This window comes from Dermacentor variabilis, chromosome 11 (assembly GCF_050947875.1).
Source record: "Dermacentor variabilis isolate Ectoservices chromosome 11, ASM5094787v1, whole genome shotgun sequence".
NCBI classification, from domain to species: Eukaryota; Metazoa; Arthropoda; class Arachnida; order Ixodida; family Ixodidae; genus Dermacentor; species Dermacentor variabilis.
The window spans coordinates 10,362,933-10,507,111 of NC_134578.1; the positions used below are offsets into that span (position 1 = coordinate 10,362,933).

Here is a 144,179-nt window from a genome sequence, read left to right on the forward strand (position 1 = left end):
TTCCCCTTCATACGATCGCGATGGAAATCGGTAAAACTGAACGTTGTTATTCCGTCCTTCACGTTCATGGCAATTTACAACACAACAGTAGCGTCGATTGCGGCGTTTCTTCGTAGCGCGCGGAGCTATCGCGGTTGCCGTCGTTTCCGCCATCAGTCTGAAAAGTGAGCCAGCAAGCGCTTTATGGCAATTCGGTGGCGCGTCCGACTAGCGTAGAAATTCATAGCTCTCTGTCTGGGTGGTAAATGCGCAAAACACTCGCAATATGGACCAAAATCTAGTTAAATTGTTGTTTCGCTGTCGCTAGCTGCATAGGCAACTTAGCAAGGGAGTCGGGCTTCGCACTACTCAATTACTGCCTCTTCGCACCGGCAGGTGGCGCTACGCGTCTTGCAAAACTCCGGAGTCTGACGTCCATAGTGCGCTAGATCCCTATAAATGAAATTACGCTTGGGGTTTGACGTGCCAAAACTGGCACAGAAGGGTCATATAGGAGGTACGCCGTAATTGAAGGCTCCGGAGTAATTCTGACGCATGTAGTCCATGCACGGTCCAGGTGGACATTATTTGCACGAGAAATCGAAACACATGATACTAATTGTCGTAAACTCACTAATTCACCTTTTTAAATGATTACTTCGCGGTACGTATTGCAACTTACGAATTGCAGCCGGTGAATTTGCATGGTATAACCGCTTGAAAAGGTTTCTGTGGATGGCATGGGATCTTATAGATATTCATTGCCAAAGTGCACGACGTGATACATCAGGGTTGTAGTTACTTTTGTGCTGCAATGCATAAAAGAGCCTATTGTGAAAAAAATTGACCGCCCTTCCACTACTCTGAAGAGGGGTGCAAGCGAAGCTCGGGATCCGTGGCTCTTCGTTGTCGTAACGCCTCGGCTTCGCGCTCCCTCATGGCGGGGTCGGTACGTCGACGATGAACCCTTTCGCGAGCGAGTTCCGGGCGGCGTTCATTAAACGTCGCCTGTTCTTCGGCGGAACGCCCGACGCGCGGCCCGCTTCCGCTGCTGTTCCTTCAACGCAGCCTGGTCTTCGGCAGAACGAACCGAACGCAGCCTCCCCATCTGACTGCCGGGCCTGAACTGGCGGGAAACGGCGGGCGCAACGGCGAGCGAACACGCGATCACACCCTTTCCCTCCTCCGGAGGGAGGGGACGCCTGTGATTGGCTCGCGCTATGCGCTGCATCTACTTCTTCATGCATATAAAACCCTGCTTTAAAGGTCGCGCATGATGAACCGACACGGGCTGAATCGGTTAGTGTGGGGGTCTCGCAACCCGGAGGTCGGTGGCTCGAATCCGCAGCCCGCCACCCAAGTAACTTTCATTTTCGCGTGTCTTGAGTTTTTTTCCGTAGGACAACACCGACGCCGACACGAGCGAGGCAATACAAGCTTCGCTTGAACGAGTAAATGGAATAACAGTGCGCCTTTACCGCCGCTTTGACGGCGCGTACTTCGAAACCCATGTAATTCTCAAAATTTGTCACTAGTGGGTACGCCTTGCAAATTCATTAATTAGGAAGTTAATTTTTCTTCAATGAGTTTATACGTGTTTTGATTTATCGTGTAAGTAATGTCCGCCTCTTTCCATATTCTAGCTCAAGGAACGGAATTATGCTACCTGCCAAAAGCGCATTTAAAGATATTGGAAAATTTAAAAATCATCACCCCGTGCAGCGCGGCATAGGAAGCTTACCGTAACATGAAGTGTTGGACTGATTCTATCTGGCTTCAATTGTACCGGATTAGGCCTCTCCCTCGTTCTTACCTTCCTCCACGGTCTACAAATGAAATAGGCAGTAAACACGTTGCTCTTGTAACTTGTGGCCGATTCGCTGTCCGCCTCACTCGAATTCCATCCCACGTGACCGGCTTCGCGCGTATAGTTTGAAGACAACGCGCGGGGCAAAGAAGAACGAACGTGACAGCTTTCGTGCGAGGGGGGAAGCTCGCGGTGCCCTACACAGACTAGTTCTTAACTTTACCAGTCCTTAACTCTCTCTCTCTCTCTCTCAACGTAAAAAGAACAGCCACGTTCACGAATGCAATATACGGCACCTCCGCGCTGTTGCGACACACACGCGCACGTATACATGGGCGGCACTGCACGGAAGGGCAGCGCGTGGTACCGTGTTTTCCTAAATACACACGCCAGTGTGATGCAGCGATTCGTTTCGCTCGATTCTGTTGCTTTCTCGACATCCACCCCTCACGACTGACCGATAGTTGCAATCGTTGCTTGGACCACTGACGAATCGCAAAAAAGGAATATATAATTGGAAAAATTGAATTGGTACGTTATTTCCGCCATATTTTCCGGACTGTACGCGTGCCCGGAAATGCGATATGCCTGCGGTGGCGAAGAAACTGGAAGGACACCGTCGGTGAAAGGATTGCCATCGGCAGTGCTCTAAACCAGCTAGCCGGACGACCTTTCGCGTCGGACTAGATCTTCGGGCGATGCATGGTCTCGCGTACCACAGCTTCAGAAGGCCACGAAAACGCTGCCTCGATTTCTGGTGGACCCCGAATGGCGCAGCCGTCTCCGATACAGTGCAGATAATTTTCACAGCATCGGTGACATCAACGCTGGACTTTCTCTTCTTTTTTTTCCTCCCCTTCACTCCCATGCAGGGCACAGCTAACTGGGATCAGTCCTGGTAACCTCCCTGCCTTTCGCTTACCCTTCTCTCTCTCTCTCTCTCTCTCTCTCTCTCTCTCTCTCTCTCTTTGTCTGTTCGGTTCCCTGAACTTTGAAATTCCATGCTCAAAATTAGAGCTATAAGACACTGCAAAGTCTTAAGCCCTCAATTGGAATGACGATTTTCACGATGCGCGACCTTTCCACGGACGCAAGCAACAAAGCGTATTCTTTTCGTTTGTTTGCTGGCTTGCTTGCTTGCCTTCAGAAATTCGGAGTGGGACAAACCTTTATACTATCTCACCAACTCCGTGCAAAGCAAAGAAAGCTACGCATCACATTAGCCAGCAAAAAGTGATTTGGCATGTTCCAGTATTGGAAACGTTGGAATAACGAATCAAATAGCGTCCTATTCAATTCGGAACCTGAATCCAATAGTCACCATTTGTAAATACGAAAAGACGCCAGCTTTGAGCAATCAAACGTGCAGTTGTAGCAGAAGTACGACAAGTGTAATCCCCGCAGACATGTATATAATATAGGCATAAACCATGACAACTTGCGTAGTGGAACAAGCTGCATGGCTCAGGAAGAAAGACTTGACCGGCAACGCAACAATCAATCGCACTCTCTTAAGAAGCCTGTGGATACTAACAAACTTCTCACGTGTCTCCAATGCTCCATTTGTGCGTCATAGCGTAGCATCACTTCATAACATGTAATGTGAGGACAAAAACTTGCTAACATTATGAATCGTATAATGTGAACATCGTTTTACGCTAACTGTGATAATGTCTCTTCTTTATTCGAACGTTATTAGAAAATGTTTCATGTTCGATTCGATTTGCTTCTGGCGCTATTCAATCCGCATTCGACTCAGTCTCAAAAATTACTATGCACACACTTCCATAGAAATGACGCTTCGGTGCTTTTCCAGCACGAAGATCAGAGAGATGGTTGAGGTGGGCACGTGAAGTCAAGAGGGCACGCGTAAGTCAGCCAGCTATCAATTTATTTAAAAAAAGGAATAACTTTGTTTAAAAGAAACTATAGGCATGCGCGTCCTTTCTAAAAGTACCTGTTGACCGGCACCTTCAACTATAGTGGGGAAAAGGCAACCTTGATCAACGTTTGATACGAATAGTATGATGCTGCTTTGAATTTTTCACTGCTTTGTTTTTTATGGTTAATTGCTCACGGGAAAACCCAGAAACGTATGTGCTAATCTTCTTTTCTTCTTCATTAAAATTGATAATACCTTACAAAGTGACCTGTAAAATTTTCAACTTGACACACCGAAAATGGCACCAGATTGGAAGAGTACGTGGCGCAATAACTCGCCTGTATTATAGTGCCTAGAATATACTGTATATTCTAGGCACTATACGTATATACTGCGCGCATGGGGTGCCAAAACACCTAGAAACGAGGCTGCCGAAAGAGGGGTGACTGTATCGTGGAAAATGCGGCATACTAACGTAGGCGTCTCACTGCGAGAACAAGCGGTGCCAACGTCTACAGCAGCCCACCCGTCCCTGCTCGCCTATATTGCTGACTGTCCAGCCGCTTAAAGCCGACGCGAACGCCGTTTCAACGAAGAGTGCGACGTTTCGGTACAGGTGGAAAGCGGCGCTAAGTTCAAGGTCTCTCAGCTGCCGCTTCGAGGGGCGCGTTGACTCAGGCCGGACCGAGGGAGCTTTCCTTGTACGGAGAGAACGCGTGGGGACACCCGACGTGGTACAGACGCGTGCACTCGTGTACGTATGCACACACGCGCATGCGAAACGGAGATTGCGAGGGGGCTGTGGCGTCAAGCGCAGAGTTTCCTACAGAAGACTGCTAGGTGGAATTCTGACGCTATACTCGTTCGCTCTTCAAAAGTATGGAAACGACTCGGGATATTCACCCAGCTGTGCAAGACCCGCAGGCAACGTCCACCTGCCAGTAGCGCGGGGGGTGCAAAGCCGATGGAAGCACTAAGTGCCTAGCAGCTGGGATAAGCAAGATACGTTTAGAGTATACTGGGGGCAAAAAAAGCAAGTCAGAGACTGATAGAACCGGAGTCGTTGCAGGTATATCTGGTAACTGTACAATGTAGACAGAGGTCTTAATGAAGAGAGAAACATGCTAGTCTGCTATGTATTTATATAATTCCTAGAGAGAGACAGAGAGAGAGAGAAGGGAAGACGGAAAGGCAGGGAGGTTAACCAGACTGAGTACAGTTTGCTACCCTACACGTGGGGAGGGGAATGGGGAGTGAAAGAGAGAGAGAGAACTTAGGTGTAGGATGTCTATAGTTGGGCACTCAAGTCTGTGGCCATCAGATAGCGAAAAAGCGCTCGAACTGCTTTCTGGGCTAATGAACTGTGAGGCCAGGCTCCGAAGATATTCGCTTCCGTAAATATATGACAGGCCATATAATTCCTAATTAGCTCAAGCAAGTTAGGTGACTAGCTACTTGTCGCCACCCCGTTTCGAAGGAGATGTCAATAGAAATAATAATAATAAGTAACAGTTTCGCTGGACAGGCTAAGCATTGATATCGATAGCAAACTATTAGACAGCTATACGAAATAATGTTTTATCGTTTGCATTAAACAGCTGTGTACATTCGCAGGTTGTCCCGCGCTCACAGGCAATGACGAACACGTCACTCAACGACCGCGGACACTTACTGTCAGGACGCTGGAGTGATGAAGAGTGACAGCAGCTGCGAGTGTATTCCTCCCCCCCCCCCCCTTCGTGCTGCCCCTCGGTTCAACGCTATCTAGACGCACGAGAACACAGTGCACGCGAAACCATCAGCTACCTCCGGTCAGCTGGCCTTCGAATCCAGCACTGATTAGATAGATTTAGATAAGCTGGACGCAAGAGTTAGGGCCCGCTAGCGCTTGCGGCCACGGTACTGCGCATGCGCAGTGTCGTGGTCCCAAGCGCTTGCGGGCCCCTACGAGTTTTAGATTAGGGGACGCAAGCCGCTTGCGTACGCAAGAACTAGGGGCGACAGCACTGCGCATGCGCAGTGCTGTCGCCCCTAGTTCTTGCGTACGCAAGCGGCTTGCGTCCCCTAATCTAAAACTTGCCTCCAAGCTGAATTGTGATGATGATGATTTATGGGGTTTTACGTGCCAAAACCACTTTCTGATTATGAGGCACGCCGTAGTGGGGGACTCCGGAAATTTCGACCACCTGGGGTTCTTTAACGTGCGCCTAAACCTAAGCACACGGGTGTTTTCGCATTTCGCCCCCATCGAAATGCGGCCGCCGTGGCCGGGATTCGATCCCGCGACCTCGTGCTCAGTAGCCCAACACCATAGCCACTGAGCAACCACGGCGGGTAAGCTGAATTGTGGGAGAAGACGAAGTGGTCTTCTTGGCAGAACACTTGTTTCTCTGCTCTGTGAATTTCGGTGCAATCTTCACATTTCTAGGTGCCTCGCCTCCCCGTCTTGCGGCCATGGACGCGGAGCATGCCAGATGCCCGCCTAGCCAAAAGTCATCACGGCCGTCAACCACAAGGAAGCGAGTTGGCTCCCCCAGCGACACCGAAGACACCGAGCTGTACTCTATGTCGGAAGGCGACTCATCCGACGACGGCTTCATACCCGTCCTGTGTAAGAGGGTGAAGAGAAAGATCCTCAACACAGCTCCGTCAACTCCTGGGAGTACAACGACAATGAAGTCAAAGCCTGCGCGCTGGCCACACGTCATCCTCTTTATGCCGGAAGAACCATCAAGCAACCGACGATTGCTGAACAGGCAAGCCCTATATCCATTTTTCTAGAATGTGCGGTGGCGGATCAAATGAAAGACATCGGAATAAATCCACGCAAGAATATACTCGCCATAGACGTGTACAACGCCAGTGCGCTTGGAAAATTTCAAGAAATCACGGAGCTAGGCGGAATCAAAATGCGCCCCTTTATCTCGATCGACGATACATCCATAGCCGGGGTAATTTACGACATTGACATTTCCATTCCCAATGATTACCTACCTAGCCTCATCAAGCCGGCAAACGAGGGCATGATCATTACGCAAGTGCCCCGCCTTGGGAATACGCGCTGCGTAAAAATAATTTTCAAGGGGGTTGTATACCATCCCACGTTAAAGTCGGACATTATCGACATCCGGTTCGACCATTCATCCAGAAGCCACTTCAATGCCATCAGTGTTTCAGGCTAGGACGCGTCAAGGGCGTGTGTACCAACTCGCTACTGTGTCCCCGTGGTGCTGCACCTCATGCAGGAGAGAACTGCGGTGCCACAGTGCTGAAGTGCGCCAACTGTAGCGGCCCTCACGCGGCCTCGTCGAAAGACTGTCCCCGCATCAAGAGGGAGCGCGCGGTTCTGAAGCAAATGGCCAGAGACGATTCGGCCCGCAGGGAGGCAGCCGAAGTAGTCCGGCGTCGGCGTCGGCACCATCGTACGTCTTCAAAGAAGGCGCATGCGCGAAGTGATAGTACCCACTCCACTGCGGCACCACTTAGTCGCGCCGCGAAAGGGCCTACCACTTCCACGAAGGGAGCAGATAAGACTCTTTCTTTAGAGGAATGGCCTACGCTACCGAGCCGCTTCCTTGCTAAGGAACCTCAGAAGGTCGTAGCCCCACCGGGGCCTTCTCCGGCCATGGATGATTCACCTAAAAGAGATCGTCAAGTCATCTCGATGCTACGTTCGCTCATGGAAGCCATCCGAACGATATTAGTGGACATGTGGACAGCGTCTGCTCGAAGCGCACTTAAAGTGCTGGACGCCTTAAGCCCAGTGCTTGAATCCCTCAACTAGAAAGATGGCTACCCATACCCCATTCTTCCGAAAAGAAGTCAAGGCGGCGTCCGTCATCCACTGGAACGCCAGAGGGCTCAAATCACGTCTTTCAGATTTTCGTCACTTTGTGTACACCAAATGGCTCACAAATGACTCATCGTCATTTGTGAGCCCAACTTGTCGAAAGCAATCAGACTGTCAGGGTACGAAGTTATCATCTCTTCAACAAGTGGTGCATGCAGCAAAATTATCGTTTTTGTTCGTCGTGAACTTACCTATGTTTTGCAACCAATTGCGCCCCACGACAACAATCAATATATATGCATCACAGTTAAAAAGAACAAACTCTTGTTTACTCTCTAGGCCGTTATATTGCCTTCCAGCAATTTCGATACTAAAAGATTAGCGGATATATTTAGTGTTTGTCCCGCCCCATGGGTCATCATAGGAGATTTCAATGCACACCATCCAGCATGTGGAATACAAGGACAAATGCAAGTGGACGAAGATTAGCAAGCATCGCTTACAACTACGGCCTTACTCTCCTGAACGATGGTAGCCCCACCTTTCTTCGAGGCGTGACATACGGCAGCTGCTTCGACCTTGCTTTCGTCTCCAACTCTCTCGCCAGATGTGTGAAGTGGTTTCCAGATATTGAGACACATGGGATTGATCACATTCTCACCTATCTAAACATCAAAGGCTTGTCGTCTAGATCTGGTCCACGGAATACCATTCGGGCAATTCAATGGTCCAACTTCAAATCTGATATGGAAGATGCCTGCCGCGAGGACCTACCCTCTGGCTTAGAGCAAACAATTAAATATACGATGCAAAACGCCACTCGCATGATGACGATCTCTTCCACGCGAAACGACTTCGAAATGGAGTTAGAGCGACTTCGAGCCCTTCGTCGCAGGGCGGAACGTCGATCTCGACGTACAAAATCAATCCATGACTTTAGGGCAGCCAGGAGGATGCAAAAGAAGATTCAGCGTCGTATGGATAGGTTAGCGTCGGAACGTTGGACAACGTTTTGCCAGACACTAGACCCCCGCAAGCCACTGTCTCACATTTGGAAAACGGTGCAAGGTCTGCGTTGCCTTCCGAAACAGCGTTTACCATTCAAGGCGCTGCGCTTTTCCAAGGGCGGCAAGACATCGATGTCGCAGAAGATTTTTGTGCGCGGATCGCAGACCAAGCGACTCGTCCAGATCCTCCAGCCCGAGGCGACGTCCCCCATTCCCGGGATTGCCGCATGGACCTTCCTTCTACAATGGAGGAGCTCGAGGCGGCACTATAGCTCTCTGCAGGCGCTCTTCATCTCCGGGTCCAGATGGTATATCATACTGAGCCTTGTGCTACCTCGGAGAATCCGTAGGTACAGAATTGTTGAGTCTTTAGAACTCCTCATGGCAGGAGGGAAATGTTCCTGACGAATGGAAACTAAGCCGCCTGGTATGCCACTCCTGAAGCAGGGCAAATTCCCACTAGAGCTCACCTGTTACCGCCCAATAGCGCTGGCCAGCTGTGTAGGAAAGTTAATGGAACGGACGATCCTTGGCCGCCTGGAATGATACCTTGAACACTACAAGATTTATCCGAATTCTATGGCTAGTTTCCGACGTGACCGCTCTTCCATCGACAATGTAGTTGATCTCGTTTCATATGTTCAGCACGAAAAGTCCCGTAAGCGGTTATCTGCAGCTTTATTCTTAGATGCGAAAGGCGCATACCGTAACGTATTACACGAGACCATTCTCGACGCTCTTGCGATGGTTGGCCTAGGTGGTCGAGTCTTTTTGTGGATTGCAAGTTACCTATCTGCACGATCGTTCTTTATGTTAACTGACGATGGCCCAACTACGCGACGTTATACCAGCAGGGGCGTTCCTCAAGGAGGTGCTCTCAGCCCGACGCTATTCAACCGCGCTCTTGTTGGACTTACTGAGTACTTGCCAACTGCCATCAAGATCTAATATACGCAGACGACATCTGTGTCTGAACTTCGGCAGTTACACGTCCTCAGATACGTGCGCGGCTTCAAAGAGCAGCAAGTTTGACTGCGAGCTACTTCTGTAGACAAGATCTCAGCATATCATCAGAAAAATGCGCACTAGTGGCACTCACTCGCGAACCAATGGCGCCTTATGTCATCTTAATCAATGGGCGGACCATTTCTTATGACAGGACCCACAGATTTCTTGGCGTAATTATTGACCGAGGCCTCTGTTGGAGCCCGCACTTGGCCTACATGAAACGGCGCCTGACAGTAACTTCCCAGTTGTTTAAATACTTGACAGGAAAGACCTGGGGGATGTCAGTAGACGCAATGTCTGCAGAGCCCTTTTTCTTGGTTTTGTAAGATATAATCTACTTGTACTGAACCACACCTACAAGACAAATATTCGTGTTATGCAGGCAGCACAAGCTCAAGCACTCAGAGTTTGCCTTGGTTTGCCCAGATGCACGTCAACAGAGGCAACTATTTCGATTACTCGGGACCATCCAATGCAAATTCACATTACGGTGGAAGCCCTGTGAACGCACATTTTGTGCACACGAGGCATTTTGTGGGTGCAAGATGAAACTCGGGTCGTTCCTCCCCCATGCTGGCCTGATCTCTAACAAATTTGCAGGAGAAAGGAAATGGGGGAAATGCAGTGTCGTGATCTGTCTTGTATTTCGACCCCGCCGACATCCAATATTCTTGAAGTCCAGATGGCAACTTTCAGATAAGTTTGTTCACCCCTCTTGCGGTATCCAAATAGCCAAGACCGTCAAGATACGGGTAAGTTTTCGCAGCCTCGAGTTCTAGCGGGAGGTCGCCAAGTTTATTGGAGTCTGGTATTTTCCCGGTAAGATATCTTCGGGAAGTCTTCCAGCCGCTTCAGTAATGCATCCTCAATTGCCTCAAGGCGCCCGAAGACGTCGTCTAGCCGCTTCCACACGACGTTCAAGGCCGTTGAAAAGTCATTGACGTGCACTGATTTCAACCTCCGAGCCTGATGTGATGATTCAGAGCCAAGCAATTTTGTGGGAAGGTCGAAATCCTCCTGGGTAGAAAGACCTAGATCTCTGACGGCACCTTTGAATGATGACTTCCAAGCGCGCAAGTTTCTCAGGTCGATCATCGAACTTGATAAGACCACTCGAAATAGGGTCCTTGCGCACAGGAATTTAAGGACACTGGCTAGCTCTGAGCTTGAACTCTTGTGTGCCGGGGCGTACATAAGCGGCTGCGGACCATGCTGCCCCTAACTACCCAAATTATACGCATGCTGGAGCTACGAGTCGTCCTATAGACTTACGAGTATACTCGTAAGTCCATAGGACGACTCGTATACTCGTAAGTCTATAGGACGACTCGTAGCTCCAGCATGCGTATAACTTGGGTAGTTAGGGGCAGCATGGTAGTTTGGTGGCCGTTCATGAACTCGCAGACACATCGAATTATTCGCAGCTGTGTTAGCCACCGGCGACGTGCGAGCATTGTATACGTCGCCGCTACAGTTGGTAACAGCCACCTCGGTAAACACAAGCGCAGCGTTGCACAGGGCTTGCTGTTCATCTATATAGCTCCATAGTCTGCTGCGTTCGGTCCACAGAAGGGAGCGTGTGCATGCGCTCCCCGCCATCCTGCTCCACGGCTGCCTCGAGCGCATTCGTCTCTGCGTTTGCAGCTGCCGCTTCTTTTTCATGCTGCAAAACATCAAATTCAGTCTCAATCCTTAGCTTCTCAATACGCATCGCGGCCTCTCTGCGACCAAACTCTGCTCTGGCCCGGACGGCTTCAGCTTGCGCGCGTGCTTGCACGGCGGCTAAGCTGATTGTTGACGAGCCCGATCGTCGTGACCCCGAAGAAACGCTGGAGTGGGCCGATAGAGAGCGCTGCGACATTGTCTCTTGTAGTCTCTTGTAAGCGGTCGCGTTCTCGTTCTGTAGCCTCGCGTAACTTGTCGCTTACAGTCACATAACGATCTGCGTCGATCACTTTCTGAAGCTCTTATTCCTGCTGGGTTTCAGACGTGCTCGTTTTGGCGAGGAAGGTAGCGTGTCTGGCGGCGACGTGCTCGTATAGCACTCATAGCTTGCACGAAGCTGCGTTGCGGCACTGTTAATGTCTTCCCGTTTCGCACATGAATCTTTGGTAATGGCGGTCTCCACGTTCTTCCAGGCAGCGTTTATTCTCCGGCAGTGCCCTTCGCGGCTCGTTTCATACGTTTCTCTAACTTCCATGAAAAACGTAGTTGCTCTTTGTGATCGAATATATGCCACAGAAGCTTCGTGCTCTGCTGTCATCACTTGAGACGTTTCAGACGTCAGCCTGTCCTGACCTATTTTGGCGTGCGTGCTTCACGACGTACTTCACTCAAAGCGGACGTATGTGGTGAAGCCTGCTAAAGTTCGCGATGAAATTTGAAACGAGCCCACCTTGTCATTGCCCTGTGTGCCGTCAGCTGCTCAACTTCTAGGCGATGCCGTGTCCTTGCAGTAGGCGGATGTCATGGTCAAACAGGAGGTCTTGCCGTGCGACGTATTCCACTGCGGCGGATGTTGAGTTGACGGCCGATGGCAGTCGACTTCACTTTTTTACTATACTGGCCTCGTGGATCGCACTTGACGGGATCAAAGCGTCCGCTGTCCAGCTAGATAACGGGTCGAACGCAGTTAAACATTTATAACAAACTTTAATTACACTAAGAAGGTCAAAAAAGGAAGGTAAAAATACACAACATGTTCAGTTTTCAGCCCGTAAGAAAGTGGTCTTGTCTCTAGGGCCGCTGGGGCGAGTCTGCCCATCCCGCGTTTTTCCAACCGCGGTTTCCATCCCCGTCGTCGTCGACCAGGCCCGAAAACATCACCCGACACCTCGAAGCGTCGTCACTGGGTCACTTCCAGGAACCGAACGGAGGGAGCGGGTCCTTTCTCTCGCGCACAACTCGGAGTCCGCGGGGGGTCGGTGAAACAGAAAGCGATAAAAGTAAGGAAGGCTCGCTTCCCTCTTGAAGGAAAAGTCCGGCCGTGCATTCACGATGCGCACAGAACACCCCCGCAAGCTTTCGCTCGCATGCACGTGCACCTACAGCGCATGGCGCGCGGCCACATGTTATCTATGATGGCGGCGGCGGAAATTCGCCTGTAGTGTCCATATAATTGCTATTGTGAAAACAACAACAACAACAACAACAACAACAACAACAACAACAACAACAACAACAACAACAACAACAACAACAACAACAACAACAACAACAACAACAACAACAACAACAACAATAATAATAATAATAATAATAATAATAATAATAATAATAATAATAATAATAATAGAGGCATAGCGCGCGGTGAAAATATGTGGAAGGCTCATGCATTCTGTTACCAAGCGCAAGAAACCGCTGAACGTCGCCCTTCAGACCGCAAATGCAGCCGTCCGCGTAGCTCGAGAAAGCTTTAGGCCGATGTTCAAAGGAACTCAGCGCCCTTGATTCAATACAGTCTCCATCGTCAGGTTCGCTGCATGCAGATGCAAAGGAAGGACCCAACACCGCTTCGTGCGTGTTTGTATAAGCACGGCAGCCGGATTAAAAATAAATCTGTCTCTCTTTTATCCAGCGGCCGTGGTAGAAGGTACAGTTGTATGTAAAATATGTATTTTTCACGCAGAAGCGTAGATGGCTGCAGAGCTCCGTCATGTCAACAGGGTACGTTCCTCCAACGTCGGGTCGTTCCTCAGCAACAGCTCGCAAAATGACCCGACAAGTTCAACTGGCACTCTTGTAAATAAAGAACCTACGTCGAAAGACATGAGCAAGTCCTCATCTTCGAGGTGGGTGTCCATGACTTTTTCAGTGAAGTGTCGCGCAGTTCGAACATGCGTCTCAGTCTTTCCAAGCAGCGGAGTGAACCGCTTGCTGCCCGTAAGCGGAGGCAATTGAAGAAGTCCATGACATTTTCGTACTTCCTGGTAAGTTGTCTGATTGTGACTATTGGTCTTTTTTTGTGTGAGTACGTTCACAGCCTCCTCGCAAAATTTGTAACCGGAATCTACTGGAGAATGAATAATTAGTCACTTTCGTGAGGGTCTATATTCATGACCTTAATGAAAAGTATCATTTGCGCTATGTGTAACATCCATTAGAAGGAAACGCTTAACATCTAGCTACGCGTTCAAATGTTTCTTCTCAGCTTATACTTACGCGAAAATACATCTAGTGTGCGATGGGCCATCTTAAGTCACAGAACTACACATCCGTGTAGACCTCTGCCACAGCCCAGTGAAACCCGTATCTTCCACACCACTACGCATATTAATTAACCTCCTCGGCACATATCCTCCAAATGTGATACATGCAGCTTCCGGCGAGTCTGCAGAATATATACGTATAGCGGGACATTCACGCTGCTCCTCTGTGTCGTACGCGCTGAGCGGGGCTTTCGAGGTGCAACGCGAGATCTTGCAAGTTTACAACGAGCAAGCTAATACTGCGATCAGGCATATCGCGTTCGGAATGGAATGCATGAGATACTTGCGCACAGGCTATCCGCACATGTACTCGGTTCATAGCATCGGGCGAATGTAGCGCGCGCGCCAAACTCGATGCTTCTTGCATACACACAGCCGGAAAGGGTTGCTTGTTTCTCGAGTCACTGTGCAGCCACAGAATTTGGCAACCTGTCAATTCCCTCAAATGTTTCCAATAAAGCCAACTGTTGCAGCCGACGTTAACTTACGTTGTATTTAAAGCCTTCGTGATTTCTCTGGTTCTTCTGCAAATTTCGTCAACACATATATATCTAGCCTTGTAGGCAAGTTGATAAAACTCGTTGAGCTTCCCTCGTGTCCTATATGCTAACATGTCCGATTGGAGGGCACTTGTGCCTGAACAGGTGTTGCTCAAGTGTTCGCTACTGATGGATAACGAAAGCATAGCGGTGACATGACGTCTAGATTGGCATTGTTAAAAAAGAAAAAAAAGGCAGTTTCGCCCAAAAGGCGAGGCACTGACCGACGGTAGCAAGGTTTACAGTTGCGCTTGAACTTTTTAGACGGTGTGCTGTAACTATACGTGGGTCGGATATAGGCTGGTACGCTGAAAATCCTTAACACACCATTTTAATGTCATCGCACAAGCTCCACTACGCTGCCCGTAAGGAGCCACGCCAGTAAAATTACATCACTTTCAGGTTTGAGCTCTGATATTGCTCTGAACTTTTAATATTTAATAGTCTCCGAAGATTTAAGATAAGAACCATTCGCTTTGAATGTTATGCATGATGAAATTTGTTTTGTCCAAAATAATGGCGGAAACCATCTTGCCGACGCGAAGCATTTCTGAATACTATGAAGATGCAAAGGTACAATGCCGTTTTCGTTCCTGGGACGTTTCTTCCGGGGGTGGTGGTTCTGCCGTTCCTTCTTTGCCGCGTATTAAGGACGTTTAGCTGCAGCACGACAACGCTTTCGTTCCATAACATCTTCGGTATGGGGTGGTCGCTTGCGAGGCTCCATGTTGGGTGCCGCTCCGAGTTCTATACTGCGCCACTGCAGAGCAAAGCGGGCGACGTGTCGCTACGTCACCCCGACTGCATTCGTTCTGGTACGAAAAACCACGACGAGACGCAGTCACTGCGCCTATACCTATAACTTTCTCTTTTTTTTATGCGCTAGCACTGTGAGTGTCAAAGTGGGAAAAAGTGTGTGTGAGTGAAGTGAGAAGCCGGTGATATGGTTCATAATATACACCATGTCATGTGGAGCTCCGAGCTCCATACTGCGCCACTGAAGCGCAAAGCCAGCGACATGACGCTACGTCACCCCGAATGCATTCGTACTGGTACGCAAAACCGCGACGAGACGCTACGTCACTGCGCCTATGCCTACTTTCTCTCTCTTCTTTTTATGCGCTAGCACTGTGAGTGTGATGCTAGTCAGGTTTAATTGGGCACATTGCCAACGGACGACCTGAAAAATTGTGTGCGCCCTCTTTCGCGCAGCGGCAGAACTACAAAATTCGGTTGGAAAACGAGGCACATAGCCTCTATCACTAGCGGTAATATTTGGTCGCTACTCGACGAGCTGAGTTGGGCTGAGTCAGTTGCGTGTCATTAGATAACGTGGCCTATATATCTTCAACACTGGTCAGTCGGTTTTGCTGTCTCCAAGTAAAAAAAAAAAAAGAAAGGAAGAAAATCTCTCTCGCGCCAATCTATGGCGATCCTTTCCGTTTATTATAAGACAATGACGCGCCGTCTAAAATAACGCCTTCCATTGGCGACCCCTGTCTCGCGCATGCGCAGAATACTATTGCAAATGGTCCCCTCCAACCCAAAGACGGAAAACAAATGAAAGTAGTCAGTGCTTCGTCATGTCTGATCTACTCGCAAGTTTGTTAGTAAAGCCCTTGCTCTTGATATTCGGAGCTTGCGTGCGGGACTGATTTGAAATAACGCAGTAATGCTTCATTTAGAGCGCAGGAGGAATATTAGGACAGAAAGAAAAGAAGAGATATGTCAGTGTTCAACGGCTATCATCGTTGACCAATCAGGCTTATCGACGCGATAACAAATGTGACAGACTTCCATTGAATTGTTCTCATACCCGTGATCTTATCTCGAGGAATGTGTTTTCACTTCGCCTATACATGCACACTACCGTCAACCTGTCAATGTAGAAATTTATTAAGCCGATCACACGCATGCGATGCTCGCAGTTGGCGACCCTACATCGATCAGTCGCTGTATACTCTAATCTCGAGTACTTCTAACTTCTACAGACGTCATTGTAAATCCGGCACCTGATTCGCGCAGAACAAGTATACTTATCACTGCACTACGCTGTTCTAAACCGAAGTGAGTAGTTTATTGGTCACATCTCTAGGTACGAGGGGCCTCTGAAGTCGCTGACAAGGCCACGGTGCAAAACGTATATCTAATCTTCCGATACGTTTCATCTTGCGCACTCATCAGCATTTTATATCTGGCCTCATACTCTGTTTACTCTCATACACTCTATATCGGCGCCAATCTGATGGAAAGCTCGCACTTCGTAGACCTCTTTCACGAGCTGCTGAACAAGTGAAGGGTGCTTTCACAAGGACCGAGCGATGCTGCGTAAGGAGCCAGCCCAGCAAAAGCCGAACTGGTAAACCTGTTGGCCGAAAGTCAAAACTTCTTGCAATTGACCGCTTGGCTAATTACTTTAGACAGAGCAGGCCATAAAGCGGTCGGTCTTCTAGTTTCTCTTCACCTAATAAAAAAAGGCCAACCACTAATTCAATACTAAATTAATTCTGATGAGCACAAATGCGTACCTACAAGCTTTAGATGAAAGAAACCCACAAGCCAACGCCGATTCTGTTATTCTGCCGTACAGGGCGCACAGCGACACATATCGTATACTTAACTCATTCTTCCAACAGGCCTGATTAAAGTGTCGAACGAACTTCCAAACGCTGTTGTTGTGGTTAAAGATATTTCAACATTCCTGCAAAGAGAAAAATATAGAGAGAAGAAATGAAAGGCAGGGAGGTTAATCAGGACTGAACTTAGTTGCTCAGTCTATGCTAGGGATGCGTACTTACGTGAATGTGCTATGTCATACTGATGTGCCGATAGTCGTTCGTAGCTTTGGTTTATGTTTTATTTGGTCTTCGGTAGTTTGTTTTGCCTTCCCTGCTGGGACCCTCAGTCGAGGATTTCCAGTACTGTAATACAAACTGAAATAGATAAATAAGTAAGACAACCAATCATGTTCGGTTCCCACACGCTGCAATCAGCCGTGTGAAATCGGCCTCTAAAGTCTGTAGCTCTAACTTGCGCAAGGCTTACTGGTCATACATTGAAACGGGCACCACACGGGGACCGAGATCCAAGCGGCACGAAAAGTGGACGCTGCCCCCGCACGCCCAATTAAAACGTAGGCGTAGCCGTGACGTCACGTTGGCGTCGCGCCAATGAGGCGGTCACGCCTGGGCGAGGGAAAAGACCTCTCTCCATGCGGTCTCGCCCGCGCCGTCCGTCCAGCCCAAAACCGGTGTCGCCCATCGTTTTGTTTCGCTTCGTTCGCGTCGTCTGCTCTTCAGTCTCTGCCTTGGCTTCGGTGAGGTTGCGTTATCGCGGGGCGCTCAGACAAACGGAGACGGCAGCAGCGGCGTTTCTTTCGCTTTCATCCAAAAGCAAGTCCGTGTAACCCGTGGTTTTATTTTTTTGACCCAAAGAGGCGCCATGGTCGTCAAGGTGAGTGCAAGTGACCGCTAATTTGCCGACTAACGTATCATAGTTGCTCAACCGCGCCCCTCTAGAACAAATACTCGAAACTGCCGCTATCTCCCGTGGCCAAATTTTGAGAGCTAACAGACGAATCAGCCCTCTGTCTATAAGAGGTACACCAAAAGTTTGCACCGGAATTCCACTGCTTCATCGATTTTTTTCCCCTCTCGAAAGCATGTCACGCAACATGTTATATGCATATAATGGTCGGAGCACCGTTGCGTGATTTTGAAATTTCGGACCCCAGGGAAGTTATTAAACATGAAGATTAACGCAGCTGTGGCGAATGTCCGGCTTTGTGAAAAAGAAAGCAGATGACGCTGTCGGCCTTAAGAGATGATAGCTAATTTCACTGCGGAAGGATACTGTATCGACGCGTGCTATTGGAAGCAATGCCGTGCAATGGTTGAAATTTCTACATAACACTATGACCTTGGAGGTGAAATCAATACACTTTCCATGCATCAACTGCAACATCCAGATCGGTCGCTAAAGCAGACCCTTTTTAGTAATTTATAGCCTGAATAAAGGACCTCCTTTTCACGGATCGTTGCGGAAGGATACTGTATGCGTTCGCGGTGCAAGGAAGTAGGTCACACCTGTCACTTTCGCTCACCTTTCGCGGCTTCTATCTGAAATTTGGCTCCAACATAAAGCCATTTACAGCTTCGAGGGCAAAAGAAACAGCGAAATTTCCGCAATTCGAATACGCAGCGGCGTTCAAAACATTCTGACGGCACGCACATTGCCCGTCGTCTGCAAAAGTGAAAGTTCTAGAACAGGAATACTACCGAACAACCAATTGCCCGAAATGATAGCAGAGAGTTCCTGACGGGTCCCCATGGTTTTCTAAGGGCTCTATATGAGTTCTAAGCCTTAAGTTAGCTTTCTTTTTAAGTTTCGCGAATTTGCCATCTCTTAGGCAGCGCTTTACGTACTGTATAGTTCCAGAGCATGAACTCAGGGAAACATGTAGTTGGATTCGTAAGAATTGGCTCTTGGTTGATTTGCGCCTGCATTCGTGTGCTTAAACAGATTGATAACAAATCAAATTCTGGGCTGTTAGGTGGCAAAACCACCATCTGATTATGAGGCACGCCATATTGTGGGGAGGGGGGTAAGGGGGCTTCGGATTAATTTTGAACACGCGGGGCACCTGAATTCAAGTACGAGAGCGCTTTTGCATTTCTCCGCCATAGAAATGCGGCTGCAACCGACGCCGTAACTTCGAGGTCAGCAGCGCAGCGCGCATTTACTATACAATATATGGCGGCGGTTAAACAACACAGGCCTCACAGCACACGTATAATGCACATATACGCATCAAGAATTATGCCTTAAGGGCAAGTCTTTATCGCAATAAAAAAAAAATCGTCAGAGAGTGCCGAATGTCATCACGTCCCGCCGACGTGACGCGTCGACTCCTGCAGTGTAGCTCATCTCGGGCACGAAGGGCGTACAGATACGTACACTTTCTTCTTTTTGACTTACTACTACCTGCGTTTGCCGATGCTGGTGTATCTATGCACTCCAAGTTGTCGCTGAACTGCAGCTGAACATACTTATATTTAAGCGAATGGTGCACGATGGCGTGCTGTTTCTTTCCAACAATACATGCATGAAAGCGTCGACCTATACTAGGATCTGCCAGGTTCCAAGTGGGACAGGAATGTAAAAAAAAAGCATATACAAAAAAATTGTTATAAAAGGCCATGTGGCTAGATGGTATGAAACACGTGGACTAGAAGATGTCCGTAGCAGCGACGTTCCCATACGCGTTGCGTATTTCACAGCGATTACGATGAACAGCAGGACCGAGAGATAGAGCCGCAGTATCAGAGACGACCTCTAGCACTTGAAAAAAAAACTAAGCGATAACAGATGGCGTGGCGCTTTAACAATGACAGCGTTACGCGTAATCTCCACGGCGGCGTTCGAGCATGCTGCTTCTTTTTAGTACTCGAGTGCGGCGTGTATCACGTTTTGCTGAACTTCGGACCTAAAATCGTTGCTGAATTTATGATGCGAAGGGAGATAGATGCGCAAGCAATTTCTTTCCTTTTTTTTTTCTTTGACGTCGGGACTTAACGTGTCTTGGTATTGGTTGAAATGACGCTGCCCAGTAAGACCTATAAACTATCGCATTTTCTTTATTATGCCTTTAAAATTATTGTTGTTCTTATATTGCACGTATTTTTTAATATGTTCTATCGCACATAAAATTTAATCCTCGAACTTGTTTACTGGATGAGGCGGACGTTACATCCACGAGAAATCAAAATGCGCAACCGACTAATTATAACAAAATTACGCTAATTGAGCCTTTGACTAAATTCTTCACGGCACATATTGCAATTTCGTAATCGTAGCCCGTTAGTTTGTAACGCTATCCACTCGGATCAAATTGTCAGGACGACAGCAGTATGGAGATAGTCATTCCCAGAGTGTCGAATCCAGTGTCGTAGTATTTTTTTCTGTTATATATATATCTTTTTTTTGGGGGGGGAGGGGTGTAGCAAAGAGATGGTTAGCACTTGACAGAGGAAGGAGGGTGAGGGGGATGGTGGGCAGGTGGGTGCTATCACACGTTGTGACACCACCCCCTTTGACCCCCCCCCCCCTCCTTTCTGGTTATGCCACTGGATTCACCTGCCTGAAACCTAGAACTTGCATCCGAGATGAAGCTGTAAGGAAGTTGCATTCTTCTGACGCGCACTTCAGAGGTATGTGTCAGTAATTTGTGCCTCCGTTGCCTAAGCATCCCCAGACTTCTAATTACCTGCTTCTCATTTTTCTACTCGACATAACCATCTTTCTGACAAAACTTCTAACCTGTTTCAACCAATACGTTGAACACGTCCGCATCCACCAAGCCGTACTTTAAAAGTTTTTTTCCTGTTCGGAACGCTCTCTGCCTTGTTTGTTCTACGGGCGTTTCCTTTGCCACAACAGTCCGCAGACTGGCACGAACCATGGATGCCTCTGCTTTCAGTTAAAAGAAAAAAAATTGTTTTATCAGCGCAGATGGATGCGTTTCGTCACGCTTTCTTACGTGCGCGCGGTTCTTTATATAATAATCTTATATAAAGGGACGTATCAGTTCGGCTGAGTAATTGCAGCGCGCCACCGTGAAATGAGACACTCGGGCACAAAGAAAGGACGCAGACGGCACTGCATACGCGCCATCGTAGGAAAGCCAAACCAATCAATCGCGTACGTTCTTTATGTCCGAGTGTCTCATTTCACCGTGGCGCGCTGCAATCAGTCGTTACGTGTATATAATCAATCAGCCCTAACCTTAGCTGTTATAGTTAGGGGCCGCAGACTGATGGTAATCTGATCGCACCGCTGCGCGCGTGATGTTTTCTTGAACAGAAGACAACCGAATTGTTTTACTCGCTTTTCGAAGGAGACCTGCAGGCCGCGATGATGCGACGATCCCATCCCAATTATTTTCCTTTTTTGCGCTTCGTTATTGGTGCGATCGGCGCTCCTATGTCATCAGCAGCTAGGATTGGTGGGCCGGGAGCTGTGAAGGGCAATAGATTTAAGAATAGATTTAAGAGGAATAGATTTAAGCGAAAGTAATCGTTACGTTACACCAACGAAATTCTCTACTCTTGTGTCCTGTCTGCACGCCTCACCTCTTTTTTGCATTATGAATCCTTACCAACTAGCTCAGCTTTCGGTCGTTCTAAATGATACCGACCTTGCGTCGTTGCGTCGCCCCCCGTTGCCACCCCGCACGCACCTACGGAGCGACTAAACCTTCTACATTGCTTCAATCTTGCATTCTTGAAGTTCACTCCATCTCCGCCAAGCGTCGCTACAGTGACTGCACCCCTAGGCGCGCACATCGAGGCACACTAACGCACCCGTTTCCTTTGCAACTGCTTCTGCTGCAGCTTCTCTCTGTCTCGAATGCGACAATATGACGAACGCAAAAAAAGTACGCATGAATTGGCAAAAACATGTTGAACAAAAGAAAGAGCGATAACACTGACCAAAAAAAGACAGATGGGTTAGAAACTTTCAAGGCGCTTCGGCTTCCGCCGCACGGAAGCCTTGTTCACGAAGCGTCTCAAAACTCTGTAACCTGTACTTTTTTGGTCGGCGTGTTTCGCTATTTCGTTTAACGTTTCGGCCGTACGAGATGTCGTCAAACCATCGATTTCATTGGCAAAAATAAATACTGGCCGTAAATATTAAAAAAAAACGATATGTTGTCATATATGAAGTAGATATCTTTTATCTTCAGGTAACTTCTGAAAGATTTTTACAGCGAAAGCTTTATATGATTAACCTTCCGCAGTTTTTTCGGGGTCCGGCAACAGAAACGGACTTATCGATATCTAAAAAACACATACGGGTATAGTGCGGCGGCGCAAATGTCAAAATGCGGAATAGATGAGGACGCTCGCCGTGAACAATAGCGTGACGTCAAGGTTATCGCAGTATGTAAGCAGGAGAGGTATCAGCGCTAAAAACAGCTGCGTTATCGATCAGGCGGACACGCATATTTAGTACACCCGAAGAACAACATGCGTACGAGGAGTGCCGGAGGGAACAGCAACGAGAATGTTAACGGCGCCGGCGCGAAACGACCACCGACGAAGAACGTTCCCGCGATGCTGAACGAAAACGACAATCGCGAGCCCGGGCACCTCGGAAGGAGCAACGACGCCAGTCTCTCAACGCAAAAAGATGACAACCATTCCACTCTGTGAAGATGGAATGGCAGCGAAGGCGCTTTGCTTTTCGTTTCAGACCTTCGACTGCCGTCAGCTTTTGCTACCATTACATCTTCACTTGCAGAGTGGAATGGTTGTCATATTTTAAAACCAATTTGAACCGCAACAGCCGTAACGGAGAGTTATACTAATGGATGAGACTAGGTGAACTTGCAACACAGCTTGCACACGGCATAGCTTTTATCCACCGTGGTATACAAGGAGCAAGGACTCAAGGCGACATCCGCACACGAACAAGGAATTACTTATGCACGCGGACATGCAGTCTGGTTCCATTCTCCTCCCTCTTGTTTTTCTATTCTTTCCGGTCACAAATCGTCAAAGCCGAGGACGACGCACACAAAACCGCACGGCGAGCCTCAAAGGGACGCTTATACGCACGTATGGCATCCGGCCGGCACGGAATAACGGCGCTCGCTTTGACGTCGACCGTGTAGGCGCCCAGTCACGACCACGGACCCAACAGCACAAACACACATATACGCAAGCTCTCGTAAGCACGCACCAACGCATACACGCGAGCGCTTGCTCCGAGGCCTGTTCAGCAGTACGTGCGCTGGCTGCCTCGATCGGGCCGGCCTTCGATCGTGACGCCGCCCCGCGGACGAGGGACGCGTCTTTGGGACGTGATTCGTCCCCGCGATGCTCACGTTTTGCCGACCGCTGCCGCCACATCTGCGTTGGGTGTGGACGGAACACGATGTGCAGGGCGACGCATGGACTCGTTGGACTAACTGCCCGCGGGGCCAGCCCAGGACGACTCCTGTTCAGGCGTGCACTTTCTACGGGCGGACTCTGCAGCGAACATTTCGGTCTTCATGGTGTGGATATATAGCGTGACTCTATCTATAATAAAATCAGATTAATGGCCCTTTAGCATCGGCGTCCCACGAGTATTAAGCAGGAACGCTGCCCCGACATTGATACTGCGCTCAGATGGGTATAAGAGCTCGGGCTGTGCGTTATAGGTTAAGGCAGTCGAAGGATGGAAGCGAGAAAAATGAACCCTTGTTAATTTTATTGTTTTTCTTTTTTCAGGCGCTTGAACGTCGGTGCTGATTATTTTAGAAACTCTAAATTTCGAAAAATCTGACATCATGCGTGCACACAGTCAAACCCACAAAGAACAGATCATTCTAGACTGGTCTCATCGTTTTTTTCTAAATGAAGTTAAACTGCTGGTGAGGTGCGGACACAGAGGCATGAACATCTGTTTTGCTTATAGGTGTGAATGCAAATACAGTGATGGCTTTGTACCCCGCCCTCGTTTATCGCTCCACTCATAGGATGTTCGCTGACTCGCCTAATTTTCACTCCTAAGGCGAAGTTACTTTATGAGCACGCCGTAGTGGAGGACTCCGGAAATTTCGACCACCTGGGGTTCTTTAACGTGCACCTAAATCTAAGTACGCGGGTGTTCTCGCATTTCGCCCCCATCGAAATGCGGTCGCCGTGGCTGGGATTCAATCCCGCGACCTCGTGCTCAGCAGCCTAACACCATAGCCACTGAGCAACCACGTCGGGTGAAGTTAGCTTCAAATACAATATGTGCCAGTGCACATACCATTGTCTCAGCTACTCCGCCCTGAAGGTAATGGTACAAGCGTTTCCCCATTTGATTGATAGTGAATCTGACTCATCTTTGTGGGTTACGAAATATATGAAGTGGGTTAGACTTACTGCTTCTTGAAACAACAGGTTCGGTTGTAATTAAGTGATACTATATTCTCCGCTATTTTACCTTCCTTCTTTGCATCTTTTTCCTTTTTTATGTTGTTCATTTCATGCATTCCTTCCAATTAATGCATAGCGGGTCCTTAGGTTGACCATTCTGACACTGTTCATCATTTAATAGTCAACAACAACAAACGTGCAATTGTTAAAGAGACGCTAAAAAAAGACTCCTTGATCTGTTTTAGGAAATCACCCGTCTAAGATACCAGAAAAGACTCTTACCACGAGAAGATGCCTGGTATGCGAGAAAAGAAGAAGTAAACAACGGGTGGCTACATTAAAGTTCTCGTGCCAGCCATCGCGATGTCATGAAATTTGACGTCACAGGGCACGTGGTAGGGAGGATTACGCTCCCATTCTGATCGACTGTAGTTAATTCTTTATCGGCAAAGATAAACGACGTATATTGCATTCTAAAGGAGCCATAGTCTGAACTTAGCAAGTTTCAGTATGTTTATTGAGCGAAAACGACCAAAATACGAGAACAAAGATACTTAGAAATCCCTGACGTCACACTGACGTCACACTTTGACATCCCTGACGTTCCGGTGCTGGAGCTCCGGCGTGAAATTAAAAAAAAAAGTGAAGCCATGACTTTCATTCGCTCATTTAATAATCAACCTATTAACGAGAAATTAATGAAAGTAAAATTCTGAATGAACGCTTTATTAATCTAAACTGTTCTAGTGTTTCTGTGCAGTGTCGCTTTAAATCGAAAACGAGTTAGTTGACCGCGTTTGGCGACCTTGGAACGCACGGTAGCTCTCGCGGCAAAAAGCAGGAAACCGACCGAGCTTATGCACAGTCACACGCGTACCGTACGGCGTTCCATCCTTGAGTAAAGCTGCATGCCTGCTGTTCATCCGAGACGTGTGCAAACACTCTCGAACCGCACGGCGCAACGACGGGAAAGAGACCGCGCGCTCTCGCTCGCAAAACAAAGGAGGTGCGGTCTTTCAAACGGGATGCGACACAGAGCCGCGACTTGTCTTGGCTGAAGCCGGGATGACAGGCAACGGGACACGCCCGGTTCTCCGTTGCATCCAGGCAGAGTTGAGTCGTCAAAGGGTGTCGTTTGTGCGATATCCTCGTTGTGTACGTGCGTCAGTATAACTCGGCCTTCGCGTGCCTTCCAGCGCGGATTGAAAAAGAAGACGCTTTTCGCCCGACACCGCATGCTGGCCCCTGGAGGGGAGGAGAAGACGTGCCATGATCAGCAGTCAATCCGAAGCCGTTGTATGCTTAATTGTGCAACAGCCGGGAATGTGCGCGACGTCACAATAGAGAGTTTCAACTTGTCCGTAAACGTATTGTCATTTGGTGGAGCACCAGAGTGGTGTAGTGCACAGCAGCGCTGATAGCGACATCTTGTGACGCAGAATTTGACCATGAGGACGCACAAAGCCACTACTGAATTGATGCACCATATTACACTTGACTCTGTCCTAACTGTTGGCGTAAAGCTTTGGTAGCGACGTGATCGCTAACGCGCATTCTTTTTAGGATTTTCCTACAACTGAACAGACACACAAAACGTAAAATGTTTCAAACGCATTATAGTTGGACAAATTGTCACAAGGTGTCTCTACCAGCTTGTTACGTCATCATTAAAAATAAGATAGATAGGAGATTAGACAGAATAAGAGAGAGAGCTCGGTGGCGCAACGCACCACTGCGTTTCAAAGCTCATGGGGACGATCGTAGCATACATTCATTCATCCACCATCATCATCATCATCATAATCATCATGTGCTGTATACGGCTCCCGTAACCCGGTAATCTGTAAAGCGAGGACGTGTCTTCGCGTATGTGGGTCATGGACTCTCCTATAGCCGTATGGCGCCCCCACTCGTGTCTATAGTGTAGCGTTACCAATAACAGGCGCCCGTTGTTGCAGCTTTGCTCGAGGGTTCGAGAAGACACGGCGCCCCCGTCTCACTAAACCGGGCTGTATCTAATCTCTCTTTCTCGCTCCCTTTTTTGCATCTAGTTTGATAACTTATATTGTCGCCTCTGATGGCGTCAGCGCTCATCCACTGGTAACCGTGATTTCTTCCCAATTTGACCTAATAACTACCTGTCCAACGCAGAATAATAAAATAAAAAATGCAAAGGATGGATGGTGGATTGATGGATGGGTGGATAGAGGTTTAGATAAGATAGATAGATAGATAGATAGATAGATAGATAGATAGATAGATAGATAGATAGATAGATAGATAGATAGGTAGATAGATAGATAGGTAGATAGATAGATAGATAGATAGATAGATAGATAGATAGATAGATAGATAGATAATTACTTGGAACAAACATGTAAAAGGATACGAAACTTACGTTAGATAAATAAATTGGAATAGCGAATCGATTCCCTCCTTTTTATTTAATAGCTCACTTACTCCAGAAATGCCACACACAAAAAAATTAAAGATAGTTTGATTCTAAGTGCGCATTTGTCTCGGACCTATGGACATGGGAAAGCTCACGGCGACTTCATTTCCTATCCACAAACGGTGCAATGCATAATAAAAATAAAACAAATAAACCGTACGATGCAAGCATGAGTGCAACTTAGACCAGCAAAATCACACAAACTAAATAAATAAATAAATAAATAAATAAATATGGGAGGGTATTTAGAGAACATGTTTTATAGTGTGATGCACCTAAAGCAGGAGCTGACCTGACGACAAGAATAATAATGACGATGGTGACACAACAATGTGACGGCATAGGAGATGACGATAATGACCACGGCGACACGATGGCGGCACGATTACTGCGGCAGCAGACCTACGATGAGGCCGACGACAACGATCTATAGGCACGATGACAGTGGCGGTGTGATGACGACATCATGATGGCCTGCGGCGACATGAAGTTAAGGCTCACATAAATAGCATGTCCGAGATCTATTCATGGATGGAAGCCGCTTTTAACGCGCTAGCGTTAAGGGCCCCGTATCACAATATATCCGGTGTCGGCGTCGGACGTCACTTGGCGAAAAGTAATTCCGAACCACAACCACGCAGGCCCTCCGCGAGGCGCAGATGCGTTACTGAGCTAATTGAATTCCTCAAAGTAAACTGCGAAGAAAAATCGCAATGTACGACCCGAACGCAACCTACAGATATGATAGCGTCGGAGTTTAATTTGAATATACCCGAAAACGGAATTCTGTTACGCGGAAACTGTGTAGACGCGATTACGTCAGACGTGATCGAAATAAACGCGATTGCGATACCTTGCGACGGACGTCACGAAACTGGGCTGTAGTGCCCTTAACCGCCGAGGCCTGTGAGACACGAGCAAACGAACACCCAAACGCTCTAATATAGGACCACCGGCGAGCCCCCCTTCACTGCGCGTTTTAACGCCCGATCCCAAGCAAAACGCGGCAACACGCCGGGCAGCTGGACCTGCCGCACACCCACAGCCTTCGGCGTGCACGCAGTGAACGTGATACGCGTAAGCCCCTTGTGACCGGCGAACTTCAAGTCACGTCCGTGCGCGATCAATTCATGTATAGGCGCGGGGGCCCCTTCACCCTTTCCCGCGCTCTTCCTCTCGCTTTCCCGGCGGTGACCCGTGAAACCCGCGACCTGGATGCATGCTGCGCTGTTGCTGCACACACACACGCGTGCAGGTTGTTGCCCGCTGGGCAATGGATGGAAAGCCGTGCGCAACGGAAGCTCTCCCCCCCTCCCTCCAATTATCTGCTCGTTGCTTTGGGCAGGCCCGCGGCCAAGACCCAGTTCTGGACGGGGCCAAGCGCGAGACGCAACTGGCTTACATACTGGCCGTTGATTTGCGCCGGCCAGCCATGGCACATACATCGCTTGCTCTGCCAACACGACTACAGCTGTGGATCAAGTGCAGGGCTCTGCTATAGGCACCGGGCGGCCGTCGTCAGCGGCGCGTCAGCGAACGAAGTGCTGGCGAACAGCGCCGCGAACGGCAGAAGTTAGAGTAAACGTCACTTGCAGGGCGTCCGCAGACAGAGGGACCTCAATCGGTCCCTCTGTCTATATGTACGCGCTGTAAGTGATGTCTACAATGGAATACTAACTAGCCCGTACCCAAACCCTGCCACAGAAGTTAGAGCACCGGCATGTGAAGCAGACGATGGGACGAAGGCGATCACGGTGCATCCGGTGAATTCGCACTGCGGGTTTTAAGGCTTGAGGTACCGGAAAACGGCATTCTCGTGCGTCTGCTTTTGGGAAAGGTCGCACTTGTACGAGGCAGGCCACATTCATGGCACCATGTAATATATGAAGCAGAAAATTAGTGTAAATTGCGATGCAAATGCACTCCGCCAACAGTGGCGGAGTGCACCGTGGTTAGCTAAGACGTGAAGCACCAGTATACTTATTCCAGATGTTATTGTGCTGTGCATGTTAACATCGTCGCGTATAGTTAATCGTGTAAATAGGGGAACAGCAAACAATAATCAGCGACGATGTATGAAAAATGCGTAAAATACGTACCATTGGTATCCAGGAGGAACACGGGGGAAGCGGGAGAGGGAAATTCAAGACGATAAGCAAAACAACAACAAGGTAAAAGCTGGAGCCAATGTTTCGACAAGCGGACTTGTCGAAACGTTGGATGTGGAACCTGGATGCGTGCCACTGGGCATGTGCCCCAGGGGCCAGCGGGCATCTGCCGTTCTTCAATAAACCTTCTTTGACGTCATCTTTGGTCACTGATTGTATCACAACAACGGGACACCTATACACGGGGACGCCCATGTAATGCGAATTTTTCTTGCAAATTGGGGTCGACGTCGAAGTTGTGGTTTTTTTTTTTTCAGGCTCTCAAAAAAAAAAAAAAGCGCGTTCTTGCCAAATATGACATTTAACATCGCGTTCGTGCTCTTTAAGGGCTTTGCATGGGAAATATTGAGCTAAGAGGCTTTTGCTGCTACTGAAGCGGTTTATGAAGCCTGTTCTGATTTTCTCGTTAATCATACAATGAAGAAGTACTTGTTAGAAGACTACAAAGATTACCAGAGCGACTGCAGTGGATATGAGTGATAACACGTAGGCTTGTTCGTGTACTATTAGCCTCCAATGACACTTCTGTGTTTATAGTACGCGCGCTTCTCTCGTGCCGATGCCAGCTGCTGTCGAGCACCTCTACAACGAACGCCCCTAGAACGGAATGACCCGTATAACCGAGCAGTCGTGTGTGCTTGAATCACTTTCTTCTTGCGTCACGAGCGGGAGCGTGTCAGTTTGTCCCATTCTCGCCTCGGGGCAGATAATGCTTTGGGACGTTGTGTTAAACTGCACCCCCGCCTTCGGGGTCGACTCTCATCCCCCAGTCATTTCCACGTACACAGCAACATAACATTTGGGGTTTTACGTGCCAAAACCACTTTCTGATTATGAGGCACGCCGTAGTGGAGGACTCCGGAAATTTTGACCACCTGGGGTTCTTTAACGGGCACCTAAATCTAAGCACACGGGTGTTTTCGCATTTCGCCCCCATCGAAATGCGGCAGCCGTGGCCGGGATTCGATCCCGCGACCTCGTGCTCAGCAGCCCAACACCATAGCCACTGAGCAACCACGGCGGGTACGTACACAGCAGAATGCTACGAACACGCTGCGAGACTTCGTACCGTCTTCGGGTTCAACACAGGTTGTACCATTTCTTACCGGAGTAAAAAAAAAATTCACCGACGATTACGATACACCCTAATGCGAAATATATGGATGTTTTCATTTCGCGATACATTGCCTGGCGCGGACAATCTGTCTCGTGGGGCGCATTGCAAATGGGGCGAATGGGCCCGACTGTACGTCGTCATCGGGAGATCGCGAGAGGCAGCAAGTGGGTGACGCGTGGGCGCGATTCACAGCAGTCGCCGCAGACAGACCTCCGCTAATGCAGTGCTTTGTTTCCATATGTGATATCGGTGGACGCGCTCTCCGCATGTCATCGGTGAACAGACGACGGCGCGCTACTCTATCGCCGTCTTTCATCCGCCGCTGCGCTGCGCGTTCGCTCTTTTATCCTTCGCTGTGGTCGTTCACTCGCTTACGCCGACGCTCAACGCAGGAACGGGCGCCTAGGAGCTGCTCTCTCAAATTATGGACAAAAACAAAAGAAAAAGAAAAACGGAGTCGTACGTCTAACTTTTTTGTTTATTGAGCTGATCACACACGTGTCGGCAAGTTCCCGTACTGGGGGCGAAATGCGAAAACACCCGTGTACTTAGATTTAGGTGCACGTTAAGGAATCCCAGGCGGTCAAAAGTTCCGGAGTCCTCCACTACGGCGTGCCTCATAATCAGAAAGTGGTTCTGGCACGTAAAACCCCATAATTTAATTTAAGTTCCCGTTCTCTGGTCTATTGTAAGCAATTTTATCTCTGCAATGCTTCGTCATTTTTAATGTCTTAGAAGCAAGCCCAATCTTCAGTCATGGTCCATTTCACAGAGCTTATAGCGCGACGAGAGCTGTCGATGGCGGCAGGTGCGAACACGTCGGTGCGTTTGCGTTCGCCGTCGATGCGCAGCAAACAGCCATGTGCCGGACGCAACTAGAGTTGGGAAGCCCGAGGAAAGAAAATGTACCCCGAAAAGAAGAGTTAAGACGGCAAAATGGCGACTACGAATCTGAGTGATCGCCTGCGCGTAGCCCAAGCTCCAGAGCCTTTACCGCTGCGGAGACGAAGACAGACAATTTTCATGGGACACGAAGCTTTTGCGTATGAACGGCTCCTTTATCAATGCCAGAGCTACTACACGATAGCAAAGCGGTGTAGGAAATGTACAATGCTCGGCGATTGAAACGCAATATTGGGAGCGCATAGCTGCCACCATTTCCTTTCTTTTTTGCGCCACAGGTGAGCACTATGTAGGTGATCGCCGTGGGACCAAATTCAGTTACCATGCGTCACAAAGGTTCTCGCTTTTACTGTACACCACGATGCATCAGTTTGGTGTCACCAGCGCTTACAGACATCGCAAAAAGCGCCAGCGACTATGCGCTTCGAGTATCGCGTTTCAATTGCCGAGCACTGTAGTACGTACTGTTGCCTACCAGACCACGCATATCCAGTCTTTCCGCCGCTCCATCTGGTGAGGTCGCGATAATAAACGATTGAAGTGAATGGCCTAGCCGGCCTCAGCCATGTTTCAGCAACTGTTTGTGCACCCGAAAACGCAGCGTGTTTGATCAGATTCGGTTCCACTTGTTATTTTATTTCGGCAACGCAAAACAAGCAAAAAAAAAAAACGACGGAACATATTAAATCAACGTAGCTGGCGGCAGTGCCTGCTGAGCCCGACCCGGCGTCACGTGCTACTGCATTCGTGGCGCCGCCGGCGCCACCAGTCCAAATTCATGCCTCGCCCGGTGCCTTCAGGCTGGAGCGTATTTGGAGGAACACGAAACGACTACGCTAAATCAGGGCCCGCATTCAGAAGAAAGGACTTGCGCTAGAAGCGTTAGGAAGAGCAAAGGCCGACAAATCGTGATGTCGGACATGTTATTGGCGAAGCCAGTGGCAATCAGCAGTTGTTCTAGGCTTCTTTCGGGTCCTCCACTCGCTTTGCTTGGACAGCTGTCTGGTCGAGCACAAACGTCCCTTCCTTGAATTCCTGTCCGTAAGTGCCACAGACAATTCCAGAGGGGGTGCCTGGTTTGGCAACTGCGAGACATGTGCCGGCACTTGGGCGCTGACAGAAATAAACAAAATAATTTCTGCCTCTACTTCCGTCGAATGACTCACAAATCCACACCTGCTTGCAAGTCTACACGACGTGCAGGTGACCGTCTTATTACGACGCCGATCGCTATTACGGCGGGAGCACGCCCCAACGGCACCATATAAGGGCAAGCTCTGAATCAAAACGCCATTCGTTATACGACGGACCCCGGGCCCGTATCCACGTGAACGAACTACTGCGCAATTCGTCCACGAGACAAGCAGCTGGAAAAACCAACAGGGATCAGTCCGAGCAATGGTCTCGTAATACAGGTTCGGGAAGGAGCAGGAGGAGGAGATAACTTTGTTGTGTGCCCTGCGAGTTTGTGCGGAGGCCCAAAGGCCCCGCCTAGGTGACGGCCAGAAGTTCGTGGGTCCTGGAGGCATCCTCGGCCCGCTGGACGACCATAGTTGATCATCAAGGGTGGGGCTGAGCAATGCGAGGGAATTACAGCTACGCAATGAGCTTCACGTATTTTCTCATTGACACAATGATCATCGCAGTTAATGTTCACCTCAGCTACATGTATGTTAGAAAGAACGCTATAAATGTAAGGGCGAAAGGCATAATGGCGCAGAATTTGCGCACATGGGAAGTTGCCCACAGGAGCCGCGATGTTACGTGGGACGGGGAATAGGCGAAAAGGGGGGGGGGGAGGAAGAGGGGGAGGCCGACAACCGTCGGCCAAGACCCAGATTCGGCGCCGATCAAAGACAATGGGGACCGCGTGCTCATTACCGCGCCATCTCATCACTGCTCCGTCTATCCGCCCTCGGGGGCGTCTCGTCCTGTCAGCGGCAACGACAGTGACGACGGGGACACCTCGACTGTATACCGCTGCAGTATAACATGCGCTCGCTGCGCATCGCGCGTCAGATATCGGGAGCTCCTTGAAGACGCGCCGGGCAGCCCCCCCTTGTTTTGTATCGCGCGTCCGTGAGGGGCCAAGTGTGGCTCGCGTCGCTGATTGGAGTCTTCGCCCCCGACTGGGGACCCCCGACTGCGACTCTTCTCGCGGCTTATAAAAGGCGGCGCGCCGCCCTTGCAGCGGCTTCAGCAGTTGGGCCGTGTACGGAAGGATGTACGAGTGCGAGTGGTTCGTGCGAGACTGCAGCTTCAGAGTTGAGGTAAGCCGGCAGTCGGGCGGTATACGTATGCCGCAGAGTTCAAGCCCCCTTCCCCCCCCCCCCCCCAAAAGGAAGAAGAAGTGGCCGGAGGGAACTCTGGCGCTGTAGTATCTATACGGGAGGTGCAAGTATATACAGGGTGTTTCAGCGAACTTTCAAAAATCTTTAGAAGTTGCCTGTGGCAGATGTCACCGTTCTAGTTCATGAGCTGGTCTACTGGAAGCGGCGGACACTACTTGAAAAAAAAAAATTGAGATGCAAGATCGACGAATTAACAAGAATTCACTAATTATCTTATGACCCATATTGCAATTTACAAATTATAGCCGTGGAATTCGCAACGCGGATCCACTTGGAACGAATTTCCAAGATGACACCAGTTTCGAGATATAAATTCCCGAAATTTGCGGAATAATGGATTGGGGTTCCAGTTCATTTGTTAAGAATACGTCGTTTCATGCAATGAATCACACAAGTAACTGCAAAGTTCGGCAATTTAATCTCGAAACTGGTGTAGTCCTGAGAATTCGTTCCAAGTGGATCCACCTTTTGAAGTCCACCGCTAGAATTTCTAAATTGCAATGTGGGCCATAAGGTAATTAGCTAAAATTTAATGAGTCCATTCTTTATAATTATTCTATTTTGCATTTCAATTTTTTGTGCAGCTAGTGTCCGCTGCCTCCAGTAGACCGGTTCATAAACTAGAATTGAGCTATCTGCCGCAGCTAAACTTTAAAAAACGTTGAAAGTGTTCGCTGAGAGAGAGAGAAAATAATGCAGAGAAAGGCATGGAGGTTAACAAGAGGTAGTTCCGGTTGGCTACCCTGCGCAGGAAGGGTTAAGGGGGATAAAAAGAGAAACAGAGTGGAAGGGAGAGATAGAAAGAAAGAGAGACAAGCACGAACAAAGCGCGTACACTACAGAGCGGTAGGGGGCGGCATTCTCAGAGTCTGTCGTGAAGCGCCGTAGCCCGCAGGAACCTTAATAACGCGATTAAGGCCTTCAACACGAATGTTCTTTCGGAGCATTGGCCTAAAGCTTTTAGTTCTGATAGTGGACGATTGTCCAACCGGTCCAGCCCTCTGCACATCACTTGTCTCTGAGCACTATGTCGCGGGCAGACACAGATAATATGTGCGAGCGTCTCGTCGATGTTGCATGCGTCGCACGTGGGGCTGTTGGCCATTCCAATGAGGAAAGCATATGAGTTCGTAAAGGCAACGCCTAGCCACAGACGGTAGAGCATGGTCTGTTCACGTCGTGGTAACCCAGGCGGGAGGTGCATCCGTATGTCCGGAGGCAGCGAACGCAACCGACACTTGGTTAAACATTTGAGTCCGAAACACCCTGTATATGGCGGTTCGGTCAGCACGATAACGATGGCTAGCTGGTACGTGGATTTGCCTGGACGTTGGTCCTTCTGGCTCCAATTAGGTTTATAGCTTTGCAAAATTGATTATTTCCAACAAGCTCATTGCGCTATGAATGCCACAATTCGCAGTGATCACGTACATGGGGCAGAAGCTAATTGCCTCACTGCGCTTAAGTACTATAAAGGACGCTCTGGATGTTTAGAATGATAAATTGCAATAAATAATGCCACAACAACGTTCGAAGACCCAATTACGAAGATTAGACAAATCCACGTACTAACTAACCATCATGATGGGAAGCCTGACTCCGTCACTTTGTGCTCTAGTAAGTTTTTAGGAAAAACTTTGCTACATAGCCGCCATGGTGGCTCAATGGTGATGGCGTATACTAACGCTGAGCATTTAATCCTGGGTTCGCTGTGCCTCCGTTTCGATGGTGACGAAATGAAAAATAAAAGACCCTCGTGCACTTAAATTTAGGTGCACGTTGAACAACTCCAAGTGATCAAAATTATTCCGGAGCCCACCACAACGACGTCTTTCGTAGCACTAGCGTCGTTGTTGTGACGTTAAAGAAAGCACGAATGAATCAGTGAGGCGCTGCCAGTAAGGACTTCTTCAAGATTTATAAGTGGGCAGACTGGTAGGGGCTTATATGACGTGGCGAAAACATCGTAAAGACGACGAAAAAAAAAAAAGAAGCGAGATGGTGGAAACTGGACAAAATTAAGTCCCGCGTCATAACGTCGCTTTAATGCGCCGTCTAAGAGATGTTTGACAGCGCAAATTTTGAAAATGAGAAGTGCAAGAATGTGCTCGTAAGCTGCAATATTTCACTGCGCCATAAGGTCTCTAAGAAACAAGCTTTTATATAGCGATGGTTTTGCTCTAAGTCCTCGTCATCGTTCGTAGATAGACTGTGCACAGTCCTGTGCCAATCGAATCAAACCTAGATACGTTTGAACGTTTTATGATCTCATAACCAACCCTTCACTATCCTGCACTGCATCTTCCTTCCATCGGCACTCGATTCTGTAACTCTAGCAAACCGAGGATTACCTGTTCAAAGCACTATGCCCACATCGAAGACTTCTTTCTTAGCCTCAGTAGAATATCGCCTGCCCGCCCAATTTCGCAGCTTGTTTTCCCTGCCGTTCACATTGAGCAGGCCCGGACCGAACGGTCTAGGGACGGGATTACAAGGTTAATCGTGATAAGGCGTCACGCTTGTGCGATGACGAAAATACACGGTCGGCTCCCTTGCACGATGGTGAAAGTACACGGTCGGCTGCGCTCCGCTGCTTCCGAGATCCGCGACCTCTCACGTGTCTTCGTTTCGTTCACCGAATACGGTGGCCAAGTGACACACCTTGCTTTGTTGTCCCATCACAAAGATGCGCTTTCGCACGTCCGTCGTTCGCTGGTTGCGTTTGTTGTCCAACCAGTGTGCGTTAGCGGCTGAAAGGAACGCGAGAGTGAACGTCCTAGTAACAATAACCTGACCCGGACGCCCCGCAGTCTAGCTCTTTGTCAACGCACCCTCGCTTGACAGCAGAGGGTTGTGATTGCGTTGCGTGAAGTTCGCGTACGAATTGCACGCAGCAAAGACCAGTTGGCTTGGGTCATTATTCACAGCGTCGTTTTGATTCACAGGGGATTGCGCCATTTTGTCGGTCCTTAATGCGAGAACAAAGGCTTGTTGAGAGGAGATGTAGCCTCTTTGTTCGTTCAACGCAACTATTCGCTTCCACTCAAACACGCATTCACTGATAGACGTCCTCGTATCGATACACAGTGCCCTACACGAAAGATGCATTTCGTACTATGCACGCGGTTGGCTACAGTCTGCGATGACCGTATTCACTACCACGGCGAACCATACAGTTGTAAGATTAACGCTGTAAATCACCCACATGTGAACTTCATTTCATTTACATATTATGTGTCTAAGTTATATTATGTTTCTGTGTTACCTGCAACGAAAATGAATTCTGATGGGAAATGATAGTGGACGAAAAGATAATTTGATAGATAATTTAAGAGAGAAAGATGCAACTGAGAGAAAGGCAGGGAGGTTAACCAGATCTAAAGCCTCTGGTTTGCTACCCTGCACTAGGGGAAGGGAAAGGGGAAGTAAAGACGGAAAGAAGAGCGGGGAGCGGGGACAGAAAGAAAGGCGTGAAAAAAGAAAGGGGGGGGGGTCATTATAGTCTTTCTAATAGGCCACTGCCACGTAAAAAGGTCCACAACGCCTTGACCGACTTTCGGTGCGACGACAGTTTAGGTCGGCATTCCAAGACTGTCTGTTCTGAAAGTGGCCTGTCGTCAAGGCGTGCCAACACGGCCGCTAGCGACCGCCGGTGCGCGCTGTATCGAGGACAGTGGCAGAGTTCGTGTTCTGTAGTCTCCTCGCCGCCGCAGTGACTGCAAGCCGCGCTCTCGTCCATGCCGACTCGGAAGGCGAAATATCTTGTGCAAGGGACACCAAGCCACAGTCGGCAAAGTACTGTTGTCTCAAGTTGAGAGAGTCCAGATGGGGTTCGAAGTCGAAGGGACGCGTCCAGCCGGTGTATACGTGTGTGCTTCGAGCTTGGTGCGTTCCATAAAGATCTTATAGCCTCATTTGCAAGCGCACGAATTTCCACTGCTGCGTCTGTTCTTGAGAATGGTGTGGAGTCTTGCAAGCCCTCCTCATGTGCAGATCATGCTGCTTCATTGGCATGTTAATCGCCCATTGTGCCCCAGTGGCTTTGAATCCGCTGTAACGTGATGTCGTGTCCTTGCTCGACTAGGTGGTGAAGCAGCAGTCTGATTTCTAGAACTAGTTGTTCGTGAGGTCCGCGGTGTAAGGCAGAAACCAAACAATGAAGAGCAGCCTCAGAGTCACTGAAGACGCTGTATTTCTTGAACAGTTCATATATATATATATATATATATATATATATATACAATTAGGGAAGAAGTGGTTACACGTGCGAAAACGCCACTTTAATACCTTACGTTTCGGCCCCATGGCACGGCCTTCGTGACTGACGACAAGAACATTAGGAAGTCAAAGTTCCGTTTCCGTATACGTGTGACTTCTTCCCCTGAATACGCACCAGGTCTACCGAACTTTTTTCCCGAATATATCTGTAAATAGTGGAACTGACAGTGGTCTGCTACAGACAGCTGTCAGTCGCACCTCGCTCCTCGAAGAAAGGCAGAACGCGGGTCGACTGAACGTTTGAACAACACTTTGCAATGTGGTGAACGCGGCTTAAATCATAGTTCCCGGACCTCGAAGAAGGGCGACGTAATCCTAACGCATTCCTCTCGCATTTAGCTCTAAATCACTGAATATATATATATATATATATATATATATATATATATATATATATATATATATATATATATATATATATATAGGGATCAATGGTTTGTAGCCATGGCTCATCAGCGATCCACTGAAGGCGACAATAAAAGTGACGTCAGATTGACGCGCTAGAAGACACACTCCACGTGTTTAGGCATCTCGGAGCTACTTCGGTGTCAGCAACGGTCTCTTGTCGCTGCACGGCGAATGAGAGAAAATGAGAGGGGTTGGAGGGGTGGTGATGAGAAATAGACCACACAGCTGGTCGCAGGTCACGTGCGAAAGCGTTTCAAAAGTGTGCGTCATTAGCACGATGGCTGCTGCGCAAAACAGCGGGCTCCTCCCGCCGTCTGAGCACGCACACGATCTTCATGCGAGGACCATTCGGCACCGTGCAGGGCGGACGAGGCCGTTCAGGCAGTGCCGTCGCGGGAACCGCCCCGAAGGTCTCACGCCCGCGTCATGGCTGCTCGCACTTTCACGATGACGAGGTCTGGGGGGCGAAAGGCATACGCGAAGGTGTTATCCTCCGCAGGTGACGGCAACAGTTCCTTTTTTTTTTAGACGAAAGTAAGTACAGGAGTCTTTGTCGCAGTATGCGGGCCAGGGATACTCTTTTTCACTCGGTGACATTAACACAAAAGTGCACTAATTCTTCCACTACGTAAATTAAATAGAAGGAAATGTAGGACTTTTACAGAAAGTTGCTAGTCCGTAGATGTCAAAGGTGGACCGATGGGCTTTAACGGATGGGACGCCGATAACTAAGCCACACACGGTTCCGTGCAGTTAGTGTTGATCGCTTATGCCGGTGTCCTCAAAGAACCGTTCAAAGCGCGCTCGCTGCCTCGCGATGGGCTGCTTTAGGAGGCCACGAACCCAGCGCCTTGGCCCATGAAAGAGGCCGATGTGAGTCAAGTAAATAGAGTTCGTGTTCGAGGCGCCGTCTGTGTGTAATGTGCTATGCGAGTAAAGTAAATGCCGTTCGTATGCCAGTCACTATATGCACGTAACAGGCCTAAAGACAGTTCAAGAGTAGATGGCATAACTCCTCCTCTTCGTGGCAGCGCTAACATGCTGGAGAGGATACGTGCACTTAAGAGGAAGCTTTAGCTCGGGTGCTCCTATCTAAATACATGTAAAAGGAGAATTCGTTTTTCTCGGCAAACACTGCACCAAATTTGACGGGGTTTGTTGCATTTAAAAGAAAAACTTAAAATCTAGTGACTGTTGGTTTCGAATTTTCGATTTATGTCATCAATCTTTTATTAAAAATTGGCAAAAATCGCAAATTTGCACAAAACGAAACTATCAAGTTTACAACTCTGTAACTCAGCAAGAAAAAATGATACCGCAATTCTGTGAATTGTACCTAATAGCACATTTACGACGGACAAATTTGACATCTTACACATGAATCTCAAAAAAATTATTAATATGTAATTACAACTTTTGCAGAACCCTCGTAAACAACGCAACAATTCACGTAAGATGTAAAATGACATGTGAAATTTGTCCGCTTTGAATGGTCTAATGGACACCGTTTACAGAACCGCGATATCTGTTCTTGATGCAGAACTATTAGTTTGTAAACTTCATGCTTCTATTCTTTTCAAACTTTTCGAATTTTTGAAAATCCTTTTAACAAAATTCAAGCCCTAAATAAAATTCCGCATCCAGCAGTCACTAGAATTTAACTTTCTCTCTCAAATGCAACAAATTTCATTAAAATCGGTCCAGGGGTTATCTCAGAAAAACGTTTTTGCGTTTTTACATGTATTTGAATAGGCCGCATCGGAGTTGGGCCCGAGCTAAAGCTTCCTCTTAAGGTAATATAGAAATGTAGAGTGATTTAATTTGTATGTTGTATGTACCATCTGTTTATTACGTCATAGTGTTAGTGTGAAAACGTTGCTTGACGAGTCCTGGTGCTTGTATGAAAAGGTTATTTGATATGTAATCTTGAACCCTGTATGTCGTAAGCTAGATCTATATTCTATAGCTGAGGAGTAGCCGGAGCCTTAAATTGTGCGTCAACGTCTCCTTATATCGTATCAATAAAAAGAAAGTGACTAGTTTATGCACTTTCGAGGCAGTGCGTTAACACGCACGTTTGAGGGCTTGCCTGCTAGCATGTGTATTTCCCGTGAAAGCCCAGAATTTATGTCTATCACATAATTAAGGATTTAACATTGGTAATGCTTTTATATTAAGTTCAGCAAAACCCACCTACATATATCGTCTATCGCATAAGGTACTACCAAGCTGGATATTTATACATTTCTGCTGTGCCTTTATTATATTACACTATGCTAAACTATTAAAAATAGGAAGATGGACTTTCATTTATGTTTTATTTTATTTTTACGCCGTCAACCTTCCAGCCATCTCTTACCACGTCCTCCATCGCAAATCCTTATGCGTTTCCTCTCCTGTCCTTAAAGGCCAAGGACTAGAGCAGGGACACCTTCGTTCATTTCAGGATGGATACACCGACATGCTATTAAATCATGCTCAATGATTTCAGCAGCGAGTTCGAGCATTATGCACAACGAATCGTCTTAATCTAAAATGATTATAACTCCGCGTTCTCGGACACACTCATTAGGTTTTGAATAGTTACGCAATTACCTGTCTCAGCATTTCCGTTTTGTTTTCATTACTTGACATTAGGTATATGGTTACGCAGCTGGGTTCCCCTCCATTGTCGCTAGGCAATTAAGATGCCGTTTTTTGCACCGAATGTGGCAACAACCATTCGTCGTCGAGTTCGTTTTATTTGCTTCCTTAGTTATTTCATTCAGAATACATACATCACCAAGAGTGCATTACGTAGCAGGATAATTGTGGTATAAAACAGAAATCGGACGTTTTCTTCTGCTCGCCAGTCCTTCCAGCGTCACGGCGCGAAAGCCAATGAAGCCGCAATTTTGAACGGGCACAGGTGTTCGCGTCGAATTGTGCGTGGGTGCGGCCACGCATAGGTCATTTGCATGTGAAGAACAAGACAACGCACACAAGCGCAGCAACAACTCTCTTTTCTTTCGAGAGGCGCATGAGATGGTTACACCCGAGAGAGTGTACTTCCGGGTCGTGACCGAAAATGAAACGGTCCCATGAAGAGAAACAAGGTTTCCGTCTGTATCTCTCTCTCTCTTTCTCGTTTCACGAGACGAATGAAACCAACAGGAAGTAAAAGCGAATAACCACAAATCTCGCGGCACCGCTCTCTCCCTAGACCTGCACGTTCTCCGAATATGCGGGTCGGTTTCGTAATAGTCATCTCATATCTCCCCAAAGCTGCTGCGCTCGTGTTGGCATCGACTTGTGCTTCTTTTTTCCGCCCACTTTTGCTACACGGAGAAGAGAGAGAGGACGTAATGCAGAAAGGAGAGAAGGAGGCTACTCACGGAGATTTGCGGAACGTGCGTTAAAGGACGCGAGATCGCACACACACACACACACACACACACACACACACACACACACACACACACACACACACACACACACACACACACACACACACACACACACACACACACACACACACACACACACACACACACACACACACACACACACACACACACACACACACACACACACACACACACACACCTTCGGGAAGGGTACAGAACGCCGCGCCATCCATGGGGCGCTTGATTCGTATCTCCTTAGTTTTCTCGTTTGTGTTTTGCTTTACCCACGCCGCCGCCTCTCACAAGGCACGCCATATTCAATCGGCGCCGTCTTACGCAACAGTGTGAAACGAGAGGCAGTCATTATACGGAAGCGTCAGATTGGAGCATACGCCCAGTCTTCGTGTCCTTTCCTTTATTTTCATCCTATTTTTTCTGTTTTTTTTTCTTCTCAGAGGTACGGAGTGCCGTAATTGATGGGCGGCGCGACGTTGTTTGGCGGAACTCTGCGGCGTCACGTCTTCCTTATCGGTCGCGAGTCGCATGACTTTGGGACGAGTCAATTTGTTGCGCGACTGGCGCAGCGCCTGGCATCCAGTCACTTACAACGACGGATCAGGTGGCTCGGTTTATTGAATAGATCAAGGCGGTAGCGCCTCCACAGAGAGAGGAAAGAGAGAGAGAGAGAAAGACGGAAGAAAAAGAGAAAGGCAGGGAGGTAAACCAGAACAGTAAATCCGGTTTGCTACCCTATACACTGCGGAAGAGGGCAGATACAAATATACGAGAAAAATATAGAAGACAGTCGTAGAGCGCAGATACACACGATCACAGCCGTTCACGATCACCGCACACAATCGCAGCAAAGAATCACAGTGAGCACCAATTAAGGCTACAGCCATTTGAGCAGGTTTGTTCTCCTTGGCAATTGGAGGACTAACGCCTCGAGCAGTTTAACATAAATATAGACTGCGCTTTCGAAAGAGAAGATGGCTGCTGTGAGCACCTCTACGGAAACATTGGAACAACCTGCGCAATGTTTCAGTTGATCGTATGGGTTTATTAGATCAGGAGGCTATGAGGCGTGTACTTTCAATAGGTCTTTTTTTAAAATGTGAACCTTTATTCAATAAAACATGAATTATGTACGAAACACTGGACCGATAGCTGCAAAGGCTAGTGGCCGGTCCAATACAAAAATTACAAGCAATTCCCTCCATAAGATTTGAACAATGCCGTTCGCTATGGCTCAGCGGCTATGGCGCTCTTTCGTTCAATCAATCAATCAATCAATCAATCAATCAATCAATCAATCAATCAATCAATCAATCAATCAATCAATCAATCAATCAATCAATCAATCAATCAATCAATAAGTATTCGTAAATTTCATTTGTAAGTCCGGCGCTTGTCCAGTCCAATTTCCTACGTTCCTATCATCGCTGGTTCCTTCCACTCACCAAGATTTCATAGCTTTTCCCGCGAAAAAGCCAGCGACACGGGAACGCGAGAAAATAGTTTGAAATCGTTGACGTCACGCAGATGTATGAATTTTCTCCGCTATTGTTATCTATACAACCCTTTCGCTCGAAGTAGCTTCCCAAGGGTGAGCCTTAAAAATATAGCCTTCTACTAAAATTACTATAAAAGAAACTGTGGCGCTGCGATCGTTCGTATATGCTATAGGAAGCATGGTTAATCCATAAATTCAGGAATTCTTTAGACTTTCTCAAGCTTTAGTTGCCCAATTTTTTGAGCAATCATATTATTCTAAACAAATCAAGGCAACAGGACTCTGCACACGCGCATAATAATTGAGAACTGTTGCCCTTGTAGCGCAATTGTCCACACAGTCTTGTAGCTTTAATCATCATCATCATCATCATCATCATCATCATCATCATAATCCTGGTCACGCCCACTGCAGGGCAAAGGCCTCTCCCATACTTCTCCAACTACCCCGGTCATGTACTAATTGTGGCCATATTGGCCCTGCAAACTTCTTAATCTCATCCGCCCACCTAACTTTCTGCCGCCCCTTGCTACGCTTCCCTTCCCTTGGAATCCAGTCCGTAACCCTTAATGATCATCGGTTATATTCTCTCCTCACTACATGTCCTGCCTATGCCCCCCCCCCCCCCCCATTTCTTTTTCTTGATTTCAACTAAAATGTGATTAACTCACGTTTCTTCCCTCACCAAATCTGCTCTTTTCTTATCCCTTAACGTTACGCCTATCATTCTTCTTTCCATAGCTCGTTGCGTCGTCCTCAATTGAGGTAGAACCCTTTTCGTAAGCCTCCAGGTTTCTGCCCCGTACCTGAGTACTGGTATGACACAGCTGTTATACACTTTTCTCTTGAGGGATAATGGCAACCTGCTGTTGATGATCCGAGAATGGCTGCCAAACGCATCGCAGCCTATTCTTATCATTCTGATTATTTCAGTCTCATGACCCGGATCCGCGGTCACTACCTGCCCTAAGTAGATGTATTCCCTTACCACTTCCAGTGCCTCGTTACCTATCGTAAGCTGCTGTTCTCTTCCGAGACTGTTAAACATTACTTTAGTTTTCTGCAGATTAATTTTTACATTGACCCTTCTGCTTTGCCTATCCAGGTCAGTGAGCATGCATTGCAATTGGTCTCCTGAGTTACTAAGCAAGGCAATATCATCAGCGAATCTCAAGATGCTAAGGTTTTCTCCATCAAATTTTATTTATCCCCAATTTTTCCCACTCCTAGCCTCTGAATACCACTTGTAAACACGTTGTGAATAGCATTGGAGAGATTGTATCTCCCTGTCTGACGCCTTTCTTTATTGGGATTTTGTTGCTTTCTTTATGGAGGACTATGGTGGCTGTGGAGCCGCTATAGATATCTTTCAGTATTTTTACATACGGCTCGTCTACACCCTGATTCTGTAATGCCTGCGTGACTGCTGAGGTATCATTAGGAAGCGCGTAAAGCGTGATACCGGGTTGTGCGAACGAGAATGAAAGATTGTTGAAAAGGCTATACTCGTGGTTTTACACCACGGCCGTGCGGCCGGAGCACGCGCAATTACCGAGCGTGCGGGTACGTGCTATTATCGGCGGTGTTCTGCGCCTGCATCTGACGATCTCCGTATGCAGCATATGGTAACTGAGTGAGTGAAGAAACTTTATTGCAGGTCCGGCGAGGACGCGAACTCGCCGCGCACCCGGCTAGTCCCACGTCGGGACCGGCAGGTCTAGCTCACCGGCCCGGTCGCGGTCACATGGCAATTGCTTTGCAGCGTGGCGTTCCGCCGTGTCTCGAAAGAACACTTCCCCAGCGTAAACAAATTCAGCGTTGCGCTTCGCATTCTGTTAACCGTATGAGTCACGCAGTACTCGTCTTCCCACTGACGTTCACTTTTCGTTCTGTCATACGTTCCGTTTTCTACCCATAATTCGACCCTGAAAGCAAGAACGCCAGCCCCGTACGTACCACCGTGGCCATTGAGGGAGACCCACGGTTTCGTGCAATTGGCTCTCGTCAGATAACACTCCAAGCGGAGTTGTCGGCCGGACCGACAGACTTTGCGCACACACACACACCGCCACTTGGCGTCGTCGTCGCACGATAGCGAAAGGGCCTTCCTTGGCTGCCCACGCGACAGGCGTCTGGAGATACGTGGCCACAGCACCCTCGCGGGGCCAACCCACCTTCCTGCCTTAGTTTGAGAATAATGCGTGGCAAATGCGAGAACTGAAAAATAAAAACTGGCAAGACAAGCAGCAGACGCCACGTGCGACCTAGTCCCGACGCCGACGCACGAGTGTGGCCGGCTGTTCGCGGATACGCGAGCGACCGAGCCGTCCTTGTCGGAAGGCGCGGCGGAGTCGTAGACCCACGCTTCGATGCAGATTACCCGTTGCCCTACAAGCCCACGGTGCGAGCGGATCGCGTAGAAGGCGAAGCTTATGGCGTCTAAGTGACTAGTTGTATACACCCTCCCCACCTGAGTGCACCCGAGACACCGTACACTGGCCACGCTAAAGCTGTAGGCGCGGGGCTCTGCAATCAATTCGACTCGCTTTTCATCGTTCCCGAAATCAAGTATTACAGATGAGGAAGGCTCGCGTTGTTGATGATGCTCGGAAGTACACGCGCAAAGCTCTAAGCTGATGGACAAACAGTTCATTCATTTCTCTGTCTACGTCTATACTTATTTATCGTGTGGCCCGGGACCCTTTCTGAAGAATTACACGAGTAGTTGGCACTACAGTGGTGCTATAGTCAGCGGTGACTAGTGTCGACGGTGTTTTTCAAGTGTAGTTGTCTGTCTAGCTCGCAATGTGGGCCATCTACGCTGAAACACTCTGTCATTCTCCTCGAAACCCGTGCGTGGGATGCGTGGGCACGAAAGGATTAAGGTTTCTCAATCACTCCCTGGCACTTGCTGGAGCCACTGTCGAACAGGTGCCGGCGTGGCAGCTTGCTTTAAAATTAATCCGACACGCCATCTGTCGCCCTCAATTGAGACGCGCGGAGTGACGTCATCGAAGCGTGGCAGCTCGCGGATACGGTTCGGAGCAATTGAAATGCGGCGTTTGGGGGGGGGGGGGGGGGCGGAGCGTCAGTACGACGTATAACTGGGCCAAACGATCGATCACGTCGACTACAGGACAATCTCCGCGCTTAACGAAGTCCGATATCTCGAAGAAATCATGATATTTGTTCTTCTCGCAACGCCGTGGTGATGGAAGCTGCAAAATGTTGAACCATCACGTATAGGTACGGATGGTGCAGATGAGCTTGAAGAAACAACAACAACGAAACAAGGAGGAAAGAAATAATGACAGAATATATGTGATGTTTTGGGCAAAATTACGACGGGAAAGTAACGATTGCGAAACAAGCGGTTCGAAAGAACGGTTGCACTGATCGGTCCCTCGTTGTTTGCTCTGTTGTTTGCACCTCCTGTGGTGGTAGTTCGTGGTTGGGTTGGTCTCGTGGTGATGTTGCTGCAGGCGGGGTTACACACAGCCTGCCACTGCTCCGCCTTGGGCTCCGCTTTTCGGGTCACTAATCTGCGTCGCTCTCCACTTCAGTCTCTTGCAGAAATGTGAGCGGAATCCCCGACGTCTGCTTGCGCAATATCCGCGGTCCTTCGTGGCAAACTAACCGTTTTGCATGCTCGTGAAGAAGCCCTCTTTACTTCCCATGCTGTCAAGCAGCCTCTTGCTTTCAACACATAAGCACTTGCAGGATGGAGTGCTTCGTGTCACCCATTCCGTTCCATTCCACGCAAGGCAGAGGAGCATCATGCCTTGCCTTAAAAACTTCGTGCTGTAGTGTACGTCGGTTCTGTTCGTATACTATGTGTAGCAAGGTGGCCTCTGCGCCGATAAATTCCTTGTCGGCCCGTGGTTGGTGCGGTGGTGCCTAAAGCTTGGGAAAGCAGCGACGAATTTTTTTTTCCTTAGGGAGAGTTTATCGGAGTTCACAGTAGTAGTATCCACCGTATCTCCATGTTTCGGCCGTTATCTGTTAGTATATGCTGTTATCTGTCCGTTTTAGCCTGTATAGCTATAGCAGAACTGCATGCATAACCGCAAAGAAATAAAGTTTGAACTCACCTTCTCTCTAATCACGTCGTAAACAACTTCGCCTGTTTTTTTTTTTTTTCGTAGAATCTTTCGTCACCCTGACTTTAACAACTAACTGCATCGGTCACTGCAAGACATATTAGATCATGCTAACAAAATCAGCATAACAAATCGGCATACATTTTTTGAGAACCATTTCCTTTTCACTTTCATTTCTTCCACGCACATCTGAGGAGTCGAATCACATTCACAAGAATGTCGCCACAATTTCAGTTTTAAACCATGAGCTCTTTAAAATTTCCCGAGTTAATGTTGCATATATAGAACCAATTTTACGTACGTGGTACTATTATATTAATCATGTTAATATTTCGTTATTTTATATTCTTCTTTCCTTATAGCTAACGTTTTATAACTATACATATAGATAAGTTTGTTGGTGGGCTGCAACTTCTTTATTACCTGCGTGTCAGCAAATCTTTTATCTATTACTTTGCTTTTGTCCTTCGGAGTGCTGTTAATGTGTTATCTGTCATCTGTCAGTGTGTTACTACCTGCGCCTTCTCTGGCCCTGCACCATAAAACCCCAATAGTCGTCATCGTGTTATTACCTGATAGCCTGCAATTATCTGATCGCGCTTTGTGAACTTGTGGGTATACGCCGTCTTCCGCCCATATATCGATAGACTTGCATTGCGCAAAAGTCAGAATCTCTGTACAGTATAACGTGACGTCAGGCATCTTCAAACACGCAAGTTCTCTCCATTTCCGTACTTCACTGAAACCAGACTCTGGACTGGTTAACATCCCTGCCTTCCTTATCTTCCTCTCTCTTCCTGTCCTATTACTGCTGTTGTTTTTTTCATAAGTTACCGTATTGCGTTAGGTACAGAACACGTCACAGTTAGGTATAATTGCTTGTCAGGCCTAATGGTTGCCCATTATTTAATTCGATATATTTTAATATCTCAAGAACGTCTATACCGCATATTGCGATACCTTCTTTTCTTTTTTTTTTAACCAGCTGACCTGTGACGACATATTGCGGTAGCAGCCTCATCGTCAAGCTATAGTCACTGTAGTAGCTTTCTGTGGCTTCTCTTTTCTGCCGTATGAAAGAATAATAAGGAAGGAACTGAATCGAACAGAACAGGCGTTGTATGTAACGTGAGAGCCGTAATTGAAGGCCCCGGATTAATTTTGACAGACGGGGATCCTTTGTCGTGTATGTCAACAGAAGTACAGGAGGGCTTGTGCACACCGCTTTCATCGGAGAGTGGCCGTCACTGGTGGGAATCGAACCGGCGCCTTCGTACAGAGCAGCAGAACTCCGTAGCCGCTGTGACTGCCGAAGGTGGGGAAAAAGAGAGAGAGAGAAAGAGAGAGAGACAATGGCATACCGTGTATAATAAAGTACAGAACGACGATTACGTTCCCGCACTGAGAGGTGCCGAACTTGACTTTGCGCGTCGGTCAGCGTCTCCTATATGTGAATTATGTTTATGTTGAACGCGACTGTAGAGAAAGAAGCACGAGAGTTGAATTCATAAAGCAAGACTGGGCGATGTGTCGAGGCACGCGCGGTACTTAGTAACGCAGAGACTTAATCGTTATATCTGACCTTGCTGAGATTCGATTAAGCTTCGCCCGTGCCCTCTGCCCTTTATTTTTCACTCACTTTACGCCGAGTCACGATTGACGCCATCTGTTGGCCCGCACCCGCCTTCTTCTACAGCTTTATTTTCGGATATGTGACAACTCCTTTTATGGTATGTTCAGTGCGTTTAACGCGCCTCATCTACAGCAGGATAAGCGTGCTTCCGTATAAGTTGCGGTGCTGTTTAGCATCTGCAGATCATATAGACCGCGAAAGGCAATACTTACTGAATGTATATCTTTCTTTTTTTTTTCCTTCCTTTCTTCTTTTTCCTTCCTTCTTTCTTCCTTTCCTTTCTCCCTTTCCTTCTTTCCTTCTTTGTCTCTTTATATTTTATCTTGTTATGGCGTCCCAAGTGTCTCGTGCACTGTGGAGCGATGAAGCGTCACGCAAGGGTTTACTGTGCTTTTTTACATTTAGCAAAGAACACGCGCAAAAATTCCTCTCACGCAGAAATAATTTTCCCCTGCATTGGTGTACCGGTACCTTCCCGTCAGTAATTCCACGTACGTCTCAGCGTGCCACTAGAGGAAGTTTACTAGGCAAGTGCACGCCCTCCGACATCTTTGAGCACGTACTCCACCATATCGCGGAGGTTACGACCGGTAGCAAGAATAACAAGGTGCCTATGCCTGCAACAGCCATATGCGGCAATGCTTCTCTTTGTGTTGGACTCACATATTACTCCTCCAAAGGAGTCGTTGTCGCAGTCAACTGCGAGACCGCACACTAAGCGGAACAAATAGACGAACCGGTCGGCCTCGGAGGGAAGAAGGGCTTCCATACCGGCGCAGTGAGAGTGAATGCTTCTTCGATGCAAACAGACGATCCGTGTTCTTAGAATCGCACCTTTCGACACGACTCGCCTCGACGTGAAGCCCGTCTACGTCTCAGTGCGTTGGCGTACGAGCAAATCAGCCCCGTAAGGAAGTGAGCAGACTCCAGCGGGGATCTTGAGACGACGACTACGACGACGCAACCTTGATTGCGATTTCGACATTGATTCAGCAGCGAAGAGGGGTTACCTTGCCAAAACCTATATAGCTATCGCGCGTAAGTTTAAAAAAGAACATTGCTTTTGTTTCTTCCTTTATAACTCTGACTCGATAAAAGCATGCAATTTGGGTAAATATGGAAATGATGACTGTTGTAAAAGGGACACCCCCTTGGTTGAAAAAAAAAACAGTTGTGCGTCTATCCATTAACGGCTCTAGGTTGGAAAAAACTCGGCACCATAGCTTATGGTGCGGTGTACGCAATGTGCTGGCCAGGAAATTGCGGTGTGCGGGGAGAGGGCAAACGTCCTTGAAGCCTTAAACGCTCACGAGCTCCGTGCGTTCTCACGCGGATGCCCGAGAGATTTAGGGAACCCTTACCGGGCACCCTTTTCTTTTTTTCTTTTTTTGTCTTACGCGCTCGTCATTTGTCAAAACCAACTCGGCTTGTCGTGAGCCCACATGCCCGAGGGCAGAACACGCTTCGGCTATCCACATCTTAGGGCGCAGCGAACGTGAAAACGAACGAACTCCCTCTCATCTATATAGATTGCTTTCGTAAACAAAATTGCCCTCCTCCTCCTCCCCCGCCACTCTCATCTTGCCCACCAAAGTAATAATTGCCTAGTCGATGCTGGTTCACGATACAGACCGTGCAAAGTCACGAGGACAGAAGAAGAAATAATTCACGCAGAAATAGCGCGAATATTTCAACTAATACCCTTGTCACACTGGACATTTTAATGTCATTAGATCCAAACTACATTCAGTGCAGCGAATGCCATCCGACCCATGGTGCTATACACGAGAAATTAATGTAATTCGGTCATGATATTAATGGCGAACGTTGCAACAAAAGGTTGGTGAGAAAAGTAGAGACAGGTTTATGTAGAATTTCTGAAAAGTCAATCTATGTATTTTAATGCAAATATGGGGCGTCGCTTCACTGAAATAACACGCATATAAGACTTCTAATTCCAGAATTTCTGACCATCATAAGCCAAAACAAGGCTTGGCCAGCTTAGTACAGCCATAGCCGATAAACTGAAGACAAATAATATGACTGGATTGGCAGCGCTGGACGACGACGCTAAGTTGCAGTATATAGGGGACGCAGTTGATGTGTGCTTTGCATTGCGAGCAAACATACAGATCTGAGAAAGAGGCTCGATCGCCAAATAGATGCAGATGCCATTCGAGACGCCGAAAGCACGTGCATACAGGCGCTCGATTGTTCACAGTTTGGCTGGCTAGTAAAGCGACAACCACCAGATGCCACTGAGGTGGAGAGTAAAAGAACATTTTGTGAAAGCCTGTCCTAGAGTTTTTCTCTCGTTGAAATAACACATGCCTCATACCACGCAAAATTAATTACGTCTTTACATGAATGCTTCTGAAATTGTGAACGCTCCATGTCATATTTAGCCTTGTCTCTGGATTAGAGGTTATACATTCGCCTCGAGTGCGAGGCCGAATGAGTTTCTCGAACTCATTCGATTGCGGAAGTCATTCGATTCTAATGACATTCGATTCGAATGACATTAAAGCATCCAGCGTGACAGGGGTGTAATTTATCTTTCCGGAAAAAAAAGCTTGGTTAAATTCAAAGAGAACGCCGCTCTCTATAGGGTGTCACGTTCACAACAAAAGAAATTACATTGCGCTTCAGCTCTGCTCATCCCTGTTTTATTCTCGTGAAATCGTTTTTTTTTCTACTCTCTTGTGTCTTCACAGTGTGTAATAATGGGGCCATCGCGTTTTCTGTTCGTTTAACCAAGCTTTTCCCGTCAATAAAATTTAGTTTCAGCTTCTCAGAGCTAAATTTAATTGAATCATGTAAGAACATGTCCATTATTTAAGAGCAGAGGCGCCTGGTGTTATTCGTATACACATGTTTGTTTTTATTTCGTGTTGCCTTCCTTTTTCCCTTCTTGCGCATTTCTGCTGCCATGTCACGTCCTTAGAACGTTTTGTTTAGGTGCAGTCGCATTTGATTATGTCTTCGTTGAGGGATATTTATCGTTATAACCTGATGTTTTTACTTGTAATCCAAACTGCTCCTTTTTATGAAAACTCTCGTTTATATGGTGTGTTGGTGCCTCAGAGGCAGTACGTTATGATATTATTGTATCTATATAATCTGTCTTACTTACTGTGGCCATATAGCGGCCATATTTGCCTTGTATGAAACGGAAGCCACATTACCCGGGAAACTGTGGAATGGCTTCGCGGCCGGGCTTGTAATATCGCTGGCGCATGTTGCACCATTGAAGATAAGAATCGTAAAACAGCATGGATGTAAACTAGTGTGTTGTGCTAGGAAGCCGATGTGTAACGTGGAAAGTTTCATCTTGCGCCAAGTGACGTGTGGTAATCCTGCAGCAGCCGAGACAAGTGCATTTTCTTGTTTCTTTTCTTTTTCTTGCATTTATATGGTCAAGCTGCACTCTCTCTTGCGTTGCGCCGATAAGCGGTTTTATTGTATGTTACTTCGCCGATGCGTCGTCCTGACGGGCAATTTGTCCCGACTAATGAACAATAATGAGGAAAAATCAAGCGTCCCTCAAGGAAAAGAAATAAAAAATACGAGGAAGAGTGAATGGAAAGCTACGTCCTTGAAAGTTATTGCATCAAACTAGTCTTACCTGTTTCTTATTATTTTTTTTTGTGCGCTTCTTAAGTTTAGACCGTCCGTGCCAACCACGTCCCTCCCACTCTAGTCGAGTACAACGCAAGACAATCGTGTGAGCGATTGCAGAGTGCTTGCGTCTGTCGCGTGCTGTCCATTCTATTTGAGCATGGGAGAAATCGCGTTTGGCGCTGTTTTTCTATACTACGATACATTAAGCTTGCGCGCAATGGTACATGTCGCATTGCGTTGTGCGTTTGCGTTGCGTTCCACATGGTATTGTGTTATGTATGTCTGTAGGTCTGAGGTGTAGCTCTAGCTTTAGTCCATGTTTTTTTACCATAGCCAAGTAGAAACATATATACGCCGCCCTACCAGAAACTCAATCGTCGAGCAAGGCGGCGAAAAGGCCCCCCCCTCAAATGTTTTACATCGAACATTGTCAAGTATGGTGCCTGTCAGCACATTACGCTTTGCATTACTGGGAATCAATCAATCAATCAATCAATCAATCAATCAATCAATCAATCAATCAATCAATCAATCAATCAATCAATCAATAAATCAATAAATCAATCAATAAATCAATCAATCAATCAATCGACTGTTTTATTGAATACGTAATTTATGACCGTGCGTATGATGAGACACGGAATAAGAATTTGTTTCATGAATATCTTAATGAATATCGCTATGGCGGTGCTAAAACGCTATTTTTACATAGTCTTGCCGTTACGTTGTTACCGCTAAACCATTACCTTAATTACCTTCCACCGAATGTGCATGAGCAGTTAGGCGGGAGGGGGTGGGCGCCTTCGAGGTAACTCCTCAAAGGAAGCGCTTTTCTTATGAGACCTTAGCTTATAAGGTGAGGCCACAATTCGTTCCGGACCGGGATGAATTTTTTCTTCAACTGCGAAGCTCTTCTATCGAGGAAACCGTATGGGTTTCCTTTGTAGCACCCAGCTACCTTTGGGTGGGTGTCTCTTTTCCCTTTATTAAGGCCACCAGTGTATAACAGGCTGTCCCACGCCGGACATCGGTCGCCCACCAGATGGAAACTTCGAGAACTCAAAACGCGGCGGGAGATGACGACAGAGAACGGCCTCACGGAGGGCGGCGAGTGTTCGAGACTCCTCGAGACCCGTGCAGCGATTGTGCAGAGCGACGTCCGCGTTCTTTGCACAACGCCCACGGCCTCCAGGACTGTGGAGGCGGAGATGATAAAAGAAACAAAAATGAAATGAAATAAAGGCGAGACGGTGAGTTTGCACTGAAGCGTGCGCGAGCTGACTTGAGGGGGCACGGCGTCTCTGCATGCGGACCATTTCTGGTTTCCTGCGTGTGCTGCCGTTTTAAGAAAACCCTGCGGGTATGAATAAATTAAAATACTCGAATGCATTCCGCTCCGTTCCAAAACTTTTATTTCCGTCAGAGAAGGAGACCCCCTACTCCCTGCCCCTGGCGCGCAGGCCTAGGGACAGGGGTGGGGGTCTCCGCGACTAGATGTTGGCTCTTCGCGGCCTCTGCCGCCAGATGGATGGCTCTCCTCTGCATGGCGGGGTCCGCGCTTTGCAGAAGGCTGTCCCAGGCTTCTCTACTATTTATTCCTTCCTTGACACCTGGGGAGTCTACGCATCGCCAGATTATATGGTCGAGGGTCCCCCTCTCCCCGCATCTCTTACATTTATCGTCTATATCTTCGTCTTTCAGTACGTGTGACGCCAATACTGGATTTATGTAGTTTCCTGCTTGCAGTCTGCGCCAGGCTCTCGCCTCTCTATTTCCGAGCTCCTTGTCCGGAGGGGGGACAGTTCTACGCTGAAGCTTATAGTTTCCGATTATTTCTGTGTAGGTCTGTAGTCTCTCGTCTAGTTCCTTGCAAGCGGGCGGCTCTGTTCCTGCCCGGATGTAGAGATATCGGGCTAGGAAGTGTGCCGCCTCGTTGCCTGGGACCGACGTGTGAGCTGGTCGAATGCAAGTATTCCGATTATCGTCATCTCATTGTTCGCGCGATGCCCGTTGGTAACGTTTAGGGACACGAACACTACGATATGCTGTTTTTTATTAAGCAGAGAGGCCGTAGGGAAAATGGGCCACCGGATGGTCGGCTTTCCCGATCATTCAAAATAAAGTCCAGTAACTAAGACATGTGTGAAAAAAAAAGAAAAACAAAAGAAAGCGGTCTGTGTCACCCCTGTTTCTGAAGTGACTATGCATTCCACCACGAGGTGAAAAGCGAAACTGCGATTGTGAAGAGGAAGAGCCGCTCACAATCCCACATACTCTTTCTCTCTCACCTTACGATTGAATACATAGGCACTTCAGAAGCAGGGGTGAAACAGACCGCTTCTTTTCTTTCTTTTTTCGCTTAGTGCCATTCGACATCAGATCGTGGAAAGAGGGAAGTGCGACAGCGCTTTCATTTCGAGCCCCTATTTTTACGTCACATAATGTTTGAACAGAGAGAAACGCCTCACGGTGCTGCGTACGTGATCGCATAAACTGAATGAATACGTTCACGCCAGTTCATTCGGTATGCATGGCCAATTTGATATGTAGAAGCACGGAAATAGCCTTTTGTGAAGATTCTCTTCCACGTTCTGATATCAGCGCGCGCCGTTAAGTTGGCAACGAGAAATTAGATTAACGCAGTTAGTTTAATTTCTGGTGGAATTAGTAGTTGTCTAACAGACAACTCATACTAAGCTTACACGAAAACTCGTAAGAAACATTTGACAATTTATACGAAAAATGGAAACGTTACTTACGTACACCGAACACATGATTATTAGGCAAGGAAAGTTTCTTTTTCTTCCTTTCTTCTTTCTGTCTTTTTTCTTTTTTTTGTAAATCTGGGCACCCGGAATCGCTTTAGTTTGCCCGATTTCGAAAACAACGTCTTCGATCAGTACCAACGGCTGCGAATATACTCACTCCTTCGAGCTACGATAGATTTACCAACTACATTTTTCTTCGTTTAAACAGGACAAACTTCACAAGCGCCTGTGATACAGTCCTTAACACTATACGCGACCGCATCAGCCAATTTTAAATCACAGCAAATTTCATGGTCATACGCGCAGCTTCATTCGTGAATGGTATGTGTGCGCGATGCTTCGTTTAATTGCGTACAGCAAGCTTGAGCATGTGGGCTCTTTTCCTCGAAGGGGAAGCCCAACGTCTCTGCTAGTTCTCCTCTACCTTCTCCTTCCCCCTCCCCCCGCACGCACTTTCTTAGGCGCAAACCCTTTCGTAATCTTTCCGAGATATTTGTACGTTGGTACGAGCACACAGTGTTACGTCATTGGGGACGGAAGCTGTCTGCAACTCGAACAGGCTTCACCGCGCTACCACGCGTGCAGGGCGGGACGGCACGCTCGCAGGCGCGTCGTCGAAGAAGAAAGAGATAAATGAGGCTCTGAATTGCCCCGCACGACCAGGCTGGGTATGACGAGCTTTTTTCCCGGATACGCAAAGAGTACTCGCGCGGAGTGCCTTCTGCGAGATTCACGTTGGCTTCGAGAGCGGAACGAACCGAGCCAAAGGAGGCGCATCTCTGGGGAAGTCTTCTGTATGAGTCCACTTAGTGGGCATGCCCATTTCGTCTGCTATTGAAGTTCCAATTGGCTGCGCTGCGCTGCGCGTCAGCAGCACAAGGCGCCATAGCCAATCAGCACTGCAGCAGCAGACGAGATGGACATGCTCACTAGGTGGACTCTTGCGGAGTACCTCTCCTGCTCGAACTGGCTGGAAAGCGAAACACACGTGATGCGTCGGCACAGCAACAAATGAGGCTGGTTGGTTAATGTTTATTTTGAAAACGCGCCGAATTCAACGGACAACACGAAATAGCAGAGGCAGATACACAGGTATATACCGGACAAGGCGCGATAAACGCGCTTTGGTAATAGAACTTTACGATGTAGAACTGCGTCTCTGTTTCTGTTATTCAAATGGTGCTTTGAAGTCAGCGCGTTTTTAAAATTAACGCGTGATTGAATTTGCGCACGGCACATTGTGCCATTATCTTCTGACGTCCGCCTGTACCAGTCCTGTGCTATCTCACATGTCAAAGGTGATCGCACTCCCTTTTCTGATATGTCGTTCTAACAAGTCACGCGGCTTTGTTTTGAATGAATGAATCTCTCTATTCGTCCCATTAAGTCGGGGAATGGAGTTAAGGCAAAAAGTTACAAAAATGTAGCTTGACGACATCTGGTACCCAGAAAATAAGTACAAACATGCTTCACAGAAGGACGACACTCCGGTGTTAAAGCTTACCTCAACATGTGGTGACAAACCAAATACAATTCAACCATCAAAGACACAAGACACGATTACAAACATTGGGGGTTGAAATTTCTACAACAAAGGCGCTAGAACGAATGTGTGTGTGTGTAGCGAGGGGGGGGGGAGGCGGAGGTAGAGTTACACGTGTAATTTAGTGTTGTCTTCTCGTAACATTGCTTAAACCCGTCTGAAGAGCGTGCCTGCTATTGCAGTTTTATAGTGTGTTGCTACAACTATAGATGTCTGTATCCGCAAACTTTTCGCGTGTACATGCGTCATGCGTGGTTTAGGTAGCAGTTTAAAAGATGGCAGACGGCGGAGGCGCTGGTGCTTGCGGTAGAGCCGGTAGAGCCGTGTGCTGAAGTGATCTATCTTTAGAAAGTGTCAGCCTTGCGCTCTTAGCGTATTACAGTATACTACTCCGGAGCACGGTAACATTTTTTTTCCGTTACGTGAAACACCGCAGGTGTGAGGCAGAGGGTTACGGTATTACCACACGTCTGACACGGAAATGCAAGAAAGGTTAAAACTCTATATTACCGCTGCTGAACGCTCCTCGAAGCTCAAGCTCATTTCACTTCGCTCTTTTGATGGGAGCTCTACCGTGTCGAGGATCACCGCTGTGGTTCCTGGTCCGTTTCGAAGGTGGTCCGACACTGTTTGCCTCTGCACCAGGGCATCTGCAGTAAAATCCAGTTTTGTGTTGACAAAATGTTGCACATTTGCAAGCTACACTTTAATACGTGCTCGAGAGAGATAACTTTATGCATTGACGTGATTATGCCCCCAGATTACCTAATCCAGAGCACCTCTGTGTTGGACATAAGATATATCTGGGTTCTTTCTAACGTTGGCCGAAATCGTCGGTCCTTATGTTTTCACGGCAGGGAACTCGACATATTTCCGCTGTTCTATTCCCCTCGCGAACATCCGTCCAAAAAGGCGCTTCGTTTATTTTGTTTTCTTACGGACCATCTGTTCCGGGATGTTCATTGGCGACACGCACGGGTGGTTGCGGCGAAACCAACTGTTTCGCCCAGACGTATAACGCGTTGATAATCGGCACACTTAAATAGCGACGCCATAACCCGTTCCAAATGAGTGGCTGACCCCTCGCCTGTCGCACGTTCCACGAATAGCTGTGGCGACTGCGGTCGCCGCATGGGGTCATCAAGGTCGCCGAGCGGTTCTCAACGAGAGTTCGTGGTTATCCATAGAGTGGACCTCTCGTCGGTGCACCCTTACTCTCTTTCCTTCCGGCGTACACGCACTCTGTCCCCGTCGGGCCACGATTAAACGTGATTCTTCGCGATCCACACTCACGCCTTTCTGCATGGCATTATCGTCTCGTGACGATGCTTCGCCTTTCTGCCGCTAGGGGGGGCGTTTCCTTCGATGGCGCGACGCCAACGGATTGTTCCGTGCAAGGTGACGACGACTTCGAATACGTTCGTGCATGAAGATGTGTGTGTGTACTAACACGTGGAGGGTCACTGTATTCTTACAAAGGAAAAATAAATCTGCACGCCGACCTCCCATTTAGTGCAATCGGCCACACCACAAACTTGAAACGTGCGCGTTGCGAGGAAAAGTGATCTGATTCTTCTGTTATTAAGAAATGTTAAGTTTCATAGAAATACACAAAGCCCTCATTAGCAAGGCGCACAATAAGATAATTCTCTTGAAGGTGCCGATTCGTTGACTTTCATCAATGGCTGTTGTGTTTGTGTGTCCGCCTTTATTCTTTAGTTGTTTTTTTATGACTTCATTATGTTTACCTCAGCAAGTATAATTGGGTTGATGAAAATGCTGGCTTTAATGAGGCTTACTTTTTCAGTTTCCTGCATTTAAAATAAAGAAATAACAAGAATAACCTGACGCCTTTCTTCGCTCTAACGTTACAGATAACATCATTGTATCAAGCAATCATAGCCGCAGGATCGATGGATGAATGTTATGAGCGTCCCCTTTGGAGCGGGGCGATGGGTTGCACCACCAAGCTTTTGTTATTTTACTGCCTAATGTCCTACCTATGTTAAAAAAGAAAGGCAAAAAAAAAAACACGATGAACCTCTATTGGGAACCTGGCTTTTCTACGGCTCCGTTGTTTGCTGTTTGCCTACTTTCTTTCGACCAATCTTCCAATCGCCTCTTACTAATCTCAACTGCGCACATGTTTGCTTTCCCCCTGCTCTAGCTGAACCCAAGGGCTTGAAGGAGGCCAGTGGTTCCTAAATCGACCGCTGGGCAGATATCTTCACATTGTAATACAACATGCTCCATCGTTTACCTAGCTTCACCGTAGAAAGGAGAGCTTCTTCTTCCTTCCTATATCTCGCTTTATAAGTGTGTTTTCTAATGCATCCTGATCTCACTTCCAAAAGTAATGAACTTCCCTTTGACTTATCGTAAATTGTTCCTTTCCTGATTTCGTTCTTTCCTCTTAAGTAGTTACTCATGTGCACTTGCAACTGCAGCAATGCTGTTGCAAGCGCCATCTGTTAGCAGGATTACATTCAATATCCACTGCAGGATTTAGGAACACAGTTCAAAGGTTAGCTACTAGTACAGCTCAAAACTCCATATATCGTTTCTCTAAGTCTACTGCACCGACTCGTCAGAGTTAAAGTAAGTGACTTGCAAGCGTCACAGTAGCAAAGTTGCACAAAAACATCAGTATATGTTTGCCCAGAAGAGTTCGTAAATTACTTATTGGCCGCAGTGAAACAACTGAATACACATATTTATTTCTTCTTCTGAGAAACAACACATTCACAATTCATTCTCACGCAGCCGAAAAATTGCAGATATTGAGATCATTTCAGTACAAGAGGAAGCGAGTGGGCAATCTGCAAATAATGTTTCTCTTAGTGCGTCCCTCTAAATCCGGGCCTATTAGAGGAAGGGCCACGCTGATCACGCTGCCCCAATCTGCATAAGGTGGTTAGCGACGTCCCCGAGCCCTCAACAGACACAACAAACGGCAGAAAAAAAAAAAAAAGATTGACGTGAAAGCTTTTCACATTGACCCACATTGGCGGCTCTGACCTTCTCCCTCCGAGTATGCACCTGCTGCCCCGTCCGCCGCCTTCCGACGCCGCGAGCGTTTTCGCTCTCTCCCTCTTTCGCCGCCGTCAGTGCCGGGTTTGAGGTCTTCCGTGGGCGTCGAACGGGACGGCCTCTGCTCGCCCGTCGCCATCTGGGCGGCCAGTTCTCCTCGAATCCGGCGACATATGCGAGAGGTCGCGGGCGCGATATGCTTTCCGAGCACGTGCTTATGCCTTTGAAATCACGGCGCGAGACAATGGCGCACTTCATTTATGCGTGTGTCTCCGCTGGTGGCGCTGGCTTCGAACGCGGCACTTGCCCTCACCCGCCGCGGCGGCGGCACAGTTTCTATCGCGTTGTACTGCCGAGTACGAAGTCGTGGGTTCGAATAACGGCGGCTCCAATCCGACTGAGGCGGAATGAAACAGGGCTCGTGTGCCACGTTTTGGGTGAACGTCAAGAAACCTCAGGTGGTAATAATAAATCCGGAGCCCTCTAATAGGGCGTTCCTAATCACCAACTGTGCCCACTTTCGGGACATCAAACTCCACGATTTAACGAGGACTTGCTTTCACTAATACGCAACGTAAGATGCTGTCATTTTGACTTCACTGGCAACTTATCACTCGGAACACAGTGATAGAGGAAATACGAGCACACGAGACCGTCTCTGATAATCATCACGGAACAAAAGCGCACTTAAAAAGGTGCGATAATATTTTAGACGACTGCCAAGACTGTCGTGCGCTTCTGACAGCAGCCGGCGCTCGCGCTAGTTTAACTCCACGTGTAAAGACTGAATCAAGCAGCATAGCTCGGCCGATCTGCAAGTTCAATGCACGCACGGAAACCGTGAATCGAAGGATGTCGAATGCAAACACACTAAGTGCTAACGTTGAAGCTTGTGCCCAGTTGGTGAAATGTCCTTAAGAAAGTACACTTTGCAAGTACATGATTTCCGCACGCGTTGCTCGGAACCGGTTGCCTTTGTTCGACAGGTCGATTCAGATGTAAAACCGTTTCGCTTACAATATAAGTGCTTAACCAAATCTGTCGGAGTCTTTCAATAAAACACTCGGGGTCCTTAGGTAATGCGTGAGAATGCGAGCAATATATACCCACGACCTCAGCTTATGGCAGCCACGCTTTGTATGTAGCGGTCTTTAAATCACGCTGTTACTGTGCCAAAGTGTCCGATTATTAAAGCGACTTACTGGCGGCTTCAAGCAATGCATGATGTCGACGCATGATGTCGACGGACATTGCAACGTGTTCTTGCGCCCTTCGGCCAGCAACCCACAAACGCACGCAAACGGAGCGACGCGAGGCGTTTTTCCACATTAATTACAGAAATGCGATACTGGGCGGATCGGAAAGAAAAAAAGAAGAGGCCTTTCATTCAAGAACTTGTGTGCCATAGTACCAATGGGAAACGTGATCGTTATTCCTCTTTTGAAAATAAAACGAAGGTATAGGAGAGATTTTCGGTAGTATTAGCAACAGAAACGGCCTAGCACGCGATCCTCAGGCAGAATTCTAAAGACCCATAATTTGCGTAATACTTCGGCTGATTAGGCATGCAACGATACACGCCATAGACTGAACACTTCGAACACATCTCACTGCTTGGCCGCAGAAAAGGATAGGTCAGAAGAAAAGTCTGGAAAAGAAAAAAAAAAGATGCGTATTTGCTATGCATGTAATTGACGAAGAATGCAAAGGCAGAAAGAAAATAATAATGAGGAAAAAAGAAAGAAAGAGTCCATAATACAATGAATTAACGAACCGCTTTCCCAGGCAAGCCATGCGACCAGGCACCTTGATGCCAAGAACTTGAATGTGCAAAACTTGGCTTTTTAACTTTCTGTTTTCTTTAAATCGCATTCGATATACCACGAGGCTACAAGCGTTAGCGAAACCTACGCACGTACTATTCTTGCGCGTTTCATTTTCTTTTGTTTTTTTTTTGGCACAACAAAAACTGCCGGACCATTTTTTAAAATAAAGTTTCCTCTTCTTCTTCTTGGCAAGCTACCCTTACAAACTTATATGTATATATATATATATATATATATATATATATATATATATATATATATATATATATATATATATATATATATATATATTCTTTTTTGACGCAGAAGATAAGCTCGCTTTCGTGTTTTCGAAGTTCTCTTTTATTTCTTCTCCTCGCTGTCTCTGCTACCGTTTGGCTGGAAACCTTGAACGTGGCTCAATTCTCGCACCCCATGCTGTGCCCTAATGTGGTCTGCGCGACCGTCTGCCAGTTGGGGCGAGTTGTTTTTTTCGGACGCGTTAGGTTACGTCTTGAGAAGTGGGCCGCGTGTTGCAAACCGGCCACGAAGGACGCTCGGGCAGCAACAGGGCCGCTTGTTGGAGAAATACGCCGCGTTAGGGCACAAACGGAGCCCTGACTGGTGGCTTCCTGCTGTTTTCTCTGCGTGCCGGCTTTACCAGACGGGACGTTGCGTAATTGGCGTACTAACGATCTTGACGCCCCAACTCGGGAGGCCACGACTGCTCTTACTTTTCAGTCCCACGCGCCAGACAGGTCCCTTGCTTTTTAACGTCGCCTTAAAGGGAAATAGTCCGGAAAGTGACAAATAAAGGAGTCACGCGCAAGAAGCTGAATTCGAGTAATGGTTGGCTAGTTTGACGTGGCTTCAAACATAAAATCAGTATAGAAATGGAAGAAGGATATTGAAAGAAGTTAGTTAATTTATGAAGAACGAAGGATTCAACTAAACGAATTCGTCTTTTTATTAGCATTATTATAAAATAATAAGCATTATAAGCATTAAATAAAATATAAGCATTATAAAACGAAACGTCTCAATACAGGCTGGAGAGTGCCTCTGGAAAAGGCTGGATCCGCCTGCCAGAAACAGGAGGCGGAAAGGCGCAGTAAAACGAACGAGCGCCGCCACAATTTCAATCAATCAATCAATCAATCAATCAATCAATCAATCAATCAATCAATCAATCAATCAATCAATCAATCAATCAATCAATCAATCAATCAATCGAGAAGGCGAAGACCCGACGAAGAAACTTAATATGTGTATCCATGGGATCGGTACGCGTGGTGTACGTTTGGTGAAAAGGGCAGCCTCAATTTCGCAACTGTGTCTTCCGAAAGGCGGCTCTGACGTAGCATGGATTCCTGTTCGCCTGACGTTATTATTGAAAGAGAATGAAAGGGCTTCGACATATAGTTACCAAACCAGACAAACACAAAGAAAAAGAAAAACATAACAACCACGGTTCCTGCTGCTCGTTCCTACCAATCCCTTATTCCTCGCTCAGTCGTATTACATATTTCCGGTTAATGCTTCATTCACACGGGTGAAATCTCAATGGAACCGTCGCACTTTATTTTCTTCTTCTTCTTATTTTTCCGTTCCGGGTGTCCGGCACGCGAGCGATAGAAACTCGCTCGAATCCGCCGCTCGTGTTCGGCCCACAAAGAGAGAGTGCCGCGGGTGAGAATCGCGAGACGCGGCGGTCGCTTTCCCCCACGGCTAAGGTCGCTCGCCCTGCCGAACCCTTCTCTGTCTGGCGCCAGACGGCTCTAAACGCGCGCGCCCATGTAGCTGGCGCATCGCGCGCGGTCAGCTGCGGCTTCCGCGCGCGTCCTCTTTTGTTCGACTCCAACGCGGGATGCGCGCTCCGTCGACGGCAGAGCGTGAAGGCCGACGCGACGAGTGCGCGGCGTTGACGGTTCGCGAATCAGAGACGCAGCAAGGACGTCGTCGCGTCCCCGTTGCGCGCGACGCTGCGCGGTCGCGCTCTAGTACGCCGACGGGGCAACGACGCGCTCCCCTCCAACGCGTAGCCCTGACGAAAGTGGTAACCCGCGCGCAGCGCGAATCTGTTGCGTCACGGTTATTGACGACGCAACAGAGAAAGTGACAGGATTGGAGGGACATGCGGGGGTCTAACCTCGCAAAGCGAACATTGATTGAACTGTGGGAGACGTCGTTGTGGAGGGTTCGAGGTTAACGTTGACGACCTGGGCTTCTCTAAGAGAGAGAGAGAGAGAAATGGAGGCATAGAAAGGTAGGGAGGTTAACCAAAGGCAGTTCCGGTTGGCCACCCTGCACGGAGGAAGGGCGAAGGGGGATAAAAAGAGAAAGAGAGCGGAGGCTTCTTTAAAGCGTGTACGTAAAGCTATACGTATGTGGAAATCTTTGGATTTCGTTCGAATCGGAGTGCGGCCAGCGCGGCCGGAGATGGAAACTCCGACCTCACGATCAGCAGCGCGTGGCGACACCATTGACGCGAGCAGCGAGCGCTAACGCAGACGCTTACGGTACACAATGTGACGGATGGTTAACAAATTTGAGTAACGAACCTGGCGAACCGTTGCGAGACAGCGGTCGTCGCTTAGCGATCGAGAGCTTCGAAGCATATTAAGCGGTCTCGAGTTATTTACGGCGCTTTTCAATAAGAAAAAATAATGATAAATTAAGCTTCTGCGCCTTGCGTCTGTGCCCATAGGAACTATGGGAGATGTCCGTTCCTCTAGCCGACGTCCTCTTGCGTCCGCGTACTGCTCGAAAGGTCTGGGGAAAGAAGGACGGAGTCTCGCTGGCACCCTCGAGACCTTTCTTCGTCTTAGACATGTGCGACTTTGCTGACATGTCCAGCTTGAGGATTGGCAAGAATTTGCTGTCATTCATTCATTCATTCATTCATTCATTCATTCATTCATTCATTCATTCATTCATTCATTCATTCATTCATTTGACACACCCTCAAGCGCCGAGGCATTGTCGAGGGGAGTGGGTTGCATAATATAAAAAAAGGAACAATAACAGAATGAAACGTGGTACATTATATAATATTAGCTGTAGATCGTAAAATATAAAACAACTATCGCACACATCGCAGACGTCGCAACTCGCATACGAAAAGAAGGCGGTGTGGGGGATACATAAAACGATCGCGCGGGATTATCACAGTGAAGGCACGTAGATAAAGAACTACAAAAAACAGTGTGATCGGAGATGCAATTATAGCGTAAGGTATTTTCGTGAATATGGACGCTGCTTCTAACTCCGGGCTTTCAGAGTGTCCTCAGGATTTGTACTTTTCTCCGAAGCGCTTTGTTTTAAGTTACGCAGGAGAAAGCGACCCCGCGATAGGCTCAGATACGTAGTACTTTACCAAATAGGGACACGTAACGTTGTTTAAATGCGTATCTATCGAAGCAAACGCGCGCACAACAATTTGAAATTGTGATCATAAAATTTCGCATTTTATTTTTTTCATCGTTCGCAGAGCGAATATGTGTCGGGCTACTACGTCCAGCAGCGACCATGGAGTCCGACCAAGAGACGGGGCCCCATATCGTCGGACTTCAAGACACCCGGTCCGGGGGCCTTCACTATCCCGTCAACCATAGGTGAGACACCTTGAACTTGAACTTCACTTGAACACAACACACAAACAAAACATGCTCGAGCAAAAGACACGCTGACGTTCAGGCTGCACATAATAAAGCCACTGACGGGCTCGGAATGGTCCGCAACATTACATGGCGGCAGGGTACAGTAAAACAAGCGCAACGCGAGAACAGCCTATTTACAATAAAAGCGTAAAGCACAGTCCTAATACATGACGTAAAGGAAAGGAAGAAAAATTTAGACAATGTTGTTTGTAAACTTTCGGAATGATTAACACTTACTGTCGGCCAAACACGAAATTTGAGAGAAAAAAGAATAAACAGCATTTCTGCCAACTCTGGGCCTCGAATTCAAAGTTTCAACTAAGGAGTAGTCTTTGCTACTTACAAAGTGCTCCATCAGAAGCCCCATGCCTTACAAGAGCAGAAATTCCCATTCGTCGCGAAATCGGCCCTCTCCCCTAAACTTTCGTGACTTACGCTGCAATAACATTACAATGGATTTAAATGTAAGAAGCTACACGTATATAAAATAGCTAGAATTTCGTAATGCTATTCAAGTAATGGGTTATCAGTTAACGTATCATTTCATTACTATAATTTCTCCATCTTCAATATACGACAACGTTAGTGCTCTATTTCCGACCATTGATCTTGTTAAGATTAAGCTATATATAGTACACAAAAACATCAGTTCAATTTGTATTACTTCGTTATGACAAATATTTATTATCGTCTTCTGACCTTCTATTGCCATGTTTAACCCTCCTCCATGAGGGCCTCTATGCAGAATGCCTGAAGTATATGGAGATATTTTCAAACTCGGAACGTTCCTTCTGAGTTGGTTATGTCAAATCCAATATCAAACTCAATACATTAAGTCAAGTCAGACATTGCATAATCCAATACTTTTGCAGACATGTTTAAAATACAATACTTGTCCCAATGCCGTTGAATGCTTTAATCCTGTCCCCGAAGAGGTGCGCATTGCCACCTAGACGCCATTTTAGTTGTTACTGATGATTTCTCCTCGTCAGTCATCAGTAGGTTAAAAGAAATAACAAATGTAGGAATAAATAAATAAATAAATAAATCTGACCACAGCCTTCATTACGATCTCAGCCCAAAGGTTTAAATTGTTCTTATCAAACTGAAAATGGGGCCACACGCTTGAACAGTGAGCAGAATAACACTGCTTCATTAGCGCACGAACCTTGCAATTTTTATATGTATATTTTATTGATACTCACTGCTATCCCGTGATACTGGAACATTGTAATAGTGGGTACATAATAACAGCACATTTAAGCTCAAAAATTGTTTTGGCAGAACACAGCGCACACGAAGCTATCAACCATCGGCCCACCTAGGCTAGGTACTTATCCCAGGTCGCTTTCAAGGTGGGGTCCGTGCAGCCGCACTAAGCTGCGCCATACATAGACGCCGCCGGAGTAGAACGCCTCCGGTGCCTTGCGCGCGGTGCTAGACGACGCGGTTCCTCCCCGCCTTCCTTCCTTGCGCGCGCGATATTGAGCCACCATGGTCGGCTCACCTTCGCACGCTTTCACTCGCACCTATAACAGAATACGGCGCGCGGCCACGGTGTTATCTCACTTCGACCGTTATACGTAACATCACGGTGACGCCGGCGCCGACGGCGGAAATGCGCCCTGAGAGTCCATATAATTGGCTAACGCAACAAAGGGCTCCTTACAGGGCCGTGCTCCCATGTGAATACGCAACTTATGATGTGACACTATCGTCGCGTATGCCCGAGCCCGTTCGTACAGTACATAGGATATTCCGTCGATAGAGTTCTTCTCAACACTGTTCCCTAAACTTTGCAGGGGACAGGGCAAGCACCAATGTCACGAAAGGTCAAAAGGCTCCGTCCTTCACCTTTGGAACCAAGTAAGTCGCTCACTTCGGATGCTGGTATAACTTTGTGACACCCATCTGTAATTGAATGATTTTCTTTGGTATTTAATGCAAGTAAAATGGTATATACAGCCGTATCTGCACTCCCGTACCGTTGGGTGAATTTCTATACACGCTCTCACGGAAACAAACGTGGAATTAAGGAAGCATGCTGATGCTGACTATTCATGTGCACTTGATGAAGAAGGAGTCAAGTATTGCAACCGCATCAGTGCACTCTGCGCACAGCATAGCGAATCCGGTGCAGTGGTGCTCACGATGAGAGTTATTGCATCAGACAACGCGGCGAGGTGCTTTGTGACCACTATTTGTAGAAACGCGAAGCCTTGTTAAGTATTTAGTCAAGTGGTGTGAGACCTCTGCATATGAACTTTATTTCTTATTTATTTTTTTGCTTTTTACAGAATGATTAAAATTCTGAAAAAGTAAGCCACCGAATGACCCAGTTATTTGAAACATGAAAGATCTATTCAAGTTGAATTAAGAAATGTCAAGGCGAAGGAAAATGACACAAAGCAGAAGTGAAATTAATCGGACGAACAAAACTTCACATTACTTAGGCTATACGTATGCAGGCCATTGGCTTGGGATATATGTAGTTTGTTATAGCACAGGCATAGTCAGAGAGCGATTTATAGGCAACACGTGAACGTCTAATAACAGCGCACATCGCCAGCACAGTTCTTCGTTCACTGCACGAAAGAAACAAAACGAAAGAAAAATTGTGCAGAAATCAATTATTACCAATGTAGGTAAATTACCGAACACATCTAGAAAGCTATTTGCTTTATTATAGGAATGATGCGTTTGAAGGCGTGTATTTGTTACAGTGAAGATATTTAATATAACGCTTGTTATTTCATTGCGTGATTGCGTAGAGAACGGCGCCGTTAACCAGCAAATCTGTAGCGGTAGTATATCGTGTTAAACCGCGTGAAACCAGACACACAACGCAAAAATGGGGATGTGGACAAGTGTAGGCATCTTGTTTGGAACTAGAGACAACCAGGTCGCATACCCTACTGTTGTACATTAAGTGCACAGCATTTTCACCTTCGAGAGCTTTAATAGTTGGCGTTAAAAGTTCCTTTCACAAAGCGCAGTGTAAATCACGTTCCTAAGGATATTACGTGTGAGAAGTTGGCAATGCATTCCGCCAACAAAAACAGAAAAGGTTACTGTAACTTTTGCATTACCACTTCCCTTCTTTCCGACTCTCACTCCATATTTTATAACCCGGAAGGCTCTCCTACGACGGGGCTGATGTTGCTCCAATCCCCAGTGTGCCTGCTGCCTTCCTCGTAATCGAACTTGGGCGTAGGAAGTCTCTCTTCAGAGACTTCGGGCTGCGGCGGTCCTCACCCATATCGTATCTTGGGCCTGAGGCACAGCACCTGAACACCTCGGTGAAGTGCTCCGCCACCTCGTCTGCAGTGGGTGCTCGTCAGTGGCTGTTGCTTGTGCCCACGCATTTACATAACCTGTTATGTATGCGTGCACTTGCGGTCTGCGCACTCGTCTGTGGAACTGTGGACTTTTCTTGTGCGTGTTCTAGGACAATTCGAAGCAACTGTGTTTGCATACGCGTTATTTTATTGAGGTATAAATAAACACAGCACACACTGTCGCCGTTCGCTGGCGATGTGGTACTGTATATATCTTCGTGGGTTTCTAAACATATGGGCAGAACTTTCTGTTCATGCTGACTGAAGTGTTTTTTTTGTGTGATACATTTGTGCCACATTTTGTTACAATGTTTGTGAGAATATTTTTCTTTGCCGAGCGACGGGGCAGTACCTGGGGCTACATAAAGGGAACCTATCTTATTACATCATGTAAATAATCAAAAATAAAGAGAACTACAGTATTATGCCCTGTGGCAAAACCGTACAGTTGGAAAAAAAATACACATATGAACATACACGAAGGGAAATTACACATTCACGACAGGTCGTTATTCAAAACACTTCATTAGGTCACTGCCTACTAGGAAGTGACGAAGGGATGTGGCAGCGTTATAACCATCTAATAGCCAATCAAACAGTGAAACTGAAACATTGTGATCCACCCAAGAGAATAACATAAAAACAACTTGCATGAAGCTTCGTGGTACTCTCGGGTGGATGAGAATTTTGTTGTCATTTCAGAGAATCATTCTCCATTATGCGTTTCAGAAGATATAGATGTTCTTTAAACAAAAGATTTCTCGACTTTGTGTGAGCTTTTTTTTCTGATGGAATATGAAGCTATTCGGCGTTGTATTCATTGTTTTAAGCTATATTTTTAAATTTTCATTAGAATACAAAGTAAAGTAACACCGTTTCCACACCTGCACCAGGAAAGCATCCATGATGAGTTCTGCCACATCACGGCCGCTTAATTTATTTCTTCTGTCCTGTACTTCGAGGCGATAATGGTTGCCTAAACGGAAAGTATTGCCAAGTAAAAAGCCTATAATTATAACTTTGCACTCACGAGGTCTCTGCAAAGCATACTGAACGACTGCTAGACTGAAATCGACCTATGGTTGAGCTAGTTAATAGGGATTCATGTTACAAATAACTTAGGCATTCATGCACGGATAAAGGAAGAGAGAAACGGACAACATATATTATACTAATCTTTTGGGAAACCAGAACTATTAAACGGGAATGAAACGCCATCAATGTCATAGAGTAGGATTCTTTAACATGCTGCATGGCTGTAAGACTCGCCCGAGTTCACATTCTACAACTAAAATAACGCATTTACGAAGTGAGTCTGACTCGTTTTGTTCATTATACCCTGTTAACTTATCTTTTTTGATAATACTGAACAGGGCACGGTGCCATGTAACAACACCATGAAATAAATATGGGAAATGAGCAAAATGATTTTAGTCGTAAAATCTGATTTACGCAGAGAAGCAGGATGAAGAAAAAGAGAGCAATAGGCTGGGAGGTGTGTCAGTATCACTGGCTACCCTGTGCTGGGAAAAGGGGCATCTTACACAGAAGAGTTGCACCATACATCACTAAGCTCGCCTAATAGCCGCAACGTCCTCAACCTGAAAGCTCCACGAGATTACAAACTCAAAACTTTCTTTACATTTTAGCTTTGACGGGCATAGATATAGTTCTAAGAAAAGCCCACACTTTGTGCAGGCTTCCTTCGCGAGGATACTTTTTAAGACAGTTGTCGCGTCACGAATCGACAAGTGTCGCTGCAAGTGTAGGCAAGTGTCCGTTGCGATGGCACGTCAACAAGTCTCACGATGACGCTTGTGTCGTTTTCCTGCTCGCCCATAAAACATTTCCAGCGTTTCAAGAGGCACCATAGAACAAACAAAAGCCGACGGAAAAGGAAGGATACTGGGAGAGACAGTACGAGCGCTTCAAGTGGAAAAGAAGCTACGCAAAGGAGCACAGAGAAAAGGCAACAGGTCGGGAAGGACGCCGACTGTTGTCCTGTCGTCTTTTCTCTGTGCTTCTACCGTGTTTCTTGTTCCCATGAAGCACTATAGAAATGTCCGAGATGTCGAAGCTTCGACTAGCGCAACTTCGAGCAAAAAGTTCTCACTGTTTCCACTGAGCCACTGTCCCCGCTGTTCCCACTGTCCCTGTGCGCACACTACTTGCACATGCTCAGCGATCGCGTGTGATCGCAGGCCGGAGGAGAAGCGCGACCTGTTCGTCCCGGGTCCCGGCACGTACAACATCGCGGGCCTCTCCGAGAAGGGCAAGGAGACCGTGTCGGCGCCCACCATGGCGCCCAAACTCCGCGAGCCCGAGGGCTTCAAGACGCCAGCGCCGGGTGCCTACAACCCGGAGAAGGCCGAGCAGTGCGTGCTCAGCGCCTCGCCCATGTACACCTTCGGCGCCAAGATCAGGGACCCGAAGCCCGCCGACATACCCGGTGAGCGCACGACTCGCGTCTCGCATCGCGGTCACGTCGCTGTTGTCGCTATACACTGCTGCTACGAGTGTGCACACGCACTGTGGCACGGGGAGCCAGTGCAACCTTTGGTGCACTTGCACGAACACTTCGAGTGGATATGCTATACAGTGTTAGATACCGTCTTTGCCAAACGGTTGCAGGCCACCAATCCTGGGCGAGTTGGTAACATATCCTGGGTGAGTTGCTACAGTGCACGTGTGCTGCTCAGACCTGTGGCGCGTTCCTGCACTGGAACGGTGGTGCATGTGTTACACGTGTGTGTGTGTGTGTGTGTGTGTGTGTGTGTGTGTGTGTGTGTGTGTGTGTGTGTGTGCTTGCGTGCATGCGTGTGTGTTGGTGTGTGCGAGCATGCGTTTTCTGCTTGTGTGAGTGGTGGAGAGAATCGTTCATAAAGAAACTCAGATGTTCTCTTCACCTGAATTTTCGAAGGCGAGAATCGTTCACGTATCGATTCGATCCCAAGCAAGGCTTTGAGGTGGTCAATCCCTGTAGGAATGAAGCCAACTCGAAACCAGCAAATTTGCTGCTTGGAGATGTAGCGCGGCAAAGCTTTCACGCACGTTACAAGGCTCCGACAATGGCGAATCCGTTGTTTTTTGTATCGCAGTGCATGATTCTGGAACAGCACTCGATATGTCAAGTCAGCACGTACAATTTTGGATGGAATCATTGCTATGTGACATCCAAAATCAAGAAAGGGGCTGACAGATGTAATAGCACCCTGTGGTATAAAGGTTATAAACAGGGATCAGGTGCCTCGGCCAGCCTTTCTGAGGCACCTTAGCCCTGTTTAAAACCTTTATACCACAGTGTGCTATGTGACATGAAGTGCATAGAAGCACGCAAAAAAATAAAGAACCAACAGTCTGCAGTTGAGGGTAAACGCGACAGCCACGGTGCCTCAACCTTGTAAGCCTATATGGAATATGGCTTCATCATTGCGATTCATCATCGGACTCCGCGTGCCCTCTGTGGGATATTTCTGCAGTGCAAATGCGGCAGTTCCCGAATATGATGGCACCTATTTACTGCTGTTCTCAACTATTTCCATACGACGGGGCTGCGCCGCCCCGAATACTGCGTGTTTAATTTCAGGCTTATTGCTCGAGCCGGAAGGAGTGAATTGATTGACATTTCACTCGAACCTGCGCTTCCTTTGTGGAGCTCCCTGTTAGTGTGAGCCTGTTGCTGGTCACTGCTGCACATATATCATTCTTTTTTCTTGGGTATGTGGGGTACAGCCCCAGCGAATGCTTCCAACCCGATTCACAAACGCACTCGAAATATGCACATTCAATTGCTCTTTGTCATGAACTTGTTCATTTCGACGCTAATCCTGTCGACAACTTTGCGCTTTCCTGCGTAAGAGGTGACGAGGTAAGTGTTTTCATGACTACCAGAATTAGTTATTCAACGCTGCATTCGCCACAAAAAATACAACGCAGAGTATAGTTCTATGGAGCCATCGTAGTGAACCTTGGTAAAGGCACTTTGGTTTGCAAGCCTCAACTGTTCTTCTGTGTTTTTCCGAATACTCTGTTGGCCTCTCGCGCTACACTTAATTATTTATTATTTCTTGAGTACTGACGTTTCTTGAGTACTGAGCCAGTGCTGCATCAAGCCACAACTCTTGTGACCTTCTGACTCATGCACATACAGCCAACCGCATGAGTTTTCGGAGCACAGAATTTGTTCCGTTTTCTGTCACTGCACCTGAAATTTAGGAGTACAGCGCGATCTTCGTTAGGGAAGGTCATTATACTTCTCCCTTGCGTTGAGGTTATTTTTCCCGCAAAAAAAGATAATAGTTTTCACTAATCGTGAATCCAGGCCTACGAAAATTTTTGATGACTGCGGTATGCATTGAGCAGGTGACTGCGATGCGAAACATATTAAAAACCTGGCAGTCGCAGCGCCATCTGTGATGACTGGGAAAAACCCGCTTGCGGACAACCGAACACGTGCCTTTTTCGCGCGCCCGGCTTCCCGCACTTTCTGTCTTCCGGATAGATGGCGCGCAAACCTTGCGAGCAGACACCGAATGCATAGCGCGCCAATGAAAACAAATGGGCATCCATACGCAAGTTTTGTTAACATCGAGATATCCGTCCACGCTGACCTGCGTAAACGTTTTTGTTGTCTCGACGCACGCAGAGTACTCGACTGAGTATGCGGCCACATTGCCGACGTTGTATACAGCGAGCCAATCGTGCCTTTTCGAAGGCCGTGTATCGTTAAAGATATTTTCTCTCTGATTCTATTCACTTTGCATTGTGCGTCCTGCGAAGTGGCCGATCTCCGTTACGATAGCTTCGCGGCTTCGGACGAGTCAGTGGCGAAGCTCAAAGACGATTGGAAAATGAAAACTGTCGAATCGTTCCGACCCGCCAGTGCTTAGGGGATCCCTGCAGGCAGGGGCACACCTGACAAGCCGATTCGCCACATCTCATCAATGAGATCAGGGCAGGTTTCGTCAGTGACCCTTCCGCAACTTGTAAGCGACGCAGGAACGCTTTCTTGAAGAGCGTATTACATAACACGGCTATTTATTTTGTGGGTGCACGTGTGTGATTGGTCATTGCTGTCACTTTCTCATTTACGTAGCTGGTAAGCCTTTGCTGTGTATTTTATGACGCCGAAATGGAATAAACAGATGTGAATAACGCATGTCTGCTGTTTTCTTCATATACTTCTATATATATATATATATATATATATATATATATATATATATATATATATATATATATATATATATATATATATATGTGTGTGTGTGGACCTAAGTGCTGGGGAAGTTATTTTTCATCTGAAGAACTCTTTAACGACACAAAGGTGGACTTGGCCAGGGTTCATTTCAATTAGAATAACATTATTTTTGAGAATTGGCGTGGATAATTGTTCAATTGTATTTTGCCAGTGGTTGCCACCACCAACGGGCAAGAATTGCTGTACGACCAATTAATAGATTCCTTGACTTGCTCGATTACTGGCAGAAACAAATTAAACTGCGTACATTACGTACGTCCGTTTGCTCATGAGCGCGTTTATATTTTTACAATACACGCGTATATGCCTGAGGCTGAATGATAATTGGATGGAACCATTTGAAGAAGGAAACGATGCTCGCGTTGCCTATAGTGCTACATGTTGCCTTCAGGCCTACAAAATAAACCCTTTTCATTTCGTGCAGAAACCATATGACAGCGTAACTGTTCGAGTTAGTCGTTAAGAATTGGTGGCTCGAACTTTGTTGCGCAACATTATCCCCTTCACTGCTGCCATCTTGCTCGTATGATACACGTTTGTTTGTTAACGAAATGAGTACTTTGTGAGCAATATATTTTTGAGATGTACGTCTTATCTATTCCCGTAGTGAACTGATAATTTTTTTTTTGCATTGCGTGTTCTCTTATTTCGATGTGTGTTCGTATAGATGTGACATCAGTCTTTGAGAAAGCGTAGTTGATAGCAGTACGTTGATTGAGCGAGGTACCCAACTTTCTTTCGTGGCGACTCGGCGGGCGCGAACGAGACTCGAAACGTCGTGCGGGAATGGCTGCGAGAGCCGCGCTCGACTGACGCGCGCGGCGCTGTTTCAGAGGCCGACCGCCCAAGCCAAGAAGAAACTCAACGCCGCCCGCAGCTCGTGCACCGCAACAGGCGAGCGCCCCGCTACTCCTTCGGCCTCAAACTTAAGAGCCTCTTCCGACCCAACGACAACCCTGGTAAACGCACGGCGCATGCGCGTCTTGCGCCTTGCCAGCCACCCAACCCTGCACCAGCTGGCCGCTTGTTGCACCACGCACCCCGCCACGTGCCGAAATATTGCTGCACTTTTTTTTTACATTTAGGACAACGTAAACACTCGAGAAGGGAACATCTGTAGCGCACGCGAAGGCACTTGGAAATCTCTTCCTTCCCAACGAAGAACTTAACAGACGGCAAATGACGTGTTCTGGTCTTTCTAGCCCCGACACCACCGAAATCTGCACTCGCCGCTTGTTGCACCACGCATCCCGCTATATCAGGAAGTGTTGCTGCACTGTTAATGCAATTTGCGTTTTTAGCCTACCTCGGCCACTTTTTGTTTGTCTATCTAGCCTCTTTAGGCCACCCTCTCTTCAATAAAAAAGATGTGTCAAAATTTCGGCGGAGCTGGGTGGATTCGCACCCGCGTCACACAGATTCCTCAAACTAGCCTGACGCTTCAGCGCTGCGCGGCGTATTCCCATGTGCCGCGAGGCAGTAATGCTCAGTGTTATATAGGACACACCGGCGAGCCACCGGCGCAATCTCGGCGGTCACTCTAATGGAAGGAGACTTCGTGCTCTCGCCGCCAGATGGCGTAGCGTGTTCAGAAAGAAGCGCGAGGGAGGAGCTAAGGTGGCAGTATGCGGCTCATACAGGACTTGACCTGACCAACCCTGACTTGCGACTACGCCTGTCATCAGGAATCTTCTGTCGTGAAACGTTATGTCGCGCGTGGTTAGTGTCGCTTACTAACGCTGATTGAATTCGTCATCAACAGCGTCCTGATGCAATAGCTGCAGCGTTCGAGAATAACTTAGGCATATCCTCCTTCCCAACGAAGACCTTGGTAAACAAACGGTAAATGTCGTCTTGTTCTGATCCCTCCACGCCAACGAACGCTAAAGTCTTCGCTCTTTGCACCCCGCATCCTGCTATCTCGCAGCACTTTCACCTTTGCGAGGAAGCAAGCACCGGAAAAAAAAAACGCTGCATAACCTGCATGAAGCACACACACAAAAAAGGTTTTGCACTCATCACTACCACCAGCGACAACATAAAAGACAAACGTGTACATTGGTGTTACCCGTCACGAGCTTGGCACGTCACCATTTGTTGCTTGTTGCCTCACTCACTGCACTGACTGAAGCATCTCGCCATAATTGTTGACTGCATTTGTTTGAGAAAGAAGTCACTGAAGCAAACTGCTCGCAGCTATGTTCACATAACTGGGGTGTTTAAAGTTCGCCCGTGCTTCATTCTTAAATATATTTAGCATCTTGCCCCCTTCAGGAATCAGTGCGTGTTTTCAAAGCAACCATATTTCTCTGCTTCAGGTGAAAGAGACATTTCTCCCTTGATAATTCAGCCTCAGCTCCAATACAATATAATGCAAAAAGAGCTATAAGATGCGAGTGCATGAGGAGCTCAGTTTATTAATGCTCTAATTTAATGATAACACATGTTCGGTCTCAGTGAAGTTGCGGCTGCTCATAATTATTTAACTTAAGGTTACTAAGCTAAGCCTCGTGCAGTGTAGTGAAGTCATCGCGGCGACGTAATGGCACAAAACTTAAAGTTTGTTGAAAAAGTTTTTATCTCCTTCAATTATACTGGCATGCGGGTTTCGGAGACAGTTTGTAAAATAAGGTATTTACGTTACCAGAACCGGTAACAATCGAACCGGCGAGTTATAGCTGAAGCTACTGTTGATACGGCAGTACACCAGGAAAAAATACAGTGCGCTGAACGACGATAGATGGGCACATTGTACAATATAGCTGAAATCTAGATAATTTGCCACGGCATTTGCATTATCAGCAAATCGCCAGCTTGATTCGCCGGAAGAGAGGCAGACAGCGCACAACCTGTTGGATCTTCTCTTTGCTGAAACATGGCTATATACGTAACCCAGCAGGGCACAAGAATGATGGTTTCACGCACAATGATGCAGTCAGGTGCATTTCTGAAATTTAGCGTCCTAAAACAGCGTCGCAATCGGTGGCTACGCGATTGCAGCTCCAGGTGTTTACGACATCGACAAGGGAGACTCGGTGGTCTACCCGAAATCGCCGAGCTTCTCGATGCGCCGACGACTCCGCGGGCCTAGTCCCGAAGAACTGCCAGGTCAGTGCTTGCATTGAGAAATACGCGATGAAATGAAAAAAAAAGTAATTTAGTTGGTCGAAGGTCTGGTGATTGGGAAAGTTTGGGCAAGCCTTCATACTGAGAAACTTTACATGGTTTACAAGCAGCTGTGCTGGCCTGTTTCCACTAAGCACACATCGAAATTCATAGTAAACAAGAAGAAAAACGTCAAGCGAGGAGCCAGAAACTTTTTTTGGATGGCGCAAGAGATGCCTTGAGAATCATTTCGCTAAAGGGCGCGAACTAAGGCCAAATGGAGCGGAACACGCAAGCAGTTAATGAGCAGGAGCTTTCCGAGCTTTAATATCAATGCATAATAATAAACTAGGGTAGCTTATACTCCTCAAGTTGCTAGCTTCCGATGCCTCCCACGCAGGTACAAGACTCACAATAAGAATGATGACAGTAAATTTTTTTATTTTACTGCTTCGTGTATATGCGCCGTGAGGCACCTCCTATGGGCTGCTTTCAGCCGCAGTTGACGTGTGCATTCGAGAACAAACGTGCTGAAAATAATTATTTTTGTTTGACTGGTGGATTCACCGATTGATTTATATACCAGTAAAAAATGTCATAACAAATTAAAAGTGTTAAGGACAGTTTTCTAACGAATGAGGAAGCATGGCGGGCCTGTGTTGCTGCATTCCAGCTTCTTGTGAATACAGACCAGAAAAAAGCCAACCGTACCGTGTATGCGAAATCGCTGAGCTACCCGACACGCCGAAGGGGGATGCTTCGTGGTCCAGAAATTTTTCAATACCCCGGTTAGTGCGCGTCTGAGGACGCTTGCTACATGACTTAAAATGAGCGACAGTCAAAAGTTTATGTAAAGTTCCAATTTTTTAGCTCCTGGAGATTACGAAACAGCAAAGGCAGAGAGTATCACCTTTGTGAAGCCACCAGAGTTTGCCTTTACCTGCAATCTGAAGGATCTAAAGCAAGAATGACTTGAATTTGCGGACCTGTACACATATCTCAAGCAAGGTATTTCTTGAGAATGTTGGGACGGAGCTAAAGCATGCTCATGAAGACGCACTTTTTACATGCCTTGGAAAACTCGTCCTGGTGAATTTCTCCTGCCAGGTCCTGGATCCTACGAAAGTAGAAAAGTGTACGACAGCTCTCGCATCAGACCACCGGAGTATTCCTTCGGCAGGCGCTTGAAGGAATCGAAAACAGAAGACTTCCCTGGTGCGTGAGAAATTTTGTCACCGATTGACTTCGGCACCTTTGGTGCTACGCACTGCGCACTCCTGCACCTTGGTAATTTTGAAATTCGTTGATCCACGCGGAAGCACTTGCGCGAAGTGAGCTAAATAAGGCATCTGAAACGCACGTAAAAAGCTGCTTTCGTTTAGTTCTCTGATTTCCTTGACGTTGCACATAGGTGTTATGCTGTAGAAAAGAAAAAAAAAAGAATTGCGGTCTTAGTGGCATAACTAACATTGAAATATAGCTAAGGAGAATCGATTTGCAGTAAGCCAGAAAAACGAGATAAGACAGAAAAAAAAAACGAAGTAGCTGTGCCCTTTCTGTGGCAATGAGCCCTGCCTCCAGCGAAAGTCATGAAAGAGGAGATAATTGCCCAATTCAGTTAGAAATTTGGGCCAACCATGAGCACACTTTCGGGACTGTAAGATGGCCATGAAACTTGAAGTTTCCTTAATATCACTAGAGTAAACCGGTGCCACGGACGTTCAGGTACACCATTGGAATGATGCGTGGAACATGGGTTTGTCTAATCTTCATGATGGTGACTTTCGAAGTTCTTGAGGCAGTGTCCATTACGCTTTGCCTTCTTAAAGAAGCAATAATATTTTTCTAAACGCTTCAAAGCGGTACGTTTCTGCTTATATGCAAACTTACTGCTAATTGCTGTATTTATACCGCAATAATTTATCGCGAGTGAGCAATTTTAAAATCCGAAAAGCCGTTTGATGCCAGAACGAAAAAGTTTATATCCATTTACTACCCATCATTAAATGATGGTTGAACCGGCATACTTGCAGCACAGAAAGACAATAGTGCCAGTGTTCCTTCCAGTCATTTTTGCAATAACTGTCATATTAATTATGCTTCACACACGAAAATAAAAACAACCCTTTAGCAGTTTCATGGGGTGTGACACCTAAACGGATATTGAAGTTTTGTCAAGGACTCGGGTCTTATCTTCCACACGTGCGGACCACGCAGCACCTGGGACTTACGACATAACCCGAGCTGATGGTGCTGTATACACCAGATCGCAAGAGCGCACGATGGCGCACAGACTGATGGAAAGGCCACCAGACAGCGCTGAGTTTCCGGGTTCGTTCAATGCGCATTCTTCGTCCCCGCGCTCGCAACGGCCATTTTCAGTGACGCAAAGCGTACATGTTCAGCTCCAGGAGACTACGACGCCTCCAAGGCAGACTCGGCAGTCTTCTCACGAGCCCCACAGTTCAGCCTGGCCGAGAGGCTTGAACGCGAGGCTGTGGAGTCGATCGACTTTCCCGGTTTGTGGATTAGTTTTTTGGCACTTTTCTTTTTGGCCTTTTAGCAGTGTGCACAACGCTAACGCTCGCAGGCCCAACAGACTACGACTTAAGCAAAGGAAAGATTATGGCGGCTTATCGGGCCCCGCACTACAGCTTCGGGCTAAAGATCAAAGACAAGCCTCCGGATTCACTGAAGTTCCCAGGTGCGTCATCACCTCAGGGTGTTTGATTTGTGTTGGTCGTGTGAAAACGCGTGTTTTGCTAGCGAATCAAGTAGGGGAATAAAGCTAATTTTCAAACAGCGTCGCACCGAATTCAACCAGTATTTCCGAGTTTTACATTTGCTGACGAACTAGCGTGACGAAGCCCATTGATATAAGGGTAACTGCCGATTTTTGTTATGCACATGAAACGCATGTCATACTTTGTTCAATGATGATATAGCTGATTTGGAATTTAAAAACGCAGTGTACAACCACTTTACGTTGCCGTTTCTTGTGTGCTTATAAACCAAATAAGAAATATTGAGCAACATAATACGAAGTTTAAAGCGATATAACTAGACCGCATGATCTTCGTGCCGCTGGCATGGCTAACTGAAAATACAATGAATCATTCAATCTCCCTATAGCATTCGAACGTACCACGTGTAAGTTATCTCCACAGAACCGTTGTATGCAAGCGCGTATGCCACTTTCAGGTCCAGGAGAGTACAGTCCTGACAAAGCAGACCGGGTGGTGCGCACTCGGTCGCCAGAGTACCGCATAGGGTCAAAGTTAAAAGAAAAGCCGCCCGAACACTTTGACTACCCCGGTTAGTATACCATCGATACCAATTCACGTTATTCACGTGTCTTATGTCGTGCAAGTTCTGACGTCCCTTTTGTAGGGCCAAGCGAGTACCACTCAGAAAGGGCTGACCAGGTGACCAGAAGCCGCTCTCCACAGCACAGAATCGCTGTCAAAATAGCAGACAGGCCGCCGGAATCTCTGCACTACCCGGGTCAGTCGAAACACCGTGCTTGAGAGACGCTGTGCACCACCAGAACTTTAATGTTTGGTCTACTAATGTTCATTACGTCTCTGAATTGAATAACGCCCTCAGGCCCCGGTGAATACGATGTTGACAAAGCGGATCACGTGACAAGGAGTCGGTCGCCACAACACCGCATTGGCGCCAAGTTAAAAGACAAGCCTCCCGAGTCTCTGAGCTACCCGGGTCAGTTACATTTAATAACTGTTCGAACGAAAGTGAGTTGCTTTTACGTTTGTGTTGCCATTCATGTTCGTTATTGACAATAAGTAAACAATCCCTTTAGGTCCGGGCGAATACAATGCCGACAGAGCAGACCACGTGACTAGAAGCCGTTCACCGCAACACTGCTTTGGAATCAAGATAAGAGACAAGTCCCCAGAGTCTTTGCAGTATCCTGGTCAGTGACGATTATCAAATTCTGTAAAGAAACTTGCGCGGTATTCTTTAGGATCATTGTTAGAAAAAGGCGGAATGCTATCCTTAGGGCCTGGCGAATACGATGCCGATAAAGCAGACCACGTGACGAGGAGCCGCTCCCCGCAACACCAGATTGCCTGCAAGTTAAAAGAAAGATCACCCGAGTCGCTTGACTTCCCCGGTCGGTCACTTTCGATTACTTTGCATCCATCCATTATTTCGTACTTTTAATTGACTACCTTCTTGCCACTTATTACTGAAGTACGGCGACATCTTTAGGTCCAGGGGAATACAATGTGGACAGAGCGGACCATGTGACAAGAAGTCGGTCACCACAGTACAGAATCGGCGTCAAAATAATCGACAAGCCACCAGAGTCTCTAGACTATCCAGGTCAGTTGCTTTTAATGAATTGCGAGAACTAAAGTACTTTTCTTGCTATGGAATACCCATGTTCATCATCGGTAAATTGAAATCACGCTCCCAGGACCTGGTGAATACAATGTCGAGAGAGCAGATCACGTGACGAGAAGTCGCTCACCGCAACACCACATGGGCGTGAAGCTTAAAGACAGGCCCCTGGAATCTCTTGATTATCCGGGTCAGTGCCTAAGTTACTTAGTTCTATTTAGAGCGCCAATTTTTGCTTAATTTGTATTACTTTTCATCGCCGCCCAGTAGCGCTAAAGATGCACTCGCGACGGCGTTTTCAGGGCCAGGAAAATACCTTGTGGACAAAGCGGACCACATGACTAGAAGTCGTTCACCGCAACACAAAATTGGAGTCAAGCTTAAACTCCAGCCACCGGAGTCTCTGGGATATCCGGGTTGGTCGCGTTTATTTAGAACTTGCTCTGTTTATTATTGTTTCATGTATAGTCGCTTGTTGCTGCTGACCCCAGCTAAAGTGTGATTTTATCTCTAGGTCCAGGAAAATACGATGTGGAAAGAGCAGACCACGCGACAAGAACTCGTTCTCCGCAACACAGAATTGGCGCGAAGCTGAAAGAAAAGTCACCGGAATGTCTGCATTATCCTGGTTGGTCCCGTATAAAATGATGAAATTTGCATTCATTTCGCTGTCGGCTTCTATTGAAGCCTGATCACAGATAAATAATGCAAACAAAATCAAAAACCTAGGTCCGGGAGAATACAACGTGGACAGAGCAGACCCTGTTACGAGAAATCGCCCGCCAGAGCCCCACATTGGCCTCAAGCTAAAGGATAGGCCACCAGAATCTGTGCAGTATCCTGGTGTGTTGGTACATCTCTTGTTTTTGTCAATACTAAAAGAATTCTCTATGAGATCGAAATTATTAGGCTCCCGTTTTTATAATTAATACCGACGTTCTTAGGTCCCGGTGAATACAACGTGGCTAGAGCAAATGATGTCACAAGAAGCCGGTGCCCCCAGCACCGAATCGGAATCAAGCTAAACGACAGGTCACCGGAATCACACGATTTCCCCGGTTAGTTGCATTTACATAAGAACCATTTTCCTTCGACGATAAAACCCCTATTTCTTCACTTTCATATGCCGCGGTTTACTCAGTCGTTACTGTCATACCATGCTAAACACAAGTCGACATGTCTAGGCCCAGGGGAATACAATGTGGATACAGCAAATGACGTCACAAGAAGTCGATCCCCCCAGCACCGAATCGGAATCAAGCTAAAGGACAGGTCACCGGAATCACACGATTTCCCTGGTTATTTGCATTTGCATAAGACCCTTTTCCATCAACGATAAAACCATATTCCTTCACTTCTCCTTATCGATGTGCTGAGTCGTTACTGTCATGCTATGCTAAATGCAAGCCGATATAGCTAAGCCCAGGAGAATTCAACGTCGATAAAGCCGATCGTGCCACAAGAACCTGCTCACCTCAGCATCGCATTGAAGTCAAATTGAAGGACAGAGCACCGGAATCAGTCGAGTATCTGATCTGTTATATTCTATCATAAACGTCAAGACAACATTTTATACTGCCGCTGTATTGCTACTGTGCGATAAATTTATGATAAGATAACGTTATAATCAGGTAGAATATCCAACTTAGGAGAGATCCTTTTACTGGAAGGCGCTCGCTGGCCCACTCTGTTTGTTCAAATTCAAAGAATAGTACACTATAAAATTGGAAGGTGCGCTTGTTCGTTAAAATAAGCCTTCCATTTAACTCCGAAGATTTCTTGCAAAAGCTTGTACAATACTGACCAATTTGTTCTATTGCTACAAATTCTTGCATATTATATTCAGTTTCTTAAGATATATTTTACATGTTCGATTAATCTCTTATATCCGCCCAAATTATTAATGAAAGACATATGCTCTAAAAAGAGGAGTATGTGTAAGGTTCATCCGTAAAGCCCATGTGTTAGGTTCGAGTGCAGTTACCCGAGCAGATGATAAAGAAAGGAACCGAAGACTTCGACGAACGCGCTCAAATGCCGGAACTCTAGCGCACACGCACGCAGAGAGTGGCTGGTCTCAGACGATAGAAGCAGAAGACGCAGGAGCCTGAGCCATTACTGTTCTTCCTTAGCGATGTCAGCAAAAACAACTTGGGCGAGTTCAGCTCGGGCTGGGTAGTTGAGGGGTTAATAGCTTACTTCTTGCAACCCTTCATGCCCTACCTTTACCGACTGGTGTTGACGCTCGACGACTTTCTTAGGCCCCGCGAAATATAGTGTAGAGAAGGCAGACCGTGTTGCAAGAAGCCGCTCTCCACAGTACCGCATTGCTTTCAAGCTAAAAGACAAACGGCCGAAATCGGAAAACTATCCTGGTCTGTCGCATTGGCTGTTTTGAATTTCCTGCACGTTTCCTATAAGGGATTTTTTCTTTACGTTGGGGGCTAACACTAGGAGTAACTTTCGCAGGTACAGGATACTACAATCGGGGCTCAGTAGGCTGCGTAAGAAGACGTATAGGACACCGCTTTACAAAATACGAATCAAGAGATTAAATAGGGATCAAGCTAAACAATAAACTGCCAGAACTGCTGGTCTAGCCATGTCTACGCCGTAAGTTTTTTGTGCAAGACAGATCTACTGTACGCGTATGGTGGACTTTGTTTTACTATTTTGCTAATGACATGACATTCGAGTGACGCATTCAAGTCCGGGAAAATGCGGTGTGGAAAAGGCGGCGAGCTTTACAAGGCACTCGCCGCAGCATTTGATAGACATCGTGTATAAGCACAGGGTACGAAAATTGATAGACTTTCCTGCTAATTGGTAGCGGCAACTCGTGCTCTCATGTAAAGTTTGGCCATACGTGTGTTTCTTTGCATTATTTATTTATCGACGCTGACACCGGAATCGTAGCCATGAGACCAGGTCAATATGATGTGAATAAGGCGGATAAAGTGGTATAGACTAGATCAGTCTAGAATCAGCTAGGCATTCAACTGAAGGATAAACCGCAGGATTCATTGGAATTCCTAGGTTAGTGGCGCGTAACGATCTCTGCTGGTGTTAAAAGATGTTGGTGATTGTTAATTTTAGCTCCCGGGCATTAGCAGGCCAGGAAGGCCAATCTTGGGACCCGTGAAAGGCCTTCGCAATACAGCAACGGCACCGAGTTAAGAGAAAAAAGGCGGATTCATTATTTTATCCTGGTTAGTGGAGTTCATTTGGTTAATGTGACGGAGTACGTTCAACGACTTTTCTGTTTCCTCTTCAGGTTCAGGAGCGGACAACGTTGAAAAAGCAGAATATGTTGTCTACAGTCACTCTTGAGCACAGGATCGGCATCAGATTAAAAGAAAGGGAACCAGACTCATTCGATTATCCTGGTCAGTCGAACTAGAACTTAATGAAATAGCTCATTAAAACAATATGTTGCTCTCTCTATAGGTCCAGGAGAGTACAACGTCGAAAAAGCGGACTGGGTCTTGCGTACTCGTTTTCCTGTCCACAAGATTGGCATTAAATTATGAGAAAGAAGGCCAGAATATTTTGATTACTCTGGTCAGTTGGTATCACTTGCCTGTAGGGAAACACGACTTTCACCGAATGTATTGCTGTTTCCTCAGGTCCTGTAGAATACAACATCGAAAAGGCAGACCTTGTTGTCGGCACTCATTTTCCTGAGCATACATTCGGCGTCAGTTTAGGCGAAAGAAAGCCGGATTCATTGGATTACCCTGGTCAGTCCATCTTACAAGGCCATAGTGAAGCAGGACATTCACTGACTCCGTTGCTGTGTATTTAGGCCCTGGAGAGTACAACATAGAAATAGCAGATAGAGTTGCACGCGGCCACTCTCCAGAGTACAAAATTGGTGTCAAGTTAAAGCAGACGAGACCGGATTCATTGCATTACCCTGGTCAGTTCGTTGTACGATGCTATAGGGAAGCAGGAAATTCACTGACTCTGTTGCCGTGTATTTAGGTCCTGGAGAGTACAACATAGAAAGAGCCGATAGAGTGGCACGCAGTCACTCTCCAGAGTATAAAATCGGGACCAAGCTAAAGGAGAGGAGACTGGATTCATTGGATTACCCTGGTCAGTCCATCTTACAGATTTTGTCATAGTGAAGGAGGGCATTCACTGACTCTATTGCTGTGTCTTTAGGTCCTGGAGAGTACAACATAGTAAGAGCTGATCGAGTGGCACGCAGTCACTCTCCAGAGTATAAAATCGGGACCAAGCTAAAGGAGAGGAGACTGGATTCATTGGATTACCCTGGTCAGTCCATCTTACAGATTTTGCCATAGTGAAACAGGGCATTCACTGACTCTGTTGCTGTGTCTTTAGGTCCTGGGGAGTACAACATAGAAAGAGCTGATCGAGTGGCACACAGTCACTCTCCAGAGTATAAAATCGGGACCAAGTTAAAGGAGAGGAGACTGGATTCAGTGGATTACCCTGGTCAGTCCATCTTACAAACTTGGCCACAGTGAAGCAGGGCATTCACTGACTCTATTGCTATATCTTTAGGTCCTGGAGAGTACAGCATAGAAAGAGCTGATCGAGTGGCACGCAGTCACTCTCCAGAGTATAAAATTGGTGTCAAGTTAAAGGAGACGAGACCAGATTCATTGGACTACCCTGGTCAGTTCATTTTACAAACTTGGCTATAGTGAAGCAGGACATTCACTGACTCTGTTGCTGTGTATTTAGGTCCTGGAGAGTACAGCATAGAAAGAGCCGATAGAGTTGCACGCAACCACTCTCCAGAGTATAAAATCGGTGCCAAGTTAAAAGAGAGGAGACTGGATTCATTGGATTACCCTGGTCAGTGCGTCTTACAAACTTGGCCATAGTGAAGCAGGACATTCACTGACTGTGTTGCTGTGTCTTTAGGTCCTGGAGAGTACAACATAGAAAGAGCTGATCGAGTGGCACGCAGTCACTCTCCTGAGTATAAAATCGGGACCAAGTTAAAGGAGAGGAGACTGGATTCATTGGATTACCCTGGTTAGTCCGTCTTACAAACTTGGCTATAGTGAAGCAGGACATTCACTAACTCTGTTGCTGTGTATTTAGGTCCTGGAGAGTACAGCATAGAAAGAGCCGATAGAGTGGCACGCAGCCACTCTCCAGAGTATAAAATCGGTGCCAAGTTAAAAGAGAGGAGACTGGATTCATTGGATTACCCTGGTCAGTCCGCCTTACAAACTTGGCCATAGTGAATCAGGGCATTCACTGACTGTGTTGCTGTGTCTTTAGGTCCTGGCGAGTACAACATAGAAAGAGCTGATCGAGTGGCACGCAGTCACTCTCCTGAGTATAAAATCGGGACCAAGTTAAAGGAGAGGAGACTGGATTCATTGGATTACCCTGGTTAGTCCGTCTTACAAATTTGGCTATAGTGAAGCAGGACATTCACTAACTCTGTCGCTGTGTATTTAGGTCCTGGAGAGTACAGCATAGAAAGAGCCGATAGAGTTGCACGCAGCCACTCTCCAGAGTATAAAATCGGGACCAAGTTAAAAGAGAGGAGACTGGATTCATTGGATTACCCTGGTCAGTCCATCTTACAAACTTGGCCACAGTGAAGCAGGGCATTCACTGACTCTATTGCTATATCTTTAGGTCCTGGAGAGTACAGCATAGAAAGAGCTGATCGAGTGGCACGCAGTCACTCTCCAGAGTATAAAATTGGTGTCAAGTTAAAGGAGACGAGACCAGATTCATTGGACTACCCTGGTCAGTTCATTTTACAAACTTGGCTATAGTGAAGCAGGACATTCACTGACTCTGTTGCTGTGTATTTAGGTCCTGGAGAGTACAGCATAGAAAGAGCCGATAGAGTTGCACGAAGCCACTCTCCAGAATATAAAATCGGCGCCAAGTTAAAGGAGCGGACACCGGATTCATTGGATTACCCTGGTCAGTCTATATCACAAGGCAATAGTGAAGCAGGGCATTCACTGACTCTATCACTTTGTGTTTAGGTCCTGGAGAGTACAATATCGAAAAAGCAGATAAGGTTGTGCGCAGCCATTCCCCAGAACACAAGATTGGCGTCAAGTTAAAAGAAAGAAGACCCGACTCGTTGGATTATCCGGGTCAGTTCAATTTATTATGTTTTTTTGAACTAGAATTCTCACTGAATTTGACCCTGCCTTGTTAGGTCCTGCAAAATACAACGTCGACCGAGCGGACGGAATTGTGCGCAGCCACTCTCCTGAACACAGCATCGGTGTGAAATTAAAAGAAAGAAGGCCGGACTCCTTTGATTATCCTGGTCAGTAGGCGTAATGAGCCAGTCTGAAATGCAGTGTTGAAGTCTGCTGCTGTGTCCCCAGGTCCTGCAGAGTACTGCATTGAAAAGGCTGACCGGATGGTGCGAAGCCATTCCCCTGAACACATCTTCGGCATCAGATTGAAAGAAATGCCTCCAGATTCATTGGAATTTCCTGGTTAGTAAGCGACAAACAATTATATGGCGTTCTCGAATAGCGTAATATGCTGTGTACTATAGCACACGTGCTTTAGAAAGCACCCTGCCTTTGAAAAAAAGTAAGGAATCATATGACGTAGATAGATTCGACTCTTTCACAGGCGTCAGTTTTCCAACCGCTATATACGAGTAAGCCACAATATTGTGCTGAAACAAATTTCACGATATGATCATTTACAGCCCACTCGATTGCTGTCATCAGGAAATGAATTTGCGGAACAATGTAAGTTGTGGACCAAAATTAATGTACATTCCTTTCGAGCACTCCAGGAAAGCATGGAAAGATTGGCTAGAAGGATTTCCTTGTCGAAAAATTTTCCTCATGCAGTGCCACGTCTTTCTGGAAGAAGTACGAGTTTTATCTCGAAAATATTTTGCTCTCGTTATTTGAACCATTGAAAAAGTTGGCGCTATACACAACGACTCTTTTAAGCACTATTTCTATAAACCAAGTTTTTTTTTTGTTGTTGCAGCTGTGCTCTAATTACGAGCTACGGGGTAGGCTACTCGTAAATCTTGCTGAACTGTGAGAAAATGAATTCTTTGAGACTGGAAAAGCTTCGTGAGCGTATTGAGATCACAAAAATATTCTTAAGCCCTTCGGGAAAGCGCGGTCAAATCAGCGCCTTCCTTATGGTAGCTCCTTGCGACTACGACATTTCCAAAGGGGACAAGGTTGTGTATAGCTCCACGCCCTGGTATACGAAAGGTGTTAAGCTCCCTCAGCCAGCGCCAGATTGTATTAGCTTCACAGGTAGGGTTCTGACACCTTGCTGCGGGCAAGAACCGCGACTCATGGCAATCGTCGTTTCACCATTGAACAGCCCCTGGAGACTACAACATTTCAAGAAGCGAAGGCACGCTTTATCCTGGGTCTCCTAAATTTAGCCTGGGAATGAAATTGAAGGACAAGCCCCCGGACAACATCGACTTTCCTGGTTCGTTCAGCTTTAGTATCTATTGTTTATTATGTAATCTAAGTTTTCTTCTTGCAGTGTTGTAAAATGTACGTATTAAGGTTTTGCAGAGCGTCACATATAGGCAACATAGCGCTAAATTGTCCGTAGCAAAAATTTCAGATGAACGCCACTGACCCTCAAGGCTCAACGTAACTGCTCTGGAATAGTGCTACGTCAACATTTCATCCTCAACAACAAAAAGCAACTACTGTGGCCTCCTGTACGTGGCACATAATTTTGTAGAACGTCGTCGCAATGGAGGTTCCTCAGTGGATACTGAAAAAATTCAGACTGCGTAGCGTTGGCTGTCCCATGCAGTGCGACATGCTAAGCATGGTGGCCTATTCATCTGCATATGGCACATAGAAATGAAGCTCATCACAACGTGCACGTAAACTCAACTTCATAATAGCAATGAATTTATCATGTTTGGCACCGAAATAAATGACGGAAAAATAGATTTTTTCAATACGCACCGTAAGACAGAAAAAGCTGTTCCTAACGATTTTACAAAGTCCAACTAGCAAAATGTTATTACGCAGAATGTGGCTATGTGGGACGCGAGACTTCGGGTATACTTATTGGGGCATCCTTATGCTATTGAAGTGTGCACCTCAGAACTAAGGTGAGAACTCTTACTTATCTTTGTCCTGCTGTTTAGCGCCGTCGGACTACAGCCCTGGCAGAGGCGTAAGCTTCGTGAAGGCGAGGTCCCCAAAATTCACATTCGGCTTCAGGCTAAGACCTTCTAAGCCATACAGCTACGGTTTCCCAGGTTGGTGAGCTCCACACTGGCACTGTTTTGTCTCAGATGCTCGTTGCACTGACGACACGCAACCATTGCTTCCATCTAGCGCCATGCAGTTATGATGCCTCTCGGTCAGCTAGGATTGTCTGTAGTTGTGTGCCACAATTCAGTTTCGGCGAACGGCTGCCTGAAGGTTCACCGGAAAGGCACTACTTTCCAGGTAGGCTAAAAACTAAGTCACGTATGACCCTGTGATTTATAAACAGCTTACAAGACGCGAAACATAACGATACTGGAGTACAAAAACTGAACTCTAGTAGAAAGGTATCAAGCGTTACATATAACGATTGTCCCGTATCACGTGTCTTCTTGGTCGTCCTGCGTTTTGTTAGCGAACCATGTCACACAGGGTGACAGACAGTTCCTGCCACTCTGTGTTGCTGAACAGAAATGCATATAAGTGCGAGTAACATTTTTCTTCAAGAGGTGTAACACCTGTTCTTGTCGTTTGGTAGCACCAGGAGAGTACGACCCCGATAAAGCGAATGAACTAATTTATCCAAAGTCACCACGCTTCACCATTCGTTCGAGACTCAAGGAACGGCTACCCGACAACGTAACGTTTCCAGGTTAGAACTCTGCGAGAAATCTCAGCACCCTTTAGAACTCATTCTTATGTTTTTATTTGTTATTTTAGCACCGGGTACATACGATCCGGACAAAGGCAATCCTGCTCTATTCGGATTGCCACCAAGAAGTAAATCAAGAAGCCCGAGAAGATCAAAGTCTCACGATCTCGAAGACAAACGTGGTGAGACAGAAAAAATTTAGGATTCTTGAGGAGTGCAGCCATTTTGTTAAAAATTAACTGATCACGACGGTTCCAACAGTTTTGTCAGACGCCTAATAAAACGCAGTCAGCTAATGCGCTGCCAACCACTAAATCTTTTATTTTGTTTATATCTAAAGCAGTGGCACCGCTTCATGAAAGAGCGAGCATAAGAAGCAGTTCATTCCGAATTGCGAGGACGACAGATGGGACTGCTGGAGGTACGTGCCATTTTTTTTTCGTATTAAGAAATGTTGTCTTTTCGCGTGAGCAAACACAAGCTACAGCGTACACAAAGTTTAAGAATTTGAAATCTTCGCTCGACGCAGCAACTAAAAAGAACGCGCATTTCTGTTCAACAGAGCGCGATTTTAAAGGTTCGGAGCAGACGATCAAACGAAGTCGCTCGCTGAGTGGAACTCGCCAAAGGGACACTGGCCGTAAAAATGGGAAAGGTATGAACTTTGGAACAATATAAATACTTCGCGCTCTGATTTTGCAGTGCTTTGTGCCTAATAACACTTTTTACGAATAGACAAAACAAAAGAGGAGATATCGGTATCCCCGAAGACTATGACACGAAGCAGATCGTCTCGATTGACTCGACAATCCGAATTTGGCATTGATGGTGCGTGTCTCTGGATTGTAGAGCTTTGAATAAACGTTCTACAAACGCGGATTTCTTTTTTTTTCACAGAAACGCTCGCTAAAAGTTCGCAGGAAACAGTAAAGGAGCGCCGTTCGTTTAGGGTCATTCGCAAACAAGCAGCTGTAGTCGAAGGTAGGGGTCGTCCGTTCCCCTCGAACAAATCACAAATGGTAATACGATTGCATTTGTCCAGGAGAGCCACCGCAGGTGAAAATCGTCGTTTCCGAAATGACGACTGACCGGAGCGAACCAGAAGGCGCTATGAAGAAAAAAATTGACTCAAAAGGTTAGCGAAGCGCTTGCCGACATTGCCCGTTTCAATAGTGCCGAAACACCACGCAGCGACCGAAAGAGAGGCAGCGTCTTCGAGAGTCGGGACGAAGAAGAGTGGCTTCCTTCGATCTCTCCGGAAAAAGCTGGACGGCACTGAAGGTACACGATGCACCGTCGCGTTTTCAACGTTACGTGCCGTGCGTTTCGACTTGACATGTTTTCTGCCATCTTTCTTCCGAAGAAATGACTCGGACGTCTAAAGTGGCTAAGGCGCCCGCAACGCAGAAAACTACCACTCGTGTAGTGGAGAGAAAAGTAGACGAAGAGCGAGGTATGGAACTTGTCAAAGTGGTATTGCCGCTTAATTATCTCCGCGTTGTAACTGTTACTGTGTTACTTTTAAGAACGGGTCGGCGCTGCTAGTCAAGCGGGAGCTATGCCTCGAAGGAGTCGGTCACTTCGAGTCATCCGAAAAGAGGTGGACGAGGCACCAGGTATGCGATACACGGCGTATTGAACGCCGAATGCGCAATTATTTCTTCTGAAAACACCGCGTTTCCTTTTTTGCCAGTACTTATGTAGTGTTCTTTTTTGTTGCACATATATAGATAAGCGAGCCAGGTCCACCGACGAACTGACTAGGCGAAGTCACTCATTGCTTCTAGCACGAGCAAGGAAAGACGACACCGAGGGTACGCAGTGTAGAAGCTCGAATATTCAACTCTCGCTGCCTTTCGCAACGGCCGCTGAAAATCATTTACGCGATTTCTTTTTTCTCAGCACAAGAGCCAGATAAAAGAGCTAGGCCTTCGGAGCGACGATTAGGGCGGAGTAGGTCCCTTCGAATTGCACAAAGCGGAATCGACGACATCGATGGTAGGTGCAGTGCATGCCTCAGGCATAGGCCGCAGAAACTTGTCAGTAATTATGCACTTTTGATTAGAGTACTTCAACACTCATCACGAGATGTTGCCTGCAGAAAAGGACAACGTGTCGAAGTCCGAGACTCATATAACTGCATCTTCCTCTTCGAGTTTTCGCAAGGAGCGGTACTCGGGTGAATACTTGGGGAAGAGTCTCGGTAATGGCGGTGAAAAAATATCATTCCTTTTTATCACTCCGATTTGTTGAGGCGTTCGCATTTCTTAAACGTACGCCATGGTGTGCTCTCTTCGCCATGAGTCTAACTTGCGCTTTTTTTCGCAATTTCAATTTAGAACCTGCTGCGTTTACAACGAGCGACGAAAGTGGTATGTTCGAAGACGACGAAACGATGGACAGTGTGTCAGCCCGGGACAGGACGTTTGTACGAACTCCTACTGGTCAGTGCGTTTAAACGTTGCCTTTCACCCGGTTATGTGAAAAAAAAAATTACACTGCAATTTGCATAGAGTTCATTAGAAACTTGAATTAGGTTCTAGAGAACTACATCACTTTGCCAATATGCTTCGTGAATTTCCCAATGTGCTTAGCGATGCAATGATTGACAGTATAGACGACATGCTGTTGCGGTTATCTCCTCAGAAGAAAAAGCAAAGTAAACAGTATATTACTTTAATAACTCTTCAGAAATTTATCCTTGCATTCGTTGTTTACTTTCGCATGCTATATTTATTGCCATAAAGAATACATGCCAATCTGCGTTATACGTTTACATTACCTGACTTCACACCACAGACTCGTCCAGAATTCAAGTGTCCCCGGAGAGTTTCCGGGAATGGAGGCATGCTCAAGGAAGCATCAAAATGGCACCGAGATTTCCAGAGGGACTTGACTTCTGGAAACCACCCGGAACAGGGTCTTTATTCGCAAAGCTTTATCAGTCCTGGACACAGGAAACAGCTGTTTCTCCTGGTCAGTAGCCCCGTTGTGTCTGTCAATATTTATTCGTTTGTCAAGTCACCTTGTCCATATCCATTTGCACAGCCTATCGGGCCTGAGCTCGTTGCTAAATGGTGACTGAAAGCCTTCCAAGCTTGGCAAGAGCTTCAACTAACAGACAAGACAAAAGACTCACAGCTAGATGGACACTTTAAGTGATAAGATGTGGGCAAACCAGGAAAGGCTAGCTTTCTAAAGTGGGGCTGTGGTTTTCCTTGTTGAGCCGCAGTTGATTATTTCAACGATCAAGAATCATTAAGCCTGTAATACTCGAGATATCATGCTGGCTACGTTGACTTGATACCTCGAAATTCTGATTTAGGAACGCACAGTCTTAACGCACACTATACAGTACCATTTTCGATACGCTTGAGAGAGTTTTCAGATCTGGACAGCTAGAAAAGCAAATACTAAATAATTATTGTATAATTAAGTTATAGCCCAACTGACATTTAATTGCTCTTTTTTTCTTGTGCAAATGTACTCTCCATAGAAGAAATACACGGGAGTGGGTTGTTCTTATTTTTCTCGATGTGGAACTGTATTTCGGCATTACAGAGTTAATTGTTTTGGTTTCTCGAATAGACAAAGTGCATATTTTGTTTTATTTAGTATCCATCCACATGGCCAAACGTTGCCAGTCGTTCATCACATTCTTCTTAAAATATACGTGCGCGCACACACTAAGTAACGCACAAGAACACGAGAATTTATAAGCGCAGCTTTTTCTGAAAACAAACCATTTCAAAACAAGTTATGGTAAATACAGTTAAAAGACGTGTACTGGCCTATGCGAGCACTATTGCACGTTGAACGTCGGGAAAATCAAGCGGTCATTTACAGTGTATCACTGCTGTCTACCGTTCGTTGCGACACTTTCTGTTGTGCCGTTGACCACACGTCGTCTAAATTGTTGCCTTATTCGCAGCTGAAGCAGAAGACAACAGCCGAGTGATGTTCCGCTCAGCTGCAAGCCTCCTCTTCAGGAAAGGTTTCGCAGCGATACTACGGAACGAAACACCTGGTACAGTTACTTGTGGACGTCGGAAGGGCCTGCGTGCACGTCTCGTAAATTGCAATCTGTTTGAAGGATTCCAACTAATCACCATTACCCTGTTTTTGTACCACGCGTCCTTACGGAAGCTATACAGGAGTACGGTGTCAAATGTGAGGAGTTCCGGTACACTCTTTGTACGATGAAGATGATTGTACACCTGCTCGTGCTAACATTTATTTATTCTACTAGTTGCTACTACATTTGACTGTAAGATCAGACTGCTTCTTCGTCGCGAGCTATCCCCCCCCCCTTCTTAATGTGACACTAAAAAAAAAAAGTGCTCTTCCGCTCAGTCTGCTAGCATAAAGAGGTTCGATGCACGTTTGAAGGTTTCGCTGGTTCTCTTCAGCAGAAAAGAATTGCTTATGAGGCCAAACTACCCATCTGTAGTTACGCAGCTATGCGGTGGCAGAGATGACATCAGTATTACGTCAATTGAATTCATGATCATTGTTCTCATATTTGAGTTCCTTTTTGGCAAAAAGAACTCAACAAACGATATCACGTAGGGCTGGGAATGCTGTGTATTTTAAAAAAAAGATCAACTATAAGCTAGCTTCTAGCAGACGCTGCCAAAATTTATGACGTCGCTGGAAGCAGGTCGAAGAAATTGGCGTCACTGACTTCTGTTTCATTTTTTTTACGTCGCTGATGGTCCCTGTTTGCAACTCTAGAAGTGTAATGTGCAATACATAAATTTAGTGTAGCTTAGCATTTCTCTTTAATGTCCATTTATTCGTTCCGTTACTTACCAGTAAAGATGACGCACGCGTACATAAACGCAAATAATATAAAATACACCAGCGAAAGTGATGCACAAAATGAGTGGTTCCGAAACTGTTTGTTCGTGTGTACGGGTGTCAGCGCGCTGAAAAATTCGCGCCTTACAATTATTTTTGTTTTGTTTTGCCGACAACAGGACCGGGTTACTATAACCCGAGCATCGGTGAACAGCTACGCTTCCCTCGCATGCCGAGTTTTACGATACGAAGAAAGCTCAAGTGTCCGAAGAAAGAACAAACGCCTGGTCAGTGTATCCGATAATTGTGCTCGTATTTCTTCTGAGTGCTGCTATTTACAGGCCGTACAACGCACTAAAAGCATTCTGTCAATTCCTCTGTCTTTGTGCTTCTCATAATTTGAGCACTCAGCTCTTTATGCAACAGCGTTTATAACCTACCCGCCAGAATTTCGCATTCATTACGTCAGCGGACACTTAATAAAGTGTCAACATACACCTAATTAATGGATCGATAGACTGCAGTATCTTTTTAAAATGAAAATTCGTGATTGATGTCTGAATATTACGTTATATGTAATGTGTGGCATACGTTGAAAGTTATATACACAGTTTTCCCCACATGTCCCAGTTTTACACGCATATATACAATTTGTGTGTAGAAATTTCCCAAAAATGTTACAGTAATGCATTTTTCTGTTCGCAATTTCGCAAAATGTGTGATTTTCTTGCAAACAATAAAACAAAGCCACAACTGAAGCGGATCACGTGTTTTTTTTTTTCTGTTTAATGGGATGTGTCGATGTCGTGTCTTACTTTTTTCGCTCCTGCGTTGGGCGCAGCTCCCTGGGACTATAGCCCAGACAAAGCCGATCCTCTGGTGAGACCTATGTCGCCAGCTTACACCTTCGGACACAAGGACGACTGTTGTCATTGCAGAACCACAAGTCCTGGTTTGTACACTTGCAAAACGGCTACCCAGAGGGTCCCTTACAAGCATCTGCACTGGGCCTGCACTGCTGCACTTGGTTCACCCTGCTCTACGCCACTTTTGCACCGGGTAGCACACCTGAACACCTTCGCAGTGCACCGACTGACCAGCTTCTCTTATTCTTCTCCGTCGTAAGGCTGTCTCCTTTGCAACGAAACGAGACCCGATATCTCGCCCATTTTCTTCACCGATTGCGAGCGTCCGACTGTACGTGAGCGCCGTGACGTGCGATAAACGCGACTGCTCATTTCGCTCCATGTGAAGCCTCCGCTGCGCAAATGGCTGGCTACACGATATAGACACTGATTGTTGAAGTAGGATATATTTATTTCATGCATTTTGTTCCCGTCTGTGAATGCATGTGAAAATGAAGGTTGTATTATATGCACGGTGGCGTTCGCCTTCTCTTTAATGGAAAATAAACAGCAGTGTGACCAGCAATGGGTGCACAGTAACTGATCTCTTCGATGTCAAAATGCGTTCTTTCGGCTTCTAATTGAAGCTTGACATTCCAGACTTATGGGCAGAGTATTAGCTGACAGCATCTCGGAAAACTTTGATAGCATTCAACATAAGTTACTGATGAACTGTGCAAATTTTAACAGTTGCACGGGAGGAACATTTCACAGGCACACAAAGGCGCTGTGTACGGTTCTTGAATGACCGCAATGTTGTTGTTTATGTTCCGTGACTATTGAAAAAGAAGCGTGTATACGTTTAAATATAAGTAAGCCATGAGCTATTACAGCTACTTGATGAGTTCCTCTAAAGACAGAAGATGTAAACCCATCGCTCAATTGTTAACACCAACCTGGCCTTGTGTTTTGACAGCACCGGGTGCCTACGACCCCGAAAGAGCTGATCAGTGTGTCAGATCACTGGAGCCTAGTTACACCTTCGGAGTCAAACACAAGGATCCTAAAAGGGATAATTTTCCCGGTAGGTTAAAAGCCTTCCTACTGGCTTCACTCCCATTATTTAACCTCCTCAGAATAGAAACGTTGCGAAGCTTCTATCCACTCCAATGTCAAGCTCCTATCTTCATCCCCGTGAGTCATTGTACGGCTGAGGGTGGCAAGACAGTCGCACTGAGACAATGTATGATGACTCATGCTTTGGGTTCCCGAAATACTTCACATAGTGAGCTTAGAACGACAGAAAGCTGAGCTAGTTGGTAAGGATTCATTATGCAAAATAGAAGTGAGGCGTGCAGACAGGACACAAGAGTAGAGAAGTGGACAACACGAACGCCGTGAGCGTTGCTATCCTAATTAGTACAGGAAAGAGAAAAGAAAGTTTGGAGACTTTAATGCGTTATATGATATTGCTGTTTACGGGATTAAAATTTATGTAACAGTAAAGACTTGGTGGCATCCTTTTGAGGCAATGTCGCTTGTATAAGAGTACTTACGGCCTAGCCACTGAGGCAACGCGTTATGTTTATACCTGCATGCATACTCCTCTCAAAAATGAAAAAAGCGCAAATTCACAATTACGAACAGAACTTCGCAACCTTTCTCTTTCGCAACGTTGTTTTGGAGAGTAACAACCCTTTTCTTGCACATTCCCTTAAGGTTATACTTGGCAACCACACTAACCGAGGTATGGTCTTCTACTTACGTGTGTGTGCTCTGATTTCATATCGCATGACATTTTGTGTAACTTGCACTCTTTTTACATCACTTCTGGTTTTGGGCATCTGTTGACTATGCTTCCACTTTGCATGATGTTATGCTGGGTTCAGCTGCTCGTTAGCTAAGCGTGCACCATCACACAGAACAAATGTAAAATTTTTGTGCAGCGAGATCTTGATGATTACGCGAACCAATAGTTGTAATTTAGCAGATATTCGTAGCACGAAACGTTCGCGTGATCTAATATAAAGGACGACCCAATCTCGAAGTCAACGCGCTCATAGATCATGAGAAGCAATTTTTCATGCCACCCCTAGTGTTTCCGAAGATGGCGGCAGGACAGCGAACGCTAAGAGCACAGAATGTTACATTTGCTCGTCTCATCTGTAGCCTTCTGTCTAGTCACTGTGGCGTTTCCCCAACGTTCAACAACACCAGCTAAGCACACTTCGTATCAAGCTGTGCTACCGCATGAAGCATTCGCGCCATCGCAAAGCACGTGACACATTGCAAAGACTAGCTGAATCGTCTCTAGTGTGCGGCACTTGTGCGTTTGGTATTGCCTTAACGACAAGCGCGAAACAAATTCACGAGGCAGTGTCGTCGAGATTTCACTGCAGAATTAAAGCGCGTATTCCGGAAAAAAACTGTTCCGTTGGTGCCCGCTTCGCTCACGATTGCACGGTACCTGAACCCACGTGGCAAAGAAACTTGACGAAGGGTCTTTCGTTTTTCTTGCCCTTTCTTCTCTCTCTTTATCTCAGCTCCTGGCACCTACTGTCCTGAGAAATCTGACACGGTGCTAGCCACGACACCATCTTACACCTTTGGTATCAAGCATAAGGACCTTAGGCCTGACGATGTGCCTGGTAATATAAACGCTTTCTTTGTAGCAGCACTAGACGCTTCATTCTCGCTGTAGACTTTTTTGGTGATGGTGGCACGCCCAATTGCTGTAGCATGCTGATGGCAAGAGCCTGAATGTACCAAGAAACGGGTGAATAGCATGAAATGCATATTTACGCTATCAGAGTATTTGTTTCCCTTATCTTGCATAGAATAATTGTTGTATATGAAAAACAAATGCTCTTGTTATATACTTAGTAGATCCAATTGACAGAACAGTGGAGAACTGTGGCATGGACTGCTGGAACCTTGCGCGTTCATGAGCGAGCTACTTACTCACTAAACTTTTAGTTCTGTGTATCTTATCGATATCTTACGTTGGGCGAATGGCATTGCGTGCGAAATAACTGTGGAACTTGCCATTGGTTTCATCTGAGTGAAAAGGTGATTTCCTAGAGACTTTCCAGAAGGTACTTATCATTAGCTTTAAGTGAACTTCTTACTCCGGCTTTTGTATTGACGCAATGCAATACACAACGCGCAGAAAAGTAAACTAGCACTGCGAAGAAAACAAAAAGGAACTTTTGCTTCTGTCCGCATGACCTCAGCACCGGGTGCCTACTGCCCAGAGAAAGCAGACACCGTGCTTGCGGTCACGCCGGCCTACACCTTTGGCACCAGGCCCAAGGACGCTAAGCCTGACGATTTTCCCGGTAACGTGTTCGAATTACACAGCATACGTGCGCGCTGAGCTTGCCGATGTTCGCTATTAGAGATGTTAGTACAGGTGATGTAACCATTTAATACGCTAGCTCTTTCTATCCGTTCCAAACATTATATTGACTACTTGGTAGTGCGAAACACCTTTATTTGATGTGGATGTGTGAATAGTAGACGCATCTATGTGGCACAAAGTCCGATCCGTTATTTGGTATGATAGCAATGTTACCATTTAATTGTTCCGGCTCAGTTAATAGCCCTGCGCTGTTGTTTTGAACAGTTACTTTCAGACAGCTAGCTAGACCAATACGTATCATGTGTGCAAAACAGTTACGTGCTCACTGTTTCTACAGGTGCCCTTGAGCTGATGGTTATGAAAATTGATGCATCGCACTTGCATCGTGACGTGATGTTGGGACCTTGCTGCGTTCGTTTTTGCTGTGACGCCATTTTACGACGGCGTACTCACGTGTGACTCGGTGTTAGCGTTAGAAAAACTTGCGAACTGTACAACCACTTATTAAACGGCACAAGTTTTAGAGAAGCGAGTCTTTCTACAATAAGCTTTCCGATCTTGTTAACTTACCGCACAGTTGCCAACGGCGCGTTATAAGAACATAGTAAAATATATGCCGTGTGTTACTAACCGTATTTAACTAACGGTTTCGCGTTGCGTTTTTTCTGAGAGTATTGGATTGAGTGCACGTTTCCCGAGGCGGCAGGTGAGCAAAGGCTACCGCTTTGAACATTTCTACTATTCAGTGCCGGAATATAGAGCGATGCATAGATTGTTTTCGAAATTAATATTGTTTGTTGAAGAGAAAGCGTTTCCATCTATCTGTATATAGCATCATTTTACGAAGAAAGTCCCAGAGGTTTCTGCCAAGAAAGCTTCGCAATAAATAAAATCACGATCCGAAAATCGTATCCTGAAGAAAGGCAATCCGTGCATCGGGGCAGCCACCAACGACGGCAGCAGTGCGAAGGCTGTGAGTTTAAGGTGCGAGTAGCTGGGAGAGCTGTTCGTCAAATGTGTTTTAGATGTACAAGTTGTCCAGAAATACTTGAAAATATCCGCAGACGTCGTCGGATCATGGTCGTAGCTCAATTTTGTCAACCTGCTTTTTAGAAGTTTCAGATGTCAGATTAATGAAACATGTTCTTTGGAACGAAAAAAAAATCCATAACGCAAAGGTTCCAGAAGAAAGCGGAGACTTGACGTGATTAAAAGTTCGGTGCACATAGAAGCCGCAGGCTGTGTGCTGACGCTTTGACAGGGGACCTTCTGAACACTAACAGCGCAATCCCCTGAACTTCTTGTTTTCGTGTCTTGACTCAATGAGTTTTCTTTTTAAACTGTGAACCAAGCATTTCACCTCATCATGAATTTTATATACACATACTTTGCATTAACCATCAAGATTTACGATATTAACTGCTTTCATCGACTAGAGCACCTACTTTTCCGCTGTCAATAAGATCACAAGAACTGCACCTTTCTGTCTTTTTCTGCCCTGCTCAACTTCATTTAAGGCCTTTCTTTCTCTCCGTTTCATTTCATGTAGGACAATGTACGCCAGATAAGCACTCGGCTCTTCAGTTAAGAGCATTTTCTTTTTCATGTCCGAAACATTCTCTCCAGTCTCGGGCTTCCCTTGAACGTCCGCTCTTGTTCGACTAGAATAAATGTATTAGCCATGAGGACCACGTGCTCCCATTAAAAGTTTTTCGATTCGTGTATTTGAAAAGCAAGAGTTAAATGTGTTGCTGTGCACTTCACTAGGTATCCACGAAAGATCTGATGCTTATGGCAGTCACAAACAATGTCACGATATTATACACTCTAACGACAACACATTCCCGGCTGATCTTCTTGGGAGGGAGCAACCGCTTGCCCTATAACTATATACACTTCCAGGCGTTCTCCAGTACTCCGACATTGTTTCATCTGCTTTTGTTCAGTTAGAAATAGTGAACTCTATTGCGGTGTACAAAAACTGCCTAAATGAAGTGAAATATGAGACATAAGGTTACTCCACCATAGGTGTAAACAGTAGGTGCTAATCTCTTTCTTAGTTCCCGCATTAAATGCCGAGAGGATAACAGCTTGTCGCGAATTTGTATTTTGACGCTAGCAGTCCTAGTAATAAGAAGCAGTCATCGAACTTTCTTTAACGTAGGTTAAGCTACTGTCATAACAGTGCACTAGAAACCCTATCTCCTCAGAGTTGCTGCAAGTATTGTCTGTGGACATAGCCACGACGGCGGAAGTAGTCATACTAACAGCTGCGCCGTTCCTGTCCGAGATTCAATTCTTGCAAATCTGTTGTGCGGAAGCCCGCAAGGTGGAGGAAAGTTCATAAAAGGAAAAACAACCCACTTCCCGTGTTACTTGTCTTTTTTGTCCTCTAAGTACTTCCTGAACATATTTGCATATTTTTTTGCATCGTACAGCACTTATCGTGAAGAGTGGCGTACGTAGCGGGTAACCATTGGAATAGCGAGAACACTGGGAACGGCATGCATGCCCTCCTCGTTCTCCTTATATAACCTTTCTTAGATTTAGAAATTTCGTGAGTTAGGAGCATGTTAAGGGATCTGAGTCCATCCCTCGGTCACTTCCTGAACACTTTTAACACGGTTCCTTGGGCAATTTACCGGCATTGCAAATACGTCCAGCCTGAAGAGGCGAAAACAAAAGGAATCAGACAGGACAAAGTGCTGACTAAACAACTGTCGTAATAGTCAGCGCTCTGTCCCGTCTTGTTTCTTGCTCTGTATTCGCCTGCTCGAGCTGCAGCTGCTTGCAATTCAACAATTTCCGTGCTAATCTCGCCACCTAACAATGCACTGCCCTTCATCGTCTAGCGCCGAGTGCCTATAGACCCGAGAAGGCGGACTCTGTCCTGGTCAGGACACCTGCGTACACGTTTGGCACCAGGCCGAAGGATTCCAGGGGTGACGGCGTACCTGGTAAAGTTTGGTTCCACTAATCACAATATATATTCCATTCACTCAAACAACAGCTTTCTCTTATCCTTGTTTCGGCTATGCTACTCTAGATAAAATGGACACACCGATTAAATGGATAAGTGAAATGAGGCAGAGCGTTCAAAATGGCTTCGCACTGAGGCTCTATAATTTGCGCTTATTTATAGCCGCCGATGACAACTTTCTAGTCGAAGAGACGGCACTATAATTACCTACTGTTATTGTGGTATCCACGGTAGGCACAAAGTGGCCTTTATTTTTCGTAAATATTAGACTAGCACATCCGCGAAGCCACGTAAACTAAGTAAACACGTGTATTACAATTAGTTAAGACGTGCCTGTACCGCATCTACTATGCATTCACAAGTGCGGTCTTCATGACAAGACGTAGTCACTGCCGTTGGTCAGGCAAGTAAAGGTACTCACAAGAGTGTGCTTAATTCATGACCGGCAGCTAACTGTTTTATTTGGCCTCGTGACTGGGTACCACAATGTATCGATATACATGACTAAATAACCTTAATCACCTGTCATATTGGTAAGGGTTATCATTGCAGTTACACTGGAAAGAGCTATCACAAGAGTCTTTAAAAAATGAGCATTAGTTCTTAGTCATCAGAGAGTCACGGTGCTTCGTCAACAAGGTGAGTGCAGTAAGGGCTTATTTTTAGTTCCACAAGGATACCCACGAATAGTTTCATGGGGTGACCGACAATTGAACCTGAGTAAATACAACATTAACGCAGAATGACGGAGTTTGAAAAGATATAATACTGTGAACTGACTTTCCTGAGCATAACAAATTAGAAGAAATGTAGGCTAGAAGAAGCAAGGCTATTGTGGGGCACCTGAGTAACTAAAACATTAACACAGAATGACGAAGTTTGAAAGGACATAATACGTCGAACTGGCTTTTCTGAGCGTAATAAATGAGAGAAAATGTAGGTTAGAAGAACCAAGGTTATTGTGGGTTAGATATAGATTTACAGTTTCTCAGGAAAGACAGAGTGAGTGTTATGCGTTGACTTAGAGACAATTTTCAAGACATATGCAGTATTTGTGTGTAAATTTCAAACGCACTTGCATACAGAACTGCACAGTACCGTAGTGCTTTATCGAGAAGGACGATATGAATAAACAAACGATCCACACATGGGCTCTACCTAAAAACATTTTTAGCTTGAAAACTCATAATGGGTTTTATACATGGCAAAGCAAGTACTTCAGGTGCATGTCAGGACGCAGAAAACTAGACAAGATTGAGATTTGGATATAAAATCTTTGTGAGTTAGCGTCGTGCCGGTACGATTCGTTGCTTTCCGTTGTTCTTGACGGAAACGCGTTACGTACCGATCTGTATAGCGCAGCAGCAGGTACAGATAGAAACCGCAGCCAAATGTACAGAATCCTTTGGTGCACCCAGAACGTGCCGCACTGTGCGAGTATAAGGTGGACTGACTGCGGTGTTCCTTCTTTGCAGCACCCGGCAAGTACGACGTACCGGGCACCGACACGTACAAGAGCAAGTCCCCCGCCTACACGCTCAGCTACCGCACCAACATTCCCTCGGACCACACCAAGAAACCCGGGCCTGGCGCTCATTCACCGGAGAGGGTAATCCCAAACATCGAGCTTGTCCTTTCACTTCGTGTTGAACAGCACAAAGTGGTTCAACAAGGTGGCAGTTTCGGCGATCCGATGGCACATTTTGATTGCGCATCCATCAACGCAGAAGATAAAAAAGGGACAAAGCACGCATGCAGTTTGAACGCGAATTTTATCAGAGCAGTGTAATCGCGCGGGGAAACGGCATAACTACTCGCGAAATTAAGAAGACTGCCGAGGTCATGAGTTTACGCGATTGTGGTGTCAACATGGGTCTTCGGTAGTTCTATCTGAGAAAAACTTTCCTTTTTTGCTAGCGTGAGCTGATGGTGTCTCTCGGTGTTTGCTTGACCGTTGCGCGTACATGCTGTCATTTAAGCTTACCGTTAGTGTTTTGTCTCTCCCTGCCAGTTTTTTCTTGTCGTGTTTGCATTGAAGATAGTGCCTGGTGATTACGTGTTACTCGCGTGTTTCCTGTGTTTCCCTCTTAATTTTAACTAAAATCAAACTTTCGTATAATTTTTTTCATAGATCTCTGTACAGTGCGGGTGCTTTGTTCCTTTCTGTTTTCTACGCCGATTTGCAGCCAAACAAAAAGCTTCATTGGCGGAATGGCAGCGCGTGTGCAACGGAAAATACTTTGTTGTGACGACTAGAATCGGTCCTACTTTTTGGGCACACTGCTGTTTTATCGCAGCAACTGAAGCTCAGGTTGCATCGATATAAATTTGTCTAATGAGATTGATGTTCCATTGTTTGCAAGACTGTTGTCGGAGTAGGTAGAATTATGTCAAGTTTACTAAAACTTTCGTCCGCCCGTCAGGGGATAGTTCTTGTCTGGAAATAGTTCAGCTTGTTTACACTGAAATGACGCAGGCAGCACTCATGTTCTGTCTGAGCTCAGAGAGCCGGGAAATTTCCGCCATATGGAAAGAAAACCCGTGTTCCCGGACATGAAAGACCAGACGGACTTATCTTTATACGTCTCGTTTTGCTTTCTGTGTAAACACGACTCTGTCCTTGCAGGTCTGGATGAACAAGAGCAGCTCACCTCGGTTCACCTTTGGCATCCGGCACAGTCCTGTTGCCGAGACGCCCAAGCCCAAGTAGGACTTTCGTGTCAGCTAGTGGCCGACGCCCAAAACAACAACAGCCCGCAAAGGTGAGCACACTATGGCGTGTGCTAATGTCCATACTGCATTGTGCGAAGACAAGAAAATTCCAAATTGCTGCAACTCTTTCAATTCTTTAAATGAAGTAGAACGAACAGAATTTATGAGCGTTCGACTGCCCTGTCACCTCCAGAAGAACACTGCACTACTCTCAGAAAGCACGAAAGTATACCCAGAACGTTTTCTAACGAGGCTTGCTCACGCTTTTTTCTTATTTTGTCGAGCAATGCTTGAGATCTACAATTCTTTGCTACAGCCGAGCATAATTCTTGCTATACAGCTCATACTTGCTGTTGGACTCGCGCAAACTCACATGAAACGAGCTTTACAATGCTATTAATTGTGTTGCACTTTGCTTAGTGATTGGACGTTTAAAAATGCGAGCATTATTTGTTGGCTCGCGTTAAAGTGCCGGGACTGTTGGTGTGAAACCGGATCATCCTCGGTTGGACCTCAGGTGTCTATAACTGCTCGGGTATCTCAGTTGTGTCGCATCTCACTCATGGCTGCGTAGAAACGTGGCAAACGAACGATAACAGTTGTCCCAGTTTCACGCTGCACAACCACTATACGCAGTAAAATCATTCGGCAATGGTGATTTGATCTGTTAATTAAGCAACTAAAAAACATCATGTTTCCTTTTTTAAATGGCTATAGATGAATATAAGAGGGAAACCACCTTTCAGCGGATGTTGTGAAATGAAGGAGATTTTTGTTATTTGTATACCGGTCACACGCCGTTGGCTCAGCGATAAAGTAGAAATGAGGACCGACGCGGCAGGAGAAGATAACCGAAAGTACTAGGCCGACTTCTCTCCTAGCATCGTGGTTTCAACGACTAAGTCCGAGGACTCCAGTCTAGTACAGTGTGTCGAAGATGAAATGGCCTAAATCAGTTTTTCGTTGGGAAATCTGTTTAAGAAAAGATTGCATTTGTGAATTTCAATCTACAGGACGCAATATGTTAACGAACACTTGTAGATATTATAAAAAATAACATCGTTATAACATCGTTGTTTGTTATAAAAAATACGCTCGAAATGCTTGTGTCGGATATCAATGAAACTGAGCCATAGGTCATGTGTTTATGAAGATTTTTTTATCACTCCGCAAATACCCATTGCAAGAAAAGGTGTGTTCCTCCAGTTTTGTACGAGTATGATGTGCTAAGCGTTTCATGTGTTTTTTTGTCTGTGTTTGTTCTGCAGGACTAATGGCAGCTACGACAGAGGATATCAACGGCCGTCTACTGACAAGACCAACGCAACATAAACGCCCCTTTGTCATCGCATGGACGCCGGTTCACTGAAATAAGAACGCATAGCCCGTTGAAACTAGGACAGGCACCGCGTTTGTATCTAGCCATAAACTTGAACAGGCCGTACGCGTTCTATAGCTTGTAGGTTTTTTTTTTGTGCGCGTTGCCAAAGACGACACTTTTGTAAAAGCCGGAGCAATGAACATGAGGTCCAGTGTAGTCCTAGACCGTCGGCAAGGCTGATCGAAGTTAACTTGTTGCTTTTATTTTACCTCCGCACTATTAATATTTTGATGCATTATTGGGCGCTTGGGATCAGCTACGTGTATAACCGATACTCATGCACAGCTAGCTACACTAACCAAGCTTCCTTTTAGATTACGCTTGAGAATGGTACGTTGTCATTTTTTTTCTTCGCCGTTTAAGAGTGAGCACGAAATTAAAAAAATAAAGAAGGAAGAAGAAGCCTAAAGAAAAGCAAATTTTCTGTCCTCATATTTGTTATTTTGTCACGATGCTTCAAGCAATAAAAGAGCACGAATTGCACAGGGAACAGAAATGTGTGCTGTACTTTTTCTTTCCCACCGAGTGAACAAATAAAATGTAGTTTTTTGTTGTTCGAAAGTTTGCCCTGCGGCATAAAATGGGCGGATGCATGTTATATGCCCACGTGTAGAAATTGTTATGTTCGATGAAGTCCAACAAGAATCTTTGGTTAGGATCACAGATCCATAAATGAGCTGTACTTATTTCTCCTTTTTTCTCCAGCATGGACGACTGAGGAATAAGTGGAAGAACTGTACTGATCACGTGCACGAATGAAATCGTGCTTCATGTCTTCGTCCTTATTTATTGTGCATCTATATTATTCGAGGTTTTCTGGGAATAATACCATGTGCGGCATATTCTATCATGGTTTCCTGTGGCGGGGAATATTGAACGTGGTTGAAAATTGCACACATTACTTCACAGACCACAGCGGAAAAAATCGTAGGCGATCTTGTCCTATGATTAGGCCGTGCGGATCAGCAACAGGCAAGTTCGCGGTATTCGATCACACCACGCGCACACAGGAAGCTTTCCCGCTTTACAGTAGCCTCGAAAACTTTATATACACACTATATTTTACCAGATTAACCGATACCGTGCCGAAGCAGATGCCGTGCAGTGATGAAATCTCCGCATGTGCAAATTTATGAGTGTGCGAGAATGGAGGACTCGTCAAAAGGTACGCTGGCTCCATATTACGGCTTTATTACGGTTTCACATTACGGTCTCCTGCAATCATCTGCGTGGTCAACAGCGAAATCTATGCGTCCGAATCGAAGTAGCAAATTCCGCCGTAGGCTAGGCCCTCTCAGCCTGGAAACGGGTGCCATCACAGAGAACCAGTGCCTCGTTTGAAGCCAGCCCACTTCTGTTCTTCCCTAGTTGCTCCATCGAATGCTAAACCAGAGACGCGAAACGTAGTGTTGCACCGCCTAGCGTAGTCTTCGTCGACACATCGGCTTTACTGCTCCATTGCAAAATTTACACAAGGCAGGTCCGGCAGAAGGTGACGAGCACATCTGTGGTTGAAGGTGACGAGCGTTTTTTCAAGAGACGCGGTCGTTGACTGACACGGAAAGCCGGGGAGATGGCCCGAGCTGCGCGTTTGTTTCACACGCGCGCCCCTACCGCGATGAGAATGTCGGAGCGACTGTACAGCCTGGCGATCATGTGGCGCGTGTCCGGTTGCTTCTTCGTCGCCAACCTCGATCCTCGTGATCTCGACCGAGCTCGAGTCACTTGGAAGTCCGTCTACAGCCTGTATTCCTCGCTGTGCGCCTCCATCCTGTTCTCGTTCAGAATGCTGCAGCTGTGGGCGGGAGCCTTCGGCGACACGGATTCTCGAGGCGCCCTCTCAACCTCGCTTCTCGAGTTGATGAGGAACGTCATCGGCTTGGAGAGCCTGGTGGCGTTCGTCGTGATGGCCGCCAGGTCGAGCACCATCCTGAGATTCCTGCGCAACGCCAGCGCATTCGAAGCGTCCGTGTCCGTGCCGGGGTTCCATAGGGTGAAGAGGCCGTACCCCGTGCCCTACGCGTGCCATGTTTTGTCCTTCGCGTGCGTGGTTCTCTACAGTGTAGGTCACATCGGTTGGCTGGTGATTGCCACTTACCGTCACATGACGACCAGTCAGGTTCTCGAGTTGTTATACGCCGTCACAGCCAATGCCTTGTACATGGCCAGCGACTACGGTAACAAGGCCACAGCAAGAGCGGTCTGCGAAGTCCTCGTAGACTACGTCAGCATACAGGTAGGCATAGAAATTATTCATGTCGATTGCCTAAATTACTGAAACACTGTTTACAACAATTTGTGTTTCGCCATTGATTTCATGCTGGCGCTTTCTATTGCACAAAAATAGGCAACACTGGCCATCAGTACGCCAAATAAAGAGTTTGATTCTTGACCGACACGTTTGACAGTTTTTGGCTCTTCGTTGTCAATACAACATACAGTGCAAATAGAATTAGCAAGTTCGCATGGCCCAGGTAGCACACAAAGTCTTGAAAACGTCGTATTAAGGGATTCAACGTCTGAAACGGATTTTTGACCAAAATCGACGCATCAAAGACGTTCCAAACAAGATAGCTTAAAAACGAGGGGTGAATACGTTTTGATAACGTTGGAAGCCAGACAGCTTAAAAACGAGGGGTGAATACGTTTTGCAAACGACTCAAAACGCCACCGCCACGCCACGGCGCGTCAGCCTCTTTAGCGGCTTCTACAATATTCAACAACCCATCAACGCGATCCAACCTTGCGCAAGGTGGCGATACCGTCGTCAAACCATGTGACCAAGGTGGCCACGTGATTCGTGATGCCGGGCAGCCGGGCGAGCCGGGGCATAGTCGCGTCGTCATGGCGTCGTCGCGTCACCGCACTCGCATTGCGCTGTGGTGTGTTTGCGGCTCTTCTGAACGTGCTGCCGCTGCCCTTTGCTATGTAAGTGTTGCAGTGTTTTGCTGTCAAGAAAACGATATTCTGTGATCAGTTTGGGTTGTGCGATATGTTTGTGTGGTTTTAATTTAGAAATCAGTAGTGTTTTCAATTGTTATGTGATCAAGGCGGCCACGTTATTCGTGAAGCCGGGCATAGTTACGTTATCGCACTCGCATGGCACTATGGTCTGTTTGCGACTGTTCTGAATGTGCTGCCGCTGCCCTTTGTCATGTAAGTGTTGCAGTGCTTTGCTGTCAAGAAAACGACATTCTGTGATTAGTTTGGGTTGTGCGATCTGTTTGAGACGGGCATAATAACGTTATCGCACTTGCATTGCGCTGTGGTATGATAGCGGCTGTTCTGAATGTGCTGCCGCTGCCCTTTGTCATGTAAGTGTTGCAGGGTTTTGCCGTCAAGAAAACGACGTTCTGTGATTAGTTTGGGTTGTGCGATCTGTTTGTGTAGTTTAATTTGGAAATCAGTAGTGTTTTCAATTGGAGGGCGCGGAGTGGAGGGCACTAATCAGCTCTTCAAGTTCATTGTCATGTTATGTGAGGCGCCTTTTCACTGACGCTGTAATTAAGGCGTTAAGGGCAGTATAAGGACGAAAGTTAGAGGGACGAAATCGTGCCTGTGTGTCCCTAGCGTCGGGGTCGCCCGCTATGCGTGATCCTAACAAGAAAGCATTTTGCAGAATGCGAAGAAAGGCGGCAAAATTTCTGTCTGTGCGCACCTTGCCGATCTCCGCAATAGAGCCATCATCGTGGTATTTTAGTCTCCCGTTTAGCAAGAGTGTTGCAGACAAGGGAACTGGTTCAAACAGGCTTTTTTTTAATGATTCACTACTAGTGCGGTATCCGAAAAGGTGAGGTCAAGTGCTCGCCCTATTTTCTTCCCTCGCGCTACAGCGCACTGACAGAATTTTGCGTGCACCATACCGTGCTTTTATCGTTTGCGCTTCAGGTTCTCGATTGTGTTTTCGCCCCCTTTACCCACGTGATGGGTATTTCATGGTATTACCGGGTACCACATGTGTCCATATATTCTGTCCAATATATGAAACGGCCAAATTCGATTTTATTTGACGCCTCAAATGGTAGTAATGTATGGAGTCCCTTGTAGCTTTGTGCTTGTTATCAATTTTACTATTTGGCGAATGGATACAGCATGTACGCTGCATAACTCGCTTGTGCATACTGCATACGTGAGTCGAGTATGCCCTTGGTATAAAATAACTTGTATGCTTTAGGTAGTACGATTGTTTGCAGTTTGGGACATGTGTCGGAATGTACGCTGTGCGCCCTTCGCGCTTTACGGCGGCCCGCCGAGTTCGTGCGGGTGCCATGTGTGCGCATGGAGTTCGCGAAGCGCTCTCGCAGTTTTTTTTAATATACATATACATGTGTTCTGTTCGCGCGCTTCGCACAACAGGGCATGTCGCAGTTCTTTGTCCTTGTGCAACACATTTTCCTAGCGTACGTCTGTGCATTATTTGATACCGGTTTCACACGGGGCTCTTTTAGCCGCTATCCAGTCCGTTACAAATCGAATTTCTCGGTCGTGATGGCTCCTCTGCGCAAGCTACGAGAGTGAGCCAGTCGCATCGATAATTTCGATCCGGATCGGGCTTGATCGCGATCGAGAGTGGTCGTGTGACACCGGTTTTACACATGGCTCCCACATAGGGAACACTTTAAGTTCAATGCTACTGAGTGAAGAGCAAGTGCATATATATGCCAGTGGTGGTATGTGGGCAAGTCTCTCTGGTGAAGCCAATACTTGTGCATTCAAAACATTTCAATTACCAGCGTAGTGCATCAATGTGTCTACTTTGACAAAATGGAGCACCAGTGCAGATATCTGAACATACCTGTCCAGGGCAGCAATTAAGTGTGTCTAGATTGAAACCACTACCAGCATGTGCGGCAGTTCTATTTCTAGCAGCGGGACTGCACAATAATCAGTAGGGTGCTCTCAAGCTGTTTACCTATGAAGCTCTGCCTGGACTGTGTGCCAAATATTTTTGGACGTGAAAGTGGGGGTGAATTGGTAAACATCAGTGGAACTGTGCCTGGACTTTGTGGCAAATGTTTCTGGATGTGAAAGTGTGAGTGAACTGGCAAAGAATTTGCTCTGGGCTACATGTGTTAAACGTTTTTTCTCATTCAGGGTGCTTTTTTTTTACTTTAGGAGACTGGAGATGTGCGCAAAGTGTGACATCTCAGTGTGCTAATTAATGTATTTGCTGGTTTGCAAATTATTCGTTGCAACTTTATTTTTGCCAGAGAGGTACAACTTTGCCTCTTGTAAAGGGCTTTTTAGATAAAACACTTGCTATTTATTATGACCATTGCTTCCTTTGTTACACAAATGCAGCTTCCAGTGCATTCCATTTTATTTCCATGTTTATGTGGGTTTCTAATATGAGGCTTGCATATTCATTTCTCACGTTCTGGAGTGGCAAGATGCAGCATTACTGTCTCCTCGTTCGCTGTACTACAGTAGTGTTCACTTGTTACACTGAATCCCCCGTTTAAGTATTCTGTACTAATTTCACTTTATTGCTTTTTTGTTGTATGGTTATTTGTCTCGCCATTACCTTCTTTGATATATCTAAAGGCAATATTTCCAATTTCGCATTGTTCCCATTTTTTTTATTTCTGTCACAGGATTGTTTTATGATGGTATGCGGTGGTATTTCTTTTTGTGCTCTTTTCAAGCTTCTAGATGATTGGTAACATTGCTTGGAGGCAGTTACTATCCAATTCATACTCTTGCATTTTTCAGTCTACTTCTTCCATTCGCTCCGATGTCACTTCTGCATAACTCTAGTCCATCTAATAGCACGCGCACTTTACTATAATAAATTAGACACTTTAGTACACTCCAGGTTTTTCTGTTCATTTTTGTATGTGTACTTGGAATTTTGTTTATGTGCTAGTGAATGTTCACTTTCGAGTTCATTACGAATCCTTTCTGCGACTTTTGTCATTGTTGATGTACTTTTATTTCTATTTGCATTTCTCACACAGTTTGTTCGAACCTTGCATAAGCATTACATTTTAATAAAGTGTTCTTGCTTTGTCACAATGTTCTCATTTCATGCACTCTTGGCATGAAGGGCTTGGTCTGGCCACCTGCCAAGACGTGGCCATTTGTTCTTTGCAGGATGTCATTCCCATTGTGGTTGTAAGCATCGTAGCTTACTAAAGGCGGTATTAAGGATTTATTATTCCTAACAGGCTCATTTTCGTGCGACTTGGTAGACGAAGCGCCGGCCATGCGGGGAACAGTGCTTGGCACTGCGCCATGGCTCTTACAGGCAACACCGACGCTTCTACTCATCTGGGGCGCGATTGGAGATCGTTGTTCGAAACGCCCGATCAGTTTCACCTCACGCGATTGGCCTAGGCCGTGCCAACGGGTGCGGCTGACGACGTCTGCGCGGCATAGGCCAGTCGCGTGAGGCGAAACTAAACGCGTGTTTTGAACAACGATGTCTGATCGCGCCCGTCACCCGCGAAAATTAGCTTCAGATGATCGCAAACCTTTCAAGACCGCTTCTAGACCAGCTTTTTGATAACGTCCTAAAAACGTTTAGAAATTGGTTACGAATAGTTTTGGCAAAGGGATTACTTGTGTCTTTCCCAATCCTGTTTCTAGACCAGCTTTTCGAATACGTCTTGCAGACCTGTTCTAGATCGTCTCAAGAAAGTAATTAAGCCGGACATTAGCAGAGATATCCGACGTTTTCCCGCCGAAGTTCTCTCATTCGTGTCTTCTTTAACCCGTTTTTATCGTCTTGGATAAACGCTACGAAAACGTTACGTATCTCTTTTGTGCTACCTGGGGGTGGGTGTTGCCGAATGTCATCTCAATTTAATGAAAAACATGATAGCAACTGTCGTAATTTCTTTATTCTCTTAAATTTATGTAAAATGACAAGGAGCGATAATTTGGGCCCATAATATTTAAAATATTATTGAGCTTCCTGCTGTAGCAAGTAGTATATATCCATAAACGTCATTTCATTGTCGTTGCATTAATGCAGTCCCACCCTTTTCTTTGAAAAATTGTATTTAAGGCTGTCCAAAACATAGAAAAGCGTATAGGAGTGCATATATTTCATGCTCCATATTATACTAGCCATGTTGATCAGTTGGCCAATTCCTGCATTTGCGTTTTATATTTTCTACCCCACATTTTGTCGTAACCAACTCCCTAAGTCAAGCTAATAGAGATAGTCTAATCGAAATTAGACTATCTCTGTGGTATTTATGGCAGTTACCAAGGTTATCTCAATAATACTCTAGAATCTATCCAGATCCTAGCTGCCAGTCTCATTCTCTCTGACTAATCCTACACGGCATGTATCTCCTCTCTGAAATCCAGGTTATATCTTCCCTGGCTCGCTTCACATCGCAAAACTGCTCGCCTTTGTTTACTTTACAGAATCGTTTATTCACGGCGCCCAGGTAAACAGACCCTCATTGCAACGCATCTATCTTCCCGCCTAGCGTATCCTATTGGTGTGTATTTGCCAGGCGCCCATTACACCTCGCATGCACCACACCTCGAAGTTCATGTTTATGCAGACAACTCGAAAAGAGAATACCCTTTCGATAACGCTTTTAATACCGAAATTTCTCCTTTCAAGACTGCTATTGAGGAAGATCATCCGTTAAGCCAAATAACTTTACCTGACACGCCAATTTTTTTGGCCACGCTTCATGTAAAGTCCAAAGGCGTGCGAATATTCGAGACTTTCAAATAACAAATCACATATTTACCTATTCCATTCGGTCCGGAAATCACGACAGCAAATGTGAATATTTCTAGAATATAGTTTTGGAATACTTCGCAATGCAAGCTGTGCATGTTATAACACGAAACTGAAACAAAAACGAAGCACATTTCCCATAGTCATTGTGTATGCAAAGGGCGGGAAGTTACATGAAGTGCGTGTCGTCGCTCAAGGAGCCAGACTTCCTTAAACAAACCGCAATTATTCGCGCTCGAGCTTTGCTCAGATTTCACATTCGGCAGCGAGTACTGTTTCGCAATACTTATCAATGCAGCTAGTGCGTTTGCTTTTGGAACTAAAGTACGCTTGCCCCATCTGCAGCAACATGTTGCAACAGAACTGCTTGGTGGCCTAGTTGGTGCTTGCTAAAAGATATGTTTTTTTTTGCCGCAAGTTAAAACACACACAAACGGAAGACACATAAAAAACACGTCCTTGTTGTCTTCTATGTGTCTTCCTCTTGTGCGTTTAGCTTGCGGCAAAAAATATGTCTTCTAGCAATCTTCAGCAACCATTCCAACTAGAGAAAAAGTGCTCTTCGCTCTACCATCGCTGCAATCTGCACCTTTTCCCGCTTTATTCTCGAACGTACGCAGACATTCTACCAGTCTGACAGACTGCTTTTTAAACCTTCATTCTGGTAAATAACGACCATACATGCTCCACAGAATTCTGCACATTTGTTAATAGTGCTCTATTCAAGCTTTTGATTACGTGTGCCTCAGAACGGGCAGAGTAGTGACGGAGAGTTGCTAATGTGACGAATGCTGAGGTGTAAACAGTGTCTTATAATAATGGGGAAAATTATAAAAATATTCACCGTTCGATCCGATTCGATTTTGGCACTCTTACACTCGTCATAAATTATGTCTCAAAAGTACCTGTTTTTACACCCTTATTAACGCCCCTATTCTTCAGACATTTGAGCTATTATGTATGAAATAAACAAATATATAAACGAAGGAAATAATTAAACGTCCAACATTTAACTGCTCTTAGGAAACATCGCGAAGTTATCACGCGACATAAACGAACCATAAACAGAAATAAAAGAAGCTGCGAGGTAAAGACACAGTTGTCTGTGGAGCCATTAATGAGCCAGCTGTCCACATCAGTGCTACCGGAATGGAAATCCTGAGCAGTCGTTTAGAAAATGTCGTAGTATTTCAGTGGAACACTAACAGCCTTGATCTGATGATTTTCGCAAGTTAGTTGCACAATACAGCTTCTCTGTGCTGTACATACATGAGGCTGGAGTACGTGATGACTTCCGTCTTACTAATTACATAATATATATATCCGCTCGTCCAGCTGGAAACAGTAAAACAATGCTCTGCGTTCGAAAAGATTTGCCCTCTCACCTCATTCAATCGAGCAGTTAAGATTTTCTTGAATATGTAGCCCGCAAAGTATATCTCGCTCAGATATGTGTAACAGTCGTAAGCATATGCCTGCAAGCATCGAGACGTATTACGACTGATAATTTGGTAAATATTTTAGCATCACAAGATCAAGCATTATCGTATGTGGGGAATTTAATGCACACAACGTAACATGGGGGAGTAATCACTGTGATGTCCGTGGTAATATCGTTCAATGGGCAGCGGAAAGATGCAATCTGTCAGTATTGAATGATGAATATGTTACATTTATACGTGTATATTGCTACGCCATTTGCATAGACGTGACACTGAGCTCTAATAATCTTGTTATCGATGCTGGGTGGACAGCATTCTTATATCACATCCGCAATTAAAAATTACTGCGAATTAAAGATACGTGTATATAACAAAATGGCAGCTCTTTCGTCAGCATTTATCCAGTCAAGTGGATTGTGGATCTGACGCAGAGAAACTCAGATCAGTGATACAAGAAACAATGACAATGTGTACGAAACAAGTAGCCATTCCTGATGAGTGCATATCAGTTGATTGAGAATATGAACATTTGAGAGCTGTAAGAAGAAGAACAGAAAGAGCTAATCGCCAGAGAATAAATATAGAAGCGTATAGAGATTCGCAGCAAACCCACTCAGTCATGCGGAGATTACTACAAAAATTAGGGGAAAAAATATGGCGTGAATTTTGCGATACGTTGTCTCCCTTGACACCAGTTCCATGAGTATGGATGACTGTTCGTGCATTAAGTGGCCCTGTTGTTCAAACAAAACCATTTCGTGCTCTCGCAGTAGCCAAGGATGCTTCCTGATTAGTGACTGCTGGGGAATTCAGCAAAGTTATAACTAGAACAAGCGTATCTATTACTAGTGATGAGTTTCAATGTTTAGTTGAAATGGCAAAACAAAAAGTTCTTGCGGGTTTTCAATCGCAGCGTGTGCAATTAGACTACGAATTCTCTATGATGGAGTTTATATGTGCGCTTACGTCTTGTAAGACAAAGACTGCTACAGGTCCCGATTTCATTACACACGGTATGTTGCAAAACATGGGGCTTAATGGTTGATTGGCACTTTTGGAAATTGCTCAGTGAGTTTTGCAAAAAAGAGTCTGTCCCTGGCTCTCGGAAATCAGCACGTGTGATACCTACTGTGAAGCCTGGCAAAACATCACTTTCTTTTGAATCTTTTCGTCCTGTGAGTCTGTTTATGCACGGTGATGGAGAAATTGGCACTAGGCTGCAATAGTGGCGTGAGCAAACAAAAGCACTTCCCGATCACATGACAGGATTTCGAACGCGGCGATGCACCATGGATGTAATTTTGAATATCGTTACTTGTGCTGAACACGAACGAGCTAGGGGAGATGTCACAATAGCGGTTTTTTAGACATTAAACGAGCCTTCGACACAGTCGGCCATGCTCATATATTGTGTGGCCTGCTAGAGCTGGGAGTCTCGGGAACGGCGTTACGGTGGATGTACAACTTCCTGAATGGCAGATCAATATTTACTCAAGCAAGCGAAGGAAAAGGTTCCTCTCATAATATTATTCAAAGAGTCCAACAAGGCGGTGTCTTAAATCTGTTTCTGTTTAATTGTGTGATGGCGGATTTATCGCGGAGATTTGAGCCGGCTCTACACTACTCTATATATGCGGATGACGTTTGCATTTGGGCCCCTGGTTCAAGTACCAGCCTTGTTTAATCAACTTTGCAGGAAGGCCTTAACATTGCGGGCAAATTCTTAAAGGAAAATGAATGGAACTGTCTTACAGTAAAAGGGCTGTGTTGCATTTCACTAGATAATATCTCAAGGATTTTCAGCTGTGCCTTGAGAGACAACCCTTAGGCATAGTTTCTGGTGTTTATATTACACAAGCAACTTTTTTGGAATTCTCGCATTACAGCTCTCGAAGAACAAGTAAGCTCAATAATAAATGTTCTTCGCCGCGTAGTAGGCACGACATGGGAGGGTGGGTTTCATCCTTACTAGAAGTACATAGTGCACTCATAAAGCAAAAAATAGCATATTCTTCACCTGTTCTGCATGGAAGCTCCCGTCCATGTGAAGAGAGATTCCAATGATTACTAGTTAGAAGCCTTACCCCCGTATTCAGAAATGCATCTTAACTTGAAGCCCATGCTTGACTTAATATGAATGACGCCTGGTGCGAACGCGCCTGAGGCGTTCATTGCGTTTTCTTTGGTGAGTTCACGACAGGCGTCATTTAAATCAAGTCAAGCGTGGGCTTCAAGTTAAGATGCATTTCTGAATACGGGGGTTAGAATATGCTTAGGCGCTCCTCGAGCAGCCTCCAGTTCTTCAGTAATTTCAGAAGCACCTCATCCTCCACTTCCTATTATGAGGACGGTTGAAAGTTGTCGACGCTACTTTCGCGTTTCAGTGCTGCACAAAAGGTGTCCACTGGCAATTGCACTTATTGAGGGACAGGGCGAACATCAATACCCTAATTCAGGGGCACAGAAATCTACTTCCCCGTCATGAATTTTGGTTCTCAGATATCTCCTACGTCCCATGGCGTCTCGTCGCTCCAAAAAATTTAACTTTCAGTTGCAGGCATTATTCGCAAACGAGATATGTTTATGCCACCAGTACAACATCTAGCATTACACCAGATATACTTTCGATACCCTGGCTATATTCAAGCGTTTACAGATGGTTCTTGCCAAACAAATTCTTCTGCAGCTGCCTTTGCCATTCCAGAAACCAAATACAGACGTTTAAACTATCTCCCACGATGCCATAACCAGCAGCAGAGCTCTTTGCAATACTGTGTCTATTACGATACCTAAATTGAATGCAAAAAGGGGAACAATGGGTCATCCTTTGTGACACGCAGTGAGCTTTGTCTTCACTTCATGGTGACATCAGCAATTCGCAAAACATGGTGTTAGCTTACGGGACACTAAAGGAACTCACAAAAGCAAGTGAAGAAAATCGCACAATAATGTTTCAGTGGATATATGGCCACTGCAATATCCCTGGAAACGGTACAGCAGACGAGGCAGCTGGAAAAGTGCATGTTAATAATGCTACACATGGTCTCCCTCTAACGCAAGGCGAATTGCGGCACATACTAAGACAGACCCGTGAATGCAAAGCGACATGGTTTGATCAGAACTCGAAATCTTCAGATTTATTTCACATTGACCCATCGCTTCAATTTACAATCGCGTCCACATTCGATACAAGCAGAACCTTCGAAACGCTCATTCACCGTCTGCGGCTCGGTACCGCGTACACGAAACACTTTATACATAAAATTTCAAGAGCTGATAGTCGGGAATGCACTTGTCGCCTCGCGGGTGAGGATGTGCAGCGTCTTGTGATAACATTTCCGCGACAGGTTACACACAGACAATGCTTAGCACATGATTCAGTGGCATCTTCCTGAGGCCCTTCAGCTTCAGGAAGGTTTTACGTCCTTCGCCAACATGCTCATTGCAGAGACACGTGTTACTGACCCTTCAAAGGTTTCTAGAAGCGAACAATAGTCTAGGAAACTATTGAGCAGAATGTTTAATTGTGATTGTGCATTCTTTCTTTTTTTTTACCAGACTTTCGCCAATTCAATGCCTGGTTTTATGTACTTTAATATGAATTTGATTCGTGCTTTCTTATGCATCCTAATCTTAGTCTAGTTATGTGACCGGACTTCGTGTTCACTTTTGTGCACATATGTGACTGGACATTGTGTTGCTGTGTTTTTGAGTTGACTTTCACTTATAGTGTTACAATAGTGTACATATGTGACTGGAATTTGTGCTATTATGATTTCAATAATTGTTGTTATGATTTATTTTTTTATTAAATCCATATGTGACAACGAGTAGCCGGTGCTATTTAAAGGCGACAACATCTCCTAAATACTACAAGAAAGAAGAAAAAAATCTGCTACGTACTTTCCTAAAGAATCAATGCCATTGTAGACAAATCCATGCACTGCCCATGTTTACAATTCTGCACTCCTAATCTCGTTGCAGACAAATTAAGTTTTACTAAGTGGTACATTTCTGTATATGTGTTCCGCTTATTTGGTGGAATATGTGTGGAATGGGATTAGGATTTTCCACTTATCTGACGAGACATGTGGAACGATAGTAAGACACTACTGCAGCAAAAGCACAGTAAGAATACAATAACAGTAGCAAGAAGCTCAATAGAAGGGAGAGCCGACGCTCGGGAAAATTTGTTTCACATAGGTTCCAGTTAGTAACTGTAACATTATTGCAAATATGTTCCGATTACGCTTATGTGAAATGGCATTAAGAGTGTACTGCTGCAGCAGTGCGGCTGCACATTTTTATGTAGTATATTTTGCGTGGAATTGCCGTCATGCCAATTATTGCACGTCCTTTTCACTCTTTCCTTTGTCACAGGCTAACATCTTGGCGCAGAAACAAAAGTCTGGACTCAACTTGAAGGACGTTGAAGAGCTTCGCACGAACATGTCCGCCATACAGGCCCTAAAAGAGGAGATCAACACGGCTCTAAACCCCTGCATCGTATTCTACTGCCTGAGGGCTTTCAGCGTGTTCTCCATAAGCGGCTACATGCTCGTCAAGCTCGGATTTAGCCAAGTAATCAGCGCTCTGATTCTGTTCTACCTTCTAAACGTCGCCTTTGGCTTGACAGACCTGGCTTACGTAAGCCACGCTCTGGAGAAGGAGGTATTTTCTCATCCGGCATTCCCCATAACTCAATCGTTTTTTTTTTGGCACTGCCTGTTATTATTACGAGCGAACGATACGTAGTTAAAAACACTTGTAATCACATCAGTAAGGCTTGCACATGTTGCTGAATCTCCCGCATAGTTTATGGCACATCAGATTGATCGAGAGAGATATAGAAAGGAGGAGGTTGGCTGCAGGCTTATCTAACACTGCTGGAATTGCCGGCAATTTCTCCGATACATTACGTTGAAATTGAAAACAACGCAAAAATCAACTTCGGTCATTCTAAGGCGTATATATATATATATATATATATATATATATATATATATATATATATATATATATATATATATATATATATATGAATATATATATCCTAAGATTTGTTAATCAAAACATTGTTTGAAGGATAAGCAAACGATAAACTTGAAACAAAAAGAAAACACTGATACTAATATAGCAATACTAATTTAATTCCTACTTCGTTTTAGCTGCTAGTGGAATTCTTCGGACACTTGTCTGTAATTTCTTGAACATGCTGGAATTTGACCTTCCACTCGGCGTTATGAAATATTAAAGTGTATAAACTTTTTGTTTGCCAGATGTGCAAAAAAGCTACAAGTAAGTGAAATTAAGTGTACCCCAAAGTACGCATTCGGCACTGAAGCGTCCGATGAATAATCCGAGCGAGCCTCGGAGAAGGAAACTGGAACAAAACATTTCAATAGTAAGCAATGACCAGATCACAGAAGATAATACCTGCAAACGATATTGTAGTCAATGACTACAGAATTACTAAAAAGTAATTACTAAAAAGATATACTTTCGCTTATATAACTAATCTTTCGAACAGCACGTCTACTCAAGAGAGACTTCAGTGACATTTAAATTAGACTCAAACAATTATTGATGTACACAGTGAACTCTCAATCTAGAGAGCTTCGCAGAGTTTCTGAAGTACTATAGCGCCAAACAGACGACACAAGAAGAGACACGGACGAGCGCTCGTCCGTGTCTCTTCTTGTGTCGTCTGTTTGGCGCTATAGTACTTCAGTAGCGTGCACCAACTAGCGCAACAAAAAGTTCGCAGAGTTTATTTTCCTCGGAAGCATGAGGGGATTGTTAATCATTCACCAATATGCGAACAGTAAGTTGTAAATTTGTTTTCTTTTACACAGACAGAAAACGTGAAACTTTCTTTGGCTGACATCATCACGGTAGACATGCCATCAGAGCACGTATCGAAGGTAATGTGGCAAGTACCCTTTACTGCCGACACGCAAAGCAGTTGCTGTAAATAAGTTCAACATTTACAGAGAGAATATCCCTAACGTAGCTTGAGATGCACTCGGATAATAAGTGAAACGTTTTCAGCTTTTTACACTGTGTAGTTCTTAGTTTGTTATGTAAAAGAGAAGGTTGTTCTAAAGCAATCAATCTTACGATCAACGATGTTAAACACACTAACAAAACAAGTTACTCCGACTACACCTGAGGGAAATACATTGACTAGTTTGTTTCTGCCGACGCGGTCCTCGCACAAGTCAGTTCAAACCATTTTCTGTAACACAGAAGTTATAATGGGCCTTAGCAGGAATTCTAACACAAAACGTCGACAGCTTCTTTGATGCATTAGGTGCGTTGAATTTACCAGACATGTTATCTAAAATATTGTGAACTAACAATTACATCGAATTGCTTCTTAGCTAGTTTGTATTTGCTAAAATACATTTGGTGGCTAACAGGACGCACACAGAAAGCTAGAATCAGTTACGAAGAGACGGGCGTCACTTCCGATACTGCCCACTTTTTTATTACTGTGAAGTTGGTTTTTTACTCGTACGAATTCTATTAGAGTGAAAAAGAACTGAACAAGAAATTTCATTCCTGACAAAGTAGGTCCTGTTTCCTCCGTTTCTTTTTTATGTATCTCCTTGTACACATGAATGCGTGGTGCTTCATTTCTTTATTTTAGGCCCTTTGCTGTTCTCCATACTCGCGGGTAGCCTTTTTGTTGAAGAAGGGAAGGGAAGACAAAGCGCGCACAAGTTAGAGCGCTTCTGAAAATAAGGTCTCACATTCCCATCTGCGTAGTTTAGCTGGGAAAGAGAAAACATAAACATCTTATACAAAACAGGAAAATACGACAAAGTACATCAACCAGTGTTAAATTTGGCTTATTTGTCTGCTTTTGCCTTCTCAGAACGGCCTTGACTTATTTTTTGCGTGTACAAAAAGAGCAAACTCTCATGTTTTCACAACGCATATATTTGTTCCCTCAAGCACGCCACGTAGCTGCTGCCCTTATATGGTGTTCACTACCGTCGCTGTCACCACTGCTCAGTCTCGGTCTAGTAGCACACTCATAAAGAGAGTAATCCTAAGTGCCCACGTCGTTAGACATGACTGTGACGTCAAAACTTTTCTCAACGATGTCCGACGCCCGCGCGCACCCCGCGCTTAGAATCCAAGAGAATCACCGCAGTACGTAACCATATTTGTCTACATCTGTTAAGAGAGTCGAGGCCTTGTCAGGCAATTTAGCCTTTAGCCCCGAGCTCCTCTCCGACGATGTCCAAAGAACTAAGTCCCTGAAATGAAATGAAAAACGAAAACAAAGAGCATGCCAACAAGTTGCGACGCTTTCTTCTGTGTTCGAATTCTTTATTTCAAAATTTCTTCTTCTTTTTAAATTTTCGGCTGCGAAGTCAGGGATGTAGCGCTTACACGAGCGCGGTCCTCATAAAGCGGAGTATACGCGGTGCTTCGCGCACTAACACGTGTGCAGTATTTCCACTCCAAAAACAGCTCCCTGTAGGTTTTCCTTCATTGACGTTTACGTTGTCAGCGAGTTCATGCAGGTTAAGATTTATTGCAAGCTGACTCGTTTCTCTACGTGTCGTTTACCGCCCCTTGGGAGCAATGTGAATAAGCGAGCGCGTTCTCTCCGTAGATACGCTTCATTTACAACACCATCGATCCTCGAAGCATGTGTCTCAGCGGAGGCGGATTCTTCGCCATCAACGCGAGAACACTTTTGCACGTGAGTCCCTTTCTCAATGCACAGGAAGTGAGAAACCGTATTGCTCGTTATCCACTGCATGCCTCGATGTTGAGCAGCGTCTACAGCAACAGCATTTAAAGAAAGGGGGTAAAGTCTGTAACTGTGATAAGCAGATTTGCAGTTGCTGCTATCACATTTCTCAGAAAGATTCTTGAAAAGGGTAGAATTTCATAAAAACTCGAGGTATCCAGTTTACAACTTTGTGACTAACCAACAAAAAAACAGCGATACGACAGTTTCATTAACTGTACCTAATAATACATCTAAAGTGGACGACATTGACGTAACATACACCGGTCTGATGTATACCGCTAATGTGGGAGTAGGACTTTTACAAAGCCTCCGTAAACAGTGTGACCATTTTACGGTAATTGTAAAGTCACTCAACCGATTTGGACACTAGAGATGCTCCAATAAGTGCTATTTGCACAACTGCAATACGTTCATTTGGTGCACAGTTACGAGTCCGTTAAACTTGTAAACGTGTTATGGTAATAGTTTTTAAATTTACCAAGTTTCAGAAATATTTCTAAAATTAACGATGGTATTTACATATCCAAATTCTGCTTCCTAAAGTAGTTAAAATTGGTTTCTATTTTCGAGTGCGCTAATTTCACTCAAATTGGTCGAGCGATTGTCTCACAAAAAACATTTCTGCGTTTTACGCGTACTTGAATAGCGAAGTTGGAGCTTGTCCCGAGTTCGATCTTCCTCTAAAGCTTGCCATCACGTGACTCTTCTGCTAAGCAACTATTCACACGTGCAATGCCCGAACCACCACAGCTTATCAATAGCTTGTTTGGCAGTATACGTATACTCTCGACACATCTGCGTTGCCTCGGGTTCCACAGCGATAGCACAGTTCGGAATCTCGTTCCTCTTCTTAACTTTCCTGGTGCTGCAACGTGTCTTAAAAAATTCAGGAGCCCAGAACTCCCTGCAAAAGGCATTTTAATGGCGTTAGGTTATACAATCTGTCTGTGTGCCTTTGCCGTGCCGCATTGTTATTTTAGGTCGCGGGTTCGGTTCCTCGCTTGTGGTGTTTAATAAATAACCCCCTATGGTCAAAATTAATCCGGAGCGCCCCACTAAAGCGCCACTCATAATCAACTTGCTACGCGGGTGGTCATTTTGAAGCTTTCCGGAATTTTTAAAAATCGCCTGTTACCGATAACGCATTTCTAGTTCTTCAGCTGGATTTTTCAGAGAGGCGGGCATTATTTGCACGAGAAATCGGAACACATATTCAATTAGTCAATCAAATCGCTAGTAAAATTCTTCATTCACGACGTTACAGAACATGTTGCTAATTACGAATTGTAGCCAGTGAGTTTGCAAGGAGTATCTACTTGTAATGAATTTCCAGAATGAGACCAGTTTGGAAGATGTGCTCCATAAAACTCGCCGAAAAAATTAACTGTAGTTCCACTTCTATTTTTAACAAAACGCTCTTTCACGCATCGAAGCACAAAAGTAAACTGGAACGCCCGTGTACTTCGTCCCCCGTTTTGGGAAGTAGCGTCTTTTCCCATAACTACCACGTGGTCGGAACTTCCGCGTCCTGCCGTCTTGCTTTGAATTGAATTCTAGAGTTTTGCGTTGTTCCAAAACCGCGATTTGATTATGAGGCATGCCGTAGTGGAGGCCTCCGGATTAATTTTGAACACCTGGATACCTTTAACGTGCCCCCCAATGTACGGGACAACGGCGCTTTTTGCATTTGTCTCCCATCGAAATGCGGCCGCCGGGGCCGGGATTCGTTCCCGTCACCTCGTGCTTAGCAGCGCAACCCCAAAGCCTCCAAGCCATCACGGCGGGTCCCGTTTTGCCCTACAGCAGGTATTTATTATGTTGTTAAACACTGTACAGAGTGCTTGTTGCCGCCTAGTCAAATGACAAAATAATCTCCGACAAGAGAAGAACTGGAACATATGTTTATGCGTAGTTGGATATAGCATCATGTGTGTCTGTGCATAGCATCTGTTCGAGACATTTGGACAAATGTTTAACGTCAATTCCAACAAATGCGTTGGATCTGCCGTAGTTCTTAATAGCCCGATTATTGCAGAGAGAGAGAGAGAGAGAGACAGACAGAAGAAAGGGGAAAGGCAGGGAGGTTGACCAGAGGGAAAGCTCTGATTTGCTACTCTACGCTGGCCAGAGAAAGGAGGGGGAGGTAAAGTGGCAGGAATGTAGAGAGAGAAAGGAATAAAGGGAGCATAGATAACAACCACAGTCGGTCTTTCCCCCCCCCCCCACCCCCCCCACCCCCATACTGTCGCCGCACAGCGCAGCAGCACTTGTGGCACTATAAACATCAATACAGGCTACAGCCAATTGTCCAAGTCTGTTGTCCTTAAAAAAACTGCAACATTGCCCTCGCCGCCGCGATTAGTGCAACGTAAATGAAGACATATACCCCTCGTTCAACGCCCTGCTATTTATGCTCGCGCATGGCTTTCTGTGCAGTGAATGAGTGATTTATTCGGATGACGTTGGAAAATGTTGGCAACTGTTTTGTTGCCCATTTCTCCAATTGTAGGGCAAGCTGCAGAGACGAAGCGCACACGTGACAGCACTGCCGAAAGCTAGCCACTAGTCTTGACTGCTGCGGCCGCCCTAGCTTGGCGCAGAAAATAAAACATTTCTCAGGATATTTTTTTAGATGTATATCTTCGTAAGCACACAGATTGGCGTTTTTTCATAGATATATACTGTAAGAAAATATCTAAACTGTAAAAACTTATAGGCACCCATCAACCCCCTTGCGCTGATGCAGACGCACCTTAACTACAGCGATGCCGGAAGACGTGAAATGAACGAGAGCCGGGATAACCGGCGGTCATAAATTTTCCGGTCGTAGCATATGGTTCTAGAAAAATGGAAAGAATCCGTTTCCATCGTAAGGGCTCGGGAAGTTAACAGCCTTCTTAAATAAGGTATTATATATCGTCGTTTATTCTATTCTTAATGACCCCCGGTGAGGCGTTCGTGAACGGGTAACAACGACACAGGCAAAAAAGCCCAGAAAGGTTACAACAAAATACACAAAACAATGGGTTACGTTACGGTGAAACAAAATGTACAGCATAATACAGGAAACGATGATTAAGGGATATTGCCCCTTGTAATGAACAATAACTATGGCTCTTTAAATTTCTCGGGTATATATGCTCCTTCTGAATGTTATCTGGAAGTTCATTTCAATCATCATTGGCAGAGGGTAACGGAGATTGATTAAGTGTGACGTCGTCTGATAACGGTATTGTGATTAACGCATCTTCCATTCTTCTCAGGTGCTAGAGGCCGTCGTCACCTACATCATGATCTTCACACAAGCTGGAGACGTGGCGGTCAGCTCCTTCAAGCCGGGCACCAATTTTTACGACCAGCAGCAAGACGTGGTTGCCTTGAAGAATCTGTAAAGTATATGTCACTTGCGCGCTGCAAAGACAGGTCCGGTGGTTGCGTCATCCTTACTGGCCTCCCGCACAAATTGCACTCAAGATCAAGCCCACTATACAGGAATCTTGCTGCTGTAGACAGACGTGAACGATCAAGTTCTTTCTGATCTCAGTACAACGCACAACTATGAGAAAAAAGTTATGAAGAACAGACTGTGTCTAAGCAAAGTTTCTGGGCAATTAAGCTATTGTTTCTTTTCTTCTTTCTTTTCCATTTCTTTGTCGCTATTAGCAGGATTCTAACCAAGGGGCATTTATTGCCTAATGCTGCCGTGAAATTCAGCAAGAACAACGCCGTTGGATATTATGTCAGAGATTGAACAGGTGCGAGTGGTTGTCCTTTCTTATCTCGGTGCAGTTTAATTTACCATACACCGCAAAAATAAACTTTCGAACCACCTAGAAACGTCTCGGAAAGGTTCTTTAATTCCCTGTTGCTGCGGTCGCCTTCTTCATTTCAGAAACTGTTTTCAAATCGACAGAAAACAAGGTCAGTGGTTCACCGCGAGCTATAGTGACGAACACGAGCGGGGATTTCGTAACAGTGGAAGTTTTCTCAAGCGCCACTTGTCTGCCATTTCCCTTTGATTCGAAGCATCGCAACCTGTCGTAGTTAGTGTTATGTCAGGGCGTACCCCTCGGCGCGTCTCCCAATCTGAAAGCCGCCAGCCTAGATACCGCTGAGGTCTATCCCGGGGAAGTATGCTACACCCGGCAGTTCGTCGGCGAAGCAAAAAAAAAAAAAAAAGAAACAAGTGACCAGAACCCACCAGGGCGATCTCTGTATGCTCCAATTTCAGCATAGTTTCTCGCACGAGAGCCATGGCTACCAGGCCTCTAGAGGCGCATCCTAGCCCACCAAGATGTAGTACCTGCACAGACGGTCGGTTGTTTGACGAATGTGGGATAAGACGCCGTGAAATTTGCAAAAACCTATGTAAGGCGCGTTTTGGGCGTTATAGGTGCGGTAATTTACGTAATCCCGCATGCGTATCTGAATATAGCTTGCCTGTGTGTGCTGTAATCCAAGAATAAAAACAGCAACAACATAGTTCTCGGTTTATTCTGCGTAACAACTGGACTGGAAAGCTTTATTGGGGTCCTATTGGGTCCTTAGCACGTAGCGGGTCTCTCCCACGTAGGGACAGACAGGGAGTATAGCTGGCGGCCGCTTCGTGGGCCTGCTGGACGGCCCATTGCTGGTCGGCGAGTGGTGAGCTTCTGAGGAAGCTCTCCCACTTGTCCGAGGTAGAGGCGGGTGGAGCGTCTCTACAGTCCCAGAGCATGTGTGCGAGTGTCGCCGTGTCCCCGCACGAGGGGCCCGTGTCCCTGGGGAACGCGTCGGGATAGAAAACGTGTAACCTGGCATAACAATTGGCATTATTTCAAACAGAATAAACGCACATTCAGGCTATATGTGTCATTTTGACATCTAAAAACTGTGTAAGGGAATATTTGTACAAGCAAAAGTATACAAAAACGCGCGAACTTATTATGTGAGCGCCTTATTAAGGCGAGAAGCTACGCGGTACACGATAATATGGGCAAGCACACGAAGCACTATCCGGTGTGAATAACGGAGGCAACGCTGTTTGCCTCAGTAGGGCGCACGCCCTGGCAGAGTTTGTCTGCGCAGTCTTGCTTTTGAAAAGTCGGTGCGAGAATAGACGTAGAGCAAGGTGACCCGCTTTCCTTCTTTTCTTTCTTTTCTTTTTTACTGGAACCAACGCACGCGCCAGGGAACAAATATTTAAAGAAGGAAGGAAATATGGGAGTCCGTGGGAGGTACTCTCATCAGAAAAGAACCAGAAGCGATGATTGCAGCTACTGTAGCGGCGTGGCCTAACTTCGTGTGGTAGAGCACGACAGAGCCCCTCAGGTAACAAAGACAGACCGTGTGCATTCCTGTTGCGAAGAGCGCAGCAGGATGCCTTCAACCGGGGTGGGGTCTTCTGTTAGCGTCCACCTAGCGGACATGCCCCTTTCGTCTTCTACTGGAGTGCCGATTGGCTGGAGGTGGTTGTCTCCTCCTCACGAGAGCCTCCGCCCAGGCAATCAGAATTTCAGCAGCAGACGAAATGGACGTGTACACCAGGTGGACGCTTACAGAAGACCAACACCGGGAGATTGCTTTTCGCGCTTGCGCACACCGTAACTAATTTACCCGCTCCTCGCCATTACATGGCGCTGACATACCGTGCTGTCGTTCCTCGTGCGTTCCGGTTAAAAAAAAAAGACATGCGAGTTTGTGCATCGCGCATGCACGACCGCGATGGAAGGCGAGCAGCGGAAGACATAAAGCTGCCTGTCTTGAGCCAGCCGAGCGGAGCATTGGCGTTGCGTTCACCTCACTTCGCCGTTTTCGCAGCCAAACGCGCTCCACGTCTCTGCCAGCGTTAAAACCTCCGCACGTACCCGCACATGTGCTGGCCATAGAGGCAAAGCGCGACGGCCTAAGTGCGCCTCTAGTGTTCTTCTCACTGTGATCGCAATAGAATGCACTGGGTAGCCACAGAAAGTCATGAGCTTATATAATTTTAAAGACACTTTCTGAATTAACTGTGGTGCGTATAGTCATTTCAGACGATAGTGTTTCCTTGGAACCTAGAAAAGAAAAAAGTACAAGTCCTTAAAGAACGGTTCTCAACCCCTTTGGCAAATACATGCGGTCTCACTCGGTTGTTGTAGCAAGAGCCTCATTGTATATAGGCGTAAAATGCTTACGAATATTACCAAGCGCAAGAACAGCGCCTTCAAGTGATTTATTCGAACGTAACGCCAATTAAAATGCGTTGGCTTTTGAGAATGTCACCACTTTGGTTTCCCGCAGTCTCCTTTCGTCTGCTCCCAAAATAGCGCCTCTTCCTCTTTCGAATCACTCTTTCTCCTAGGAGCCTCTCCTAGAACTCGCACCGCTCTTTGATAGTGAGTGCGCAAACTCATCTTTCGTTTTTTTTTAGTTGCTTAAACGAGATATGTTACTTTCAACAGAGTATGTTGCCAAACAGTGCATTGACACCATCATTGCTTTGGTTTACTTCTAATTTATGCACAGGAAGAAAGCTTTCAAGTTTTGGAGAACAACAAGTAGCTCGAACGGACTAGACACACCTTTAGTTAGCCAGAATTCCGTGCAGCCGCCGTGCCTTCGGGGAAACGTGCTCATGTCGCACCCCGGTGGCCTGGCTTTGATTCGCTCCCAGTTCTAAATATACCAAATTTGCTTTTCAAAGCTCTTAATTTACTTTGTCTACAGGAACCTCTCTGAGAAATTTGAAGTCAATCCGAGCATTTTCTAGGTGCTTTTACTTTTTGCGCCGTCGGCCATTTTTGGCCCCATCTTTCGGTGACGCCGGCTACGACGGATTTTCGCTCAATGGGACATATAATGCTTTCGCATTAAGAAGCCAGCTCTAATAGCCCTTGCTTCCAGTTCGATGTCAGCGTGGTCACCCGCAACCCATGGACGTTGGTTGAATTGCATGTTCCGCATATAGACCAATTGTGGGCCCACAATGGCGAGTAAGTTTGCTCGTAAATATAGTTGTTATTTTCAGTTTCAAAATGTGTACTGTTTTTTTATGCCGCCTGTCAAAATATAATTAGTGTTCATTGCATTGCAGTGCTAATGCCCTCCTGCTTTGGTCTCGTAAGAGACCGGCAGTATTGTAAATAAAATAAAATAATATAATGTAATGGCGTCCATGGCGTCTGCTACGTTTTTCGGGGCTTCCACAAGAATGTAGAGCTACCTCGGAAACCGAATATAGCGGTGCACGCCATGCTTAGCGGAACACGGCTGATAATATGAGGTCGCCTGGAAGAACATCCGCGGTAAATGTGTGAAGCTGAGGTTCATCGCTGCTTGCATGGTACCTAGCTGTGTACGGACGTGAAGTCGCTGTAAAAATGACAAAATTGTCAGTATTGTAACTAATAGTAACGGCAGCCGTTTCTTGGTAAAATAATTTATTATGGGTCAACCTGTGCCCGTCAGCTCACGATAATCGACACTAAGCAAATATGTCCCTCGTGTTGATCTTGATGTTGAGTCCTTTTGAACATGGAATATACCCAGGAGGGGATTGGCCACACAAGTGAGAATTTAAATATAAATTACCTGCAATGAAAATATATAAAGTTAGATAATAAACCTATTAAGCTTGAAGGTATACCAAACTTTTTGAAAGATAGAGATTGAAAGAATGTGTCACAATATGTGCTTCGCTTCATTGACCATCTTCTTCTTTTATAACTCCCGGCACGCGCTGGTCCAGTATTATTTCGCAGTGCATTGCTTCACACTTGTAGTGTCGTGTGTCTTTTTGGTTCACGGTATTTATTTATTTATTTATTTATTTATTTATTTATTTATTTATTCTCTGATGCTTTCAGGGCCATTGCGAGAATTGCAGCAACGAGACATTTTTGGAAGTGCAGGAAACACCAAACGCAATCAAAGTTAGAAATGTGACAACATTATGCGTTTAATTAGCAATCAAATAATTACATTGGTGTACACTGATGCATAGGTGTGCGCGAAAAAGAAAAGCACGAAATAAAGCACGAAATGTTCGATTGTATACCCGGCGCTCGTTTGTATTAGATTCTCAAGTTTTCCTATTACAACACGACTAATTTTAGGACGTCACTATTGTTTCTATCTTATCCTCTTAGCGTATACGGGCCATACACCGTCACGCATACGGATGTAGATTTCGCTACACCCTGCATTTGATTAGGTGGTATGATGGAGTAATAATTCAGCGTGCATTCACAGGTTATTTGTTCAGCGCCGTCTTGTTCAAACTTGTATTTCTGCGGGATGTTTGACCTGAATTAAACATGAAGAAGGCGGTCGAAACGTGAAGGTTTCGCATACCCTGCTCTATGTATACTTTATGTTGGCTATGCTACCTCTCATCCATCAAAAAATTTATCTGTTTAGTATTCCGAACGTTACTTACTTACCGTTCTTAAGCGATCATTCTCTTATTCATTCCAACATCAACATTTCACGGCCAAAATCTGAAAGAAAGATCAAGACTATTCGCGACTACAAGAAAGCTGACTTTGAATCATTTAACAATGAGCTCTGTACTTTCTTTGACAACTTCCTAACTGATTTCGATAAACGCAGTGTGCAATCGAACTGGGATAAGTTTATTGCTAAAATCAGTGAATTAAAAGAAAAATGTATCCCTGCATACACTCTTTCCTATATTTACAACGCTCCTTGGCTCAATACACAACGTTAAGAGCTTTCTAAAAAAAAGAAACGTCGTAGAGATCATCAGTTAAAACATCTGCAAACAGTGAAAGATAGGCAGCCTGCAAGCGAAGTACTTATGACTACACAACAGCACTTAAGCAAGCTGAACATAACTTTTTAAAGAACACCTTGCCATCCATGCCAACTAATGATACGAAAAATTTGGGTGCACTGTTAACCCAAAGCATGACAACACTGATAATGACATAAAGCATGACAACACAAGTTGATAACACTGATAATGCCATTCTCCCTGCTGATTGCCCATCCATATTAAATGACGTTTTCATGCGCAACTTTTCTAAACGCGCTCATGAAACGCGTCCAACTGCACTGTCTTACGACTACGCTGCAATGTACCCTTTAATAGTTGAGCCAGTCGGTGTAGAAAACATAATCGCATCACTGAAACTGCTCCTGGCTGTGACTTAATTAATGCGAAGTTTCTAAAAAAACACTAGAACATAATGTTCTGTTATTGTTACAAACATCTCCAAGAGTCACTTGACAAAGGTTCCCTCCTGCTGATTGGAAGGTGGCTAAGGTGATTCAACTCTACAAAACAAGTATTTAACATTCCCCCTTAACTATCGGCCTATTTCTTTAACCAGTATACCATACAAAAGTTCTCAAAAATATTCTGTTTTCTCATATTGCCAGCTTCTCAGAAGCGAACTCGTCTTTTTTTGAGTTTCAACATGGCTTACGCAAAACACAATCATGGGACACCCAAGTAGTATCGTTCATGAATAAACTGAACCTAATACTTGACCACTCTTCAGTAGCAGACCTAATGTTTTTAGACTTCGCAAAAACGTTCGAGAAAGTGTGCCATAGCTTATTAATCTACAAATTGCACCAACTAAACCTTGATCCCAAAATTCTGTGGCCTGAGATTTTGCGCACTAACCGCTCACAGTTCGTTTCAGCTAACGAATTAACCTCGAAACTGAACCGAGTTTATTCGGGCGTTGTACAGGGCTCCGTGCTTGGACCTCTCCTATTTCACATTTATATTAGCAACTTACCTTCCTGTGTTTCGTCTCAGATTGACCTATTTGCTGCCGACTGTGTAATTTACATCAAAATAACTTGCGATTATGATGACACCAGGCTTCAATGTGACCTTAATGACGTTTTACATGGTGCAATGCATGGTTAATGGAATTAAATGCTGATAAGTGTAAATCCATGCGTGTATAGAGAACTACCAAGGAACTACCTGTGTACTCCCTTAATAACGATCCTTTAGATCTGGCAACAACTTACAAGTATCTTGATCTTCACATCCGATCTCACTTGGAATATATACCCACATTGTCCATATAGTAAGTAACGCTAACCGAATCCTACGTTACTTTTCCAAAGCACCTTCTTCCTTAAGATTACTCGTCTATAAAAGTATAATACAGCCCAAACTTGAGTATGCCGCATCAATCTGGGATTCAGGTCAAATAAGCCTAACGTATTCACTGGAAACGCTTCAGAATAACTCTACTCGATTCATTCTTTCTAACTATATATCAGAACCATGAAATATAGCCCTAAATTACCATCCTTGTCATCCCGTCGCAAAATGTTCCGTCTGAGCCTTTTTTCATAAGTTATTTCATCACCCGATTTTACGCAACAAGCTCATTTCCCCACCGCCGTATGGATCGCCCAGACTAGATTATATTCATAAGGTCGGCATACATTATGCAGATCAAACGCTTTTATGCAGTCGTTTGTACCATGTGGAGTCACCTTCCCGCCTCGACTGTCACTATCGCAGATCACCAATTATTCAAGAACTTCATAGCTAAAACTGTATAACCAGGAACCTTTTTCTTCCCATTGTTCAACATGTACGCACGAACGCCATAGCTAACCTGGCATATCTCGGTGCCTCGGCATCTCTCGGTGCCATTTGTGTGTGTTACACACACACACACACACACACACACACAACACACACACAACAACGGCAATATATTACAACGGCAATCTTTTTATAGCACCGTTCCTGTTGGAATTTTGCAGTTTTTATGTCTTTACTGTTTAAAATGCCTCCCTTACTTTATTCCCAGCCATAGGGCCTGTAAGGTACTATATATATATATATATATATAACTTAAATAACCTATATTCCTGCTTTATTAATTCCTGTGTGTTGAATTTACCCGTTTTGCTTGTAACTATTCCCCTATATATTGCCGTAATCACTCTGGGGTATATAAATAAATAAATATATAAATATTCGGTACATAATTCTGGGTGAATTAGATGACGTGAATGTTAAAACCTCTCTGGCAATGTCATTCATGCTCATTCTGTTCTTGAGCATTGTTTAGACAAGAAAGCCGCTAAATATCTGCTTTCGCAATTTTCTACGCGCAATAGATTTACCGAAGCAAATTCCGAAAAGCAACCAACCTTAGCACGACACCAATAAGTTCATTCAAGTGGCTCGTAACAGTGAAGAAAAAAGATGTAGCTTGTTCAAGAAATCGCGCATCCCTGTGCGCACCAACCACGACTGATGCGAGTGTCTTCTACACGGCAGGCCACCAGAACACACCCGAAATTCTCGACAGGGTCCATAATTCTTGCCATCGACTGGGTTTCTTCATCACAGCTTCAGCAACCAAACTAAGTCATGTGAAAAGTGTGGTCATCCGTCATTGTCATTGACCTCCTTGGCACTCTACTGGCGAATTTTCAGCATGAACTATATATGCTAGAGTATTTGCATTTCGCGAGTTAAGATTGCGTTCACATACGGTAAAAACTCGGCACTAGTTTCAAAACGAGAGCTGGCATATAATCCAAGAACTCAATCGGAACTGAATTATTGATTATCCCAAACGCATGATGCCTATTATTAATTTGCGACAAACCATAAATTGTGGCGCCTTAAGAAGACCCCGCGAACTTGACACTGTGTACACTGGTTCCATCATATTAAATTAACGAACCGCTGTAGCCGTCCATGTGATGAATTCTTCATGCGAGAGGAAGCGGCATCTGTTCCTCGCAATATTCGATTGTCAGTCTCAGAATGCCATACTAAGTTCCCGCCATAGATATTTGTAAACGAACCTTGAAACAGCTTTTTCAATCACTTTACACAATGCATAAGTTATGCAGTGATAGGGCTTTCCACAAGATGTACACATTTAGGTTTATAAATGTGGCTGAAACACACAAAGCATTGGTGAAAGCGTGCAGTACGCGAAGGTAACCAAGAAAAAAAAGGGCAAGCGAACAGGAAAGGCAGCCTCAGTTAGCTTCGTGTATTGCAATTGTTTTGTTACCGTGAAATACCCAAGCCGCTCGAATGCAGGAATCGCTAATCATATTTTATTTGACCGCAACGTCGGACAATAAGGCATTAACAGACAGAATTTACAAGGAAGTCAACGCTGAGTTGTACAAGATGGCAGTGGTCAAACGGGTTTTTATATAATCTTTGTTCAGCGTTCATAAAAGGATCGTCGTAATATTTACTTCGGCCTAAAAGAGATGAAAGTGAATTTTCTACGGGGAGTTATCGCACTGGTTTTGGTCAGACACTCTTGGCTCTTGGTAAAAACACTTTGACGATTTCATAACATACATACATACATACATACATACATACATACATACATACATACATACATACATACATACATACATACATACATACATACATACATACATACATACATACATACATACATACATACATACATACATACATACATACATACATACATACATACATACATACATACATACATACATACATACGTGGGCTTGTAATACGCTAGTTTCCCTTCTTTTTACGGTATTCCTCAATATTATTCGATGCAACGCAAAACATGCGACACCCATCCCAGGCGCGAGAATATTGCAAACCAACGGCCCCCAGATTGTCGTCCCATCGCCTCGATGTCCATATGGTCGCTTTTCTACCAGAAAACTCGCCTTCGTGCATAGCATTCACCGCTAGCGTTTTCCGCTAAACATTACGGTTACATAAGCTGCAGTTGCCGAGAAGCGTGACAAGCTGTCAGGGATCTTTGAATGCTATTGTGTTCCACTCTTAAATGTGAATGCTTCAGCGTCCACACAAAGATTTTGCAAGTGACAATGGACAAGATATCCCTGTCGAATTTTAATTCATAACTAATTCACTAGCTACGCCACGCACAGTAAATATTAATAATAATTACGGACGTACTCACCTTTTTCAGCCCTGAGTCGTTCATCGCAATAAGTAATTGACTTGTTGAAGTTGTTTTCGTTCGCTCAGTGTCTTTGTTTCTGATTGGGCTTCGTCTTCATGCGGCATTGAATCAGTACATTGCCGCTGCTTAATTACGCCAATTACGATTGTTTCATGTCAAACAAACACGTACCCCACGCAGAAGAGACTACATCACTACATGCCTGACCTGATCATATTGCGTATATTGAACTACATGCCTGATCATATTGCGAAAATTGCCATAGCACACTAGACGTACATCACTTGCTCTGGCCGTGTGGTCGGACCCACGCAAACAAGGATCAAGACTCCGCCAGGCTACAAGAAGCATTACGCAGCACGGACCTGGCGGAGCAGCTCTGGGCCGTCCAGCGAGCCCACGATGCGGCCAGGGAGTTACAACTGCAGGTCCCAACGTGGGAGTAGCCCGCTCTATGGGACCTTGCGCCCCGTAGCTCGCAGGACCTTTCATTAAAGTTATGCCATCCATCCATGTTGTTAAAATTTGCTAATAAAATCTTTAAATGTTTTATTATTTTAATTTCATACCTTATCTCCCTATCTGTGCTAACTCGCGTACGATGACCACTCAGAGAGACAAAAATGAGTGTGATGTTCATTATTGTAAACTTTATCGCATAAGTATGCCAATTAAAAATGTTTCTAGTCATCCAAAATATGCATCTCATATTTTCCGACCTTCAAAACGTTTCATGGCGAATCTTACCTCCCTACCTCTTGCCGTTTGCCTATGAGAGAGAGAGAGAGAGAGACAACTTCATGTAGTCGCCTGCAGAACGACACCATGACTAAATGGCGCCGTGACGCGGGCCCTGACGTCTTCTCAGCGGGTGGTCTCTACTCAACTCCAGCGCGTGTTACTCCCGCGGTTGGTCGCCCTGTGGGGCAACGTTCCGTCGGTTTCGCTCGGCCTTTGTCTTTCAAGAGCCGCCGAGACCTGCTGGACGGCCCAGGTTTGGCTTTCGTGGTCGTAGCATTCCGCCGCAGCCGCGAGTCGCGGAGGAATCGTTGTACTTGTCGAAGCCTCATTGGGGAACTTGGTGCAATCCCATAGGATGTGCGTCAGGGTGGCCCTCTCCTGCTGGCACACGCGGCACACATCACTCACATATAATTTAGGGTATAGATGAGTCATTAATACTGGGGTGGGTAAAGAACCAGTTTGCAATTGTCTGAACAGCACCGCCTCCGCTCGGCTCAGCCCCGGGTGCGGGGGTGGGAAAGTCCTTCGAGCCAGGCGGTGGAACTGGGTAAGTTCGTTGAACGTCGTAATGCGGTCCTTGGCACTACACCACGTTGGACGGTCGGTTGCAGCGGCGCGGTTGGTTAGCGCTCGCGCCACTGCGTGTGCCGTCTCGTTGTGGTTATCGTGCTTCTCGGACGCATCGTTGCCCGCGTGCGCCGGGAACCACTTGATTCTAACACACCGATTCTGTAGTTGCAGGTCAGCCGAGCACAGAACGCGCACAGCCTCACCACACACTTTGCCCTTTGCATAATTCCGCACTGCACTTCGGGAATCGCACAACACCGTCTGGCACCCGGGGTCGGCAATGGCCAGGGCAATGGCCACCTCCTCCGCCTGACACGCCTCGCGGACCCGTAAGCTCGCCGCTGCCCTCGTCGCGCCGGACGACGCCTCGATGACGGTAGCTACGAACGCCGGGCAGTCTCCCTGGTATTCTGCCGCATCCACGAACCTTGCGTGCTCGTCCTTGGCGTGAAAGTCGATGAGGGCCTTGGCCCTCGCCGCTCTTCTCTCCTTGTTGTACTCCGGGTTCATGTTTCTCGGGATGAGGTCCACCCGAATCCGGCGCCGGGTTCCGTCCGGGACAGAAACGTCGCTACTCGCCGCTTTCGCTCCGGGCGTGAAGCCCAAGTATTGAAGTATGCGCCTGCCGGCTTCGGTCATAGAGAGCCGCTCCAGCTGGGCGGTCCGTTGCGCTTCCGCAATTTCGTCGAGGGTATTGTGTACCCCCAGGCTCAGGAGCTTGTTGGTGCTCGTACACTCGAGTAGTCCAAGCGCCGCCTTGTAAGCTCGGCGTATCAGGGCGTCGATTTTATTCCTTTCACATTGCATCCAGTTGTGGAAGGCTGCAACGTAGGTGACGTGGCTGATTACGAAGGAGTGCACAAGCCGAATCAAGCTTTCCTCCTTCATCCCGGCCTTGCGGTTGGCGACCCGTCTGATGAGACGTGTTGCGTTGGTAATCTTGGCTGTAAGGCGGGAAATAGTCTCGCCGTTGCCCCGTCGCTTGTCTATGATCATGCCGAGCACCCGGATTTTGTCGACCTCCGGGATCACGTGGCCGTTCCTCGTCACGATCTTGATGGCCTCGTAATCCCTCGCTTCGCTCTTCTTACGTCTGACGTATTTCGGTGGTAACACCAGCAGTTCTGACTTGCTCGGTGAGCAGATCAAACCAGAACCATTCAGCTGGTCTTCAATCGCGTCGACGGCTTCTTGCAGCGTGCTCTCAATGTGACCATCGCTGCCTCCCGGAACCCACAGCGTGATGTCATCGGCGTAGATGGTGTGCCGGACGCCCTCGACGCGAGAGAGTCGCTTGGCCACCCCGATCATGACGAGGTTGAATAACAACGGCGAGATGACCGAGCCTTGGGGGGTCCCGGCACTGCCGAGCCTCTTCTCTTGGAGCCGTAGATCGCCGGCGCAGAGCTCAGTAGTCCGTCCCGTCAGAAAGTCCTTGATATAATTGTATGTTCTTGCGCCCATGTTGAGTCTGGACGCCTGGGCTAGGATTGCAGAGTGCTTCACCTTGTCGAAGGCGATCTGCAGGTCCAGCCCCAGAATGGCCTTGTTGTCTTTCGTTAGGGTATCTTCGTCAATTATATCTTTCTTCAACAGAATCATCGCGTCTTGGGTGCCGAGGGAACGCCGAAACCCGATGATCGTGGTGGGGTATAGTCCCGACTCCTCCAGGTAATCCTGCCACCTACACATGAGGACGTGCTCCAACACCTTGCCCACGCAGGACGTGAGCGAGATGGGCCGGAGGTTGTCCGTGTTCGGCGGCTTGCCTGGTTTGGGGATGAGTATGGTCTTGGCAGTCTTCCACTGCTGGGGCAGTGACCCCGCACTCCAGCACTTGTTGTAGTAACCGGTGAGGTTTTCGATGGCCACATCGCTGAGGTTCTTGAGCGCTCTGTTCGAGATGTGATCCGGGCCGGCCGCCGACTTGCTGTTTAGTTCGTGCAGGGCCGCTCGCACCTCCTCGACGCTGATGTCGCGGTCAAGCTTCTCGTTGGCTTGACCGCCGTACTCAGGATGCCTTTCCGTGGGTGTAACCGGAAGATACTTGCTGTTTATGCGTCTGATTACTTCAGTTTCCCCGTTTTCCTTGACTGCTCTGTGAATGATCTTTGCGAGGCGGTCGCGTTGGTAGGACTTTGTTTTAGTCTCGTCGAGCAGATGCCGCATCAAGTTCCAGGTTTTGCCGCTATGCATCTGCCCGTCCGCAGCATTACAGATTTCGTTCCATTGTTGCGTGCAGAGCAGCCGACAATGAACTTCGATGGCGCGATTCAGCTCCGCCACCTTCTTCCTTAGGCGCCGATTTAGTCGTTGCTTCTTCCACCTGTTTAGGATAGATTGCTTTGCTTCGAATAAGTGCGCGAGGCGGCTGTCAACCTTGTCGACCTGCTCATCCGTTTCTATGATTTTGGTCGCCTCCTTGACCTTCCCCGCGATGTGAGCTGACCATTCTTCTATGTTATTGATTTCCTCCATCTCCGTTGGTAACAGGCGACGGAAGGCATCCCAATCCGTAAAATAATGTTTTCTGGTGTCCTCCGAGGCCTTGACCTCTTCCGGTATGATGACCTCTACGATGTAGTGGTCGCTGCCGAGCTCTGACCCCGTGTTGCGCCAGGAGATATTCCCCTTCTCGTCGTTCTTCACGAACGTGAGGTCCGGCGTCGTATCCCTGGACACAGAGTTCCCAATCTTTGTAGGATCAGTCGGGTCTGTGATGAGGGTGAAGCCCAGGTCTAATGTGTCTTGGAACAGGTCTCGCCCCTTGGCCAATTGCTTGTTATATCCCCATGCCGGGTGTGCCGCGTTGAAGTCCCCGCAGGCGACGAGCCTGTGAGTCCCCGCCACGGTGCTGGCTCTGTGAAGGAGCGTCTTGAATTTTTGCTTCCAGTGTGAAGGGCTACTGTAGACGTTAAGCAGAAAGGTGCTGTTCTTTTGTTTCTTGCCCGTAACGACCTCGATGAGAGTGTATTCAATTTTACTATTGTGCAACTCGTGCTCAATGAAGGTGAGTCCCTTGCGAACCAATGTGCATATCCCTCTGCCGCCGCTGACCTTTGGAGACTTGGCGTATATGCGATAACCGGGTAGCGACACTGTATCAGTGCGAGTCTCTTGTATCATGATTATATCAGGCTTGTTTGCTACTTGTGTTATGTGTTGCTGCAAGACTGCCTTCTTGCTAGCGAAACCGTTACAGTTCCAGTGCCAGGTCACGAGACCCTTCACTGCTGTAGTTGTTGTTGCTGGAGCAGCCATGATTGTTGCTGATTGTACTGCCGCGTTATTTGCTGTATTGCGTTCGTTAACTGCTGACACGTCCGCTCGATGGCGGCGAACCTGTCGTTAATCATCGTGGTGAACGTTGTCTTAATATAATCTTCGAGCCCATCGAGGTGTTCCTCGATTTGGTCGACCTTGTCTTTCAGGTTGTCCACCCGGTCGTTGAGCTTGCGCTCCTTCAGGTTCTCGATCGCTCGTCTCTTGGGTGCCGGTTCCCTCTCAGCGGATGTTGATGGTAAAGCGCTGCTGATGCTGGGTGTTGGTTCACATGATACCGCTCGGGGCGTTTCGTTATTGGTGGAACGGGTCGTGAGAAGCTTCTTGATTTCCATGATCTCGTTTGCCATCTTGCTAATAGTGGCCTCTTGCCTACTGACTTTCGTCTCGAGCTCGTTGTTTTTGCGCCTGAGTGCCTCGTTGTCTTCCTGCAACATCCTCATCGCCTCGTCTTCCCTCGTCTTGCTCTTGTTGTTGCCATCGACGGTCTTGCTGGTGCTAATGGTCGTTGCGGTGGTCGTTGCGGTATTGGAGGTGGTGGTGGTGGTGGTGGCACACCCCTGTGCTTTCTTGGCACCGTGCCTTGCTGCATCGGCCCAGCTCACGCGGTCACGTGACTGCGATCGCTTGCGGCTAAGGCTACGCTGTCTACTCTCGCTGGCCCTGCGCTTCGAGACGGAACGTGACGCTCGGCGACCAGCTGGACCGGCAGGTGTTGCAGTTGCTGACATCAGCGATGGAAATTCCTCAGCTCTGAGAGATGTTCGCTGTTGCTGCTGCGCTTGTTGTTCGGCCATCTTGCGCTCCCATTGTCTCCTTGTAACTACGTATGGGACCTTGAACCTATTCTTGCAAACCTTGTCACCGGTCAGATGTGGCCCACCGCACAATCGGCAAGTGGGGGTGCAACTATGGTCTTCCTTGGGGTCAACGGCCCCGCAAGCAAAGCAAGCCCTCACGTGAGGGTTTGGACAAACGTCGCGGCGGTGGCCCACCTTTCCGCACTGCTTACATACATCGAATTGTTTTCGATATAGGCTGCACTTGGTGAGAACGGGACCATAGCACACGTAATTCGGGACCTTCAGGCCCTTGAAAGCCACGATGACTGTGGTCGAGCTACCAATCCTCTTCGCACCAAGTGCCAAGGGATTTCTCGAGTTTACAATGTTCCGGTCGATTGCGGCCGTGGAGTCCTCTATTGGGATACCTCTAATAATGCCTTTAACGGTGCCATATGGCGCGGTTTGATATGCGCCAACCACGTGTTCCTTGCCACCAATGCAGATCGATTTTATTTCGGCGTAACGTGAAGCACGTATATCGTCGGGGGTACTCACCACCATGATGTTTTGTTGCAAGTTGGGGCAGAAGGTGTCCGCTGCTCCATCCTCCCTTGATACGTTCGCCGCCGTCATGATGGCTGATGCCACGGTGGCGGTCTGGGTCCTCGCGATGTTAAGGCCTCCCCGAGGCCGCACTATCACCTTGGTCTCCTCCCTCGGTAAAGCGTCCGGCATCCTTGCTGCCCTCGTCACCGATGCTTTCACGTTCCTGGCAAAGTTCTTCGTCGTAGGTCTTGACTGGTGAGCGGCAGTCCCCTGGCTGGCCAAGGTCTTTATACGCCGGCCTACATGCGACCAGTCTGCATTGTCGTTGAATTCCTCGGAAGAAATTTCTTCCCCTTGAGTTTCAACACACATCTGGCTAACGCCGGAATTCGCCGGGTCCCGAACAATGGACGTCTCCATCTCGGTCGACATGTTTGTATAGCCGCCGCCCGAAGACGACGGCCTTTCCTCGCAGAGGATGGGCCTGGCTATGGGCAGATCCAAGCTGTTCGATTAGGCTTACTGGAACGGCGCCGGTCTCCACGGAAAGTCCCGGGAAATTGGCGAAAAATCGTACCTTTGGTAGCCACCGGTACCGGTTGATGACCCGCACTCTCACAGACACGGTGGTAATAGTTATACCGCGGTAAAAAATAATTAGCACTGCAAAATTGGTCATAAAATCCGGAGCCGATGTGAGCACGTCAGCTCAGATCATGGCTCATACCCGCTACCTCCTTGCCTATGAAAAACAACCGAAGATTGTCGAAATCAGCATGACGTTGCTTTACTTTAATATAAACCGGGTTTAGACTTTAATGCTTACCCTAGCATTATTCTTATGCTCGATGTTAATACAAACACTATGTTTTTGTTTACAACCGTTTAAATAGGGCCGACTATAGTTATTACCAAGACTAATTCTTCCTCGACCGCGAAATATTCCTTCTGAGAAACCCGTATGGGTTTCCTTTCTATCCGCTTGCTATATTCGGGCGGATGACAGTTTTTCCCTTTCGTGATACTTCCTCCACCTTGCGGGATTCCGCTGAACTGATTTGCCGTAATTAACACATATTGACGCATGCAAAAAAAGAAGAGCGAAACAGATACCGAGCACTAAACTTAGTATGAGTTTCAATAACAATTTCATTAAACTAGGACAAACATTTCGCTCGACTTTTGAGAGAAGTGAAATATAAGATGTCGTTTCAGTGTTAATGAGCTTCATGGTGTACGGAAACAGAAGTCCCTGCGTGAACCGAACAACGGGCTGCTTTATCTCAGCAGGCGTGCAAAAAGGAAAAACAAACAAGTAAAAGAAAACATTGGGATGTCGACGCTCTACGACTTTAACCAGCGAAATTTTTCACTGCGCCCCGAGCGGAGCGGGAGAGCAAGGCGTCATTGCGAAATGGCCGCAGACATTTGCCGCACGGTTTGTCTTAATTTGCCCTCTGCTGCACATCTCGTCGACCAGTCCGCTTAGACACTCCGAACTCGCTCGCTTACTGAAGCAACACTCCGAGGTGTCGTACCTGATCGATGTATTCTCCGTCGCTGCCGTGTGCACACCTTTCAGTGCGCCTCGGCGATGCTGCTGTGTTCAGTTGCCAACACTGTCTTCTTGCTGATCTTTCCAGACCTGAGTACACAAGGGCAAGCATTGCTCTAACAGCATCAGGCTCAACGTGGCGTTGCACCAACTACTTCAGATACAAACTTCCTTCGTACGGAAGAAAAAAAAGCGACAGGACAGAGCGCTGCTAACAACCATTCAAATTTATTGCTAGCACAGCAATTTAAAGTAAGAGGCGAAAGGGGGAAACAGGCAAATGTGCACGTATTTGTTCCTTCCGTGTGAATTGTGCGCTGTGTAAGGCTTATCCTGGGAGAAGGAAGATTTCACCAACCAACCCAAGCAGCTACTGTGTTGCAAACTTCAGTTATTGAAGTCGTCGTTGTGTTCAGTGGGCAATGTTGCTGAGGACTTGCAGCGTGCTTTGTGTGATTGCGTCGCTAGTCATCGGGCAGTCAATCTCCGAAGGATTCGTTGTATTTGCGCCTTGAATGTGTCACCTAATAGTGCGGGACATTCGTGGCAGGCGGCGAAAAACTGCTTGCGCACTGCCTGCAACGAAAGCGCTTCTGTTAGCTCGGGGAACTGCGGATCTTAGTAGGACTTTCTTCTCAGTTCGAGTGGATGCGTTTCTGTAGGTGTATGTGCTGCCATTTGTATGTTTGTCTGATCCCTGTGCTTATCGTAACTTCCAGCTAACGCCTGGAGCAGCATGCCAGGCCATCGGCATGGCATAGATATTCAGCCTATCATTAAAGACCGCATCTCTCTAACTCGCTTGTCCGCGTGTGCCGCTTGCTCACACGTTGCACTTGGAAGCCTGAAACCATGCCAATTACCTCAGGTGTCGGTGACCTACACTCTACCCCATCTCCTGCCCTTTTTTAATGCTAGCAGCGGTCCTTGGGAACTTCACCCAATTTGCTGCATGTTGCTCTCTATGTATCTATGCATGTCCGCATCTAGTCTATTTCCCGCCAACTT

General features: G+C 46.3%; 1 protein-coding gene across 5 annotated transcripts; it reads left to right on the forward strand.

Moving 5' to 3' along the window:
• Positions 1-17,483: 17,483 nt before the first annotated feature.
• On the forward strand, positions 17,484-106,401 carry LOC142563991 (uncharacterized). 5 transcript variants are annotated; one of them, XM_075674772.1, is made up of 64 exons: positions 17,484-17,673; positions 64,698-64,821; positions 66,669-66,732; positions 70,406-70,653; positions 74,298-74,423; positions 76,465-76,572; positions 77,677-77,784; positions 78,787-78,900; positions 78,975-79,088; positions 79,160-79,273; positions 79,771-79,884; positions 79,960-80,073; positions 80,176-80,289; positions 80,390-80,503; positions 80,591-80,704; positions 80,803-80,916; positions 81,011-81,124; positions 81,237-81,350; positions 81,449-81,562; positions 81,664-81,777; positions 81,879-81,992; positions 82,119-82,232; positions 84,919-85,032; positions 85,102-85,215; positions 85,285-85,398; positions 85,468-85,581; positions 85,651-85,764; positions 85,834-85,947; positions 86,017-86,130; positions 86,200-86,313; positions 86,383-86,496; positions 86,566-86,679; positions 86,749-86,862; positions 86,928-87,041; positions 87,107-87,220; positions 87,282-87,395; positions 88,261-88,374; positions 89,057-89,170; positions 89,250-89,363; positions 89,659-89,772; positions 89,841-89,954; positions 90,113-90,193; positions 90,335-90,427; positions 90,508-90,600; positions 90,670-90,753; positions 90,815-90,907; positions 90,964-91,053; positions 91,136-91,225; positions 91,299-91,388; positions 91,503-91,586; positions 91,675-91,770; positions 91,874-91,975; positions 92,112-92,216; positions 92,572-92,748; positions 93,704-93,799; positions 94,752-94,859; positions 95,414-95,524; positions 96,394-96,501; positions 97,961-98,065; positions 98,651-98,755; positions 101,631-101,735; positions 103,234-103,367; positions 104,385-104,520; positions 105,739-106,401. In XM_075674772.1, exons 1-63 carry the CDS (start codon positions 17,662-17,664, stop codon positions 104,466-104,468), a joined length of 6,900 nt encoding a protein of 2,299 aa, XP_075530887.1. In that variant the 5' UTR covers positions 17,484-17,661; the 3' UTR covers positions 104,469-104,520; positions 105,739-106,401. The 5 variants fall into 5 exon arrangements, with proteins under 5 accessions (XP_075530887.1, XP_075530886.1, XP_075530888.1 ...); XM_075674771.1 differs by lacking the exon at positions 17,484-17,673 and adding an exon at positions 32,800-33,041 and having other exon boundaries at positions 90,116-90,193; XM_075674773.1 differs by lacking the exons at positions 17,484-17,673; positions 89,250-89,363 and adding an exon at positions 32,802-33,041.
• The last annotated feature ends 37,778 nt before the right edge of the window (positions 106,402-144,179 follow it).

Bases quoted from the DNA above. Each gene is read 5' to 3' on its own strand.
- LOC142563991 (XM_075674771.1), top strand. From the start codon at position 32,994: ATGTACGAGTGCGAGTGGTTCGTGCGAGACTGCAGCTTCAGAGTTGAG. The intron at 85,948-86,016 runs GTTAGTCCGTCT...CTGTGTATTTAG, and splicing joins GGATTCATTGGATTACCCTG to GTCCTGGAGAGTACAGCATA. The intron at 89,171-89,249 runs GTTGGTGAGCTC...GCTTCCATCTAG, and splicing joins ATACAGCTACGGTTTCCCAG to CGCCATGCAGTTATGATGCC.